This window comes from Muntiacus reevesi, chromosome 1, assembly GCF_963930625.1.
Source record: "Muntiacus reevesi chromosome 1, mMunRee1.1, whole genome shotgun sequence".
NCBI classification, from domain to species: Eukaryota; Metazoa; Chordata; class Mammalia; order Artiodactyla; family Cervidae; genus Muntiacus; species Muntiacus reevesi.
Window position 1 is genome coordinate 915,108 of NC_089249.1, and position 144,179 is coordinate 1,059,286.

A 144,179-nucleotide genomic window follows, 5' to 3' on the forward strand; every position below is an offset into this window, starting at 1 on the left:
GGGGCCAACCACCTGACAGACTAGGGAAAGTTGACTGATTTCCTGGGTTAAGAGCCAATTTTTACAGTTTCAAGGCAAAGAAAATTCCTACTGGAAGGTTGATATTAGGTGATTGGGTGGGGTACCATAGGGTGTTTACTGGAGTGGGCATCCTTGCCTGGTAGGGAGTCAGGAAGCTCATTAGCGATGATCAGGTGCTTTTGGCAACAGTTGCAAAGGGGGCCCAGTCCGATTCACAGGTGACCTTGGTTCTGGGGCCCACTTCTATGGCCTTGGTGTGAGGACTCCCAGTTGTGGCCTTGGGGAAGGAGTCACCTCAACAAGACTGACCCTGCTTCAGAGTAAAAGTTCCATCAAGTTTTCTCTGCAAGAGAGATCTAGTGATCCTAGATCTGTTTGGAAAAGTCTTGGACACTGCAGGGACACATACTGAGTGTGAAACTGGATATTGAACCTTGTTGGCAAAACTCACCTTTTCTCTCTGTTGGCATTAAAAGGGTGTGGGCTGACAGCTACCTGAGAATCCATCCAATTGACAATTTCCTATTTACAACATAAATGAGTTTGGTCAAATTATTTCTATTTCTATGCAAACAGGCAGCTTGCAACACCTTGTGGCAGGATCATTTCCAATAGATTGTCGACTAATCAAGGTAACAACATTATGACACTCAACACATTTAGATATAATTTCCTAAGCCTTTTTCTTGAGGGACAGACCCAATATGAGCTAGGAATGTGTTCAAAAGGCTCAGAAAGTGCAGGAAAATACACTGGCTATGACTGGAAATTAGGGTCTCTGTGCAAACCTGGAGTTCTGACATCTTACAATCTAGACAGTTCCTGATAGACAGATGCATGAAAAACACTCTACTTTTATGTTTTTCTTTCATCAAAGGAACATGGATTTCCTAGCATTCTGTGTGCTGAGAGTAACTCACTGCTCTAAAATGCTTGCTTGGACTTCATTTTTCAGTAAGAACTTCCCCTGACTGTGTTACAGTCAGGACGGTCCCACACTCACAGGGAAAAAGCAAACTAGCATCCAAACGTTTGTTCCATCAGGTTTTCTCTGTAGGAGAGATCCAGTGATCCTAGGTCTGTCTGGAAAATGCTTGGGTAGTGCATGGACACATACTGAGTGTGAAGCTGGATCCTGGACCTTGTTGGCTAAATCAGCATTTTCTTTCAGGTGGTCCTAAAATGGTGCAGAGTAGCAACTGCCTGAAGATCCATCCAATTGCTGTTTTCTTACTTGTGACAGCAATATCTTTGGTCAGACCTCTTGGATTTCTGCAGCAAACATGGGACTTTCAATTCCTTGCCACTGGATCATTTCCAATGGCAGGTAAACTCATTAGGTAACCAGACTCGATGGCATTCAGCACTCTCAGACACACTCCTATAGCCTGTTTCTTCATAGACAGTCCCAGGATGACCTAGGAATGGGTTCGCTAGTATCAGAAATGTGAGCAAACATACTGGCTGTGACTCTGAAAATTAGGTGCTCTGTGCAAATCTGGAGTTTTAACATTTTAGAATCTAGACAGTTTCTGATAGATGTCTGAAATACACTCCTTTTTATTTTTTGCCTTTCATTCCTCAAAGAAACACAGATTTCACAGCATTATGTTCGCTGAGAGTGACAGACTGCTTGGAAATTCTTGCCTGGAAGTCATTTTGAAGTAACAATTTCCCCTCCTCTGTGTTACCATGGGAAATGCCCCCACACTGACAGAGAAAAGTAAACAAATGTCAAAACATCTGTTCCGTGAAGTCCCCTGTAGGAGGGATCCAGTGATCCTAAGTCTGTCTGGAAAATTCTTGGACAGTGCTTGGACACATGCTCAGTGTGAACCTGGATTCTGGACCTTGTTGGCAAATTAGAATTTTCTCTGTGTTGGCCACAGTAGGCTGGGGTTTAGCAACTCCTTGAAAATCAGTACACTTGCTCTTTTCCCACTAACGACAGCAATAGCTTTGGTCAAAACACTGGAATTGCTGAAGCAAGCAGGCAGCGTGCAACTCCTTGTGGCAAGATCATTTCCATTGGAATGCCAATTAAACTACTTAGAAACAGTATGGCACTCAGCTGTGTCAGACACACTCCTCCAGACTCTCTCCTCATGGTGTGTCCCAGTAAGATAGAGTACTGTGCTCATGAACCATGGAAAGTTCAGGGAAACTTACTGGCTGTGTCTCTGGAATTTAGGGCCTCTGTGGATGCGTGGTCTTCTCACATCTTAGAATCCAGACAGCAGTCATGGATAGAGAGATGCCTGAAAAGCACCCTATTCATTGCCGCTCATTCCACGAGTGAACACAGGTGTCCCAGCATTCTGTTTGCTGAGAGTAACCCGCTAAGTGGAAACCCTTGCCTGGAAGTCATTTTTAAGTAAAAATTTCCCCTCACGTGTGTTACACTAGGGAAGGCTCCCACACTCACAGGGAAAAGCAAGCAAACATCAAAATGTCTCTTCCATCAATTTTTCTCTGTCAGAAGGATCCAATGGCCCCAGGTCTCTCTGGAAATTTCTTGGATACTGCAAGGGAAACATACTGACTGTGAACCTGAATATTTGACCTTCTTGGCAAAATTAGCATTGTCTCTCTTTTGGCACTAACAGGATGTGCGCTGGCAGCTGCCTGAAAATCCATCCAATTGATATTTTCCTACTTCTGACATCAATAGGTTTGGTCAAATCTTTCAGGTTTCTGACACAAGCAGGTGGCTTGCAACCCCATCGAGCTGGATCATTTCCATTAAAATGTCAAATAATCTAGGTAACAACAGTATGGCTCTCAGCAATCTTAGATAATTTCACAGCCAGTTTCCTCTGAATCAGACCCAATAGGAGCCAGGAATGTGTTCATAAGGCTCTGAAAGTGCAATGAAATATACTGGCTATGACTTTGGAAATTAGGCCCTGTGTGCAAACCTGGAGTTCTCACATCTTAGACTTTAGATAGTTCCTGACAGATAGATGCCTGAAAAACACCCACTTTTATGTCTTTCATGCATTTAAGTAACATAGTTATCCCAGATTTCTGTGTGATGAGAGTAACACACTGGTTGAAAATCCTTGCTTGAAGGTGATTTTTCAGTAAGAATTTCCCATGACTGTGTTACTGTAGGGAAGACCCCCAAACTCACAGGAAAAAGAAAACAACCAACCAAATGTCTATTCTATAAAGTTTTCTCTTTAGGAGAGATCCAATGATCCTCTGCCTGTCTGGAAAATTCTTGGATACTACAGGGACACATACTGAGTGTGAATCTGCATCCTTGAATCTGTTGGCAAAATTAGCAAATTTTGTCGGTTGGATCTAAAAGAGTGCGGCCTTAGCAACTGCCTGAAGATTCATCCAATTGGTCTCTTCCTAATAATGACAGTGATAACATTGGTCAAACCTTTGAGGTTTCTAAAGCAAGCAGGCGGCTCACTACTCCTATCTGCTGGCCCATTTCCAGTGTAATGTCACCTCATCTAGTTAAGCACTGTATGGCACCCAGCCCTCTCAGACATACTCCTGCATCCTGTTTCCTCATGGGCAGGCCCAGTTTGAATAAGGAATGTGTTTAAAGCCTTGGAAGGTGCAGGGAAACACAGTACCCTAACTCTGGAAGTTAGGACCCTGGGAAAGCCTTGAAGTCTCATGCCTTGAGTTCTAGACAGTTGCTGATAGATAGAGGCCTAAAAATACACTCCGTATGGATGCCTTTCCGTCCTCGAAGAAACATAGCTTTCCCAACATTCTGTGTGCTGAGAGTCACACGGTGCTTGAAAACACTTGCTTGTAGGCCATTGGTCAGTAGAAAATTCCCCTGAAGGTGCAATGGTAGGGAAGTCTCCCACACTCACTGGGAAAGGCAAACCAACATCTAAACGTGTACTCCATAACAATTTGTCTTTAGGTGCGATCAAGTGAGCCTAGGTCTGTCTGGAGAATTCGTGGGTATTGTGGGGACACATCATGAGTGTGAACTTGTATATATGAACTTGGTGGCAAAATTCTCATTTTCATCTCCCACACTCATTTTGGGACCACATTGGTTCTAAAATGGTGCAGTGTAGCAAATCCTTGAAAATCCATCCAATTGCTGTTTTCTTACTTTTGACAGTGATAGATTTGTCCACCCTTTGGAATTTCTGAAGCAAGCAGGTTGCTCACCACTCCAGCCACTAACTGATTTCCATTGTACTGGCACCTCATGCAGGTAAGCACAATATGCTGCCCAACACACTCGGATACACTCATGCAGCCTGTTTCTTCAGGAGCAGTCCCAGTATATACTTGGAAAATGTTTACAAGGCTTGAAAAGTTCATGGAAACACACTGCCCTGACTCTGGGTGTTAGGATCCCTAGGAAAGACTGAAGGTCTCACGACTTAGAATGTAGACAGCTCCTGATAGATAGAGGGCTGAAAGCACTCTCTGTTGATGCATTTCTTTTCTTGAAGGAACATAACTTTCCAAACATTTTGTGTGCAGAGAGACACACACGGCTTGAATATGCTGACATGGAGGTCATTTTTCAGTAGCACTTTCCCCTGATGGTGTGACCATGGGGATGCCGCACTCTCCATTTTTAGAGAAAGACAAATTAGCATTCAAATGTCTGTTTCATCACATTTTCTCAGTAGGATCAATCCACTGAGACTAGTTCTGTCTGGAAACTTTGTGGATACTGCATGGAGACATCCTGAGTCTGGACATGGATACCGGATTTTTGGGGCAAAAATAATATTTTTTCTCTTGATTTGGGAAAATGCTACGGCCTTGCAACTGCTTGGAAATCCATCCAATTGCTGTTTTCTTCCTTCTGACAATGATAGCTTTGGTCCATCCTTTGGGATTTCTGAATCAAGCAGGCAACTCACCACTCCTACCCTCTGGCCCATTCCCAGAGGAATGTCATCTCATCTAGGTAAGCACAGTATTGGTACCATACAATCTCAGACACTCTCCTACAGTCTGTTTCCTCATGGGCCATCCCTATATGAGCTAGGATGTCTTTGGGAGGCTTGGAAGGTGTAGGAAAAATAGTGCCTTGACTCTGGTAGTTAGGTCCCCTGGACAAGCCTGGAGGTTAATGTTAGATTCTAGACAGTTACTAATAGATATAGGCCTAATAACACACTCTCTGTTGATGCCTTTTCTTCCTTGAAGAAACATACTTTTCCCTGCATTCTCTGTGCTGGGGATCACACACTGCTTGAGAACGCTCTTTGGAGGTCATTTTTCAGTAGAAACTTCCTCTGACAGTGTAACCTTAGGGAAGGCCCCCACACTCACTGGAAAAGGCAAACCAACATCCAAACTTCTGTTGCATCACATTTTGTCTCTAGGAGTGATCCAGAGAGCCTAGGTCTGTCTGGAAAATCGTGTATACTACAGGACCACATCCTAAGTGTGAACCTGGATACTGGAATGGTGGCACAATTCACATTTCTCTTTCGGTTTGTCCTAAAACTGTGTGGCCTGGCACCTGCTTGAAAATCCATCTAATTGCTGTTTTCTTACTTTGAAGAGCAATAACTTTGGTTCACACTTTGGGATTTCTGAAGCAAGCAAGGAGATCACCACTCCTAGTCATGGGCCTATTTCCAGTGGAATGTCACCTTATCTAAGTAAGCACATAATGGCCCCTCTGTATACTCAGACACACGCCCACAGTCTGTGTCCTCATGGACAGTCCCAGTGTGACCTAGGAATATGTTTACAAAGCATTAAAAGGGCAAGGAAGACACTGCCCTGACTCTGGAAGTTCCGTTCTCTGGGAAGGCTGGAGGGCTCTTGTTAGAATCAAGACAGTTCTTCATAGATAGAGCCCTGAAAACACACTCTCTGTTGATACCCTTCCTTCCTCGAAGAAACAGTACTTTCCCAGTATTCTGTGAACTGAGAGTCACACATTGCTTGAAACCGTTTGCTTGCAGGTCATTTTTCAGTAGCAATTTCTTGTGATGTTGTGACAGTAAGGATGTCCTCTACACTCACAGGGTAAGGCAATCCAAGATCCAAACATCTGTTCCATCACATTTTCTCTATCAGAGCAGCCAGTGAGCCTAGGTCTTTGTGAAATATGGGTAGATACAGCAGAGACACCTCCTGAGTCTGACAGTGGATACCGGAACTTGATGGTCAAATTTGCAACTGCTAGAAAATCCATACAATTGCTTTTTTTTTTTTTTTTAATTTCTAACAGTGGTCACTTTTGACCCACCTTTGGGATTTCAGAAGCAAGAAGGCAGCTCGCAAGTGCTGCTGATGGCCTATTTGCAATGGAATGTCACCTCACCTGGGTAAAAACAGCATGGCACCCTGCAGTCTGAACACATTCCTGCAGCCTGTTTCCTCATGGGCAGTTCTGGGATGATGTAGGAAGGTGGTTAAAAGCGTGGGTTAGTGCAGGGAAACACACTGCCCTGACTCTGCAAGTTAGGTCCTCAGGGTAAGACTGGAGGTCTCACATCTTAGAAATCTAGACAATTCTTGATAGATAAAGGACTGAAAATTCATTCTCTGCTGATGCCTGTCTTTCCTTGAAGGAACATTGTTTTCCCAACATTCTGCTTCCTGAGTGTCACACACTTGCTTGGAGGTCATTTATCACTAAGAATTTCCCCTGAAGATGTGACTGGAGGGAAAGCCCCACAAACACAGTAAAAGGGAACCACATTCAAATGTCTGTTCCATCACGTTTGCTCTGTAGGTGAGATATAGTGAGCCTAGTCCTATCTGGAAAATTCTTGGATACTGCAGGGACACATCATGAATGTGAATCTTGATAGCAGATCTTGGTGGCAAAATTTGCATTATCCTCTCCATTGGGCTTAAAACGTTGTGGCCTAACAACTGCTTGAAAGTTCATTTAATATCTGTTTTCTTACTTCTGACAATGATAGCTTTGTTCCAGCTTTCTGGATTTCTGAAGCAACAGGCGGTTCATAACTCCTAGACCCTGGCCCATTTCCAGTGGAATGTCAGTTCATTTGGTAAGGGCAGAATGACACACAGCACACACGGACACTCTTCCATCGCCTGTTTCATCATGGACATTCCTGAGTGATCTTGGAATGTGCTTACAAGGCTCAAAATTTGCAGGGAAACACTGCCCAGACTCTGGAAGATGGGTCCTCTGGACAAGCCTGGAGATCTCACATCTTAGAATATAGACAGATCCTGATAGATAGAGGCCTGAAAACACACTCTCTATTGATGCCTTTCCTTCCTCAAATGAACGTAGCTTTCCCAGCATTCTGTGTGCTGAGAGTCACATACTGCTTGAAAATGTTTGCCTGGAAGTTGTTTTTCAGTAGCAATTTCCCTTGATGGTTTGACCATAGGGAAGTCCACCACACTCACAGGAAAAGGCAAAACATCATCCAAACGTCTGTTCCATCATGTTTCTCTGTAGGAGAGATCCTAGGGTTAGGGTTAGGGTTAGGGTTAGCCTAGGTCTGTCTTGAAAATTCTTCAGTGCTGTGGGGACACATCCTGCGTGTGAACCTGGGTAATGGACCTTGGTGGCAAATTTCGCATTTTCCTCTAGGTTGGCCCTAAAATGTTGGGAAAGCAATGGCCCTTTGAGTAAGGAAAGGCGTCACCAGAGAGTGTGTTTCCAGGCCTCTATCTATTAGGAACTGTCTAGATTGTAAGACGTGAGACCTCCAGTCTTGCCCAGATGACCTAACATCCCGAGTCAGGGGATATGTTTCCATACAATCTCTGAGCCTTGTAAATACATTCCTAGGTCATACCAGGACTGCCAAGGAGGAAACAGGCTGTCAGAGTGTGTCTGAGAGAGCTGGGTGCCATGTGGTGCTACCTATATTATGTGACATTTCACAGGAAAGGGACCACCAGATAGAAGTGGCAAGCAGACTGCTTGCTTCAGAAATTACATGGGTGAACCATATCTGTCACTGTCAGAAATAAGAAAACAAGTACTGGATGGATATTTAAGCAGTGGCTATGCCAAACCATTTTAGTGCCAACTGAGAGAAAAAGGTGAATTTTGTCCTGTATTCAGGTTCACACTCAGGATGTGACCCCACAGGATCCAAACTTTTCCAGATAGACCTGGGTTCACTGGACCTCTCTAACAGAGAAAACGTGATGGAACAGGTATTTGGATGCTTGCTTGTCTTGTGATTGTGGGCGCTTCCCTACTGTCACAGTCTCAGGGGAAATTGCCACTGAAAAATGAACTCCAAGCAAATGTTTTCAAGCAGTGTGTGACTCTCAGCACACAGTACATTGGGAAAGTTATGTTCCTTCAATGAAGGAAAGGCATCAACAGAGAGTGTGTTTTTTATAGCAGGAACTCTTCAGCTTCTAAGATGTGAGAGCTCAGGCCTGATTAAAGGACCTAAGTTCCAGAGTCAGGACAGTGTGTCTTGCTGCACTTTCTGAGACTTCTAAATGCATTCCTAGGGCATACCAGGTCTGCTCCTAAGGCAGGATGCTGAGGGAGTGTATCAGACTGTGCTGGGTGAAATACTGTGGTCACATAGATGAGGTGTCATTCCACTGGAAATGGGCCTGCAGCTAGGAGTTGCAAGTCATTCACATGCTTCAAAAATCCCAAAGGGTGAACCAAAGCTAGCATTGTCAGAAGGAAGAAAACAACATTCAGATGGAATTTCAAGCAGTTGCTCGGCGGCACTCTTTTAGGGCCAAGTGAGAGAAAAATGCATATTTTAACACCAACGTCTGTTATCCAGATTCAAACATAGGTGTTTCCCCGCAGTGTCCACGGATTTTCTAAATAGACTTACACTGATGAATGGCCCCACCAAGAAAACGTGATTGAACAGATGTTTGGAAGTGCTTTTGAACTTACCTGTGAGTGTGGCGCCTTCCCTACAGTCACACCTCCAGGGGAAATTGCTAATGAAAAATGACCTCCAACAAGCGTTTTCAAGGAGTGTGTGACACTCAGCACACAGAATGTTGAGAAAGCTATATTCCTTTGAGGAAGGAAAGGCATCTCGAGAGAATATGTTATCAGGCCTCTACCTGTCATGAACTGTCTAGATTCAAACATGTGAGTCCTCCAAGTTTCCCAGAGGACCTAAATACCAGAGTCAGGGCAGTGTGTTTCCCACCACTTTCTGAGATTTGTAAACACATTCCTAGGTCAAACCAGATCTGACCATAAAATTCATGCTGCAAGAGTGTGTCTCAGAGTGCTGGGTGACATATTGTGCTAACCTAGATGAGATGACATCTCCCTGGAAAGGGGCCAGTGGCTTGGAGTGGAGAGCCTCCTGCTTGATTCATAAATCCCAAAGGGTGCACCAACACTATCACTGTCAGAAGTAAGAAAACAGCAAGTAGATGTATTTTCAGGCAGTAACTAGGTTTAACCGTTTTAGGGCCAACTGAGAAAACAATGGAAATTTTGCTGCCAAGGTCCAGTATCCAGGTTCAAACATAGGGTGTGTAGGAACAGTATCCATGAGCATTCTAGACAGTTAGGTTGAATGGATTGCTCCTATCAAGAAAACGTGATTGAGCAGACGTCTGGATGATCCTTTGCCTTTTCCTGTGGGTGTGGCGGTCTTCCCTAAGGTCACAACATCAGGGGAAGTTGCTACTGAAAAATTACTTCTAACAAGCCTTTTCAAGCAGTTTGTGACTCTGAGCACACAAAAAGCTGGGAAAATTATGTTCCATCCAGGAAGGTAAGGCATCAACAGAGAGTGTTTCATCAGGCCTCTGTGTATCACAAACTGTATAGACTCAAAGATGTGAGACTTCCAGGTTTGCCCTGAGGACCCAAATTCCAGAGTCAGAGCATTGTATTTCCCTACACTTTCTGAGATTGCATCCAAGTACCATATTTTGGACTCGATTGTTGACCATGATGGCTACTCCATTTCTTTTAAGCGGTTCCTGCCCACAGTAGTAGATATAATGGTCATCTGAGTTAAATTCACCCATTCCTGTCCATTATAATTTGCTGATTCCTAGAATGTCGACATTCACTCTTGCCACATCCTGTTTGACCACTTCCAATTTGCCTTGATTCAAGGACCTAACATTCCAGGTTCCTATGCGATATTGCTCTTTACAGCATTGGACCTTGCTTCTATCACCAGTCACATCCACAACTGGGTATTGTTTTTGCTTTGGCTCCATCCCTTCATTCTTTCTGGAGTTATTTCTCCACTGAACTCCAGTAGGATATTGGACACCTACTGACCTGGGGAGTTCCTCTTTCAGTATCCTATCATTTTGCCTTTTCATACTGTTCATGGGGTCCTCAAGGCAAGAATACTGAAGTGGTTTGCCATTCCCTTCTCCAGTGGACTACATTCTGTCAGACCTGTCCACCATGACCCGTCCGTCTTGGGTGGCTCCACACGTCATGGCTTAGTTTCATTGAGTTAGACAAGGTTATGGTCCATGTGATCAGATTGGCTTGTTTTCTGTGATTATGATTTCAGTGTCTGCCCTTTGATGCCCTCTCACAACACCTACCATCTTATTTGAGTTTCTCTTACCTTGGACGTTGGGTATCTCTTTACAGCTGCTCCAGCAAAGCACAGCCACTCCTCCTTACCTTGGACAATGGGTATCTCCTCAGGCCGCCCCTCCTGACCTTGAATGTGGAGTAGCTCCTCTCGGTCCTCCTACACCCGTGCAGCTGCTGCTCTGTGGACGTGGGATTGCTTCTCTTGGCCACAGCCCCTGACCTTGGGCATGGGGTAGCTCATCTCAGCCACCTCCCCTGACCTCAGGCATGAGGTAGCTCCTCTCGGCCGCTGCCCCTGGTCTCGGACATGGGGTGGCTCCCCTCAGCCACTACCTCTGACCTTGGGCGAGAGATAGCTCCTCATGGCCATGCTTCTGCATGGTCCGTCACAGCCTGCACCATTTGAATGCCGAGTTCCAAAGAATAGCAAGGAGAGATAAGAAAGCCTTACTCTGATCAATGCAAAGAAATGGAGAATAACAACAGAATGGGAAAGACTAGAGATCTCTTCAAGAAAATTAGAGATACCAAAGGAACATTCCATGCGAAGATTGGGTTCAATAAAGGACAGAAATGCTATGCATCTAACAGAAGCAGAAGCTGTTAAGAAGAGGTGGCAAGAATACACAGAACAACTGTACAAAAAAAGATCTTCATGACCCAGATAATTATGATGGCGTGATCAGTCACCTAGAGCCAGACATCCTGGAATGTGAGGTCAAGTGGGCCTTAGAAAGCATCACTACAAACAAAACTAGTGGAGGTGATGGAATTCCAGTTAAGCTATTTCAAATCCTAAAAGATGATGCTGTGAAAGTGCTGTACTCAATAGGTCAGCAAATTTGGAAAACTCAGCAGTGGCCACATGACTGGAAAAGATCAGTTTTCATTCCAATTCCAAAGAAAGGCAATAACAAAGAATGCTCAAACTACTGCACAATTGCACTCATCTCACACGCTAGTAAAGTAATGCTCAAAATTCTCCAAGCCAGGCTTCAGCAATACATGAGCCGTGAACTTCCAGATGTTCAAGCTGGTTTTAGAAAAGGCAGAGGAACCAGAGATCAAACTGCCAACATCTGCTGGATCATTGAAAAAGCAAGAGAGTCCTAGAAAACATATATTTCTGCTATATTGACTACGCCAAAGCCTTTGATTTTGTGTATCACAATAAACTGTGGAAAATTCTGAAAGAGATGGGACTACCAGACCACCTGACCTGTCTCTTGAGAAACCTATGTGCAAGTCAGGAAGCAACAGTTAGAACTGGACATGGAACAACAGATTGGTTCCAAATAGGAAAAGGAGTATGTCAAGGCTGTATATTGTCTCCCTGCTTATTTAACTTATATGCCGAGTACATCATGAGAAACACTGGGTTGGAAGAAGCACAAGCTGGAATCAAGACTGCCAGGAAAAACATCAGTAACCTCAGATATGCATATGATACCACCCTTATGGCAGAAAGTGAAGAGGAACTAAAAAACCTCCTGATGAAAGTGAAAGAGGAGAGTGAAAAAGTTGGCTTACAGCTCAATATTCAGAAAACTAAGATCATGGCATCTGGTCCCATCACTTCATGAGAAAGAGATTGGGAAACAGTAGAAACAGTGTCATACTTTATTTTTGGGGGCTCCAAAATCACTGCAGATGGTGATTGCAGCCATGAAATTAGAAGATGCTTACTTCTTGGAAGGGTTAAGACCAACCTAGATAGCATATTAAAAAGTGGAGACATTTCTTTGCCAACAAAGCTCCATCTGGTCAAGGCTATGGTTTATCCAGTGGTCATGTATGGATGTACGAGTTGGACTGTGAAGAAAGCTGAGCACTGAAGAATTGATGCTTTTGAACTGTGGTGTTGGAGAAGACTCTTGAGAGTCCCTTGGACTGCAAGGACATCCAACCAGTCCATCCTAAAGGAGATCAGTCCTGGGTGTTCATTGGAAAGACTGATGCTGAAACTGAAACTCCAGTACTTTGGCCACCTGATGTGAAGAGTTGACTCATTGGAAAAGACCCTGATGCTGGGAGGGCTTGGGGGCAGGAGGAGAAGAGGATGACAGAGGATGAGATGGCTGGATGTCATCACCAACTCGATGGTCATGAGTTTGTGTAAGCTCCGGGAGTTGGTGATGGACAGGGAGGCCTGGTGTGCTTCGATTCATGGGGTCCCAAAGAGTCGAATACAGCTGAGCGTCTGAACGGAACTGAACTCTTTCTGAGCATTGTAAACACATTCCTAGGTCATACCAGAAGTGCCCTTAAGAAAAAACAGGCTGCAGGAAGATTTCTGAGATTGCTGGGTGCCATGCTGCGCTTACCAAGATGATGTAGCATTCCACTGTAATTGGGCGAGCGGCTACGAGTTGCTAGCTGCTTACTTGCTTCAGAAATCCCAAAGGGTGTACCAAGTGATCACTGCCAGAAGTAAGAAACCAGCAGCTAAATGCATTTCCAGGTAGTTGTTATGCTCTACTGTTTTTGGCCAACTGAGAGAGAAAGGTGAATTTTGCCACCAAGGTCCACTGTCCATGTTCACACCTAGGATGTGTCCACTCAGGATCCAAGAATTTCCCAGACAGACCTAGGCACACTGAATCTCCACTACAGAGAAAACATGATGGAACTGACCTTTGGTTGTTGCTTTTCCTTTTCCTGTGAGTTTGGTGGCCTTCCCTATGGTCACACTATCAGGAGCAATTGCTAATGAAAAAGGACTTCCAACAAGTGTTTTCAAGCAGTATGTGACTCTATGGACATGGAATACTGGAAACCTACGTTCCATTGAGGAAGGAAATGTGTGTTTTCAAGAATCTGTCTATTAGGAACTGTCTAGCTTCAAAGATGTGAATTCTCCATATTTGCCCAGAGGACCTCAATTCCAAAGTCAGGGCAATGTGTTTTCCTGCACTTTTTGAGCTTTGTAAATACATTTCTTGGTCATACCAGGACTGCCCATGAGGAAACAGGCTCTCTATATGAGGAACTGTCTAGATACTAAGATATGAGACCTCTAGGTTGGTACAGAGGACCTAAATTTCAGAGCAAGGGCAGTGTGTTTTTGAGCATTTTCTGAGCTTTGTAAACACATTTCTGAGTAACGCCAGGTCTGCTCATGAGAAAACAGGCTTCAGGTGTGTGTCTGAGGGTGCTGAGTACCATACTGTGCTTACCTAGATGAGGTAACTTTCCATGGCAAATCGGCACGTGACCAGGAGTTGTGAGCCATCAACTTGCTTCAGAAATCTTGAATGGTGGACTAAAGTTTGCACTGTCAGAAGTAAGAAAAAAGTAATTGGGTGGATTTTCAAGCAATTGCTAGCCACACCTCTTTATGGCTCCAGAGAGAGAAATACAAATTGTGCACCCTAGGCCCTTTATTCAGGTTCACACACGGGATGTGTTCCCTCATGATTCAAGAAATTTCCAGACAGACCTTTGCTCCCCAGAGTTCTTCTACAGAGAAAACTGGTTGGAACAGCCATTTGGATGTTGCTTTGCCTTTCCCTGTGAGTGTGGGGCCGCTACTTATGGTCACAGCCTCAAGGAGAGATTGCCACTGAAAATAGACTCGCAAGCAAGCACTTTTCAAGCAGAGTGTGACTCTCAGGTCGCAGAATGTGAAGAAAGCTATCTTCCTTTGAGGAAGGAAAGACGTCCACAGAGAGTGTGTTTTCAAACCTCTATCTTGCAGGAAATTTTGAGCTTCTAAAACATGAGACCAGCAGGTCTGCTGAGAGGACCTATATTCCTGAGTCAGGGCCGTGTGTCTCCCTGTAATTTCCGAGTCTGACAAACACATTCCTAGATCATAACGGTACTGACCATGAGAAAGCTGGCAGCAGGAGTGTGTCTGAAAGGGCTGAGTGCCTTACTGTGGTCAACTGTGTGAGGTGACATTCCAGTGACAGGCTCAAAGCTCCAAGGTGTGAGCCACCCGCTTGCTTCAGAAACCCCAAAAGGTAGAGCAAAGCTAGCTCTGTCAGAGGTAAGAAAAGAGCAATTGGACGGATTTTCAAGCTGTTGCTAGGCCGAACCACTTTAGGGCCCCCTGAGAGAAAAATGTGAATTGTGCCCTGTAGGTCAGGAATCCAGGTTCAAACACAGGGTGTGTCCCAGCAGGATCCAAGAATTTTCCACAGAACTAGGCTCACTAGACCTCTCCTGCTGGGAAAATGGGATGGAACAGACATTGGAAGTTGGTTTGCCCCTCCCTATTGTCACAGACTCAAGGAGAAAGTGCCCCTGAAAAATGACCTCCAAGCAAGCACTTTTCAAGCAGTGTGTGACTCTCAGTTCACAGAATGCAGGGAAAGATATCTTCCCTCAAGGAAAGAAAGGCATCAAAAGAGAGTGTATTCTCAACCCTCTATCTTGCAGGAACTGTTTAGCTTCCCAGATGGGAGGCCTCCAGTAGTGCTCAGAGGAACTAAATTCCAGAGTCAAGGCCATGTTTCTCCCTGCACTTTCCAAGCCTTGCAAAGCCATTCCTAGGTTATACCAGTACTGCACATGAGGAAGCAGTCTGCGAGAGTGTGTCCAAGAGGGCTAGGTTCCTCACTATACTCACTTCAGCGAGGTGGCATTCCACTGTAAAAAGGCCCACAGCTGGGAGTTGAAATTCACCCACTTGCTTCAGAAATCAAAAAGGAAGGAGCAAATCTAGCTCTCTCAGAATCAAGAAAAGAGCAAGTGGATGGATTTTCAAGCTGTTGCTAGGCTACATTGCTTTAAGGTCCACAGAGAGAAACACAAATTGTGTCCCCTCATTCTGGTATCCTGGTTCACAAACAGGGTGTGTCCCCAAGGATCCAAGAATTTTCCAGACAGACTTACGCTCACTAGAGTTCTCCTACAGAGAAAACGGGATGGAACAGACATTTAGATATTGCCTTGTCTTTCCCAGTGAGTGTGGAACCCCTCTGTTTGACTACAGCCCCAAGTGGAAATTACCATTGAAAACTCATGTCTAAGCGAGCACTTTTCAAGCACTGTGTGACTCTCAGTTCGCAGGATACTGGCAAACCTATATTTCTTCAAGGAAGGAAAGGCATCCACAGAGAGTGTGTTTTCAAACCTGTCCCTTGCAGGAACTCTTTAGCTCCTAAGACATGAACCCTCTAGTTCTGCTCAGAGGACCTAAATTCGAGAGCCTGTGCCCTGTGTCTTGGTGCATTTTCCCACCTTTCAAACACATATCTAGGTGATACTGGTACTGCCCTTGAGGAAGCAGACTGTGGGAATATGTCTCAGAGTGCTGGGTCCCTTACTGTGGTCACCTCTGTAAGGTGACACTCCAGTGTAAATAGGCCCAAAGATAGGAGTTGCGAGCCGCCCATGTGCTTCAGAAACCCCAGGGGTGGAACAAAGTTAGCTCTGTCAAAAGTAAGAAAATGGCAATTGGACGGATTTTCAAGATGTGGATAGGTTACACCACTTTAGGGCCACCCGAGAAAAATATGCAAATTTGAACCTGGGTGTCCAGATTAACGCACAGGGTGTTTCCCCACATGATCCAAGAATTTTTCAGACAGACCTAGGTTCACTGGAGCTCTCCTGCAGAGGAAACATACATCCAGAGTCTCCAGTGTGAACCCTCCAAAATCTATACCTGGTGTCACGAATCCACAGTCTCCAGGATGACCCTACCCTCAAGATCCTGTACCTGGGGTCACAAGTCCACTATTTCCATGTCGAGTCCACCTCCAAGAACTTGAACTTGTGGTCACATGTCCAGAGTCTTCAGGGTGACCCCACCTCCCCGAAGCTACTGGTGTGAAGCATCCACAGTTTTAAGGATGGACCCAATTCCCAGAACCTGTAGCTGGGGTCACACTTCCAAATTCTAAGGGTTACCCCACCTCCCACACATTGAACCTGGTTTCCCATGTCCCTGTTAGCCAAGGTTACCCTCTCCATGACCCTGTAATGGGGATCACATGTCCACAGTCTGCTGTGTGTCGTCACTTCCCAGACCCTTCACCTAGAGTCACAATCACAGTTTCCAGGTTACTCCTTTGCAGACCCTGCACCTGGAGTCACTTATCCACAGTCTCCAGGGTGACTCATTCAAAACCCCACACTGGGGCTCACATGACCACAGTCTCCAGGGTGACCCAAGCACCCAGATCCTGCACCCAGGGTCACATATCCACAGGCTCCAGGGTGTACCTCTTGCAGACCCTGCACCTGGGGTCACATATCTACAGCCTCCAGTGTGATCCCCATCCCCAGACCTGATTTGGGTGAGAAATATCCATAGTCTCCAGACTCACACCTTGGATCACATATCCACAGTCTCCAGAGTCACACCTTGGGTCACATAGCCATAGTCAGCAGGGTGAACTCACCTCCCAGAGCCTGTACATGGTGTCAAATGTGCACATTCTCCAGGGTTACCACCCTTCCAACATGCTGTACCTGGGTCAAAAGCCCACAATCTCAAGGGTGACCCCCTCTCAGACCCTGTTCCTGGGGTCACATGTCCAGAATCTCCAGAATGATCTACCTCTAAGATGAAGCACCTGATGTCACATGTCAACAGTCTCCAAGGTGACCCTGTCCTCAGAATCTGCACCTGTGGTTACATTTCTCCAGTCTGCAGGATGACCCCCAATCTCAGTATTTGTATTATGTGTCACATGTACATAGTCACCAGGGTAACCACTGCAGGCCCTTTTTCTGACATAACATTTCCACAGACTCCTGAAGAACTCCCTTCCCAGACTCTGAACCTGGGATCCTACCTCCAGGGTCTCGAGGGTGATGCCCTTCCCTGTCCCTTCACCTGGTGTCAAACATCCACAGTCTCCATGGTAACATCCACACCAAAGTCTGATATTGGGGACACAGATCCATAGTCTTCTGGGTCGCAACCCCTCCCAGATCATGCACCTGGTCTCACATGTCCTCAGTCTCCAGGTTGACACCCCTCCCAGACACTGCAGCTGGGGTTACACATCCACAGTCTCCAAGGTGAACCCACCTCACTGACTATTGTACCTCTGGCCACATGGCCTCAGTCTCCAGGGTGACCCTATATCTCAGACACTGTACTTGAGGTTACATATCAACGGTGTCCAGGATGACACCTCTCCCCAGACCCTGTACCTGGGGTCGCATTTGCACAGTCTCCAGGGCGATGCTATATTCCCAACCCTGTACCTGGGGTCACAGGTCGCAGTCACCAGGCTTTCCCCACCCTCAAGAGCCTTTACCTGGGGTCATACGTCCACAGACTCCAGGGTGACTCCCTCCCAGACCCTTCACCTGGCATCCTATGTCCACAGTCTCCTGTGTGATATCACTTCCCAGACCCTATACCTGTGGTCACAGATCCACAGTCTCCATGGTGATCCCCTTCCCAGACCCTGTAATTTGGATCCCATGTCCTCAGTCTCCAGTGTGACACCACCTCTCATACCTTGTACTTTGGTGACTTGTCCACAGTTTCCAGGATGACCCAAACGGTGCATGTGGAGTCACATGTCCACATTCTGCAAAGTGACCCCAGTCCCTAACCCTGAACCTTAGTCACACAGCCACAGTTTCCAGAATGACCTCACTCCAGACCCTGCACATAGGGTCACACCTCCACCTTCTCCATATTGACCCCCTCCTTGAACTTCTATCAGGTTTCACACATGCACCATCTCCACAGTGACCACCACCAGATCCTGTACCTGTGGTCAGGGTCCGCAGTCTGCAGGGTGAGACCATTTTGTACCTTAAACCTTGGTTCACCTAGCCAGTCTCCAGGGTCATCCCTGCCAAACCTGCACCTGGGGTAACATGTCCATACTCTCCATGGTGACATCCCCCAGGCCCTGTACTGCTGCTGCTAAGTCATGCCAGTCGTGTCCAACTCTGCGACCCCATAGACGGCAGCCCACCAGGCTCCCCCATCCCTGAGATTCTCCAGGCAAGAACACTGGAGTGGGTTGCCATTTCCTTCTCCAAAGCATGAGAGTGAAAAGGGAAAATGAAGTCACTCAGTCATGTCTGACTCTTAGGGACCCCATAGACTGCAGCCTACCAGGCTCCTCCATCCATGGGATTTTCCAAGCAAGAGTACTGGAGTGGGTTGCCCACTCCAGTACCTAGTGTCATATATCTGCGCAGACCCTATACGTAGTGTCATATATTCACAGTTTCCCGGGTTACCCCACTTCCCATATCATGCACCTGGTATCACATGCTCAGTCTGCAAGGTGACCCCGATCCCATTCCTGTACCTTGTGTCACAAGTCCACAGCCACCAGGATGGCCCCACCCTCAAGATCCCATACCTGGGGTCACACTCCTGTCTCCAGTGTGATCTCACCTCCCAGAAACTTTACCTGGGGATAAACGTCTACTGTTTTCAGGATGGTCCCAACTCCCTGAAACGGTACCTGGAGTCACTCTTCCATAGACATTGAGGCTGTTCCATGCCCTTGGTCCACAGGGTTACACCCTCCAAGACCCTGTAATGTGGTTTACATGTCCACAGTCTCCTGTATGTCATCACTTCCCAGAACCTTCACCTGCAGGCACACAAACAGAGGTTCCAGGATGACTCCCTCATAGACCCTGCACTTGGAGCCACATATCCACAGTCTCACAGGTGACTCATCCAAATCACTGTACCAGGGCTCACATAACCACAGTCTTCCAGATGCTGGACTATTGACCCCAGCACCCAGTGTCACATGTCCACAGATTCTAGCATGGCCTCACACTCCAGACACTGTACCTTGGGACACATACCCACAGTCTCTAGGGTGAACACCCTCCTAGACACTGTACATGGTGTCACATGGGCAAATTCACCAACTCCCAAACCCTGTACCTAGGGTCACACGTAGATAGTCTCAGGGTGACCCCACTTGCCAGAACTTGCACCTGGGTTCATATGTCCGCAGCGCCCAGGGTAACACCACCTGTCAAACAATTGTACTCGGTTCAAACACCCACTGGTTCTAGGGTGACACCAATTCCAAGCCCGTGAACCTAGCTAGGGTCACACATCCATGGTCTCCTGGGTGGCAACCCCTCCCAGATCATGCACCAGGTCTCACACCTCCGCAGTCTCCAGGGTGACTACACCTCACAGAATATTGTAATTCTGGTCACATTGCCCCAGTCTCCAGGGTGACCCCGTATCTCTAACCCTCTACCTGGGGTTACATGTACATGTTGGCCAGGAATACACGCCTCCCCAGACTCTGTACACGTGATTACATTGGCACAGTCGCCAGGGTGACTCCAACTTCCCCACCCTACACCTGGGGTCACATGTCCAGAATCTCCTGGATTTACCCACATTCAAGGGCTAGTAACTGGGATCACATGTCCACAGTCTCGAGGCTTTCCCCACCCACAAGTGCCTGTACCCAGGGTCACATGTCAACTGACTCCAGGGTGACTCCCTCCCAGACCGTTCACCTGGCATCCCATGTCCCTAGACTTTTGTGTGATGTCATTTCCCAGACTCTGCACATGTACTAACAGATTCACAGGCTCCGTGGTGACCCCCTTCCTGGTCTCTGTAACTTGGGTCACATGTTCTCAGTATCCGGTGTGACCCGACCTCTCATGCCCTATACCTTTGGTGACTTGGCCACAGATTCCAGGGTAACCCTCCCCTGCCAGACCCTGTGCTTATTTACACACATCCACAATCTCCAGGATGTTCGCCCTCCCATACCCTGCACCTGGAGTCACATGTCAACAGTTTCCAGCGTGAACCCCACTTTGCCCACTGCACCTGGGCTCACATATCCACATCATGCAGGGTGACACCCCTTCCAGACCATTTCCCTGCCATTAAATGCCTGCAGTCCCCAGAGTGACCCCGTACCTCCCAGACACTGTACCTGAGGTCACATATACAGAGTTTCCTGGATCACCCCCATCCTAGACCCTGTACCTGGGTTCAGATATCCTAGTGTCTTGGGGGACCCAGGTCAGACCTTGCATCTAGGGTCGAATGCCCACTATCCAGGATGACTTGCCTCCCCAATCAGTGCATCTGGGGTCATATGTCCACAATCTTCAAAGTGACCCCATCCCCTAACCCTGCACCTTACTCACACATCCACAGTCTCCAGAGTGATGTCCACTGTCTCATGGGTGACCTCTTCCCTGAACTTGTTCCAGATTTCACACGATCACCATTGCCACAGTGACCACCAGCAGATCCTGAACTTGTGGTCACAGTTCAACAGTCTGCCTGATGAGACCCATTTTGTACCCTGAACCTTGTGAACCTGCACCTGGGATCACAAGTCCATATTCTCCATGGTGTCATCCCCCAGACCCTGTACCTAGTGTCATATATACAGTCTCCTGGACTTCCCCACTTCCAATACCATGCACCTGTGATCACACATCCACAGTATCCAGGGTGATCCCCCTCCTAAACCTGTACCTGGTGTCACAAGTCGACAGACTCCAGGATGACTCTACCGTTAAGACCCTGTACCTAGGGTCACAAGTCCACTGTTTCCAGGGTGAGACCCCTCCCAGACTCTGCACTTGGGGTCACTTGTCGAGAGTCTCCAGGGTGACCCCACCTCCCAGAAACTGTACCTAGGGTGAAACATCCACAGTCACTCAGGTTGGCCCCAATTCCCAGAACCTGTACCTGGGGTCCCACTTCCATAGTCTCGGTTACCACACGCCAAGACATTTAACATAGTGTCCCATGATCTTGGATGCCAGGGTTACCCCCTCCAAGACCCTGTAATGGGGTCACATGTTCACAGTCTCCAGAGTGTCGTCACTTCCCAGACCCTCCACCTGGAGTCACACAAACACAGGTTCCAAGGTGACTCCCTTGCAGGCCCTGCACCTGGAGTCACATATTCACAATCTCACCTTGGGGAATCCCATTCAGACCCTGGATCTACGGTCACGTATCCAGTCTCCAAGATGATTTGCCTCCCAAATGGTGCATTTGAGGTCACATGACCACAATCTTCAAAGTAAACGCGTCCCCTAACCCTGCATCTAAGTCACACGGCAAATAGTTTCCAGAGTGACCTCAACCCAGACCCTGAAACGAGGGTCACATGTACACAGTCTTGGAGGGTGACCCCCTCCGTGAACTTGTACTAGGTTTCATACGTCCATCATCGCCACAGTGACTACCACCAGATCCTGTACCTGTGGTCATAGATCCACAGTCTACAGGGTGAAACCCTTTTCCTACCCTGAACTTTGGGTCACACGACCACAGTCTCCAGGGTGACCCCACCCAAACCTGCACCTGGGGTCACATGTCCACACTTTCCATGGGGACATACCTGAGACCCTGTACCTACTGTCATATATCCACAATCTCCTAGGTTACCAAACTTCCCATACCATACACCTGTGATCACATGTCCACAGTCTCAAAGGTGGCCCCCTGTATAACCTGTACTTGGTGTCACAAGTCCACAGCCTCCAGGTGACCCCACCCTCAAGATCCTGTATCTGGGGTCACAAGTCCACTTTTTCCATGGTGAGTCTACCTCCCAGACCCTGCATTTGGGGTCACATGTCCAGAGTCTTCAGGGTGACCCCACCTCCCAGAAACCATACCTCGGGTGAAATGTCCACCATTTTCAGGATGGCACCAACTCCCAGAACCTGTACCTGGGGTCACACTTCCGTACTCTCAGGGTATCCCCACCTCCCAGACATATAACCTTGCATCCCATGACCCTGGCCACAAAGGTTCCCCCCTCCAAGACCCTGTAATAGGGGTCACATGTCCACAGTCTCCTGTTTGTCAAAACTTTGTAGACCTCACCTGGAGTCACACAAACACAGGTTCCATGGTGACTCCCTTGCAGACTCTGCACCTGGAATCACATATTCACAGGCTCCAGGGTGACCCCCTCGGAAATCCTGTACCTGAGATCACATATCTACAGTCTCCAGGGTGAATCCCATCCCCACACACTGTCTGAGCGGAATCATCCAGTCTCCCATGAGACCCCAATGTCAAGAACTCATCCCTTGTGCTAGAAGTCTACATTCTCCAGGGTGACATTATTTCCCACACCCTGCACCTTGGGTAGCATATTCACAGTCTCCAAGGTGACCTTACCTCCCAGACCCTTTACCTGGGGTCACATGTGCAAATTATCCAGGATTCCCGCCACTCCAACACCCTGCACCTGGGTCAAAAGCCCACAGTCTCAAGGGTGACCTCCTATCTGACCATGTTCCTGAGGTACATGGCCAGAATCTCCAGGATGATCTTGAAAGGTATTGCTGAACCACGCAAAGACACTGGAATTCTTGGCCTCCAGAGGAGATGAATTCAATTCAGGTCCAGAGACGAGGCTTGATTGCTTAGAGCTTTTGTGTAATAAAGTTGTATTAAAGTATAAAGGAGATAGAGAAATCTTCTGACATAGGCATCAGAAGAGGGCAGAAAGAGTAACCCCTTGCACGTGTTAGCAATCGAATTATATGGCTCAAATGGTAAAGCATCTGTCTGCAATGCTGGAGACCCAGGTTAGATCCCTGGGTCAGGAAGATCTCCTGGAGAAGGAAATGGCCACCCACTCCAGTACATTTGCCTGGAAAACCCCATGGACAGAGGAGCCTGGTAGGCTACAGTCCATGGGGCCACAAAGAGTTGGACATGACTGAGCAACTTTACTTTACTTTTAATTAGTTATTCATATCAGTTCAGTTCCGTTCAGTCGCTCAGTCATGTCTGACTCTTTGGGACCCCATGAATCACAGCACGCCAAGCCTCCCTGTCAGTCACCAACTCCCGGAGATTTCTCGAACTCATGTACATCGAGTCGGTGATGCCATGCAGCCATCTCATCCTCTGTCATCCCCTTTTCCTCCTGTCCCCAATCCCTTACAGCATCAGGGTATTTTCCAATGAGTCAGCTCTTCGCACCAGGTGGCCAAATTATGGGAGTTTCAGCTTCAGAATCAGTCGTTCCAATGAACACCCTGGACTGATCTCCTTTAGGATGTACTAGTTGGATGCCCTTGCAGTTCAAGGAACTCTCAAGAGTCCTCTCCAACACCACAGTTCAAAAGCATAAACTCTTTGGTGCTCAACTTTCTTCACAGTCCAATTCTCACATCTGTACATGACCACTGGAAAAACCATAGCCTTGAACAGAGGGACCTTTGTTGGCAAAGTAGTGTCTCTGCTTTTTATTATGCTATCTAGGTTGGTCATAACTTTCCTTCCAAGGAGTAATTTTCTTTTAATTTCATGGCTGCAATCACCCTCTGCAGTGATTTTGGAGCCCAAAAAGATAAAATCTTACACTGCTTCCACTGTTTCCCCATCGATTTCCCATGGAGTGATGGGACCTGTTGCCATGATCTTAGTTTTCTGAATGTTGAGCTGTAAGCCAACTTTTTCACTCTCCTCTTTCACTTTCATCAAGAGGCTTTTTAGTTCTTCTTCACTTTCTGCCATAAGGGTGGTGTCATCTGCATGTCTGAGATTATTGATATTTCTCTTGGCAATCTTAATTCCAGCTTGTGCTTCTTCCAGCCCAGCATTTCTCATGATGTACTCGGCATATAAGTTAAATAAGCAGGGTGACAACGTACAGTCTTGACGTACTCCTTTTCCTATTTGGAACCAGTCTGTTGTTCCATGTCCAGTTCTAACTGTTGCTTCCTGACCTGCATACAGGTTTCTCAAGAGGCAGGTCAGGTGGTCTGGTAGTCCCATCTCTTTCAGAATTTTCCACAGTTAATTGTGATCCACACAGTCAAAGGCTTTGGTGTAGTCAATAAATCAGAAATAGATTTTTTTTTCTGGGACTCTCTTGCTTTTTCAATGATCCAGCAGATGTTGGCAGTTTGATCTCTGGTTCCTCTGCCTTTTCTAAAGCCAGCTTGAACATCTGGAAGTTCACAGTTCACGTATTGCTGAAGCCTGGTTTGGAGAATTTTGAGCATTACTTTACTAGCGTGTGAGATGAGCATAATTGTGTGGTATTTTGAGCATTCTTTGGGATTACCTTTCTTTCTATTTGGAATGAAAACTGACCTTTTCCAGTCCTGTGGCCACTGCTGAGATTTCCAAATTTGCAGGCATTATGAGGGCAGCACTTTCACAGCATCATCTTTCAGTATTTGAAATACTTCAACTGGAATTCCATCAACTCCACTAGCTTTGTTCTTACGATGCTTTCTAATTGCCACTTGACTTCACACTCCAGGATGTCTCGCTCTAGGTGAGTGATCACACCGTTGTGATTATCTGGGTCATGAAGATATTTTCTACAGTACTTCTGTGTATTCTTGCCACATCTTCTTAATAGCTTATGCTTCTGCTAGGTCCATAGCATTTCTATCTTTTATCAAACCCAGTTTTGCATGAAGTGTTCCCTTGGTATCTCTAATTTTCTTGAAGAGATCTCTAGTCTATCCCATTCAGTTCTTTTCCTGATTCACACGTGATGCACACAAGGTGCACATGAGGTGCACACGTGATGCCCACGTGATGAACACGTGATGCACACGTGATGCACATGTGATGAACATGTGGTGCACAAGTGAGGCACACGTGATTAACACGTGATTCACACGTGATGCACATGTAATGAACAGGTGATGCACACGTGATTCACACGTGATACACATGTGATGAACACGTGATGCACACATAACACACACGTGATGAATACGTGATGAACAAGTGATTCACAGGTGACGCACACGTGGTGCACACGTGACAAACACGTGTTGCACAAGTGATGCACATGTGATGGACACATGATTCACACGTGAAGAACACGTGACTCACATATGATGAACACGTGCCTCACACATGATGAACACGTGATGCACACGTGATGAAAACATGATGCACACGTCACATAGACGTTGTGAACAAGTGAACAACACGTGAGGCACATGTGATGAACACGTCATGAACATGTGATGCACACGTGATTCACGCGTGATACACATGTGACTCACACGTGATGAACACGTGATGCACACATAACCCATATGTGATGAATACGTGATGCACACATGACACACACGTGACGCACACGTGACGAACACGTGATGCACACGAGATGGACACGTGACGCACATGTGATGCACACATGATGGACACGTGATCAACACGTGACACACACGTGATGAACACATGATTCACACGACGCAAACTTGATGCACACGTGATGCGCACGTGACGAACACGTGTCGCACATGTGATGCACATGTGATGCACACGTAACACATATGTGATGAATACGTGATGCAGACGTGACACACACTTGATGAACACGTGACGCACACATGACGAACATGTGATGCACACGAGACGCACATGTAACTCACACGTGATGTACACATGATGGACACGTGATGAACACGTGACACACACGTGACGAACACGTGATTCACACGTGACGCAAACTTGATGCACACGTGATGAACACGTGACGAACACATGTCGCACACATGATGAACTCGTGACGCACACGTAACGCACACTGATGGACACGTGATGCACCAGTGACGCACACGTGATGGACACGTGATGCACACATGACGCACCCGTGACGCACACGTGATTCCCACGTGCACACACGTGATGCACACGTGACACACAAGTGACACACATGTGATGAACACGTAATTCACCCGTCATGGACACGTGACACACACCTGATGAACATGTGACTCACACGTGATGGACATGTCACACACACGTGATGCACACGTGACGCACACGTGACACACACGTGACACACACATGATGGACACGTGATTCACACTTGATGCACACGTGATTCACACGTGATTCACTCATTTCAACTCGAGATGAGGCCCGATTCCCCTTCATTGGCTCCAGAGCCATCCCACTTTCCCCATCAAACACGACAAGGCGCTTGACTTCCTTTAGGCAACTCCAGGGAATCCCCGAGAACACTGTCATAAGTCTAGAGGAACACCAAGCGTAACACAGCAACTCGAGGAAAGCGCCATGTACCCCAAATCGTCTCGAGATTAGAGTTGATTTCCTGGCTTCAACTCAAGAGGTATGCCAACTTTCCACAAGCACCTCTAGAGGAGGCTTCTCTCAGCAATAGGTATGTAAGTTGGACCCTGAGTTTGCTGCCTGAAGTGGAATGGGCCCCGAGATGCCCTGACTCAAAAGAAGGCCCGATTTCTCTGCAGTGGCTTTAATGCAGGCTCGTCTTTCATCTCACCAGATGAAAGGATGTCTGAATCCCCTGTGGAGACCCTAGAGAAAGCCCTAGTTCCCCATCTCATCTCGACAGGAGGCCTCACATGACTTTGATACCTAGAGAGGCACCAAGAGTTCATTGCTTCAAGAGGTGACGATGCCTGACTCCTCTTGAAAAGTGATAGGAATCCCAATATCCATGTCACAAGTGGAAAGGGATTTTGGGTCTCCCGCCTCATCTCCAAAAGCGTCCCTATTGCCTGCCAAGCCTCGAAGAGATTCCCGAGGTGTCCCTCTTAACTAGACAGGAGTCCTGACATAGCTGAACAAATCCGAGTTTTGAAGGTCCATCCCCACCGTAACTCGAGAATATACCCCAGGATCCCACCGCAACTCGAGAAAAACCATGATACTTCTCCCTGGCCACGAGATGAGCCCCGGTTCCTCTGCATTGCATGCAGAGCAATTCTGTGTTCCCCATCAAACATGTAAGGAGCCTTGACTTGCTTGATGGGACACCAGAGAGTACCCAAGAACACTGTAACAAGTCTAGAGTGACCGTGAGGTTAGTGCAGAAATGGGAAATAGATCTGTCTACCCCAAATCAATTCGAGATGCTGCCCCATTCCCCTGCATTGACTCCAGAGTCATTCTGAGTTCCCCATCAAACACAAGTGGCATGACTTCATTAAGCAACTCCAGAGATTCCCCGAGAACACTGTCCCAAGTGTAGAGGAACACCAGGTGCAACACAGCAACTCGAGGAAAGCCCCATGTACCCCAAATCGTCTTGAGATTTAGAGCTGATTTCCCTGCTTCAACTCAAGAGGTATGCCAACTTTCTGCAAGCACCTTAAGAGGAGGCTTCTCTCAGCAATATGTATGTGAGTTGGACCCTGAGTTTGCTTCCTGAAGTGGAATGAACACCAAGATGACCTGACTCAAAAGAAGGCCAGATTTCCCTGCAGTGGCTTTAATGTAGGCTCGTCTGTCATCTCACAAGATGAAGGGATGTCTGAATCCCCTGTGGAGGACCTAGAGGAAACCCTATGTCCCCGCCTCATCTCGACAGGAGGCCTCACATCCCTTTGACATCTCGAGAGGCACGCGGAGTTCAATGCTTAGAAGGTGACGATGCCTGACTCCTCTTGAAATGTGATAGGGATCCCAATATCACTGTGGCAACTGGAATTGGACCCAGGGTCTCCCGCCTCACTTCAAGAAGCGTCCCTATTGCCCTGCCAAGCCTCAAAGAGATTCCTGAGGTGTCTCTCATAACTAGACAAGAGTCCTGATGTCGCTTAACAAACAGGAGTTTTGAAAGTCTATCCCCAACTTAACTCGAGAATATGCCCCATGTTCCCACCGCAACTTGAGATAAACCATGAGACTTCCCCCCGGCCGCAAGATGAGGCCTGATTGCTCTGCATTGCAGAGCAATTCCGTGTTCCCCATCAAACACGTAAGGAATCTTGACTTGCTTGATGGCATTCCAGAGAGTCCCCAAGAACACTGTCACAAGTCTAGAGGGACCCTTGTGTCACCACAGCAATGCGAAATAGCTCCATACTGCAAATCAACTCGAGCCGAGGCCCAATTCCCCTGCATTTGCTCCAGAGCCATCCCGTGTTCCCCATCAAACAGGAGTAGTGGCTTTACTTCCTTTAGGCAACTCCAGAGATTCCCCGAGAACACCGTCCCAAGTCTGGAGGAACACCAGTTGCAACACAGCACCTCGAAGAAAGCCCCATGTACCCCAAATCGTCTCGAGATTAGAGCTGATTCCCTGGCTTTGACTCAAGTGGTATGCCAACTTTCCACAAGCACCTCTAGAGGAGGTTTCTCTCAGCAATAGGTATGTGAGTTGGACCCTGAGTTTGCTGCGTCAAATGGAATGGACACCGAGATGCCCTGACTCAAAAGAAGGCCTGATTTCCCTGCAGTGGCTTGAATGGAGGCTTGTCTTTCATCTCACCAGACAATGGGATGTCTGAATCCCTTGTGGAGACCCTAGAGAAAGCCCTAGTTCCCCTCCTCCTCTCGACAGGAGGCCTCACATGCCTTTGACACCTAGAGAGGCACCAAGAGTTCATTGCTTCAAGAGGTGACGATGCCTGACTCCTCTTGAAAAGTGATAGGAATCCCAGTATCCCTGTGGCAACTGGAAAGGGACCCTGGGTCTCCCGCCTCACCTCTAGCAGCGTCCCTATTGATGTGTCAACCCTCGAAGAGATTCCTGAGGTGTCCCTCATAACTAGACAGGAGTCCTGACGTCGCTGAACAAACACGACTTTTGAAGGTCCATCCCCGCTGTAACTCGAGAATATACTCCAGGTTCCCAGCGCAACTCGCGAAAAAGCATGAGACATCCCCTCGCCACTATATGAGGCCAGATTCCTCTGCATTGCGTGCAAAGCAATTCCGTTTTCCCCATGAAATGTGTAGGAGCCTTGACTTGCTTGATGGAACTCCAGAGAGTCCCCAAGAACACACTCACAAGCCTAGAGGGACCCTGAGGTCACTGCAGCAATGCGAAATAATTCCGTGTACACCAAATCAACTGGAGATGAGGCCCGATTCTGCCACATTAGCTCCAGAGAAATTCCGCTTTCCCCATCAAGCAAGACAAGTTGCTTCACTTTCTTTAGGAAACTCCAGAGACTCCCCGAAAACACCGTCCCATGTCTAGAGGAACACCAGGTTCAGCACAGCAACTTGAGGAAAGCTCTATGTACCCCAAATCATCTCGAGATGAGAGCAGATTCCCAGGATTCAACTTAAGAGGTATGCCAACTTTCCACAAGCACCCCAAGAGGAGGCTTCTCTCATCAATAGATATGGGGGAGGGACCCTGAGTTTGCTGCCTCAAGTGGAATGGAGTCTGAATGCCCTGACAAGAAAGAAGGCCGGATTTCCCTGCAGTGGCTTGAATGCAGGTTCGTCTTTCATTGCACAAGATGAAGGGATGTCTGAATCCAATACGGAGACCCTAGAGAAAGCCTTAAGTCCTGGCCTCATCACGCCAGGAGGTCTCACATCCCTTTGACATGGAGGTAGGAGGAATTCAATGTTTCAAAAGGTGATGACGCCTGACTCCTCTTGAAAATTGATAGGAATCCCAGTCTCACTGTGGCAACTGGAAAGGAACCCTGGGTCTCCCGCCTCACATTGAGAAGCGTCCCTATTGCCCTGCCAAGCCTCGAAGAGATTCCTGAGGTGTCCCTCATAACTAGACAGGAGTCCTGACGTCGCTGAACAAACATGAGTTTTGAAGGGCCATCCCCGCCGTACCTGGAGAATATACCCCAGGTTCGCGCCGCAACTCGAGAGAAACCATGAGACTGCCTTCTCGCCGCGAGATGAGGCTTGATTCCCCTGCATTGCATGCAGAGCAATTCCGTGTTCCCCATCAAATACGTAAGGAGCCATTACTTGCTTGATGGAATTCCAGAGAGTCCCCAAGAACACTGTCTCAAGTCCAGAGGGACCCTGATGTCACTGCAGCAATGGGAAATAGCTTCGTGTATCCCAAATCAACTCGAGATGAGTCCCTATTCCACTGCATTGGCTTCAGAGCCATCCCGTGTTCCGCATCAAACACGACAAGTGGGTTGGCTTCCTTTAGACAACTGCAGAGTTTCCCCGAGAACACTGTCCCAAGTCTAGAAGAACACCAAGTTCAGCACAGCAACTCGAGGAAAGCTCCATGTACCCCAAATCATCTTGAAATGAGAGCTGATTCCCTGGCTTCCACTCAAGAGGTATGCCACCATTCCACAAGCACAACCAGAGGAGGTGTCTCTCAGCAGTAAGTATGTGGGAGGGACCCTGAGTTTGCTGCCTCAAGTGGAATTGATCCTGAGACGCCCTGACTCGAAAGAAGGTCCGATTTCCCTACAGTGGCTTGAATGCAGGCTCATCTTTCATCTCACAGGATGAAGGGATGTGTGAATCCCCTATGGAGAGCATAGAGAAAGTCCTAGGTCCCCGCCTCTTATCGACAGGAGGCCTCACATCCCGTTGACACCTCGAGAGGCATGCAGAATTCAATGATTCAAAAGGTGATGATGCCTGACTCCTCTTGAAAATTGGTAGGAATCCCAATATCCCTATGGCAACTGGAAAGGGACCCTGGGTCTCCCTCCTCACCTCGAGAAGTGTGCTGATTGCCCTGCCAAGCCTCAAGGAGATTCCTGTGTCCCTCATAACTAGACAGGAGTCCTCAAATTGTCCAAGAACACTAGAGCAAACAAGCCCATTCATAACTGGTAAAGATTGAAATAGACACCTGGCCACGGAGGGTATACTGATAGTAAACTCTCCTACAGAAACATACTCAAGATACTGGTGGGATGCATGCACAGCCCCCTTTGGAAGACAGTCTGACAGTTGTTTCAGTAACCACATGGGACAAGCACTGAATTCCATACATGACAAGTGGTGGAAGCCAGGTATCTTACCATTGGAATGGTAAGTTATGGATAAACAAAAGGAAAGGTTACAAGATTCATGGAGACATCATCACAAATTACCTTCAACTGAATATATAAGCTGGAATACATGTATATATTTCCAAATATTGTCAGCTGAGCATATTTAGCTCCTACATGTATGTTTTAAATATCACTCTATAATGAAAAAGAACAGGAAATGTCCCTGGTGGCCCAGTGGTAAAGGATCTGCCTACCAATGCAGGGAACACTGGTTCAACCCCTGGTCCTAGAGGATTCCACATGCCCAGGGGCAACTAAGCCCCCGTACAACTATTGAAGTACTTGCATGCTCCAGAGCCCAAGTTCTGCAACCAGAGAAAGCGCTGCAATGAGAAGCCATGGCAAGTCAACTAGAGGGTAGCCTCTGCTCACTACAACTAGGCATCTAGCTACAAAGACCCAGCATTGTCAAAAATAATTCAGTGTTTAAAAAAAAGGACAGAAATTCTTTGAATAAACGATTGAGACTAGGGGCGAGACAGTAAATATATAAGCTAGGATAATCTTAAAGTATGAGGAAGTAAAGAAAGTAAAGACAACTATCAAGCTGTCCAAGCTGATAAAAATGAATGATTACACAGTTTTATCTGTATACACTAGCAAATAATAATCTGAAAAGGAATTTAAAAAAACAATTTCCTTTTGATAGTGTCAACATTAATAAAATATTTTGCCATGGATGTAATGAGGATGACAAGACTGGCACATTGGAAATTATACACGATTGCTGAAAAATATCCTGAATGCATGCACAGATATTCCATAGCGATGGAAAGACTTAAGATGGCAATACCATGGAATGCATCTTCAATCTGAAATGAAGATTCAATATGAATTACAAAAGACTGAAAGGTCATTGCTGAACCACAAAAGGCGCCAGGATTTTTGGCCTCCAGAGGAGAAGAATTCAATCCAGGGCCAGTTGACAAAGCTTGATCGCTCAGAGCTTTTGTGTCATAAAGTTTTATTAAAGTATAAAAGAGATAGAGAAAGCTGCTGACATAGACATCAGACGGGGGCAGTAAGAGTACCCCCTGCTAGTCTTTAGGCAGATGTTATACAGCCACTAGCAGTCTGCTAATGAAAGAAAGGCAATGTCTCAGAGAATGACACCAGGCCCCTCACCCACAACATGCATTGAGATAATATTGGCAGCAGGTGAGTCATCCCGGGCCATAGAATGATTGACATGAATTTTGAAGAAAGGCAGATTTCCAAGCAAATATATCATTTCATTAACATAGATTAGGAGAACAGGTATGAGTAAAACATATTGGTTTGTCAAGTCGGTTCTGAGCCTTTAGGGGGAACCGACCTGAAGACAGAGTCTAGCAGAAATACGTAGTATATTAACATAGCTTAAGACAAACCTTTCCTTAAGACAAAATGCATTGCTTAGCTGAAGGTTTGAGAAAAGTTAAGTTCAGGTGGAGCCAGGAGTCGTCATAGCAACACAAAATTTTAAGAGAAACCTCTTAAATTTGTATTGAGAAGGGGAAAAAATGTAGCACTCGTTTCGTTCCTCCAGCTGCTTAAGAGATGAAAAAACGTCTGACACTTGCAGCCTATTCCCTCTGTCTGGAGACCCCTGGCCTTCCTGTCTATTACCCTCTCCAGGCCTTTAGGAAGCAATATACAAGCTGACCCTAACATACACGTGGAATAACAAGGGACTCCAAAGAATCCAAACAATCACATGAGTCTGCAGTTCAAAGGTCCTATGGTATGCTGTGCTAAGTCGCTTCAATCACGTCTGACTGTCAGAGCCCACCAGGCTCCTCTGTCCATGGGAATTTTCCAGGCAAGAATACTGGAGTGGGCTGGGTGCCCTCCTCCAGGGGATCTTCCCAACCCAGGGATAGGATTCCTGCATTGGCAGGTAGGTTCTTTACCACTAGCACCACCTGGGGAAAAAGTGCCTAAAGGAGATCATGGAAACCCATTTAGGAAAAGGGACTCAGAGGAAAGACAGTGAGGGAAGGAAACTCTTAATCACACTCAGAGAAGCCCAGCAGGTAGTTCTGCAGGTGGAAGAGGAGGAGGAAGCATGCTGGAGCTGTGTAGAAGATGAAAGAGGGAACTAAAGCAGGGGCCCCCAACCTCTAGGATCTAATGCCTGATGATCTGAGGTGGAGCTGGTGAAATAATAATAGAAATAAGAGTTTGATCACTCAGCCATGTCCAGCCCTTGGTAGCCCACCAGGCTCCTCAGTCCATTGAATTCTTCAGGCAAGAATACTGGAGTGGGCTGTCATTTCCTTCTCCAGGGGATTTCCCTGACCCAGGGATTAAACCCGGGTCTCCCTCATTGCAGGCAGACTCTTTACCAACTGAGCCCCCAGGGAACAGAAACAGAAATAGAGTGCACAATAAATGGACTGCACTTGAAACATCCCAAAACCTTGCCCCACCCCTGTCTGTCAAAAAATTGTCTTCCAAAAAAACACCCAAGGTCAAGGAAGGAACTTCAAGTGTACTCAGCTGTCCTAGATTGCTGGTTTAGGGAGATGCTGAAGTGGGGATGTCCCAAGAGGTAGAACCTCTCTTGTGTGGAGTCTGCAATAGACCTCTGATAGCCTTGGTGATGATCAGAGAGATTTGTTTCATTTTTTAAAAATATCCTTGTGGGTACCAACTGGGACCATCACTGTTCTAATATACCTCATAGTGTTGCTGACACTACAGATACAATTGTGTGACATTGAACTTATTCAATAAAAATGATGAAGCATCTGCCCTGTGCCCAGCACTTTCCAAGGGCTGGGAAGTACAATGAAAATACTCCATAGGATGCACAGCTGGTAGGCACATTCTTTCAAAAAGCCTTTTTCATTTCCACCAATAGTTTATTCTCAATGTCAACCCTTGCCACTTAATGACCATGCTGGGTAGGAAGCTCATTAAAAACCCAGGAGCCAGTGTTCCTGGAAGGATATCCCATTCTCCCTTGGACAGTCCTCCACCCTCTCCGACTCTCAGTTTCCTCATCTGCGAAATCATGGACAACTGACTATAATTCATCAACGGAACCCAAGCCTATTGAGGGGGAGGGGAAATATTACTCCAAGGCCTGGATGATAGACCAGATTGAAAGAAAAATATGCCATTTCTGGTTTTCAGTCAAAAAGACAAATACAATGAAGAAAGGAGTCCCTGGCCCTGTGGGATTTGCCTAGGGGTCTAGTCTGGGAAATTCTTACACATCAGGAGATGGCTCTGAGCTGGATTTCCACAAACAAGAACATCCATGCAAAGGACAAGCCTGCAGAGCTCTGTGCCCATTGGTCACAAGAGACTGCCTCCCGATGGCCAGCAGCATTTACAAGTGACCTCCTAAGACCTTCACCAAACTCCTGGGGCACCTCTGGCTTTTCTGTTTCCCTCACTTTTCTGACCCTTTTCTTTAAAAAACACACATTTCTTCATAGAATGCCACAGTGGAAGGAAAATAGGCCTTCAAGTTTGAGGCCTCAATTTGCAGAAAACTTGGAGCTGCTTGTTTTTTTTTGTTTTTTTTTTTTTTTGTTTTTTTTTTTTTAATTAAAGCACCACATAAATTAAAAATTTTACACGTTCTAATTATTCAGTTCCAAAACACCAAACTTATTGCACAGGGTCCCCATGGAAAGGCCCCCTCTCAGCAGGACAGCCACAGATTCCCCCATGAAAGGGCAGCAAGGTGCCCTCCTCCCTTCTCTCCTGCCTGGGTGGCCACCAAGTTTTTAAATACATGCACCCTACTAAGTTTCTAGGATGCAATTCGTGGACCCTTCCCTTTCCTGTCCCAGCAGGTGGTCAAGGGCCTGCTGGCCTGCAAAGTGCTGGAAGCAGGGCTGGGTCAGCCGGCCAGACTAAGGGTTGTGGAGTCCCAGCTGGTGAAATTACCAGGCAGGATAAATCCCTTGGACTTCCAGCAGGCACTACGCTGCATGGGAAAATAGATAGATATAACCGGCCTGGAGCCTCAGGGTTGGACTCAAAGTTCGATTTTGTTTTCTCCAATGTTAAATGATACATGCAAGGGCCTTTGAGGCTGTTGTTTTCTTTTCTAAGCCCAAAGACTCCTTCAGTTACTAATGTAGGTATCCTAGAAACTATGTGACATCCATGAAAATCTGATATGTCCTGGTAAAATGCTGTCAGTTATAATTCTAGTTATCATATTAAAGTGTTTCAAGTCACAGCAGTGACTATTTTGTCACTTTTTTTGTCAATTTTTATTTTGTCAATTTTGTCAATTTTTATTTTGTCAATTTTTATCTAATCAGGTTTTAAACATGCCTTCCATGGTTTCACACTGATGCCTTTGCAAAAATACTGCTACCTCAAGATACATGGAAAAGACTTTCCTGAGCTTACCCATAAACAACGCTTTTTGTTTGTTATCTGGTAAGCTGGTACCAGACTGGAATTTAGTCTACTCTCTAGGTTAAGAGAACACAGCTTTCTTAGAATGCAGCTTTCAATCACAGATGATGAATTTATTTACCTTTCAGTGATTTATATTTGTTTTTATCATCTGTTTTTTTTTTTTTTTTTTACTTCCGTAAAATAAATAAGCATTATTTAAGTACGGTACATGTAGGATGGACCAAGATTTCCCCACTCCTGCAAATTCCCTTAAGCCCTCAGATTCTTCTCTTGGGACCAAGGTCTCACTTTCCTCCAGAGGGACAATCCAAGCTTTTTATCAGCTAGCTGATCTGCCCCTGATATCAGAGTCAATTTGAGCATGAGTTGGTCTATAATTTAGGCATGAAACTGTGATTACATAAAAGAAAGATGACTTTTTGATGGAGGATGTCCATGATATTCCTTGAACTTCAGAGAAAATTGGTTAAAATGAAACTTTTTTCCCTTGGAAACTGCAAAGGCAGTTCTTTTAGCATATGCGATTGAAAACATCTAGGTTGTTAGCTCAGTTTTCATTCCAGTCTCAAAGAAAGGCAATGACAAAGAATGTTCAAACTGTCACACAACTGGACTCATCTCACATGCTAGTAAAGTAACACTCAAAATTCTCCAAGCCAGGCTTCAGCAATATGTCAACCGTGAAATTCCAAATGTTCAAGATGGATTTAGAAAAGGCAGAGGAACCAGAGATCAAATTGCCAAAATCCACTGGATAATTGAAAAAGCAAGAGAGTTCCAGAAAAACACTTATTTCTGCTTTGTTGACTATGCCAAAGCCTTTGACTGTGTGTATCACAATAAACTGGGGAAAATTCTGAAAGAGATAGGAATACCAGATCACCTGACCTGCCTCTTGAAAGACCTATATGCAGGTCAGGAAGAAACAGAACTGGACCTGGACCAACAGACTGGTTCTAAATAGGAAAAGGAATATGTCAAGGCTGTATATTGGCACCCTGCTTATTTAACTTATATCTGCTTATATATAGGGCATCGTGAGAAATGCTGCACTGGATGAAGCACAAACTGGAATCAAGATTGCTGGGAGAAATATCAATAACCTCAGATATGCAGATGACACCACCCTGATGGCAGAAAGTGAAGAACTAAAGAGCCTCTTGATGAAAGAGAAAGAGGAGAGTGAAATAGTTAGCTTAATGCTCAGCGTTCAGACAACTAAGATCATTGCATCCAGTCTCTTCACTTCTTGGCAAATAGATGGGAAAACAGTGGAAACAGTGGCAGATTTTATTTTTCGGGGCTCGGAAATCATTGCAGATGGTGACTGCAGCCATGAAATTAAAAGATGCTTACGACTTGGAAGGAAAGTGATAACCAAACTAGACAGCATATTAAAAAGCTGAGACATTGCTTTGCCAACAAAGATCCGTCTAGTCAAGGCTAAGGTTTTTCCATGTCATGTATGGATGTGAAAGATGGACTATAAAGAAAGTTGACAGCCAAAGATTTGATGCTTTTGCACTGTGGTGCTGAAGAAGATGCTTGAAGTTTGCTTAGACTATAAGAGGACCCAACCACTCCATCCTAAAGGAAATCAGGTCTGAATATACATTGGAAAGACTAATATTGAACCTGAAACTCCAATACTTTGGCCACTAGATGTGAAGAGCTGACTCATTTGGAAGTTGCTTTGATTTGCCTGTGAGTGTGGGCGCCCTACCTGGGCACAGGGCCTCAGGGGCCATTGCCACTGAATCATGACCTCCACGCAAGCACATTCCAGCTGTGTGACACTCAGCATGCAGGAGACTGGGAAAGCTATCTTCCTTGGAGGAAGGAAAGTCATACACAGAGTGTGTTTTCAGGCCTCTATTTGCAGCAAGTGTTTTGCTTCTCAGATGTCAGACCTGCAGGCCTGCCCCAAGGACCTCAATTCCAGAGTCAGGGCCATGTGTCTCCCTGCACATTCCGAGCCTTGCAAACACATTCCTGGGTCAGAGAGGTGCTTCCCATGAGGAAGAAGGCTGCGGGAGTGTGTCTGAGGGGGCCAGGTGGCATGCTGGGGTCACCTGGTTGAGGGCACCTTGCACATCCATTGGGCCCCAGGAGAGCAGTTATGGACTCGCCCCTTGCTTGAGATATCCCAAAGCAAGGAGCAATGCTAGCTGTATCAGAAGGAGGAAAACAGCAATGGGATGGATTTTCAAGCAGTTGCTAGGTCACACTGTGTTAGGGTTCCCCAGGAGACATGTGAGAATTTTGGCCCCTAGGCCCGGTATCTAGGGGTGTGCACAGGGTGTTTTCCCCACAGGATCCAAAATGTTCCAGACAGACCTAGGCTCAATAGCTGTTGCTAGGCTGCACCGCTTTAGGCACACCGAGAGAAGCAGGCACACTGTGGCCCCGAGGTCCGGTATGCAGGTTCACATATGGGGTGTGTCCCCGTAGGAGCCAAGAATTTTCCTGACAGTCCTAGGCTCCCTAGAGCACTCAGGTCTGCTCAGAGGACCGAAGTTCCAGAGGCAGGGTCGTGTATCTCCCCTTCCCTTTGTGATCCTTGCAAAGACATTCCAAGCTGATAGTGGTACTACCCATGAAGAAGCAAGCAGTGGGAGTATATTTGACATGACTGGGTGCCTTGATGGGCTCAGCTCCTCAAGGGGGCCTTTCCTCTCAAAGTAGGCCCCATGTCCGCTTGAGGACGGGGTTGGGCCCTCTTCCCTCCACACTGCCAAAGGGTGGAACAAAGCTAGGTGTCAGAGGTAAGAAAGGAGCAATTGGATGGATTTTCAAGCTCTCACTAGGCTGTACTGCTTCAAGGCCCACTCGAGCAAAACAGGCGCCCTGTGGCCCCTAGGTCGGGTATGCAGGTTCACACACAGGGTGTGTTCCCGTCAAAGCCAAGAATTTTCTGACAGACCTAGGCTCACTAGAATTGTCCTACAGAGCAAAGGGGATGGAAGAGATGTGTGGAGGTGGGTCTGCCTTCCCCTGTGAGTGTGGGGCTACTCCCTATGGCCCCAAGTTGAGGGATAACTGCAACTAAGAAAGGAACTCCAAGAAGGAACTCCAAGAAGCGCTTTTCCAGGAGGCTGGGACAGGGAGTCCGCAGGATGCAGGGAAAGGGAGCCTTCTTCAGGGAGGAAGAGGCAGCCACTCGGGGTGTGTTTGCAAGCCTCTTTGGAAGGCACAGTTTCGCTGATACAATTGAATTCCAGTTCTGCTCAGAGGACTGAAATTTCAGAGGCAGGGCCATGTATCTCCCCTTCCCTTTTCAATCCTTGCAAAGACATTCCTAGCTGATAGTGATACTGCCCATGAGGAAGTAAGCAGCTGGAGTGTGTTTGACATGACTGGGTGCCTTCCTGGGCTCAGCTCCTCAAGGGGACTTTCTACTCAAAGTAGGCCCATTGCCTACTTGGGGAGAGGGTATGGAAGGTTTGCTTCCAAATGGCGAAAAGGTGGAGCAAATCTAGCTTTGTCAGAGGTACGTGAAGTGCAATTTAATGGATTTTCAAGCTGTTGCCAGGCAACACCGCTTCAGGGTCCCCTCTCCCAGAAGAAAACAGGCGCCCTGTGGCCCCTAGGTCTGGTATGCAGATTCACACACAGGATGTGTCCCCACAGGAGCCAAGAGTTTTCCTACCAGGCCTAGGCTTACTAGAGCTCTACTATAGAGCAAAGGGGATGGAACAGAAGTGTGGATGTGACTTTGCCTTTACCTTTGACTGTGAGGCCCCTCCATAAGGTCCCAGGCGAAATTGCCCTCGCCCTTGCCCTAACCCTAACCCCAACACGACACCCTAACCCTAACCAACACCGTAACCCTATCCCAGAACCTAACACCAACCCGACCCCCTAACCCTAACCTGACACACTAACCCTAACGCATCATCCCAACCCTAACCTGACACCTTCACCCCTCAGCCCTCACCCTCACCCACACCCCTAACTTCTAACCCCTAAGCCACAATGTAACCCACACCCTAATCCACACCCTTAACCTAACCCACACCCTCCCCCCCACCCTACTCACACCCTCAACCCTAGACTTAACCTGCATCATCTTCAATTTCAGCACTTCTCATGCATCACAAAAGACAAGGGAGTCATATTTCAAACGTGAATCCAAGACCCATTAACCACATAACAGGAATATAAACACTGTGAACACATCATTTAAATCACTTGCACCACCAAATACCTCTCCACCACATATCATATCAATAACAGTGGAACTCATGTATGCCATACATATTGTAACATAGCAATCTAATACCCAACAGTAATCTGGGTAATTATATACACAAGATATATTTAAACCAAAAATATTTAAACAAATTCCAGTTTTTATGATGGTTTTAATCCTCGCAAAAGTAGGATTAACAGCATGTTTTTCCACTAGGATCCAAAGCATTGAGCAAAATTGCCAAGGTCCAGCCCCAGCAGGACCAGGAATACCCAAGGGATGAGTGGCGTCAGCGAGGAAGAAGACAGAAGACACACAGATGTTGCATAGAAGAGGTAGCTTTTTTTTTAATTTTTAGGATAGCTCAGTTTTTTTTTTTTTTAATTTTATTTTATTAGTTGGAGGCCAATTACTTCACAACATTTCAGTGGGTTTTGTCATACATTGACACGAATCAGCCATAGAGTTACACGTATTCCCCATCCCGATCCCCCCTCCCACCTCCCTCTCCACCCGACTCCTCTGGGTCCTCCCAGTGCACCAGGCCCGAGCACTCGTCTCATGCATCTCACCTGGGCTAGTGATCTCTTTCACCATAGATAAAATATATGCTGTTCTTTTGAAACATCCCACCCTCACCTTCTCCCACAGAGTCCAAAAGTCTGTTCTGTACTTCTGTGTCTCTTTTTCTGTTTTGCATATAGGATTTTCATTACCATCTTTCTAAATTCCATATATATGTGTTAGTATGCTGTAATGTTCTTTATTTTTCTGGCTTACTTCACTCTGAATAATGGGCTCCAGTTTCATCCATCTCATTAGAACTGATTCAAATGAATTCTTTTTAATGGCTGAGTAATATTCCACGGTGTATATGTACCACAGCTTCCTTATCCATTCATCTGCTGATGGGCATCTAGGCTGCTTCCATGTCCTGACTATTATAAACAGTGCTGCAATGAACAATGGGGTGCACGTGTCTCTTTCAGATCTGGTTTCCGTGGTGTGTATGCCCAGAAGTGGTATTACTGGGTCAAATGGCAGTTCTTTTTCCAGTTTTTTAAGAAATCTCCACACTGTTTTCCATAGTGGCTGTACTAGTTTGCATTCCCACCAACAGTGTAAGAGGGTTCCCTTTTCTCCACACCCACTCCAGCATTTACTGCTTGTAGACTTTTGGATAGCAGCCATCCTGACTGGCGTGTAATGGTACCTCATTGTGGTTTTGATTTGCATTTCTCTAATAATGAGTGATGTTGAGCATCTTTTCATGTGTTTGTTAGCCATCTGTATGTCTTCTTTGGAGAAATGTCTGTTTAGTTCTTTGGCCCATTTTTTGATTGGGTCATTCATTTTTCTGGAATTGAGCTTCAGGAGTTTCTTGTATATTTTTGAGATTAATCCTTTGTCTGTTTCTTCATTTGCTATTATTTTCCCCCATTCTGAGGGCTGTCTTTTCACCTTACTTATAGTTTCCTTTGTAGTGCAGAAGCTTTTAAGTTTCATTAGGTCCCATTTGTTTATTTTTGCTTTTATTTCCAATATTCTGGGAGGTGGGTCATAGAGGACCCTGCTGTGATTCATGTCGGAGAGTGTTTTGCCTAAGTTCTCCTCTAGGAGTTTTATAGTTTCTGGTCTTACATTTAGATCTTTAATCCATTTTGAGTTTATTTTTGTGTGTGGTGTTAGAAAGTGTTCTAGTTTCATTCTTTTACAGGTGGTTGACCAGTTTTCCCAGCACCACTTGTTAAAGCGGTTGTCTTTTTTCCATTGTATATCCTTGCCTCCTTTGTCAAAGATAAGGTGTTCATAGGTTCGTGGATTTATCTCTAGGCTTTCTATTCTGTTCCATTGATCTATATTTCTGTCTTTGTGCCAGTACCATACTGTCTTGATGACTGTGGCTTTGTAGTAGAGACTGAAGTCAGACAGGTTGATTCCTCCAGTTCCATTCTTCTTTCTCAAGATTACTTTGGCTATTCGTGGTTTTCTGTATTTCCATACAAATTGTGAAATTATTTGTTCTAGTTCTGTGAAAAATACCGTTGGTAGTTTGATAGGGATTGCATTGAATCTATAGATTGCTTTGGGTAGAATAGCCATTTTGACAATATTGATTCTTCCAATCCATGAACACGGTATGTTCCTCCATCTGTTTGTGTCCTCTTTGATTTCTTTCATCAGTGTTTTATAGTTTTCTATGTACAGGTCTTTTGTTTCTTTAGGTAGATATACTCCTAAGTATTTTATTCTTTTTGTTGCAATGGAAAATGGTATTGTTTCCTTAATTTCTCTTTCTGTTTTTTCATTGTTAGTATACAGGAATGCAAGGGATTTCTGTGTGTTAATTTTATATCCTGTAACTTTACTATATTCATTGGTTAGCTCTAGTAATTTTCTGGAAGAGTATTTAGGGTTTTCTATGTAGAGGATCATGTCAACTGCAAACAACGAGAGTTTCACTTCTTCTTTTCCTATCTGGATTCCTTTTACTTCTTTTTCTGCTCTGATTGCTGTGGCCAAAACTTCCAAGACTATGTTGAATAATAGTGGTGAGAGTGGGCACCCTTGTCTTGTTCCTGATTTCAGGGGAAATGCTTTCAATTTTTCACCATTGAGGGTGATGCTTGCTGTGGGTTTGTCATATATAGCTTTTATTATGTTGAGGTATGTTCCCTCTATTCCTGCTTTCTGGAGAGTTTTAATCATAAATGAGTGTTGAATTTTGTCAAAGGCTTTCTCTGCATCTATTGAGATAATCATATGGTTTTTATCTTTCAATTTGTTAATGTGGTGTATTACATTGATTGATTTGCAGATATTGAAGAATCCTTGCATTCCTGGGATAAAGCCCACTTGGTCATGGTGTATGATTTTTTTAAGATGTTGTTGGATTCTATTTGCTAGAATTTTGCTAAGGATTTTTGCATCTATGTTCATCAGTGATATTGGCCTGTAGTTATCTTTTTTTGTGGCATCTTTGTGTGGTTTTGGAATTAGGGTGATGGTGGCCTCATAGAATGAGTTTGGAAGTTTACCTTCTTCTGCAATTTTCTGGAAGAGTTTGAGTAAGATAGGTGTTAGCTCTTCTCTAAATTTTTAGTAGAATTCAGCTGTGAAGCCATCTGGTACTGGGCTTTTGTTTCCTGGAAGATTTTTGATTACAGTTTCGATTTCCTTGCTTGTGATGGGTCTGTTAAGATCTTCTATTTCTTCCTGGTTCAGTTTTGGAAAGTTATACTTTTCTAAAATTTGTCCATTTCATCCAAGTTGTCAATTTTATTGGCATAGAGCTGCTGGTAGTAGTCTCTTATGATCCTTTGTATTTCAGTGTTGTCTGTTGTGATCTCACCCTTTTCATTTCTTATTTTGTTAATTTGGTTCTTCTCTCTTTGTTTCTTAGTGAGTCTTGCTAATGGTTTGTCAGTTTTGTTTATTTTTTCAAAAAACCAGCTTTTAGCTTTGTTGATTTTTGCTATGGTCTCTTTAGTTTCTTTTGCATTTATTTCTGCCATAATTTTTAAGATTTCTTTTCTTCTGCTAACCCTGGGGTTTTCATTTCTTCCTTCTCTAATTGCTTTAGGTGTAGAGTTAGGCTATTTATTTGGCTTTTTTCTTGTTTCTTGATGTAAGCCTGTAATGCTATGAACCTTCCCCTTAGCACTGCTTTTACAGTGTCCCATAGGTTTTGGGTTGTTGTGTTTTCATTTTCATTCATTTCTATACATATTTTGATTTCTTTTTTGATTTCTTCTATGATTTTTTGGTTATTCAGAAGCGTGTTATTTAGCCTCCATATGTTTGAATTTTTAACAATTTTTTTCCTGTAATTGAGATCTAATCTTACTGCACTGTGGTCAGAAAAGATGACTGGGATGATTTCAATTTTTCTGAATTTTCCAAGACCAGATTTATGGCCCAGGATGTGATCTATTCTGGAGAATGTTCCGTGTGGACTTGAGAAAAAGGTGAAATTGATTGTTTGGGGGTGAAATGTCCTATAGATATCAATTAGGTCTAGCTGGTCCATTGTATCATTTAAGGTTTGTGTTTCCTTTTTGATTTTCTGTTTAGTTGATCTATCCATAGTTGTGAGTGGGGTATTAAAGTCTCCCACTATTATTCTGTTACTATTCATTTCCTCTTTCATACTCATTAGCGTGTGCCGTACATATTGCGGTGCTCCTATGTTGGGTGCATATATATTTATAATTGTTATATCTTCTTCTTGGATTGATCCTTTGATCATTATGTAGTGTCCTTCTTTGTCTCTTTTCACATCCTTTATTTGAAAGTCTATTTTATCTGATATGAGTATTGTGACTCCTGCTTTCTTTTGGTATCCATTTGCGTGAAATATTTTTTTCCAGCCCTTCACTTTTAGTCTGTATGTGTCTCTGGTTTTGAGGTGGGTCTCTTGTAGACAGCATATATAAGGGTCTTGTTTTTGTATCCATTCAGCCAATCTTTGTCTTTTGGTTGGGGCATTCAACCCATTTACATTTAAGGTAATTATTGATAGGTGTGGTCCCGTTGCCATTTACTTTGTTGTTTTGGGTTCATGTTTATACAACATTTCTGCATTTCCTGTCTAGAGAAGGTCCTTTAACATTTGTTGAAGAGCTGGTTTGGTGGTGCTGAATTCTCTCAGCTTTTGCTTGTCTGTAAAGCTTTTGATTTCTCCTTCATATCTGAATGAGATCCTTGCTGGGTACAGTAATCTAGGTTGTAGATTATTTTCTTTCATTACTTTCATTATGTCCTGCCATTCCCTTCTGGCCTGGAAGGTTTCTATTGATAGATCAGCTGTTATCCTTATGGGAATTCCTTTGTGTGTTATTTGTTGTTTCTCCATTGCTGCTTTTAGTATTTGTTCTTTGTGTTTGATCTTTGTTAATTTGATTAATATGTGTCTTGGAGTGTTTCGCCTTGGGTTTATCCTGTTTGGCACTCTCTGGGTTTCTTGGACTTGGGTGGCTATTTCCTTCCCCATTTTAGGGAAGTTTTCAGCTATTATCTCCTCGAGTATTTTCTCATGGCCTTTCTTTTTGTCTTCTTCTTCTGGGACTACTATGATTCGAAAGTTGGGGCGTTTCACATTGTCCCAGAGGTCCCTGAGGTTGTCCTCATTTCTTTTGATCATTTTTTCTTTTTTCCTCTCTGCTTCATTTATTTCCACCATTCTATTGTCTACCTCACTTATCCTATCTTCTGTCTCCGTTATTCTACTCTTGGTTCCATCCAAAGTGATTTTGATCTCATTCATTGCATTATTCATTTTTAATTGACTCTCTTTTATTTCTTCTAGGTCTTTGTTAAGCATTTCTTGCATCTTTTCAATCTTTGTCTCCAGGCTATTTATCTGTAACTACATTTTGTTTTCAAGATTTGGATCATTTTTATTATCATTATTCTAAATTCTTTTTCAGATAGATTCCCTATCTCCTCCTCTTTTGTTTGACTTGGTGGGCACTTGTCATATTCCTTTACCTGTTGGGTATTGAACTGTTCTTGCGCTAGTGCACATGGCAAGTATTAGGTTCGGTTTCGACGTGAGAAACTAATGGCTACATTCACAGCTGGCCACTGAGGTACTTAATGGGAGAGGCGAACCCAGCTCTGCCAAGCAGTAGCCAACATGAAATCAGCTATTGTCATTGTAGCCAAGTTCCTTGAATTTGTAGTGTTATTTGCTGTGTTCTTCAAGAAGATGCCTTCGCCCTGCCAGTAAGACATATTTCCATAACACATAGCCAGGCACTCAATCGATGTGCATCCTCCAGTAAAGCCCAGCCCCGATGCCTTAGAGGAGCCTCTCTGGTGATTGTCATAAGCCAGTCTAATTTTGTCTGAGACCATGAAAACTCAATGTCTTTATTACGCTTGTGCTTCAGACGGGAGGTCTGAGAAGGCACTTCTGAAGGTTTATTCCTACCAGTCATTGTCATTTTTATCGAGTCTTTAGTTTTTTTTTTTTGTTGTTGTTTTATTTATTAGTTCTACCAGTTTCTTGCTACCAACCCGTCTCCCTCCACCCTCGTGCACACACGATCAGTCATGGAATCCCGTGGACTTCAGCCCGCCAGACTCCTCTGTCCATGGATTTTTCCAGGCAAGAATATTGGAGTGGGTTGCCATTTCCTTCTCCATGTATGGAGTCTTTAAAGATTCCGTCACTGAGGTTTTGCTTCTCCACTTGTACATGCCCTTTCTCCCTAAGTGCAGTAGAAGTCATCCCCACTTCCCAACATGTCTGTCTTCCGACCTCTGCAGAATGTTTTGCTTGAGCTCACCACAGCGTCAGGATATTCTAGAAAGCCGTCTGATTGCAGTCTCTTCAGGAGGTTACAAGTGCTTCAAACCTCAGGATTTTAGAAAGCACTTTTTACAACCTCAGCTTAAGGGGAAGTCAACACTCAGTGAAAGTCACAGGCTTCCATGGCCTGGACTTGATTATGGGTTGTGCTTTCATAATCATCGTGTTTCATATACCAACTAAGATGTCACTGAGAAGTTTTTTTTTTTCTCATCGTTCTCTCTTTCATGTTTATTTAGATATATTATGGGTTTTCCTATATACCTTCCGTTAGGGATGAGGGTCTTAAGTCAGTAGAACTTACTGCAACTGACTTCCAGTTAGCTGTGTTAGGACAGGAAAAAGAATGACCAGCTGCTGGATTCTTAAGATTATGTACGAAAACATTATTCATTTTCCTGTGTGCAGTCATCCAATATTAACTTTGTGAAGTAGGCATTCAGAAAAATCACAAAATCGCCTAACTACTAGGCGGTCTCCCATGCAAGTACTGACCAGGCCCGGCCCTACTCAATTTCCCAGATCAGAGGAGATAGGGCACGTTCAGGGTGCTATGGCCTTAGATGGAGGCGGCTGTCAGGCGCCCCAAGAGCTCCGCGTTTCGCCTCCCTTGCGTTCTGACCTGCCCTTCGGGCCTGGGGACACAGCTCTCGAGCTGGCGCGCGCTGCACTTGAGCAACACGAGCCCCGACTGGACTCCGAACAACCAGGGCCAGCAGCTCGGGGGCCAGCGGAGGGCGCCACAGCCCCGCACACCGCCAGCCCCGGCCAGCACCCGTCTGGCCCGGCCGGGGCCTGACGTGCCTGCGGGACCTGGTGTGGGGGGAGGGGGGTGGGTAGAGCAGCGAGGACGTCTCAGTGCCCCCTCACTCCCTGCCCCCCACCATCACGTTCACAGCTCAGGGTGACGTGCCTCCGGACGAGCGGGGCTTCGGCCCGAGGCCGCGGTCCCCGGACCCTCCTGCGGGCTTAGAGGCAGCCCAGCGGGGGCCCCAGGCGCACATCCTGCCCGCTGCGCAAACCCCCTGGAGCGCCTCAGTACCGCCTTTTCGCCCTACCGAGAACCGACCTGCACCCACTCTGCCGGAGCAACACAAGTCTTTCCTGAGAGAGCAGACGAGTGAAAGCCAGGCACACGGACAGGCACTCGCACGCACCCAAGCCAGGTGAGACAGAGGCAGAAAGAGACGAGTGTTCAGAGAGAGACTCGAAGACAGCGTGTGGGCAGGGGGGTACTCGGGCATGATGCCAGGCAGCTGCAGAGGCCACCCGGCCCTGAGCAGCGAATGCGATGGGGGCAGGGGGAAGCCGCTGAGTAGGGGCGGGCCTGGAGAGGCCCAGGGTGCGAGGGCACCTGAGATCTCCTTGTTCCGCACCCCACCGCCGTCCTCCCAACCCCCTGCACGCACGCCACGCCAGGGCGCTCTGACACTAGCTTCTCCGGAGTTTGGTCACCTGAATTTCTATCCTTGTGCTCAACTGAGTGATGACAGTGTATTGAACAGCTAGGTCATTTCCAAATAAATTAAGCTTAGTGTTTCACAGGACAGCCGGAAATGAATGCAGAGACCAGCACGGATGCATGGACACCAGCCTTGTTAACTGGACAACCAATGGGAAATTACTGTCTGACTCAGGAAAGAGAAAGAAACCCGAACAGATGGAATGAAATGAACAGAAACACAAACTTTGCAACTCACACCCTAATTCAATTACAAAAACAAAAAAAAACAAAAAAAAAACCAACAACACTATAACCATTTTAGAAAAACAATAGACCTCTCCATGACCTTTGGTCGGGTGAGGAGTTCTAGCACACGACAAAAAAAGCCACCTTTTCCAAATCGTGAATATGTTAGTTCACACATTGACTTTTACATTGAAATGTGGAAGAAATAATCTTAAAATCATTGACTCACTACATAAGCATGGAAGTATTTTAAACATAAAATATGTTCTATAGTATTCAGGAAGCATTTGGCACATGTCTCACTGTATGAGACCTAAACTGGAACTTAGTTGAAGAGTCAGGATATTCTAAAAATGAATCACTAACTAAAAGGAATACACAGGATTATTGTAGATAAAAAAGTTTAAAGAAGAGAAAATAGAAATCAGTCAATAAATGTTTTAGTGGTTAGCTTAGACTGACTAGCCTCTGCGTGACTTTTTATATTTTTCATGTTTGCATCTTCCAAATTTTCCATGCTGAGAATAATACTTTCATATCAGTTTCGAAATCAGTCTCACACTAAAGACAGAAAGACTGGAATAAGAAATAAGAAATGCTTAGGGAAATAAAATGCTTGAACTAAAGGTGGTACTGATGAAATTATTTGCAGGGCAGCCAAGGAGTCACAGATGTAGAGAACAGACTTATGGACATGGGCAAGGGGGAGGAAGGAGAGGGTGAGATGAATGCAGAGTAACATGAAAATATATTAACATACGTAAAAACAGATGCCAATGAAATTTGCTGTATGACTCAGGGGACTCAAAGAGGGGCTCTGCAACAAGCTAGGGGTGGAATGGGGAGGGAAATGGGAGAGAGGTTCAGGAGGGAGGAGACATATGTATACCTGTGGCTCATTCATGCTGATGTTTGGCAACAAAATTCTGTAAAGCAACTATCCTTCAATTGAAAGAAAAAGTCATGTTTGGTCTTACCAAACAAGGTCTTGTGTACTTCTAGCATGGCCTTCTGTTTCGTGCTGCCACCCTTAACTCATTCTTCCATATCATTAAACAGACTAGTCAAGTTTTTGCCAAAAATATCTTGAGCTCCTGCATTATGCTGATCCACTGCATTCTCACGATCCTGTTTAGAATGGAGACCAAAGAAACCTTTTGTCGTGTCTTCAAGTATTTGCGGCCACACTATGCGACTTTTAAAAATAAATGTGGATAAGTCGGATATGACCAAAGCAATCTAATGAGAATATCTGTGCTTCATTAAAGACTTCTGCAGAGAACTAGTAAATTTTATATATAGTATCAGAAGAATTTTTTAAATGCATGCCAACGTTTATTTCTCCTCCGCTAGCCATCTGGACAAAGAGAACTGAGTTTACCAATCAATGTCCATCGTTATGCTCCCTCACCGATTTTTACCCAATATGTGTTACTCAGGCAGGAGACACTGGTTCAGTTCCTGGGTCAGGAAGATCCGCTGGAGAAGGGATAGGCTACCCACTCCAGTATTAGTGGGCTTTCCTTGTGGCTCTGTTGGTAAAGAATCATTCCTCTTTCACAAGACTAGCTCAACTCCTCTCAAAGCAAATACAGGATGGTAATAACTATGCAGGACAAAGCTCATTCTGTATATTTATAGTACTCACTCATGAGCTTGACAGAGGTACTAGATCTGTTACCACATTTCTTTTTCTAAGTAATAGATGCATGTGCAGGTGAAAGTGGCTCAGTTCATGCCTGACTCTTTGCGGCCCCATGAACTATAGAGTCCGTGGAATTCTCAAGGCCAGAATACTGGAGTGGGTAGCCTATCCCTTCTCCAGGGGATCTTCCCGACCCAGGACTGAAAGCGGGGTCTCCTGTGTTGCAGGCAGATTCTTTACCAACTGAGATAGTAGGGCTTCCCTGGTGGCTCAGTTGCTAAAGAATATCTGCATAACTGTCTATCGATTTGGCATTAGCAATCTGTCTGTGAGCAGGGCCGGTCATAAGCAGCTTCTGTGAGAAAACAGAAGCATGTCTGTCTGACTTGCTTCTCCGCGGACCTTTCACTGTTCTTGTGCTAGTGCACATGGCAAGTATTAGGTTCGGTTTCTAAGTGAGAAACTAATGGCTACATTCACAGCTGGCCACTGAGGTACTTAATGGGAGAGGCGAACCCAGCTCTGCCAAGCAGTAGCCAACATGAAATCAGCTATTGTCATTGTAGCCAAGTTCCTTGAATTTGTAGTGTTATTTGCTGTGTTCTTCAAGAAGATGCCTTCGCCCTGCCAGTAAGACATATTTCCATAACACATAGCCATGCACTCAATCGATGTGCATCCTCCAGTAAAGCCCAGCCCCGATGTCTTAGAGGAGCCTCTCTGCCCATTGTCATAAGCCAGTCTAATTTTGTGTGAGACCGTGAAAACTCAGTGTCTTTATTACGCTTGTGCTTCTGACGGGAGGTCTGAGAAGGCACTTCTGAAAGTTTATTCCTACCAGTCGTTGTCATATTTATCGAGTCTTTATTTTATATTTTTTCTTATTTTTTACTTCTACCAGTTTCTTGCTACCAACCCGTCTCCCTCCACCCTCGTAAACACACGATCAGTCATGGAATCCCGTAGACTTCAGCCCGCCGGACTCCTCTGTCCATGGATTTTTCCAGGCAAGAATAATGGAGTGGGTTGCCATTTCCTTCTCCATGTATGGAGTCTTTAAAGATTCCGTCACTGAGGTGTTGCTTTTCCACTTGTACATGCCCTTTCTCCCTACGTGCAGTAGAAGTCATCCCCACTTCCCAACATGTCTGTCTTCCGACCTCTGCAGAATGTATTGCTTGAGCTCACCACAGCGTCAGGATATTCTAGAAAGCCCTCTGATTGCAGTCTCTTCAGGAGGTTACAAGTGCTTCAAACCTCAGGTATTTTACAAAGCACTTTTTACAACCTCAGCTGAAAGGGAAGTCAACACTCAGTGAAAGTCACAGGCTTCCATGGCATGGACTTGATTATGGGTTGTGCTTTCATAATCATCGTGTTTCATATACAAACTAAGATTTCACTGAGAATTTTTTTTTTTTTCTCATCGTTCTCTCTTTCATGTTTATTTAGATATACTATGGGTTTTCCTATATACATTCCGTTAGTGATGAGGGTATTAAGTCAGTAGAATTTACTGCAACTGACTTCCAGTTAGCTGTGTTAGGACAGGAAAAAAAATGACCAGCTGCTGGATTCTTAAGATTATGTACGAAAACATTATTCATTTTCCTGTGTGCAGTCATCCGATTCTAACTTTGTGAAGTAGGCATTCAGAAAAATCACAAAACCGCCTAACTACTAGGCGGTCTCCCATGCAAGTACTGACCAGGCCCGGTCCTACTCAATTTCCCAGATCAGAGGAAATAGGGCACGTTCAGGGTGGTATGGCCTTAGACCGAGGTGGCTGTCAGGCGCCCGAAGAGCTCCGCGTTGCGCCTCCCTTGCGTTCTGAACTGCCCTTCGGGCCTGGGGCCACAGCTCTCGAGCTGGCGCGCGCTGCACTTGAGCCGCACGACCCGCGACTGGACTCCGATTAACCAGGGCCTGCAGCTCGGGGGCCAGCGGAGGGCGCCACGGCCACGCACACCACCAGCCCCGGCCAGCACCCGTCTGGCCCGGCCGGGGCCTGGCGTGCCTGCGGGACCTGGTGTGGGGGGTGGGGGGGTGGGTAGAGCAACGAGGACATCTCGGTTCCCCCTCACCCCCTGACCCCACCATCCCGTTACCTGCTCAGTGTGACGTGGCTCCGGACGGGCGGGGCTTCGGCCCGGCTCCGCGGTCCGCGGAGCCTCCTGCAGGCTTAGAGGCAGCCCAGCCGGGTCCCCAGGCGCACATCCTGCCCGCTGCGCAAGCCCCCTGGAGCACATCAGCCCCGCCTTTTCGCGCTACCGAGACCCGCCCTGCCCCCACTCTGCCGGCCCAGCAAAAGTCTTTCCTGAGAGAGCAGAGGAGCAAAAGCCAGGCACACGGACAGGCACTCGCACGCACCCACGCCAAGTGAGACAGAGGCAGAAAGAGACGAGGGTTCAGAGAGAGACTCGAAGACAGCTTGTGGGCAGGGGGGGACTCGGGCAGGATGCCAGGCAGCTGCAGAGGCCACCCTGCCCTGAGCAGCGAATGCGATCGGGGCAGGGGGAAGCCGCTGAGTAGGGGCGGGCCTTTGAGAGGCCCAGGGTGCGAGGGCACCTGAGATCTCCTCGCTCCGCGCCCCGCCCCCGTCCTCCCAACCCCCTGCACGCAAACCACGCTGGGGCGCCCTGACACTAGCTTCTCCGGAGTTTGGTCACCTGAATTTCTATCCTTGTTCTCAACTGAGTGATGACAGGGTATTGAACAGCTAGGTCATTTCCAAATAAATTAAGTTTAGTGTTTCACAGGACACCCGGACATGAATGCAGAGACCAGCACGGATGCATGGACACCAACCTTGGTAACTGGACAACCAATGGGAAATAACTGTCTGACTCAGGAGAGAGAAAGAAACCCGAACAGATGGAATGAAATGAACAGAAACACAAACTTTGCAACTCACACCCTAATACAATTAAAAAAAAAAAAAAAAACCAACAACACTATAACCATTTTAGAAAAACAATAGACCTCTCCATGACCTTTGGTCAGGTGAGGAGTTCTACCACACGACAAAAAAAGCCACCTTTTCCAAATCGTGAGTATGTTAGTTCACACATTGACTTTTACATTGAAATGTGTAACAAATAAACTTAAAATAATTGACTCACTACATAAGCATGGAAGTATTTTAAACATAAAATATGTTCTATAGTATTCAGGAAGCATTAGGCACATGTCTCACTGTATGAGACCCAAAACTGGAACTTAGTTGAAGAGTCAGGACAGTCTAAAAATGAATCCCTAACTAAAAGGAATACACAGGATTATTGTAGATAAAAAAGGTTAAAGAAGAGAAACTAGAAATAAGTCAAAAAATGTTTTAGGAGTTAGCTTAGACTGACTAGCCTCTGCGTGACTTTTTAAATTTTTCATGTTTGCATCTTCCAAATTTTCCATGCTGAGAATAATACTTTCAATATCAGTTTCGAAATCAGTCTCACACTAAAGACAGTAAGACTGTAATAAGAAATAAGAAATGCTTGGGGGGAAAAAAAATGCTTGAACTAAACGTGGTACTGATGAAATTATTTGCAGGGCAGCCAAGGAGTCACAGATGTAGAGAACAGACTTATGGACATGGGCAAGGGGGAGGAAGGAGAGGGTGACATGAATGCAGAGTAACATGAAAATATATTACCATATGTAAAAACAGATGCCAATGAAATTTGCTGTATGACTCAGGGGACTCAATCAGGGGCTCTGCAACAAGCTAGTGGTGGAATGGGGAGGGAAATGGGAGAGAGGTTCAGGAGGGAGGAGACATATGTATACCTGTGGCTCATTCATGCTGATGTTTGGCAACAAAATTCTGTAAAGCAACTATTCTTCAATTGAAAGAAAAAGTCATGTTTGGACTTACCAAACAAGGTCTTGTGTACTTCTAGCATGGCCTTCTGTTTCGTGCTGCCACCCTTAACTCATTCTTCCATATCATTAAACAGACTAGTCAAGTTTTTGCCAAAAATATCTTGAGCTCCTGCATTATGCTGATCCACTGCCTTCTCACGATCGAGTTTAGAATGGAGACCAAAGAAACCTTTTGTCGTGCCTTCAAGTATTTGAGGCAACACTATGTGACTTCTAAAAATAAATGTGGATAAGATGGATATGACCAAATCAATCTAATGAGAATATCTGTGCTTCATTAAAGACTTCTGCAGAGAACTAATAAATTTTATATATAGTATCAGAAGAATTTTTTAAATGCATGCCAACGTTTATTTCTCCTCCGCTAGCCATCTGGACAAGGAAAACTGAGTTTACCAATCAATTTCCATCGTTATGCTCCCTCACCGATTTTTACCCAATATGTGTTACTCAGGCAGGAGACCCTGGTTCAGTTCCTGGGTCAGGAAGATCCGCTGGAGAAGGGATAGGCTACCCACTCCAGTAGTAGTGGGCTTTCCTTGTGGCTCAGTTGGTAAAGAATCATTCCTCTTTCACAAGACTAGCTCAACTCCTCTCAAAGCAAATACAGGATGGTAATAACTATGCAGGACAAAGCTGATTCTGTATATTTATAGTACTCACTCACGAGCTTGACAGAGGTAATACACCTGTTACCACATTTCTTTTTCTAAATTATATACGCATGTGCAGGTGAAAGTGGCTCAGTTCGTGCCTGACTCTTTGCGGCCCCATGGACTATAGAGTACGTGGAATTCTCTAGGCCAGAATACTGGAGTGGGTATCCTTTCCCTTCTCCAGGGGATCTTCCCGACCCAGGACTGAAAGCGGGGTCTCCTGCGTTGCAGGCAGATTCTTTACCAACTGTGCTAGTAGGGCTTCCCTTGTCGCTCAGTTGCTAAAGAATATCTGCATAACTGTCTATCGATTTGGCATTAGCAATCTGTCTGTGAGCAGGGCCGGTCATAAGCAGTTTCTGTGAGAAAACAGAAGCATGTCTGTCTGACTTGCTTCTCCACGGAGCTTTCACTTTTCTTGCGCTAGTGCACATGGCAAGTATTAGGTTCGGTTTCTAAGTGAGAAACTAATGGCTACATTCACAGCTGGCCACTGAGGTACTTAATGGGAGAGGCGAACCCAGCTCTGCCAAGCAGTAGCCAACATGAAATCAGCTATTGTCATTGTAGCCAAGTTCCTTGAATTTGTAGTGTTATTTGCTGTGTTCTTCAAGAAGATGCCTTCGCCCTCCCAGTAAGACATATTTCCCTAACACATAGCCATGCACTCAATCGATGTGCATCCTCCAGTAAAGCCCAGCCCCGATGTCTTAGAGAAGCCTCTCTGCCCATTGTCATAAGCCAGTCTAATTTTGTGTGAGACCGTGAAAACTCAGTGTCTTTATTACGCTTGTGCTTCAGACGGGAGGTCTGAGAAGGCACTTCTGAAGGTTTATTCCTACTAGTCGTTGTCATATTTATCAAGTCTTTATTTTATATTTTTTCTTATTTTTTACTTCTACCAGTTTCTTGCTACCAACCCGTCTCCCTCCACCCTCGTAAACACACGATCAGTCATGGAATCCCGTGGACTTCAGCCCGCCAGACTCCTCTGTCCATGAATTTTTCCAGGCAAGAATACTGGAGTGGGTTGCCATTTCATTCTCCATGTATGGAGTCTTTAAAGATTCCGTCACTGAGGTGTTGCTTCTCCACTTGTACAAGCCCTTTCTCCCGAAGTGCAGTAGAAGTCATCCCCACTTACCAACATGTCTGTCTTCCGACCTCTGGAGAATTGCTTGAGCTAACCACAGCATCAGGATATTCTAGAAAGCCTTCTGAATGCAGTTTTTCAGGAGATTACAAGTGCTTCAAACCTCAGGATTTTACAAAGCAATGGGACGATCTTTCCGATTCGTCCAGGATCTAAGAGCTATTAATGTAGCTGTGGTTCCCATCCACCCCATAGTCCCAAACCCATATACCCTCCTATGCCAAGTCCCAGGAAATGCCAAGTACTTCTCAGTCTTGGACCTTCAAGGTGCTTTCTTTTGCATTCCTCTCCATCCTGAATCCCAAAAACTCTTTGCTTTTGAGTGGCGGGACTTGGAAACAAGAGAGACCATACAACTCTCGACCAGACTCGACTACCTCAAGGGTTTAGGGATAGCCCTCATAAATTCGGGACTTCCTCGGGGAGAGAACTAAGGGAATTAACTTTAACAAACAGTAGTCTAATACAGTATGTGGATGACTTGCTCATAGCTAGGCCAGATTTTACCAGCTCTCAAATGGACACTGTTTAAAATGCTAACTTTCCTGTATGAAAAGGGTTATCGAGTATCCCCCAAGTAGGCTCACATTAGCTTAACCCAAGTAAAATACCTTGGATTTATAATTACGGAGAGAAAAAGAATGCCTGACCCCGAGGGGAGATCCCTCATCTTAAATACCCCGTAGCCCCAAACAAAACAGCTTAGGGGAATTTTAGAAAGGACCGGGTTTTGCAGGATCTGGATTCCTAATTATGGCAATCTGGCCAGAACCCTATATGAAAATTTAAGGGGGAAAGAGGAAGAGCCACTCGACTGGCATGAGACCTGCAAGGTGGCCTTTAATGCCCTAAAAGAGTCCATCACTACAGCCCCAGCTTTAGGCCTCCCCAACCTGGAGAAGCCTTTTAGACTCTATGTTTCTGGAAGGACAGGAACTGCTCTTGGGGTGTTAGAGCAGATGATGGGGCCCGTATTACATCCTGTGGCTTATCTCTCAAAATAACTAGATGAGGTGGCCAGAGGGTGGCCCACTTGCCTCCGGGCAGTAGCAGCCACCACTCTTATGGTTAAGGAGGCATCTAAGCTGACCCTGGGTCAGCCCACCACAGTGTATACACCTCACCGGGTGCAAGCAGTCTTGGAAACGAAAGGGGAAAGGTGGATGACAAGGGGAAGGATCACGCAATACCAAGCCCTCCTCCTTGAAATTCCAGAAATAAAGTTGAGGGTCTGCCAGACTTTAAATCCAGCAACCTTACTGCCAGATCCCCCTACCTCCCCTCTGGATCACCAATGCATACAAATCACAGACGAGTTATACTCTTCTCGCCGGGACCTATCAGAGACACCTTTATCTGACCCAGAGGAAAACTGGCACACAGATGGCAGCAGTTTTGTCGAAAAGGGAGAGAGGAAAGCAGGATATGCTGTAGCGAGCCTGGAAGAAACTAAGGAAAGTGGGTCTCTTCCCCCAGACACCTCAGCCCAGAAAGCTGAACTTTTTGCCCTGACAAGAGCTTTGGAGTTAGGAGAAGGAAAGAGGATAAATGTGTGTATGGACTCTAAGTATGCTTTCCTCATTCTGCATGCCCGTGCAGCAATTTGGAAAGAAAGAGGGATGCTCAGTGCCCGAAGCTCTGCTATTAAACACAAAGAGCTCATTCTCAGGCTCCTGGAGGCAGTCAAACTTCCTGCAAAATTAGCTGTCATCCACTGCAAGAGTCACCAAAAGGGGCAAGAAAAAGAGGCTCAGGGAAATAGGAAAGCTGATCAAGAGGCAGGACGAGCTGCCGGGGAAGCTACCTCTGCCACTGCTATCTGCCCCCTTTTCCCCAAGGAAACCTGACTCCAGATTTTACCCCAGGGGGACATTCCCGATATGCTGAGCGGGGCTGGGAGATTGGGTCACATGGGTGGTTTCAGCCTGATCAGGCCCAAATAATACTCCCTGATTCTCAGGTTTAAAACATTACTAACTCCTTACATAAGAGCGCCCATTTTGGAAAAGATAATCTAGAAATCTTGCTTAAGCCTATTCTCTCCCATCCCCAGGTAGTTAAGGTTGTTAAACTGGTCACACAAAATTGTGACACCTGTCTAAGAAATAACCCAAAAACCAGACCTCCTCTAATTACACCTGTCCAACATCGGGGATCATACCCAGGAGCGGACTGGCAAGTAGAATTTACAGCCATGCCCAAGAACCAAGTGTTTTCTTACTTGCTAGTCTTTATTGACACATTCACAGGAAGGATCGAAGCGTTCCCTACTGAGACTGAGAGAGCTACAGAAGTCTGTAAAGCTCTGCTGAAGGAGATAGTGCCTAGGTTTGGGCTGCCTCGGTCACTTCAGAGTGACAACGGGCCCTCACTTACAGCCACGATACTCCAGAACCTAGCCGCATGCTTAGGCATAAAATACCGGCTCCGCTCATCCTGGAGGCCTCAAGCTTCAGGAAAGGTAGAGAGAGACAACCAGACTCTTAAAAGGGCTCTGGCTAAGCTATGTCAGAAACACATAATAAGTGGACACATATGCTGCCCATAGCCCTCATGAGGATACGGACATCCCCCAAACGGCCACTATTGTTAAGTCCTTATGAAATGATGTATGGACGACCATTCTTAACTTCTGATTTGTTTCTTGACGAGGTTGCCAATAGACTCTTAAAACATATAATTGACCTGGGAATGTTTCAGCAAGAACTCCAACGGTATGGAGAACAAACCACAGGAAGACTTGAAAAATCCCCAGGTAAAGCCAGGGGATCAAGTGTCAGTAAAGACCTGGCAAGAAAAAGGGAGTCCAAACCAGCTGTCCGAGAAATGGACAGGGCCTTATCAGGTTGTTCTAGTGACTTCAACTGCTGTAAAAGTGAAGGGTCTATCTGCCTGGGTCCACAATTCTAGAATAAAACCCTATGGCCTACAGGAGGGGGAGACAGAAACTGAGACTCCAAAGCCAGAGGACAGCTATTCCTGTGAACCTGTTGAAGATCTCAGGCTCTTGTTCAAGCAGAACCCCATCAATCCTGCCTCAGATAAGTAAAATGCATCATATGATGTTCTTCCTCTTTCTCATCATATCTCCCTGTATGGCTATTGATCTCTCCCTAAACGAGGCATGTTCACTTGCAAACCACACTGCTTCTCAACACAACCTAAGCAGCCCGGGCTGCATCTGCATTAATGACAAAGGTTGGGGGTATGTCCAACCCATCCCAGGGTATCACTATCAAAGGCCCACCCTTCCAGCCGAGCTATGGGCTGTTACTCAGCGCCCCCATGTGGTCGTAATATGGCCTTTTGGGAAAAGGGGGAAAAAAAACTTCATGTCTTGGTACCAGCAACAACTGTCTCTATTTACCCCCTGGATGACATCTGCAATCCCACCTGAGCCCTTATTTTCTCTCATGACTAACATCCCCCAAGTGACCTTCCCTAACTTACTAAAAAGCCACTCCCTAACAGGGGTGTCAGTGAGAAATCTAGACAACTCACAATGTGGGGTGACCGTCACTGTTGAAACTGATGGGAAAAACCGGGACAGGCCCTGCAGCTGGGAGACCAGCCGACGCCACCCCGGGCCAGCACGCGCCTGGCCCGGCTAGGGGCGCTTCCCGGACCCCGAGCGGCCTGGCGAGGCTGCGGGATCTCTGGCGGGGGTTGGGGAGGGGGGTGGCTTGAGCGGGGAGGATGTCTCGGTACCCCCCCACCCCCCGCCCCCCACCATCCCGTTCGCTGCTCAGGGTCACGTGGCTCCGGATGAGCGGGGCGTCGGCCCGGGGCCGCGGTCCCCGGAGCCTCCTGCGGGCTTAGGGGCAGCCCAGCCGGGGCCCCAGGCGCACATCCTGCCGGCTGTGCAAACCCCTGGAGTGCCTCAGCCCCGCCCTGTCCCCAAACCGAGGCCGGCCCTGCCCCCACGCCACAGGCCCAGCACAGGACCTTCCTGAGAGAGCGGACGAGCGACAGCCAGGCACACGGACAGGCACTCGCACGCACCCACGTCAGGTGAGACAGAGGCAGAAAGAGATGAGGGTTCAGAGAGAAATCGGAAGACAGCGTGTGGGCAGGGGGGGCTTCGGGCAGGATGCCGGGCAGCTTCAGAGACCACCCGGCCCTGAGCAGCAAATGCGATGGGGGCGGGGGGAGGCTGCCGAGCAGAGGCAGGCCTGCAGAGGCCCAGGTTCGGAGGGCACCTGAGATATCCGCGGTCCGCGCCCCTCCCACCCCAACCCCCTGAACGCACGCCCCTCTCCGACGAAAGCTTCTCCGGAGTTTGATCACCTGAATTTCTATCCTTGTGCTCAACTGAGTGATGACAGTATATTGCACAGCTAGGTCATTTCAAAATAAATTAAGCTTAGTGTTTCACAGGACACCCGGACATGAATGCAGAGACCAGCACGAATGCATGGACACCAACCTTGGTAACTGGACAACCAATGGGAAATTACTGTCTGACTCAGGAGAGAGAAAGAAACCCGAACAGATGGAAAAATTGAACAGAAACACAAACTTTGCAACTCACACCCCAAATCAATTACCGAAAAAAACAACAACACTATAACCATTTTAGAAAAACAATAGACCTCTCCATGACCTTTGGTCCGGTGAGGAATTCTTACACACAACAAAAAAAGCCACCTTTTCCAAATCGAGAATATGTTAGTTCACACATTGATTTTACATTGAAATGTGTAACAAATAAACTTAAAATCATTGACTCACTACATACGCATGGAAGTATTTTAAACATAAAATATGTTCTATAGTATTCAGGAAGCACTTGGCACATCTGTAAGTGTATCAGACCCCAAACTGTAACTTAATGGAAGAGTCAGGATAGTCTAAAAATGAATCCCTAACTAAAAGGAATACACAGGATTACGTAGATCAAAAAGGTTAAAGAAGAGAAACTAGAAATCAGTCAATAAATGTTTTAGGGTTTAGCCTAGAGTGACTAGCCTCTGCGTTACTTTTTAAGTTTTTCATGTTTGCATCTTCCCAATTTTCCATGCTGAGAATAATACTTACATATCAGTTTCTAGATCAGTCTCACACTAAAGACAGTAAGAGTGGAATAAGAAATAAGAAATGCTTGGGGGGGGGGGGAATGCTTGAACTAAAGGTGGTACTGATGAAATTATTTGCAGGGCAGCCAAGGAGTCACAGATGTAGAGAACAGACTTATGGACACGGGCAGGGGGAGGAAGGAGAGGGTGAGATGAATGCAGAGGAACATGGAAACATAGTACCATACGTTAAAAGAGATGCCAATGCAATTTGCTGTATGACTCAGGGGACTCAAACGGAGGCTCTGCAACAAGCTAGAGGGGTGGAATGGGGAGGAGGAGACGGGAGAGAGGTTCAGGAGGGAGGAGACGTATGTAAACCTGTGGCTCATTCACGTTGATGTTTGGCAACAAAATTCTGTAAAGCAACTATCCTTCAATTGAAAGAAAAAGTCATGTTTGGACTTACCAAACAAGGTCTTGTGTACTTCTAGCATGGCCTTCTGTTTCGGGCTGCCATCCTTAATTCATTCTTCCATATCATTAAACAGACTAGTCAAGTTTTTCCCAAAAACATCTTGAGCTCCTGCATCATGCTGATCAACTGCCTTCTCTCGATCCAGTATAGAATGGAGACCAAAGAAACCTTTTGTCGTTTCTTCAAGTGATTGAAGCCACTCTATGTGATTTTAAAAAATAAATGTGGATAAGACGGATATGACCAAAGCAATCTAATGACAATATCTGTGCTTCATTAAAGACTTCTGCAGAGAACTAGTAAATTTTTTGTATAGTATCAGAAGAATTTTTTAAATCCACACCAACATTTCTTTCGCCTCCGCTAGCCATCTAGACAAGGAAAACTGATTTTACCAATCAATGTCCCTAGTTCTGCCCCCTCACCGATTTTTACGCAATATGTGTTACTCAGGCAGGAGACCCTGTTTCAATTCCTGGGTCAGGAAGATCCGCTGGAGAAGGGATAGTCTACCCACTCCAGGATTAGTGGGCTTTCCTTGTGGCTCAGTTGGTAAAGAATCATTCCTCTGTACCAAGAGTAGCTCAACTCTTCTCAAAGCAAATACAGGACGGTAGTCACTATGCAGGACAAAGATGAGTCTGTACATTTATACTATTCACTCATGAGCTTGACAGAGGTTCTAGATCTGTTACCACATTTTTTTTTTTTAAGTGATATCCGCATGTGCAGGTGAAAGTGGCTCAGTTCGTGCCTGACTCTTTGCGGCCCCAAGGACTACACAGTCCATGGAATTCTCTAGGCCAGAATACTGGAGTGGGTAGCCTATCCCTTCTCCAGGGGATCTTCCCGACCCAGGACTCAAAGCGGGGTCTCCTGCGTTGCAGGCAGATTCTTTAGCAACAGAGCTAGTAGGGCTTCCCTGGTGGCTCAGTTGCTAAAGAATATCTGCATAACTTTCTATCGATTTGGAATTAGCAATCTGTCTGTGAGCAGGGCCGGTCATAAGCAGCTTCTGTGAGAAAACAGAAGCATGTCTGCCTGACTTGCTTCTCTGGGGAGCTTTCACTGTTCTTGCGCTAGTGCACATGGCAAGTATCTAAGTGAGAAAGTAATGGCTACTATCACAGCTGGCCACTGAGGTACTTAATGGCAGAGGCAATCCCAGCTCTGCCAAGCAGTAGACATCACGAAATCAGCTATTGTCATTGTAGCCAAGTTCCGTGAATTTGTGGTGTTATTTGCTGTGTTCTTCAAGAAGATGCCTTCGCCCTGCCAGTAAGACATATTTCCATAACACACAGCCATGCACTCAATCGATGTGCATCCTCCAGTAAAGCCCAGCCACGATGTCTTAGAGGAGCCTCTCTGCCCATTGTCATAAACCAGTCTAATTTTGTGTGAGACCGTGAAAACTCAGTGTCTTTATTACACTTGTGCTTCTGACGGGAGGTCTGAGAAGGCACTTCTGAAGGTTTATTCCTACCAGTCGTTGTCATATTTATCGAGTCTTTATTTTATATTTTTTTCTTATTTTTTACTTCTACCAGTTTCTTGCTACCAGCCCGTCTCCCTCCACCCTCGTGCACACACGGTCAGTCATGGAATCCCGTGGACTTCAGCCCGCCAGACTCCTCTTCCCATGGAGTTTTCCAGGCAAGAATACTGGAGTGGGTTGCCATTTCCTTCTCCATGTATGGAGTCTTTAAAGATTCCATCACTGAGGTGTTGCTTCTCCACTTGTACATGCCCTTCCTCCCTAAGTGCATTAGAAGTCATCCCCACTTCCCAACATGTCTGTCTTCCGTCCTCTGGAGTATGTATTGCTTGAGCTCACCACAGCGTCAGGATATTCTAGAAACCCTTCTGATTGCAGTCTCTTCGGGAGGTTACAAGTGCTTCAAACCTCAGAATTTTACAAAGCACTTTTTACGACCTCAGCTGAAAGGGAAGTCAACACTCAGTGACACTCACAGGCTTCCATGGCCTGGACTTGATTATGGGCTGTGCTTTCATAATCATCGTGTTTCTGATACCAACTTAGATGTCACTGAGAAATTTTTTTCTTTCTCATCATTGTATCTTTCATGTTTATTTAGATATATTATGGGTTTTCCTATATATCTTCCCTTAGGGATGAGGGTCTGAAGTCAGTAGAACTTACTACAACTGATTTCCAGTTAGCTGTGTTAGGACAGGAAAAAGAATGACCAGCTGCTAGATTCTTAAGATTATGTATGAAAATATGATTCGTTTTATTGTGTGAAGTCATCCGATTCTAACTTTCTGAAGTAGGCATTCAGAAAAATAAAAAAAAATCGCCTAAATACTAGGCGGTCTCCCATCCAAGTACTGACCAGGCCCGACCCTGCTCAGTTTCCCAGATCAGAGGAGAGAGGGCACGTTCAGGGTGGTATGGCCTTAGACGGAGGCGGCTGCTAGGCGCTGCAGGAGCCCCGCGTTGCGCCTCCCTTGCGGTCTGACCTGCCGGTCGGGCCTGGGGCTGCAGATCTCGAGCGGGCTCGCGCTGCACTTGAGCCGCACGACACGCGATTGGACTCCGGCCGGCCAGAGCCTGCAGCTCGGCGGCCAGCGGAGGGCGCCCCCGCTCCGCACACCGCGATCCCAGGCCAGCACCAGTCTGGCCCGGCCGGCCGGGGCCTGGCGTGCCTGCGGAACCTGGGGTGCGGGGAGGGGGGGTGGGTAGAGCAGCGAGGACATCTCGGTGCCCCCTCACCCCCTGTCACCCACAACCCCCTTCGCTGTTCAGGGTCAGGTGGCTCCGGACGAGCGGGGCTTCGGCCCGGGTCTGCAGTCCCCGGAGCCTCCTGGAGCTTAAGGGCAGCCCAGCCGGTGCCCCAGGCTCCCATCCTGCCGGCTGTGCAAACACCCTGGAGTGCCTCAGCCCCGCCCTGTCCCCAAACCGAGGCCCGCCCTGTCCCCACGCCACGGGCCCAGCACAGGACCTTCCTGAGAGAGCGGACGAGCGACAGCCAGGTACACGGACAGGCACTCGCACGTACCCACGCCAGGTGAGACAGAGGCAGAAAGAGTCGAGGGTTCAGAGAGAGACTGGAAGATAGCGTGTGGGCAGGGGGGGCCTCGGGCAGGATGCCGGGCAGCTGCAGAGACCACCCGGCCCTGAGCAGCCAAAGCGATGGGGGCGGGGGGAGGCCACTCAGCAGCGGCGGGCCTGGAGAGGCCCAGGGTGGGAGGACACCTGAGATCTCCGCACTCTGCTCCCCGCCCCCCTCCCCCCAACCCCCTGCACGCATGCCACGCCGGGGCGCTCTGACACTAGCTTCTCTGGAGTTTTGTCACTTGAACTTCTCTCCCTCTGCTCAACTGAATGATGACAGTGTATTGAACAGCTAGGTCATTTCCAAATAAATTAAGCTTAGTGTTTCACAGGACACCCGGGCATGTATGGAGAGACCAGCACGGATGCATGGACACCAACCTTGGTAACTGGACAACCAATGGGAAATTACTGTCTGACTCAGGAGAGAGAAAGAAACCCGAACAGATGGAATGAAATGAACAGAAACACAAGCTTTGCAACTCACACCCTAATTCAATTACCAGAAAATAAACAACACTATAACCATTGTAGAAAAACAATATACCTCTCCATGACCTTTGGTCGGGTGAGGAGTTCAAACACACACCAAAAAAAAGCCAACTTTTCCAAGTCGTGAATATGTTAGTTCACACATTGACTTTTACATTGAAATGTGTAACAAATAAAATTAAAATCATTGACTCACTACATAAGCATGGAAGTATTTTAAACATAAAATATGTTCTATAGTATTCAGGAAGCACTTGGCACATCTGTAAGTGTATCAGACCCAAAACTGGAACGTAGTGGAAGAGTCAGGATAGTCTAAAAATGAATTCCTAACTAAAAGGAACACACAGGATTACTGTAGATAAAAAAGGTTAAAGAAGAGAAGCTAGAAATCAGTCAATAAATGTCTTAGGGGTTAGCTTAGAGTGACTAGCCTCTGCGTGACTCTTTAAATTTTTCATGTTTGCAGCTTCCAAATTTTCCATGGTGAGAATAATACTTTCGCCTCCAAACCAGAGTGACTTGGGGACACAAAGGTAGAAGTCGATAATTTTCTTTGCCTATGCCTGAATATTTACAGTCAGAGGTAGAAAAGGAGGAGTCTGTCCCTTGTCTAGATGAGGTCAATCCCCAGGTGTGGGATGTCTCCAGCCCTGGTTTAGCCATAAATGTTCCACCAGTAAAGATTTCTCTGAGACCAAATGCTCCCTAGCCCTGGAAAAGACAATATCCCTTATAACCAGTAGCTCTTGAGGGTCTTAGACCATTAGTTAACAAATACCGAGATACTGGAACTCGAATCAGCTGTGAGTCCCCCTGCAACACCCCAATATTGCCCGTTCAAAAACCAGATGGATCTTACCGATTCGTCCAGGATCTAAGACTGTTAACGAAGCTGTGGTTCCCATCCACCCCATAGTCCAAACCCATATACCCTCCTATCTCAAGTCCCAGGAAATGCCAAGTATTTTTCAGTCTTGGACCTTCAAGGTGCTTTCTTTTGCATTCCTCTCCATCCTGAATCCCAAAATCTCTTTGCTTTTGAGTGGCGGGACTTGGAATCAAGAGAGACCATACAGCTCTCAACTGGACTCGACTACCCCAAGGGTTTAGGGACAGCCCTCATATCTTCGGGAATTCCTCGGGGAGAGAACTAAGGGAATTAACTTTAACAAACAGTAGTCTAATACAGTATGTGGATGACTTGCTCATTGCTAGGCCAGATTTTACCAGCTCTCAAATGGACACTATTTAAAACGCTAACTTTCCTGTATGAAAAGGGTTATCGAGTATCCCCCAAGTAGGCTCAGATTAGCTTAACCCAAGTAAAATACCTTGGATTTATAATTACGGAGAGAAAAATAACGCCTTACCCCAAGGGGGTAAGGGGGGGGATCTCCAAGGGGAGAAAAAGAATGCCTTACCCCAAGGGGGTAAGGTAAGGGGATCTCCAAGGGGAGATCCCTCATCTTAAATACCCCGTACCCCCAAACAAAACAACAGCTTAGGGGATTTTTAGGAAGGCCCGGGTTTTGCAGGATCTGGATTCCTAATGATGGCAATCTGGCCAGACCCCTATATGAAAATTTAAGGGGGAAAGAAGAAGAGCCACTCGACTGGCATGAGACCTGCAAGGTGGCCTTTAATGCCCTAAAAGAGTCCATCACTACAGCCCCAGCTTTAGGCCTCCCCAACCTGGAGAAGCCTTTTAGACTCTATGTTTGTGGAAGGACAGGAACTGCTCTTGGGATGTTAGAGCAGATGATGGGGCCTGTATTACAACCTGTGGCTTATCTCTCAAAATAACTAGATGAGGTGGCCAGAGGGTGGCCCACTTGCCTCCGGACAGTAGCAGCCACTGCTCTTATGGTTAAGGAGGCATCTCAGCTCACCCTGGGTCAGCCCACCACAGTGTATACGCCTCACCGGGTGCAAGCACTCTTGGAAACGAAAGGGGACAGGTGGATGACAGGGGGAAGGATCACCCAATACCAAGCCCTCCTCCTTGACACTCCAGAAATAAAGTTGAAGGTCTGCCAGACTTTAAAACCAGCAACCTTACTGCCAGATCCCCCTACCTCCCCTCTGGATCACCAATGCATACAAATCACAGACGAGTTATACTCTTCTCGCCGGGAACTATCAGAGACACCTTTATCTGACCCAGAGGAAAACTGGCACACAGATGGCAGCAGTTTTGTAGAAAAGGGAGAGAGGAAAGCAGGATATGGTGTAGCGAGCCTGGAAGAAACAAAGAAAGTGGGGCTCTTCCCCCAGACACCTCAGCCCAGAAAGCTGAACTTTTTGCCCTGACAAGAGCTTTGGAGTTAGGAGAAGGAAAGAGGATTAATGTGTGTATGGACTCTAAGTATGCTTTCCTCATTCTGCATGCCTGTGCAGCAATTTGGAAAGAAAGAGGGATGCTCAGTGCCCGAAGCTCTGCTATTAAACACAAAGAGCTCATTCTCAGGCTCCTGGAGGCAGTCAAACTTCCTGCAAATTTAACTGTCATCCACTGCAAGAGTCACCACAAGGGGCAAGAAAAAGAGGCTCAGGGAAATAGGAAAGCTGATCAAGAGGCAGGACGAGCTGCCGGGGAAGCTACCTCTGCCACTGCTATCTGCCCCCTTTTCCCCAAGGAAATCCTGACTCCAGATTTTACCCCAGGGGGACATTCCCGATATGCTGAGCGGGGCTGGGAGATTGGGTCACATGGGTGGTTTCAGCCTGATCAGGCCCAAATAATACTCCCTGATTCTCAGGTTTAAAACATTACTAACTCCTTACATAAGAGCGCCCATTTTGGAAAAGATAATCTAGAAATCTTGTTTAAGCCTATTCTCTCCCAACCACAGTTAGCTAAGGTTGTTAAACAAGTCACACAAAATTGTGACACCTGTCTAAAAAGTAACCCAAAAACCAGACCTCCTCTAATTACACCTGTCCAACATCGGGGATCATACCCAGGAGCGGAATGGAAAGTAGAATTTACAGCCATGCCCAAGACCCAAGGGTTTTCTTACTTGCTAGTCTTTATTGACACATTCACAGGATGGATCGAAGCGTTCCCTACTGAACAGAGAGAGCTACAGAAGTCTGTAAAGCTCTGCTGAAGGAGATAGTGCCTAGGTTTGGGCTGCCTCGGTCACTTCAGAGTGACAACGGGCCCTCACTTACAGCCACGATACCCCAGAACCTAGCCGCATGCTTAGGCATAAAATATCAGCTCCGCTCATCCTGGAGGCCTCTAGCTTCAGGAAAGGTACAGAGAGCCAACCAGACTCTTAAAAGGGCTCTGGCTAAGCTATGTCAGAAACACATAATAAGTGGACACATATGCTTCCCATAGCCCTCATGAGGCTACGGAAATCCCCCAAACGGCCACTCTTGTTAAGTCCTTATGAAATGAAGTATGGACGACCATCCTTAACGTCTGATTTGTTTCTTGACGAGGATGCCAATACACTCTTAAAACATATAATTGACCAGGGACGGTTTCCGCAAGAACTCCAACGGTATGGAGAACAAACCACAGGAAGACTTGAAAAATCCCCAGGTAAAGCCAGGGGATCAAGTATCTGTAAAGACCTGGAAAGAAAAAGGGAGTCCAAGCCACCTGTCCGAGAAATGGACAGGGCCATATCAGGTTGTTCTAGTGACTTCAACTGCTGTAAAAGTGAAGGGTCTATCTGCCTGGGTCCACAATTCTAGAATAAAATCCTATGGCCTACAGGACGGGGAGACAGAAACTGAGACTCCAAAGCCAGAGGACAGCTATTCCTGTGAACCTGTTGAAGATCTCAGGCACTTGTTCAAGCAGAACCCCATCAATCCTGCCTCAGATAAGTAAAATGCATCATATGATGTTCTTCCTCTTTCTAATCATATCTCCCTGTATGGCTATTGATCTCTCCCTAAACGAGGCATGTTCACTTGCAAACCACACTGCTTCTCAACTCAACCTAACCAGCCCGGGCTGCATCTGCATTAATGACAAAGGTTGGGGGAATGTCCAACCCATCCCAGGGTATCACTATCAAAGGCCCACCCTTCCAGCCGAGCTATGGGCTGTTACTCAGCGCCCCCATGTGGTCGTAATATGGCCTTTTGGGGAAAGGGGGAAAAAAAACTTCATGTCTTGGTACCAGCAACAACTGTCTCTATTTACCCCCTGGATGACATCTGCAATCCCACCTGAGCCCTTATTTTCTCTCATGACCAACATCCCCCAAGTGACCTTCCCTATCTCTCTAAAAAGCCACTCCCTAACAGGGGTGTCAGTGAGAAATCTAGACGACTCACAATGTGGGGTGACCGTCACTGTTGAAACTGATGGGAAAAACCGGGACAGGCCCTGCAGCTGGGAGACCAGCCGACGCCACCCCCGGCCAGCACGCGCCTGGCCCGGCCCGGGGCGTTTCCCGGACCCCGAGCGGCCTGGCGAGGCTGCGGGAGCTCTGCCGGGGGTTTGGGAAGGGGGTGGCTTGAGCGGGGAGGACGTCTCGGTGCCCCCCCACCCCCCGCCCCCCACCATCCCGTTCGCTGCTCAGGGTCACGTGTCTCCGGACGAGCGGGGTTTCGGCCCGGGACCGCGGTCCCCAGAGCCTCCTGCGGGCTTAGGGGCAGCCCAGCCGGGGCCCCAGGCGCCCATCCTGCCGGCTGTGCAAACCCCGTGGAGTGCCTCAGCCCCACCCTGTCCCCAAACCGAGGCCCGTCCTGCCCCCACGCCAAGGGCCCAGCACAGGACCTTCCTGAGAGAGCGGACGAGAGACAGCCAGGAACACGGTCAGGCACTCGCACTCACCCACGCCAGGTGAGACAGAGGCAGAAAAAATCGAGGGTTCAGAGAGAGACTGGAAGACAGCGTGTGGGCAGGGGGGGCCTCGGGCAGGATGCCGGGCAGCTGCAGAGACCACCCGGCCCTGAGCAGCCAAAGCGATGGGGGCGGGGGGAGGCCACTGAGCAGCGGCGGGCCTGGAGAGGCCCAGGGTGGGAGGACACCTGAGATCTCCTCGCTCCGCGCCCCGCCCCCCTCCCCCCAACCCCCTGCACGCATGCCAGGCCGGGGCGCTCTGACACTAGCTTCTCTGGAATTTTGTCACTTGAATTTCTCTCCCTCTGCTAAACTGAGTGATGACAGTGTATTGAATAGCTAGGTCATTTCCAAATAAATTAAGCTTAGTGTTTCACAGGACACCCGGACATGTATGGAGAGACCAGCACGGATGCATGGACACCAACCTTGGTAACTGGACAACCAATGGGAAATTACTGTCTGACTCAGGAGAGAGAAAGAAACCCGAACAGATGGAATGAAATGAACAGAAACACAGGCTTTGCAACTCACACCCTAATTCAATTACCAGAAAATAAACAACACTATAACCATTTTAGAAAAACAATAGACCTCTCCATGACCTTTGGTCGGATGAGGAGTTCAAACACAGCTGTCCCTTGCAGCTAGACAGGAGTCCTAATGTCACTGAATCAACACGAGTTTGAAGGGCCATCCCAACCATAACTTGAGAACATAACTCAGGTTCCCGCCACAGCTCAAGAAAACCGTGAGAATTCCCCCTTGCCATGAGATGAGGCCCGATTCCCCTGCATTGCATGCAGAGCAAGTCCATGTTCCCCATCAAAAACGTAAGGAGCCTTGACTTCCTAGATGAAACTCCACATAGTCCCCAAGAACTGTGTCAGAAGTCTAGAGGGACCCTGAGGTCAGTGCAACAATAGGAAAGAGCACCGTGTACCACAAATCAACTCGAGATGAGGCCCGATTCCCCTGCACTGGCTCCAGAGCAATCCTGCATTCCTCATCAAAGAGCACAAGTGGCTTGTCTTCTTTTGGGCAACTCCAAGATTCCCCGAGAACACGATCCCAAGTCTAGAGCAACACCAAGTTCAGCACAGCAACTCGAGAAAAGCTCCGTGTAGCCCAAATCATTTCGAGATGAGAGCAGATTCCCTGGCTTTGAAACAAGAGCAATGCCAACTTTCCACAAGCAGCTCAAGTGGAGGCTTTTCTCAGCTCTTGGTATGTGAGAGGCACCCTGAGTTTGCTGCTTCAAGTGGAATGGACACCGAGATGCCCTGACTCGAAATAAGGCCGGAATTCCCTGCAGTGACTTGAATGCCGGCTCATCCTTCATCTCAAAAGATGAAGGGATATCTGAATCCCCTATGAAGACCCTAGAGAAAGCCCTAGTTCCCCGCCTCATCTCGACAGGAGGCCTCACATCCCTTTGACAACACGAGTAGAACACGGAGTTCAGTGCTTCAAAAGTAGACAATGATTGAGTCCTCTTGAAAATTGACAGAAGTCCCAGTATCCGTGTGGCAACTTGAAAGGACACTGGGTCTCCCGCCTCACCTCGAGAGGCATCGCTATTGCCCTGCCAAGACTCGAGGACAATCCCGAGTTGTCCATCGCAACTAGACAGGAGTCCTGACGTAGCTGAAAAAACACGAGTTTTGACGGGCCATCCCCATCGTCACTTGAGAATATAACCCAGGTTCCCTCCACAACTCGAGAAAATCCATGAGACTTCCCGCTCGATGAGAGATGAGATCAGATTCCCCTGCACTGAGTGAAGAGCAATTCCGTGTTCCCCATCAAACATGAAAGGAGCCTTGACTTCCTTGATGGAACTCCAGAGAGTCCCCAAGAACACTGATAAATGTCTAGAGGAACCCTGAGGTCACCGCAGCAACATGAAATAGTTCGGTGTACCCCAAATCAACTCGAGATGAGTCCAGATTCCCCTTCATTGGCTCCAGAGCCATCCGGCGTTCCCCATCAAACATGACAAGTGACTTGACTTCCTTTAAGCAACTCCAGAGATTCCCCGAGAACAACGTCCTGAGCATAGAGGAACACCACGTTCAGCACAGCAACTAGAAAACAGCTCCGTGTACCTCAAATCATCTCGAGATGAGACTTGATTCCCTGGCTTTGACTCAAGAGGAATGCCAGCTTTAAACAACACCTAAAGAGGAGGCTTCTCTCAGCTATAGGTACGTGAGTGGGACCCTGAGTTTGCTGCCTCAAGTGGAATGGACACCGAGATGCCCTGACTTGAAATAAGGCCGGATGTCCCTGCAGTGATTTGAATGCAGGATTGTCTTTCATCTCACAGATGAAGGGATGTTTGAATCCCCTGTGGAGACCCTAGAGAATACGCTAGTTCCCAGCCTCATCTCGACAGGAGGCCTCACATCCCTTTGACAACATGAGAGGCAAGCGGAGTTCAATGCTTCAAAAGGAGACGAAGCCTGACTCCTCTTGAAAACTGACAGGAGTCACAGTATGGCTCTGGCAACTGCAAAGGGAAACCTGGTGTCCCGCCTCACTTCGAGAGGCATCCCAATTGTCCTGCCAAGCCTCGAGAAGAATCCCAAGGTGTCCCTCGGAACTAGACAGGAGTCCTGACGTCGCTGAACAAACACGAGTTTTGAAGGGCCAACTCTGCCGTAACTCGAGAATATAACCCAGGTTCCACACCACAGCTCCAGAAAAACAATGAGACTTTCCCCTCACCGTGAGATGAGGCCCGATTCCCCTGCATTGCATGCAGAGCAAGTCCGTGTTCCCCATCAAACACGAAAGGAGCCTTGACTTCCTAGATGAAACTCTCCATAGTCCCCAAGAACTCTGTCAGAAGTCTAGAGGGACCCTGAGATCAATGCAGCAACACGACAGAGCCCCGTGTACCACAAATCAACTCGAGATGAAGCCTGATTTCCCTGCATTGGCTCCAGAACAATCCTGCATTCCTCATCAAAGAGCACAAGTCGCTTGACTTCTTTTAGGCAACTCCAGAGACTCTATGAGAATACCGCCACCAGTCTAGAGGAACACCAAGTTCAGCACAGCAACTCGAGAAAAGCTCCGTGTACCCCAAAACATTTCGAGATGAGAGCTGATTCCCTGGCTTCGACTCAAGAGGAATGCCAACTTTCCACAAGCAGCTCACGCGGATGCTTTTCTCAACTATAGGCATGTGAGAGGGACCCTGAATTTGCTGCCACAAGTGGAATGGACACCGAGATTCCCTGACTCGACATAAGGCTGGATTTCCCTGCAGTGACTTGAATGCAGCCTTGTCTTTCATCTCAAAAGATGAAGTGATGTCTGAATCCCTTGTGGAGACCCTAGACAAAGCCCTATTTCCCCACCTCATCTCGACAGGTGACCTTTCATCCCTTTGAAAACACGAGTCAAATGCGGAATTCAATGCTTCATAAGGAGACGATGACTGAGTCCTCTTGAAAATTGACAGGAATCCCAGTATGTCTGTTGCAACTTGAAAGGACACTGGGTCTCCCCCGTCACCTCGAGAGGCGTCACTTTTGTCCTGCCAAGCCTTGAGGAGAATCTCAAGGTGTCCCTCGCAACTAGACAGGAGTTCACACATCGCTGAACAAACATGAGTTTTGAAGGGCCATCCCCGCCGTAACTCTAGAACATAACCAGGTTCCCTCCATAACTCCAGAAAAACAATGAGACTTTCTCCTCACCGCGAGATGAGGCCCAGTTCCCATGCAATGTATGCAGGTTAAGTCCGTGTTCCCAATCAAAAGGAAAGGAGACTTGACTTCTTTGAAGGACCTCCAGAGAGACCCCAAGAACACTGTCAGAAGTCTACAGGGACCCTGAGGTCCCCGCAGCAACATGAAAGGGCTCCGTGTACTCCAAATCAACTCAAGATGAGGCCCGATTCCCCTGGACTGCATTCAGAGCAAGTCCGTGTTCCCCATCAAACACGAAAGGAGCCTTGACTTCCTTGATGGAACTCCAGAGAGTCCCCAGGAACACTGTCACAAGTCTAGAGAGACCCTGAGGTCCCCTGCAGCAACATGAAAGTGCACCGTGTACTTCAAATCAACTCGAGATGAGACCCGATTCCCCTGCATTGTCTCCAGAGACATCACTCGTTCCCCATCAGACACACAAAGTGGCTTGATTTCCGTTAGGCTACTCCAGAGATTACCCGAGACTACCATCTCAAGACTAGAGGAACACCAAGTTCAGCACAGAAACTCGAGAAAAGCTCTGTGTACCCCAAATCATCTCGAGATGAGAGCTGATTCCCTGGCTTTGACTCAAGAGGGATGTCAACTTTACACAAGCACCTGACGAGGAGGCTTCTGTCAGGTATATGTATGTGAGAGGGACCCTGAGTTTGCTGCCTCAAGTGGAATGAACACCGAGATGCCCTGACTCATAATAAGGCCGGAATTCCCTGGAGTGACTTGAATGCAGGCTCGTCTTTCATCAAACAAGATGAAGGGATGTCTGAATCCCCTGTGGAGACCCTAGAGACAGCCCTAGTTCCCCGGCTCATCTCAACAGGAGGCCTCACATCCTTTTGAAACTCGAGAGGCACGTGGATTTAAATGCTTCAAAAGGGGAGTATCGCTCCCTCCTCTTGAAAATTGATAGGAATCCCAAAATTCCTGTGGCAACTGGAAAGGACCTTGGGTTGCCCCTCTCACATTGAGAGGCGTCCCTATTGCCCTGCCAAGCTTCGAGGAGAATCTCGATGTGTCCCTCACAACTAGACAGGAGTCCTGATATCACTGAACCAACACAAGTTTTGAAGGGCCATCCCAGCTGTAACTCGAGAATATAACCCAGTTTCCCGCCACAACTCGAGAAAACCATGAGAATTCCCCCTCGCCGTGAGACGAGGCCTGATTCCCCTGCATTGCATGCAAAGCAAGTCGGTGTTCCCCATCAAACACGAAAGGAGCCTTGACTTCCTAGATGAAACTCCACATAGTCCCCAATAACTCTGTCACATGTCTAGTGGGACCCTGAGGTCAACGCAGCAACACGAAATATCCCCGTTTACCTCAAATCAACTTGAGGTGAGGCCTGATTTCCCTGCATTGGCTCTAGAGCAATCCAGCATTCCTCATCAAGCAGGACAAGTGGCTTGACTTCTTTTAGGCAACTCCAGAGATTCCCCGAGAACACCGTCCCAAGTATAGAAGAACACCAAGTTCAGTACAGCAACTCGAGAAAAGCTCCGTGTACCCCAAATCATTTCGAGATGAGAGCTGATTTCCTGGCTTCGAATCAAGAGGAATGCCCACTTTCCACAGCAGCTCAAGCGGAGGCTTTTCTCAGCTCTAGGTATGTGAGAGGGACCCTCAGTTTGCTGCCTCAAGTGAAATGGACACCGAGATGCCCTGACTCGAAATAAGGCCGGAATTCCCTGCAGTGACTTGAGTGCAGGCTCGTCTTTCATCTCATCAGATGAAGGGATTCCTGAATCCCCTTGAAGACCCTATAGAAAGCCCTATTTCCCCACCTCATCTTGACATGTGGCCTCACATCCCTTTGACAACACGAATGGAAAGTGGAATTCAATGCTTCAAAAGTAGACGATGACTGAGTCCTCTTGAAAATTGACAGGAATCCCAGTATCCCTGTGGCAACTTGAAAGGACACTGGGTCTCACGCCTCACCTCGAGAGGTGTCCTCCTTATTGACTTGCCAAGTCTCGAAGTGAATCTCGAGTTGTCCCTCGCAACGAGACTGGAGGCCTGATGTCGCTGAACAAACACGCATTATGAGGGGCCATCCCCTTCGTCACTCGAGAATATAACCCAGGTTCCCTCCGCAACGCGAGAAAGTCCATGAGACTTTCCACTCGAAGAGAGATGAGATCAAATTCCCCTGCATTGCGTGCAGAGCAATTCCATGTGCACCATCAAACATGAAAGGAGCCTTGACTTCCTTGATGGAACTCCAGAGAGTCCCCAAGAACACTGATACAAGTCTAGAGTGACCCTGAGGTCACCGCAGCAACACGAAAGTGCTCAGTGTACTGCAAATCAACGTGAGATGAGGCCAGATTACACTACATTGGCTCCAGAGCCATCCGGCGTTCCCCATCAAACACGACAAGTGGCTTGACTTCCTTTAGGCAACTCCAGAGATTCCCTGAAAACACTGTCCTAAGTATAGAGGAACACCACGTTCAGCACAGCAATTAGAAAACAGCTCCGTGTACCTCAAATCATCTCGAGATGAGAGTTGATTCCCTGGCTTCGAATCAAGAGGAATGCCAACTTTCCAGAACCCCCTCACGGGGAAGCTTCTCTCAGCTATAGGTACGTGAGAGGGACCCTGAGTTTGCTGCCTCAAGTGGAATGGACACCGAGATGCCGTGACTCGACATAAGGCCGGATTTCCCTGCAGTGACATGAATGCAGGCTTGTCTTTCATCTCAAAAGATGAAGGGATGTCTGAATCCCCTGTGGAGACCCTAGAGAAAGCCCTAGTTCCCCACCTCATTTCCACAGGAGGTCTCACATCCCTTTGACAACTCGAGAGGAACACGGAGTTCAATGCTTCAAAAGTAGACGATGACTGACTCCTCTTGAAAATTGACAGGAATCCCAGTATTCCTGTAACAACTTGAAAGTGACAGTGGGTTTCCCTACTCATCTCGAGAGGCATCCCTATTGTCCAACCAAGTTTCGAGGAGAATCCCGAGGTGACCCTCACAACTAGACAGGCGTCCTGACATCATTGAACAAACAGGAGTTTTAAGAGTCCATCCCTGTCGTCACTCGAGAATATACCCCAGGTTCCCTCCGCAACTCGAGAAAAACCATGAGACTTCCCACTCGATGAGAGATGAGAGCAGATTCCCCTGCATTGAGTGCAGAGCAAGTCCGTGTTCCCCATCAAACATGAAAGGAGCCTTGACGTCCTTGATGGAACTCTAGAGAGTCCCCAAGAACACTGATACAAGTCTAGAGGGACCCTGAGGTCCCCGCAGCAACATGAAAGCACTCCGTGTACTCCAAATCAACTCAAGATGAGGCCAGATTCCCCTTCATTGGCTCCAGAGCCATCTGGCGTTCCCCATCAAACACGACATGTGGCTTGACTTCCTTTAGGCAACTCCAGAGATTCCCCGAAAACACTGTCCTAAGTATAGAGGAACACCCTGTTCAGCACAGCAACTAGAAAACAGCTCCGTGTACCTCAAATCATCTCGAGATGAGACCTGATTTCCTGGCTTTGACTCAAGAGGAATGCCAGGTTTAAACAACACCTAAAGAGGAGGCTTCTCTCAGCTATAGATATGTGAGAGGGACCCTGAGTTTTCTGCCTCACGTGGAATGGACACCGAGATGCCCTGGTTTGAAATAAGGCCGGATTTCCCTGCAGTGACTTGAATGCAGGTTCGTCTTTCATCTCATAAGAGGAAGGGACGTCTGAATCCCCTGTGGAGACCCTAGAGAATGCCCTAGTTCCCCGCCTCATTTTGACAGGAGGCCTCACATCCCTTTGACAACACGAGAGGCACGTGGAGTTCAATGCTTCAAAAGGAGATGAAACCTCTCTCCTCTTGAAAACTGACAGGAGTCACAGTATTGCTCTGGCAACTGCAAAGGCAAACTTGGTCTCCCCCCTCACCTTGAGAGGCGTCCGTATTGCATTGCAACATCTCGAGGAGAATCCTGATGTGTCTCTCCCAACAAGACAAGAGTCCTGACGTCACTGAACCTCACCCCAGACCCTGCACCTGGGGTCACTCCTCCAGTTTCCAAGGTGACTCCACCTGAAATATCCTGTGTCTGTAATCACATGTGCACATCTCCAGGATGACGCCACTTCCCAGACCCAGTACCTGTGGTCACGCTTCCACAATCTCCAGGGTGATCACAACACACTGGACCTTGCACCTGGGGTCACATGTCCACAGTCTGCAGGGTGACATTCTCCCAAACCCTATATCTAGGATCACATATCTACAGTCCCCTGGGTGATCCCTCCCAGACACTGTATCTGGAGTCACACATCCACAGTCTCCACGGTGACCCCTTCCCAAGCCTTGCAACTGGGCTCACAATTCCACAGTCTCCAGGGTGAATTCCTTCTGACCATTCCCCTGGGGTCACATATCCACATTCTTCAGGGTGACCAACCCAGTCCCTGTCCATGGGGTCACATATCAACAGTCTCCAGGGTGACACTCCTCCCCTGAATGCACATTTCAAGGGGAGCACAAAAAGCACACCCAAAATATGCACATTTGACAAAAGGGTTATTTTGGACTGATTAATTAAAAAAAAACAAAACAAAACAAAAGAAAAAAACAAACAGCCGCCCCAGGAGGATCTTTGAAAACCAAGTCGAAATTCCATTTTATGAAGTAGATTTATATTTGTTAAGGATATCTCCATCTTTAAGGACGTGTCCCTGTCTGGACCAGGAAATAGAGGATGGCTAAATATCAAGAATGGACTAAGTATCAAGACTGACTTGATATCACTAAATGACTTGACTAAATATCAAGAAGGTCTATGGAATGGACCTGGAAGTTAATCTGCATACCACCATGTCTTTGTTTACTGTGCTTCACCTAATAATCTCCCTTAAATAGCTTCTTCCATTCCTTGACCTCCTTCTTTCATTCTTAGCTGATGATAGCATTTAAGGTAAAGTCTTGGACCATTTCAGAAAGTGACAGTTTTCCCAGGTATCTTTCAACTATATAGGAGGTATGCATGTCATATATTAAACTTCTGATTGTTTTTCTCCAATCCATCTTCCTTTCATTATGAACATCTCAGTGAAGAACATTGAGGCTAGGGGGAAAATTATCTTTCCTCTCATCTAATGCAATAAAATAGCATTCAGAGATATAGAGGAATGAACCACAGACCAATTTAAAATAAAAATAAAGGAAAGCATGAATCTAACACTTACATTACTGAGTGAGGGAATCCAGCCTCAAGTGCTACACACTGTATGATCGTATAAGACATTCTAGCAAAGGTAAAACAGACATGATAAAGAGTTTATGGAATATATGGTTGAAATATTTCACATGGTACTTTAGTGAGGAATACCTGCCACTATGCATTTGTCTAAGCACATAGATTTCTGTTTTCAGAATACAAGTAATTTATTACCTATTCACATTTATTTATTTATGGTATGGAGTGCTAAAGACTGGAATGCAGAATTTAACAAAGAATATAACAGATTGAGAAATAAATGAAAAGCTTCAGACTTCCCTAGGGGCCCAGTGGTTAAGACTCCACGTTGCCAGTGCAGGAAATATGGGTTCAATTCCTGGTCAGGGACCTAAAACCCCACATGACGCGGCACAGCCAAAAGATTTAAAAGGAAGAAGAAAAATTTTAAAAGGCCACTCTCACTCTTAGGACAAAATTATCTGACCTAAGTTCACTGTGTAAATGAATGGAATCTGCAGGCCAAAGGCAAATGTACCATACATAAACAATGGGCTCTGTAAGTTCTTTCCACGGGGGTTTGTAGCTAACAGGACTGAAACTACCATATCAGTTATTGAAGGAGCAAGCCCTGAATTTGGTAAGTGATGAGTAGTGGAAGCCAGGTTTCTTACCATTGGAGTGGGAAGTTACAGGCAGACAAAAGGAGAAGGTTATAATACCTGTGTCATAAGAGATCAGGTTGGAGACATCATTATAAACTATCTTTAGCCTAATGCAGAAACATATAACTCCATGTGAAAATCTTCATAACCGTCTGTATGCATAGTCTGGATACATGCATGTGTATTTCCATGCATTGTCTGCTGAGATTATTAAGTTCCCACATACAAGTTTTTATTAATATGCTCTAACAAAAAGGGACAAGGACTCTTTAAATATGTGTCTGATACTAGGACTGAGACAATAAATATGTAAAGCAGCATAATCTTAAAATGTGAGAAAGAAGGACCAAAAAGCCCCATAAAAGCTGAATTATGTAAAATAAAAGCAGGAGAGTATGGAAAAAGCTCTCAATAGCCAAAGCTAGAATGAACTAAGCAGTCTAATTGGCTGGATTATAGCCAAAAGAAAGTGAAAGTGAAGTTGCTCAGTCGTGTCTGACTCTTTGCAACCCCATGGACTGTAAGCTATGAGGCGCCTCCATTCATGAAATTTTCCAGGCAAGAGTACTGGAGTGGGTTGCCATTTCCTTCTCCAGGGGATCTTCCCCACCCAGGGATTGAACCCAGGTATCCTGCATTGCATGCATATGCTTTTACAGGCTGAGCCACCAGGGAAGCTCCCAAAAGTTTAAAATAATTTTCAGGTGTCCAAACTGGTAAAAAGTAAAAATTAGGTTTTATGAGTAATGTTGAATAAAAATCTCACACAGAAAGATTCTAAATAATTGATACAGACTCAGCTGTCCATCAAGTATATGAAGCTAACTCTCCTCTCCTCAAATGTGGGTCCTGCATTATGACTTCCTCCTTAATAAGGCACTCAGGATGGACGTGAGGAAAATCAACAATAAAGACAAATAACAAATGTTGGCGAAAATGTACGAAATTGAAACTCAAAACTTTACTTGTGGAGAGGTAAAATGGTGCAATCAATGTGTCCAAAACAAGCATTTTCTCGAAAACATAAAAATGTAATTATATCACTCAGTAGTGGCCACAGGACTGGAAAAGGTCAGTTTTCATTCCAATCCCAAAGAAAGGCAAAGCCAAAGAATGTTCCAACTGCCACACAGTTGCACTCATCTCACATGTTAACAAAGTAATGATCAAATTTCTCCAAGCCAGGCTTCAACAGTAAGTGAACCATGAATTTCTAGATGTTCAAGCTGGATTTAGAAAAGACAGAGGGACCAGAGATCAAATTGCCAACACCCGTTGCATCACTGAAAGAGCAAGAGAGAAAAACATCCAGAAAAATATTTACTTCTGCTTTGTTAACAATGCCAAAGCCTTTGACTCTGCAGATCACCACAAACTGTGGAAAATTCTGAAAGGTATGGGAATACCAGACTGCCTTACCTGCCTCCTGAGAAATCTGTATGCAGGTGAAGAAGCAACAATTAGAACTAGACATGGAACAATGGACTGGTTCCAAATCAGGAAAGGAGTACAGCACCCTGCTTATTTAACTTATATGCAGAGTATATCATGTGAAATCCCGGGTCTGGACGAGGCACAAGCTGGAATCAAAATTGCCAGGAGAAATATCAATAATTTCAGATACACAGAGGACACCACTCTTATGGCAGAAAGCAAAGAAGAACTAAAGAGTCTCTTGATGAAAGTGAAAGAGGAGAGTGAAAAAGTTGGCTTAAAAATCAGTATTCAGAAAACTAAGATCATGGCATCTGGCCCCATCACTTCATGGCAAATAGATAGGAAAACAATGGAAATGGTGACAGAATTTATTGTGGGGGGGGGGCTCAAAAATCACTGAAGATGGTGACTGCAGCCATGAAATTAAAAGACACCTGCTCCTTGGAATAAAAGTTATGACCAACCTAGACAGCATATTAAAAAGCAGAGACATTACCAACAAAGGTCCATGTACTCAAAGCTATGGTTGTTCCAATAGTCATGTATAGACGTTACAGCTGGACTACAAAGAAAACTGAGCACCGAAGAAGTGATGCTTTGGAACTGTGGTGTTGGAGAAGCCTCTTGAGCATCACTTGGACTGCAAGGAGATCCAACAAGTCAATCCTAAGGGAAATCAACCCTGACTATTCATTGGAAGGACTGATGCTGAAGCTGAAACTGCAATACTTTGGCCACCTAATGTGAAGAACTGACTCATTGGAAAAGACCCCGATGCTGGGAAAGATTGAAGGCAGGAGCAGAAGGGGATAACAGAGGATGAGATGGTTGATGGCATCACCAACTCGATAGACATGAGTTTGAGCAAGCTCTGGGAGTTGGTGATGGATAGGGGAGCCTGGTGTGCTGCAGTCCACGGGGTCACAAAGAGTCGGACATGAGTGAGTGACTGAACTGAAATATCATATGTTTTGGTAACTCCACTCCTAGATATACATCCAAAGAATTTAAAAGAGGTGCTCAAATATATACTTGTACACCAATATTTACAGCAGCAGTGTTCTTGATAATCCAAGTTAAAAACAATGAAAATGTCCACCAACAAGTGAATGGAAGAGCAAATAGGGCAGTTCCATCCATGAGATGCATTACTCTGCCATATAAAGGAATATAGTAAAATAATGCCACAGCTTCAGAAAATAGTAGGGGGCTTTACAAAAACTTAAACACAGAGTTAACATAGAATCCATAAATTCCGGTCCAGGTTATACACTCAAGATATTTAAAACCAAATACTGAAACAGATATTCAAACCCCATATTCATAGCAGCATTATTCATAGTAACCAAAAGGTGGCAGCAGCACAAGTGTTCAACAGATGACTGGATAAGCACGATGTAGTATATACACAGTGGGATCTGATTCAACCTTTAAAAACAAGATAACTCATACATGCTATAATGTAGATGAAACTTCAAGTCATTAGGTGAAGTGAAACAAGCCTGACACAAAAGGAAAAATGTTCTATGATTCCACTAGTATGAGATATCCATATAAGACAAATTCCAAGTAGAGTAAGATGGCCAGGGATTGGGGGTTATGAGTATTTAATGGTTACAGTGTCACTTCAGGAAAAGGGAAAGATTCTGGAGATGAATGGTGGGGAAATTTTTACAATGAGAGTGCAGTTAATGCTATAGAAGTTCATACTTAAAATGACTCAAATAATAAATGTTGTTATATGTTTGTAAGCACAGTGAAAAAAATGACACATGGCACAACATGGAAAAGCACTAAAAACATTCTCAGTGAAAGAAACCACACTGAAAAGCCACCCAGATCATAGTCATCTTGTCACTTTAAATCCATGAAGTTTTTTAACATGAGGGAAAGCCCCAGTGATGGCTCCAGAAAAAGAAAACTGCATTAGAATGAAGAAAGACAGTTGCACAAAGCTTGGGCAGCTGATGAAAGTTGAACTGGTCCTATGGATAGGATTGTAATGTGGAAACCATAATTATCCCCCATTTTGGGGTTGTGGGCTGGTTCCCTGGGAAAGTGACCATGTTTTGGGTAAAACACATTGCGGTATTTGGTGTGAATGTAGAAAACTTTGTACCACTATTTAAAGTAGACACGTTTGAAATTTTACTAGAAAGTAAGTTACTTTTCAATACAGCCATGTAAGTCACATGCCAGAAAATCAGAGATGACATCGAACATTGCAATAGAGGCCAAGAGTTAACCTAACTAAATTCAGCTAAAGTAGTTTGATGCTAATTGCCTTGTACTAGTCCACATGGTATTAAAAGGCACCATAGGAAGAGTATATTAGTAGACACCATGCCCTGGGTGCTGTGGATGACCAGATGGAACTGAAACTATTAGATGTCTTAATTCTAGTTTTCCACATAACACTACACCAAAGCAACTGTCAGAACTAAAAAGCGAATTCACAGACTTGCCTGGCAGTCCAGTAGTTAAGACTGCACTTCCACTGCAGGGGGTACAGGTTTGATCCTTGGTCAGAGAACTAAGATCCAACATGTCGAGCTGTGGGGCCAAAAAAAAAGAAAAAAAGAAAGTCAGCAGAACTGCAAGATCATTTGTGATTCTCTACACTAATAATGAACTATCAGAAAGAGAAATTAAGAAAATAATTCCTTTTACAATTGCATCCCCTCCCCCACATAACTAGAAATCTAACCAAGGACTTGAAAGACCTGAAAGCTAAAAACTACAAGACAATGATCAAAGAAACTAAATGGATACAAGTAAAAAGATATCCCATGCTTATGGGTGAAAATACCATTAAAATATCCATTCTAAACAAAGCAACGTACACATTCATGCAATCACTGCCAACATTTCAATGACATTTTTCACAGAAACAAAAGCAATCTTTACATCTGTGTGGAGCCACAAAGGAACCAGAAGAGCCAAAGGGATCCTGAGAAAGCAGAACAGGCTGGTGGCATGTCTATCCCTGACTTCAATCTAGAGTATGTACCTAAAGTCACCAGAAGACGTGTGGAATTGGCACAGAAATAGTCAAGAGAGCTCAGAAGTAAACCTACAGGTGCATGGTAATTAATTTACAAGAAAGGAACTAAAAATATATACGCGGGAAAGGACAGTCCCCCCCCACCCCCCTCAATAAACCGTGCTGGGAAAAATGGAAACCACACACCAAGGAACAATATAGGACACCATCTTATACTACAGACAAAAACTGACTAAAATCCCACAACTTTCCACATCAAGCCCTAACAGTCTTGGGTCCTCTTAAGACAGACTTTCAGCAACAGCCACACACAGAAGCTTCTTCCCAATTTTCCTCACTTTTTCTTTCAGCAGCACATGGTTGCAGGAATCTTGAGGAAACCAGACTCCCGTCAGACTCAACTGAACTCCACAATGTCCCAAAGCTGAAGCACCAATGGGTTCTGAGGAGATCATGGGTCCTGAGGAGATCATGGGTCCTGAGGAAACTAGATTCCATCAGCCAAAACTAAACCCCATAATGCCCCAAAGCCAAAATACAATGGATCCTGTGGTGACCCATCTCCTGTCAGCCTGAACTGAACCCCACAATGTCACAAAGCTGAACCCCCATAAGGTCCTGAGGAGATCAAATTCTATCAGCCTGAATTGAACCCCACAATGCCCCAAAGCTGAAACCACATGTGTCTTGTGGTGACCCATCTCCTGTCAGCCTGAACTGAACCCCACAATGTCCCAAAGCTGAACACCCAGCAGGTCCTGAGGAGACCAGATTCCATCAACCTGAACTAAACCCCACAATGCCCCCAAACTGAAGACCCAGTGGGTTCTGAGAAGACCAGATTCCATCTGCCTGACCTGAACCTCAGAGTATCCTGAAGCTGGGTCCTGAGGAGACCAGAGTGCTGTCAGTGGCCACCAACAGCCAGGTGCTCCAGCAGAGTGGGGAGTTCCCCCTGGGGTGAGGAGAGTGTCAGGGGGGCGGGCTCTTCATTATCATGAATAGGCATGATCAAGAAGGTTTGCAGGGGCCAGGGCAAGGACAAGGGAGATAAGCTCCAGCTCCGAGTATTCTAAGTCCCCACTTTCTGAGATTGCGTGACCTACATGATCCAGACTTTGCAAGGAGCAAGCTGAGTTACAGAGGCAGAAGGAGCAGGAGGTGATGTAAAATTTTAACGTTTCCTCTTCAGGTTCAGAAAGATGAAGCCCTCCCAGGTTCCCAGGTCCTTGTGCCCCAGTGACTGTGAGCTCTTCCTTCTGGGTGTATGACCAACCCCCACACTAAGTCCCCTCTATACCCATGGCCCTGGCCCAAGCCTAACCTCCCCCTCAGGCCCTGATGAAGCTCCCCGCCCCCATTGTGCATCTCACATCCCACCCCAACGTGGTCTTTTTGAAGCCTAAACAAGACCATCCTCCTCTCCTCCCTGTGATTCCCCTCACCTGATGAAGCCAGGTCTTCATCCCTTCCAGGTGACTCCAAGGGCCTCATTCTCTCCATGTGTGTGGCCGCTCTCTGTGCCCGTCTTTATGGGCATGTGGTGATCTCCTAAAATGAGGGTTATTTGACAGAGAGAGAGAATGGGGTAAATGGTGGCCACCAAAGATGTGTCCCCCCAGAACAGGGCCGTATCTGGGAAAAGAGTCTTTGTAGATGTAGTTAAGGATAGCAAGGTAAGGTCATCTAGGGTTAGGGTGACCTTCAATCCAACTGACAGACTCCTTCAAAGAGACGAAAGAGGACACAAAGGGGAAGCCTCTTAAAGGCAGAGGCAGAGATGGGAGGGAGGGGGCCACAAGCCCAGGGACCCCTGGAGCCCCTGAAGTTGGAAAAGGCAGGAATGATCCTGTCCTGGAGCCTCTGGAGGGACCTCAGCCCTGTGCCACCTTGATTTCCGGTGTCTGGTCTCCAGGACTGAGAGAGGATGAACTCCTGTTGTTTTAAACCACCCAGCATGTGATCATGTTAGAGAAGCCACAGAGCAGCCACACAGACCCTGCTCTGTAGGATCCTAGAAATGTGGGTCTCATTAAAGCAGATGAAGGGTGGATTACAGAACCCTTAAAATCAGCTCTGGACCCTCAGAAATGCTAAAGCAGTGGCTGGGCTCCAGAATGTTGAGGGGTCAAGTCTGAAGCCTGTGCCTAGGGGTACTGGGTGCACACGCCTCCCCGGGTTCTTACACCAGTACATGTGGTGTAACATCTCAGTCTTGATGGAGGACATTTAATATCAATGGCCACATTGCTAATTAAGAAGCCACCAGTTGCACAGGTGAAAGCCCAATTAGGGCACTTGCTTCAGGGATGAGCAATTCTGAAGATGGTCAGGGATGGGGACTTACTCATGTGTAGCCAGCCAGCAGCCCTTGCACATACCCCACCCCCTCCCCTCCCAAGGAGGGACCTCAGTGGGAAGCTGGGAGACTACACGGAGTCATCTCTAAGTAAATGCTGGCTGACCCCCAGGCTAGCCATTCCTGAACCTCATCCACCCTTCATAGATAAAACACTTGAATATGTGCAAAGACCTCACAGGCTGGAGAAAAGTGGAGCCACTCCAGCGACAGCATGCTTACTGACGTGGCTCCTGTAGGTCAGGCAGAATGGTCCTGGCCTGGGTGATCTGGAAGCTTTGCACTTTCCTACCTGAGTTACTCCTCCTGTGCTGCTCCCATTGCCTGTTTTCTTGCTTCCTCACTTCTGCCTGAGAAGATTTCCAACAGCAGGAACAGGTGACACAGCCCATCCTTAGGAAGTGACAGCTTAGCACCTCCTGCAGAAGGTCCAGCAGAGCCCAACACAGACCCAATCCCCCGAAACACTATGGGCCCTCACTCTCTCTTATCAAGCCAACCCTGCAAGATCTAAGCAGAAAGACAGCATCAGGTACAGCTGCAGGCACTTGAGGGGGTTTATATAGACCTCAACCCAGGCACACATCCAAAGGGCAGGCCAGTCAGGTCAGCCAATCTGCCCACCTGGGCTTGTGGTTTCAGAAAATGGGCCTCGTTGTCCTAGCCAGGGGTCCAGGAACAGGTGTGGGTCCTTTGGGTCAGGATGGATATGGGGCTGCTGCTCTGACTTGTTTTCTCATCTTCTTCTCTGACCTATAAGTGGGAGAGGATTTCAGGAAGGCCTTCTTCTAATGAGAGGGACCCAGGGGTCAGGGAGAGGATGGGTGGTGGGTGGAGACAGACTCAGTGCCCAGGTGCTATGGGACCCTCTGGAAAACCTGCTGGAAGGAGGCTGCAACCAGTGAAGCCCAAGGTCACAAAACTATCCTGAAGCTGCTGTATGTTACCTCAGGTCCTCCTCTGAGGGTCTCAAGGTCAGATCTGTGCAACAGAGGAGCTGGGGGCTCTTTGCAGTGAGGGCTCTGTGAACAGCTCCTGGGTGCTGAGCCCTGCAGGATACCTGCCCAGGTGAGCCCCATATCCTGGGAGGCACCTGCCCATAAGAACCATGTATCCTGGGAGGGGCGAGTGAACAAGTATTCTCTCTGTGCAGTTATCACAGATTAGCTTAGTGACTCTCACGTGGGCAGTGCTGGAATTAGATGAGAACAAGGACATGTTGGGGGACGTTCCCTGAAACACCCCCAGGCCCATCCAGAGTGAAGAGTTCAGTAGGTGGGTACTGGTTGCTGTGCTGGGGTTGGAGGTTTCATGGGTGTCTCTTGTTTCTTCACCTGACACCACAGAGGCCTCTGCAGGACACAGAAGACAGCCTGCCCAGGGACGGTGTGAGCCCCTGGTGACCAGGCACGGGAAGTGAGAGGGAAGGACCAGGCTGAGGGGGCCTTTCTGCTCTGAGTTGGGAGTGGACAAGCAAGTGGTGAGTGTGATCTAGGAAAGTGGCTCTGGTGATGGGAGGCTTGTTGAGGCCGTCTGAGTACGAGTTGGAAAAGAATGTTCAGACATAGAGCATTTCAGAAGGGAGTGAGTTTGTATTAAGAACAAAGAGCAGAGATAAAGTGGGCACTGTGGGCTCAGGGGGCCAACCACCTGACAGACTAGGGAAAGTTGACTGATTTCCTGGGTTAAGAGCCAATTTTTACAGTTTCAAGGCAAAGAAAATTCCTACTGGAAGGTTGATATTAGGTGATTGGGTGGGGTACCATAGGGTGTTTACTGGAGTGGGCATCCTTGCCTGGTAGGGAGTCAGGAAGCTCATTAGCGATGATCAGGTGCTTTTGGCAACAGTTGCAAAGGGGGCCCAGTCCGATTCACAGGTGACCTTGGTTCTGGGGCCCACTTCTATGGCCTTGGTGTGAGGACTCCCAGTTGTGGCCTTGGGGAAGGAGTCACCTCAACAAGTCTGACCCTGCTTCAGAGTAAAAGTTCCATCAAGTTTTCTCTGCAGGAGAGATCTAGTGATCCTAGATCTGTTTGGAAAAGTCTTGGACACTGCAGGGACACATACTGAGTGTGAAACTGGATATTGAACCTTGTTGGCAAAACTCACCTTTTCTCTCTGTTGGCATTAAAAGGGTGTGGGCTGACAGCTACCTGAGAATCCATCCAATTGACAATTTCCTATTTACAACATAAATGAGTTTGGTCAAATTATTTCTATTTCTATGCAAACAGGCAGCTTGCAACACCTTGTGGCAGGATCATTTCCAATAGATTGTCAACTAATCAAGGTAACAACATTATGACACTCAACACATTTAGATATAATTTCCTAAGCCTTTTTCTTGAGGGACAGACCCAATATGAGCTAGGAATGTGTTCAAAAGGCTCAGAAAGTGCAGGAAAATACACTGGCTATGACTGGAAATTAGGGTCTCTGTGCAAACCTGGAGTTCTGACATCTTACAATCTAGACAGTTCCTGATAGACAGATGCATGAAAAACACTCTACTTTTATGTTTTTCTTTCATCAAAGGAACATGGAGTTCCTAGCATTCTGTGTGCTGAGAGTAACTCACTGCTCTAAAATGCTTGCTTGGACTTCATTTTTCAGTAAGAACTTCCCCTGACTGTGTTACAGTCAGGACGGTCCCACACTCACAGGGAAAAAGCAAACTAGCATCCAAACGTTTGTTCCATCAGGTTTTCTCTGTAGGAGAGATCCAGTGATCCTAGGTCTGTCTGGAAAATGCTTGGGTAGTGCATGGACACATACTGAGTGTGAAGCTGGATCCTGGACCTTGTTGGCTAAATCAGCATTTTCTTTCAGGTGGTCCTAAAATGGTGCAGAGTAGCAACTGCCTGAAGATCCATCCAATTGCTGTTTTCTTACTTGTGACAGCAATATCTTTGGTCAGACCTCTTGGATTTCTGCAGCAAACATGGGACTTTCAATTCCTTGCCACTGGATCATTTCCAATGGCAGGTAAACTCATTAGGTAACCAGACTCCATGGCATTCAGCACTCTCAGACACACTCCTACAGCCTGTTTCTTCATAGACAGTCCCAGGATGACCTAGGAATGGGTTCGCTAGTATCAGAAATGTGAGCAAACATACTGGCTGTGACTCTGAAAATTAGGTGCTCTGTGCAAATCTGGAGTTTTAACATTTTAGAATCTAGACAGTTTCTGATAGATGTCTGAAATACACTCCTTTTTATTTTTTGCCTTTCATTCCTCAAAGAAACACAGATTTCACAGCATTATTTTTGCTGAGAGTGACAGACTGCTTGGAAATTCTTGCCTGGAAGTCATTTTGAAGTAACAATTTCCCCTCCCCTGTGTTACCATGGGAAATGCCCCCATACTGACAGAGAAAAGTAAACAAATGTCAAAACATCTGTTCCATGAAGTCCCCTGTAGGAGGGATCCAGTGATCCTAAGTCTGTCTGGAAAATTCTTGGATAGTGCTTGGACACATGCTCAGTGTGAACCTGGATTCTGGACCTTGTTGGCAAATTAGAATTTTCTCTGTGTTGGCCACAGTAGGCTGGGGTTTAGCAACTCCTTGAAAATCAGTACACTTGCTCTTTTCCCACTAACGACAGCAATAGCTTTGGTCAAAACACTGGAATTGCTGAAGCAAGCAGGCAGCGTGCAACTCCTTGTGGCAAGATCATTTCCATTGGAATGCCAATTAAACTACTTAGAAACAGTATGGCACTCAGCTGTGTCAGACACACTCCTCCAGACTCTCTCCTCATGGTGTGTCCCAGTAAGATAGAGTACTGTGCTCATGAACCATGGAAAGTTCAGGGAAACTTACTGGCTGTGTCTCTGGAATTTAGGGCGTGGTCTTCTCACATCTTAGAATCCAGACAGCAGTCATGGATAGAGAGATGCCTGAAAAGCACCCTATTCATTGCCGCTCATTCCACGAGTGAACACAGGTGTCCCAGCATTCTGTTTGCTGAGAGTAACCCGCTAAGTGGAAACCCTTGCCTGGAAGTCATTTTTAAGTAAAAATTTCCCCTCACGTGTGTTACACTAGGGAAGGCTCCCACACTCACAGGGAAAAGCAAGCAAACATCAAAATGTCTCTTCCATCAATTTTTCTCTGTCAGAAGGATCCAATGGCCCCAGGTCTCTCTGGAAATTTCTTGGATACTGCAAGGGAAACATACTGACTGTGAACCTGAATATTTGACCTTCTTGGCAAAATTAGCATTGTCTCTCTTTTGGCACTAACAGGATGTGCGCTGGCAGCTGCCTGAAAATCCATCCAATTGATATTTTCCTACTTCTGACATCAATAGGTTTGGTCAAATCTTTCAGGTTTCTGACACAAGCAGGTGGCTTGCAACCCCATCGAGCTGGATCATTTCCATTAAAATGTCAAATAATCTAGGTAACAACAGTATGGCTCTCAGCAATCTTAGATAATTTCAGAGCCAGTTTCCTCTGAATCAGACCCAATAGGAGCCAGGAATGTCTTCATGAGGCTCTGAAAGTGCAATGAAATATACTGGCTATGACTTTGGAAATTAGGCCCTGTGTGCAAACCTGGAGTTCTCACATCTTAGACTTTAGATAGTTCCTGACAGATAGATGCCTGAAAAACACCCACTTTTATGTCTTTCATGCATTTAAGTAACATAGTTATCCCAGATTTCTGTGTGATGAGAGTAACACACTGGTTGAAAATCCTTGCTTGAAGGTGATTTTTCAGTAACAATTTCCCATGACTGTGTTACTGTAGGGAAGACCCCCAAACTCACAGGAAAAAGAAAACAACCAACCAAATGTCTATTCTATAAAGTTTTCTCTTTAGGAGAGATCCAATGATCCTCTGCCTGTCTGGAAAATTCTTGGATACTACAGGGACACATACTGAGTGTGAATCTGCATCCTTGAATCTGTTGGCAAAATTAGCAAATTTTGTCGGTTGGATCTAAAAGAGTGCAGCCTTAGCAACTGCCTGAAGATTCATCCAATTGGTCTCTTCCTAATAATGACAGTGATAACATTGGTCAAACCTTTGAGGTTTCTAAAGCAAGCAGGCGGCTCACTACTCCAATCTGCTGGCCCATTTCCAGTGTAATGTCACCTCATCTAGTTAAGCACTGTATGGCACCCAGCCCTCTCAGACATACTCCTGCATCCTGTTTCCTCATGGGCAGGCCCAGTTTGAATAAGGAATGTGTTTAAAGCCTTGGAAGGTGCAGGGAAACACAGTACCCTAACTCTGGAAGTTAGGACCCTGGGAAAGCCTTGAAGTCTCATGCCTTGAGTTCTAGACAGTTCCTGATAGATAGAGGCCTAAAAATACACTCCGTATGGATGCCTTTCCGTCCTCGAAGGAACATAGCTTTCCCAACATTCTGTGTGCTGAGAGTCACACGGTGCTTGAAAACACTTGCTTGTAGGCCATTGGTCAGTAGAAAATTCCCCTGAAGGTGCAATGGTAGGGAAGGCTCCCACACTCACTGGGAAAGGCAAACCAACATCCAAACGTGTACTCCATAACATTTTGTCTTTAGGTGCGATCAAGTGAGCCTAGGTCTGTCTGGAGAATTCGTGGGTATTGTGGGGACACATCATGAGTGTGAACTTGTATATATGAACTTGGTGGCAAAATTCTCATTTTCATCTCCCACACTCATTTTGGGACCACATTGGTTCTAAAATGGTGCAGTGTAGCAAATCCTTGAAAATCCATCCAATTGCTGTTTTCTTACTTTTGACAGTGATAGATTTGTCCACCCTTTGGAATTTCTGAAGCAAGCAGGTTGCTCACCACTCCAGCCACTAACTGATTTCCATTGTACTGGCACCTCATGCAGGTAAGCACAGTATGCTGCCCAACACACTCGGATACACTCGTGCAGCCTGTTTCTTCAGGAGCAGTCCCAGTATATACTTGGAAAGTGTTTACAAGGCTTGAAAAGTTCATGGAAACACACTGCCCTGACTCTAGGTGTTAGGATCCCTAGGAAAGACTGAAGGTCTCACGACTTAGAATGTAGACAGCTCCTGATAGATAGAGGGCTGAAAGCACTCTCTGTTGATGCATTTCTTTTCTTGAAGGAACATAACTTTCCAAACATTTTGTGTGCAGAGAGACACACACGGCTTGAATATGCTGGCATGGAGGTCATTTTTCAGTAGCACTTTCCCCTGATGGTGTGACCATGGGGATGCCACACTCTCCATTTTTAGAGAAAGACAAATTAGCATTCAAACGTCTGTTCCATCACATTTTCTCAGTAGGATCGATCCACTGAGACTAGTTCTGTCTGGAAACTTTGTGGATACTGCATGGAGACATCCTGAGTCTGGACATGGATACCGGATTTTTGGGGCAAATATAATATTTTTTCTCTTGATTTGGGAAAATGCTACGGCCTTGCAACTGCTTGGAAATCCATCCAATTGCTGTTTTCTTCCTTCTGACAATGATAGCTTTGGTCAATCCTTTGGGATTTCTGAATCAAGCAGGCGACTCACCACTCCTACCCTCTGGCCCATTCCCAGAGGAATGTCATCTCATCTAGGTAAGCACAGTATTGGTACCATACAATCTCAGACACTCTCCTACAGTCTGTTTCCTCATGGGCCATCCCTATATGAGCTAGGATGTCTTTGGGAGGCTTGGAAGGTGTAGGAAAAATAGTGCCTTGACTCTGGTAGTTAGGTCCCCTGGACAAGTCTGGAGGTCAATGTTAGATTCTAGACAGTTACTAATAGATATAGGCCTAATAACACACTCTCTGTTGATGCCTTTTCTTCCTTGAAGAAACATACTTTTCCCTGCATTCTCTGTGCTGGGGATCACACACTGCTTGAGAACGCTCTTTGGAGGTCATTTTTCAGTAGAAACTTCCTCTGACAGTGTAAACTTAGGGAAGGCCCCCACACTCAATGGAAAAGGCAAACCAACATCCAAACTTCTGTTGCATCACATTTTGCCTCTAGGAGTGATCCAGAGAGCCTAGGTCTGTCTGGAAAATCGTGTATACTGCAGGACCACATCCTAAGTGTGAACCTGGATACTGGAACTGGTGGCACAATTCACATTTCTCTTTCGGTTTGTCCTAAAACTGTGTGGCCTGGCACCTGCTTGAAAATCCATCTAATTGCTGTTTTCTTACTTGGAAGAGCAATAACTTTGGTTCACCCTTTGGGATTTCTGAAGCAAGCAAGGAGATCACCACTCCTAGTCATGGGCCTATTTCCAGTGGAATGTCACTTTATCTAAGTAAGCACATAATGGCCCCTCTGTATACTCAGACACACGCCCACAGTCTGTGTCCTCATGGACAGTCCCAGTGTGACCTAGGAATATGTTTACAAAGCATTAAAAGGGCAAGGAAGACACTGCCCTGACTCTGGAAGTTCCGTTCTCTGGGAAGGCTGGAGGGCTCTTGTTAGAATCAAGACAGTTCTTCATAGATAGAGGCCTGAAAACACACTCTCTGTTGATACCCTTCCTTCCTCGAAGAAACAGTACTTTCCCAGTATTCTGTGAACTGAGAGTCACACATTGCTTGAAACCGTTTGCTTGCAGGTCATTTTTCAGTAGCAATTTCTTGTGATGTTGTGACAGTAAGGATGTCCTCTACACTCACAGGGTAAGGCAATCCAAGATCCAAACATCTGTTCCATCACATTTTCTCTATCAGAGCAGCCAGTGAGCCTAGGTCTTTGTGAAATATGGGTAGATACAGCAGAGACACCTCCTGAGTCTGACAGTGGATACCGGAACTTGATGGTCAAATTTGCAACTGCTAGAAAATCCATACAATTGCTTTTTTTTTTTTTAATTTCTAACAGTGCTCACTTTTGACCCACCTTTGGGATTTCAGAAGCAAGAAGGCAGCTCGCAAGTGCTGCTGATGGCCTATTTACAATGGAATGTCACCTCACCTGGGTAACAACAGCATGGCACCCTGCAGTCTGAACACATTCCTGCAGCCTGTTTCCTCATGGGCAGTTCTGGGATGATGTAGGAAGGTGGTTAAAAGCGTGGGTTAGTGCAGGGAAACACACTGCCCTGACTCTGCAAGTTAGGTCCTCAGGGTAAGACTGGAGGTCTCACATCTTAGAAATCTAGACAATTCTTGATAGATAAAGGACTGAAAATTCATTCTCTGCTGATGCCTGTCTTTCCTTGAAGGAACATTGTTTTCCCAACATTCTGCTTCCTGAGTGTCACACACTTGCTTGGAGGTCATTTATCACTAAGAATTTCCCCTGAAGATGTGACTGGAGGGAAAGCCCCACAAACACAGTAAAAGGGAACCACATTCAAATGTCTGTTCCATCACGTTTGCTCTGTAGGTGAGATATAGTGAGCCTAGTCCTATCTGGAAAATTCTTGGATACTGCAGGGACACATCATGAATGTGAATCTTGATAGCAGATCTTGGTGGCAAATTTGCATTATCCTCTCCATTGGGCTTAAAACGTTGTGGCCTAACAACTGCTTGAAAGTTCATTTAATATCTGTTTTCTTACTTCTGACAATGATAGCTTTGTTCCAGCTTTCTGGATTTCTGAAGCAACAGGCGGTTCATAACTCCTAGTCCCTGGCCCATTTCCAGTGGAATGTCAGTTCATTTGGTAAGGGCAGAATGACACACAGCACACACGGACACTCTTCCATCGCCTGTTTCATCATGGACATTCCTGAGTGATCTTGGAATGTGCTTATAAGGCTCAAAATTTGCAGGGAAACACTGCCCAGACTCTGGAAGATGGGTCCTCTGGACAAGCCTGGAGATCTCACATCTTAGAATATAGACAGATCCTGATAGATAGAGGCCTGAAAACACACTCTCTATTGATGCCTTTCCTTCCTCAAATGAACGTAGCTTTCCCAGCATTCTGTGTGCTGAGAGTCACATACTGCTTGAAAATGCTTGCCTGGAAGTTGTTTTTCAGTAGCAATTTCCCTTGATGGTTTGACCATAGGGAAGTCCACCACACTCACAGGAAAAGGCAAAACATCATCCAAACGTCTGTTCCATCATGTTTCTCTGTAGGAGAGATCCTAGGGTTAGGGTTAGGGTTAGGGTTAGCCTAGGTCTGTCTTGAAAATTCTTCAGTGCTGTGGGGACACATCCTGCGTGTGAACCTGGGTAATGGACCTTGGTGGCAAATTTCGCATTTTCCTCTAGGTTGGCCCTAAAATGTTGGGAAAGCAATGGCCCTTTGAGTAAGGAAAGGCGTCACCAGAGAGTGTGTTTCCAGGCCTCTATCTATTAGGAACTGTCTAGATTGTAAGACGTGAGACCTCCAGTCTTGCCCAGATGACCTAACATCCCGAGTCAGGGGATATGTTTCCATACAATCTCTGAGCCTTGTAAATACATTCCTAGGTCATACCAGGACTGCCAAGGAGGAAACAGGCTGTCAGAGTGTGTCTGAGAGAGCTGGGTGCCATGTGGTGCTACCTATATTATGTGACATTTCACAGGAAAGGGACCACCAGATAGAAGTGGCAAGCAGACTGCTTGCTTCAGAAATTACATGGGTGAACCATATCTGTCACTGTCAGAAATAAGAAAACAAGTACTGGATGGATATTTAAGCAGTGGCTATGCCAAACCATTTTAGTGCCAACTGAGAGAAAAAGGTGAATTTTGTCCTGTATTCAGGTTCACACTCAGGATGTGACCCCACAGGATCCAAACTTTTCCAGATAGACCTGGGTTCACTGGACCTCTCTAACAGAGAAAACGTGATGGAACAGGTATTTGGATGCTTGCTTGTCTTGTGATTGTGGGCGCTTCCCTACTGTCACAGTCTCAGGGGAAATTGCCACTGAAAAATGAACTCCAAGCAAATGTTTTCAAGCAGTGTGTGACTCTCAGCACACAGTACATTGGGAAAGTTATGTTCCTTCAATGAAGGAAAGGCATCAACAGAGAGTGTGTTTTTTATAGCAGCTTCTAAGATGTGAGAGCTCAGGCCTGATTAAAGGACCTAAGTTCCAGAGTCAGGACAGTGTGTCTTGCTGCACTTTCTGAGACTTCTAAATGCATTCCTAGGGCATACCAGGTCTGCTCCTAAGGAAGGATGCTGAGGGAGTGTATCAGACTGTGCTGGGTGAAATACTGTGGTCACATAGATGAGGTGTCATTCCACTGGAAATGGGCCTGCAGCTAGGAGTTGCAAGTCATTCACATGCTTCAAAAATCCCAAAGGGTGAACCAAAGCTAGCATTGTCAGAAGGAAGAAAACAACATTCAGATGGAATTTCAAGCAGTTGCTGGGCGGCACTCTTTTAGGGCCAAGTGAGAGAAAAATGCATATTTTAACACCAACGTCTGGTATCCAGATTCAAACATAGGTGTTTCCCCGCAGTGTCCACGGATTTTCTAAATAGACTTACATTGATGAATGGCCCCACCAAGAAAACGTGATTGAACAGATGTTTGGAAGTGCTTTTGAACTTACCTGTGAGTGTGGCGCCTTCCCTACAGTCACACCTCCAGGGGAAATTGCTAATGAAAAATGACCTCCAACAAGCGTTTTCAAGGAGTGTGTGACACTCAGCACACAGAATGTTGAGAAAGCTATATTCCTTTGAGGAAGGAAAGGCATCTCGAGAGAATATGTTATCAGGCCTCTACCTGTCATGAACTGTCTAGATTCAAACATGTGAGTCCTCCAAGTTTCCCAGAGGACCTAAATACCAGAGTCAGGGCAGTGTGTTTCCCACCACTTTCTGAGATTTGTAAACACATTCCTAGGTCAAACCAGATCTGACCATAAAATTCATGCTGCAAGAGTGTGTCTCAGAGTGCTGGGTGACATATTGTGCTAACCTAGATGAGATGACATCTCCCTGGAAAGGGGCCAGTGGCTTGGAGTGGAGAGCCTCCTGCTTGATTCATAAATCCCAAAGGGTGCACCAACACTATCACTGTCAGAAGTAAGAAAACAGCAATTAGATGCATTTTCAGGCAGTAACTAGGTTTAACCGTTTTAGGGCCAACTGAGAAAACAATGGAAATTTTGCTGCCAAGGTCCAGTATCCAGGTTCAAACATAGGGTGTGTAGGAACAGTATCCATGAGCATTCTAGACAGTTAGGTTGAATGGATTGCTCCTATCAAGAAAACGTGATTGAGCAGACGTCTGGATGATCCTTTGCCTTTTCCTGTGGGTGTGGCGGTCTTCCCTAAGGTCACAACATCAGGGGAAGTTGCTACTGAAAAATTACTTCTAACAAGCCTTTTCAAGCAGTTTGTGACTCTGAGCACACAAAAAGCTGGGAAAATTATGTTCCATCCAGGAAGGTAAGGCATCAACAGAGAGTGTTTTATCAGGCCTCTGTGTATCACAAACTGTATAGACTCAAAGATGTGAGACTTCCAGGTTTGCCCTGAGGACCCAAATTCCAGAGTCAGAGCATTGTATTTCCCTACACTTTCTGAGATTGCATCCAAGTACCATATTTTGGACTCGATTGTTGACCATGATGGCTACTCCATTTCTTTTAAGCGGTTCCTGCCCACAGTAGTAGATATAATGGTCATCTGAGTTAAATTCACCCATTCCTGTCCATTATAATTTGCTGATTCCTAGAATGTCGACATTCAGTCTTGCCACATCCTGTTTGACCACTTCCAATTTGCCTTGATTCAAGGACCTAACATTCCAGGTTCCTATGCGATATTGCTCTTTACAGCATTGGACCTTGCTTCTATCACCAGTCACATCCACAACTGGGTATTGTTTTTGCTTTGGCTCCATCCCTTCATTTTTCTGGAGTTATTTCTCCACTGAACTCCAGTAGGATATTGGACACCTACCGACCTGGGGAGTTCCTCTTTCAGTATCCTATCATTTTGCCTTTTCATACTGTTCATGGGGTCCTCAAGGCAAGAATACTGAAGTGGTTTGCCATTCCCTTCTCCAGTGGACTACATTCTGTTCGACCTGTCCACCATGACCCGTCCGTCTTGGGTGGCTCCACACATCATGGCTTAGTTTCATTGAGTTAGACAAGGTTATGGTCCATGTGATCAGATTGGCTAGTTTTCTGTGATTATGATTTCAGTGTCTGCCCTTTGATGCCCTCTCACAACACCTACCATCTTATTTGAGTTTCTCTTACCTTGGACGTGGGGTATCTCTTTACAGCTGCTCCAGCAAAGCACAGTCACTCCTCCTTACCTTGGACAATGGGTATCTCCTCAGGCCGCCCCTCCTGACCTTGAATGTGGAGTAGCTCCTCTCGGTCCTCCTGCACCCGTGCAGCTGCTGCTCTGTGGACGTGGGATTGCTCCTCTTGGCCACAGCCCCTGACCTTGGGCATGGGGTAGCTCATCTCAGCCACCTCCCCTGACCTCAGGCATGAGGTAGCTCCTCTCGGCCGCTGCCCCTGGTCTCGGACATGGGGTGGCTCCCCTCAGCCACTACCTCTGACCTTGGGCGAGAGATAGCTCCTCATGGCCATGCTTCTGCATGGTCCGTCACAGCCTGCACCATTTGAATGCCGAGTTCCAAAGAATAGCAAGGAGAGATAAGAAAGCCTTACTCTGATCAATGCAAAGAAATGGAGAATAACAACAGAATGGGAAAGACTAGAGATCTCTTCAAGAAAATTAGAGATACCAAAGGAACATTCCATGCAAAGATTGGGTTCAATAAAGGACAGAAATGCTATGCATCTAACAGAAGCAGAAGCTGTTAAGAAGAGGTGGCAAGAATACACAGAACAACTGTACAAAAAAAGATCTTCATGACCCAGATAATTATGATGGCGTGATCAGTCACCTAGAGCCAGACATCCTGGAATGTGAGGTCAAGTGGGCCTTAGAAAGCATCACTACAAACAAAACTAGTGGAGGTGATGGAATTCCAGTTAAGCTATTTCAAATCCTAAAAGATGATGGTGTGAAAGTGCTGTACTCAATAGGTCAGCAAATTTGGAAAACTCAGCAGTGGCCACATGACTGGAAAAGATCAGTTTTCATTCCAATTCCAAAGAAAGGCAATAACAAAGAATGCTCAAACTACTGCACAATTGCACTCATCTCACACGCTAGTAAAGTAATGCTCAAAATTCTCCAAGCCAGGCTTCAGCAATACATGAGCCGTGAACTTCCAGATGTTCAAGCTGGTTTTAGAAAAGGCAGAGGAACCAGAGATCAAACTGCCAACATCTGCTGGATCATTGAAAAAGCAAGAGAGTCCCAGAAAACATATATTTCTGCTATATTGACTACGCCAAAGCCTTTGATTGTGTGTATCACAATAAACTGTGGAAAATTCTGAAAGAGATGGGACTACCAGACCACCTGACCTGTCTCTTGAGAAACCTATGTGCAAGTCAGGAAGCAACAGTTAGAACTGGACATGGAACAACAGATTGGTTCCAAATAGGAAAAGGAGTATGTCAAGGCTGTATATTGTCTCCCTGCTTATTTAACTTATATGCCGAGTACATCATGAGAAACACTGGGTTGGAAGAAGCACAAGCTGGAATCAAGACTGCCAGGAAAAACATCAGTAACCTCAGATATGCATATGATACCACCCTTATGGCAGAAAGTGAAGAGGAACTAAAAAACCTCTTGATGAAAGTGAAAGAGGAGAGTGAAAAAGTTGGCTTACAGCTCAATATTCAGAAAACTAAGATCATGGCATCTGGTCCCATCACTTCATGAGAAAGAGATTGGGAAACAGTAGAAACAGTGTCATACTTTATTTTTGGGGGCTCCAAAATCACTGCAGATGGTGATTGCAGCCATGAAATTAGAAGATGCTTACTTCTTGGAAGGGTTAAGACCAACCTAGATAGCATATTAAAAAGTGGAGACATTTCTTTGCCAACAAAGCTCCATCTGGTCAAGGCTATGGTTTATCCAGTGGTCATGTATGGATGTACGAGTTGGACTGTGAAGAAAGCTGAGCACTGAAGAATTGATGCTTTTGAACTGTGGTGTTGGAGAAGACTCTTGAGAGTCCCTTGGACTGCAAGGACATCCAACCAGTCCATCCTAAAGGAGATCAGTCCTGGGTGTTCATTGGAAAGACTGATGCTGAAACTGAAACTCCAGTACTTTGACCACCTGATGTGAAGAGTTGACTCATTGGAAAAGACCCTGATGCTGGGAGGGCTTGGGGGCAGGAGGAGAAGAGGATGACAGAGGATGAGATGGCTGGATGTCATCACCAACTCGATGGTCATGAGTTTGTGTAAGCTCCGGGAGTTGGTGATGGACAGGGAGGCCTGGTGTGCTTCGATTCATGGGGTCCCAAAGAGTCGAATACAGCTGAGCGTCTGAACGGAACTGAACTCTTTCTGAGCATTGTAAACACATTCCTAGGTCATACCAGAAGTGCCCTTAAGAAAAAACAGGCTGCAGGAAGATTTCTGAGATTGCTGGGTGCCATGCTGCACTTACCAAGATGATGTAGCATTCCACTGTAATTGGGCGAGCGGCTACGAGTTGCTAGCTGCTTACTTGCTTCAGAAATCCCAAAGGGTGTACCAAGTGATCACTGCCAGAAGTAAGAAACCAGCAGCTAAATGCATTTCCAGGTAGTTGTTATGCTCTACTGTTTTTGGCCAACTGAGAGAGAAAGGTGAATTTTGCCACCAAGGTCCACTGTCCATGTTCACACCTAGGATGTGTCCACTCAGGATCCAAGAATTTCCCAGACAGACCTAGGCACACTGAATCTCCACTACAGAGAAAACATGATGGAACTGACCTTTGGTTGTTGCTTTTCCTTTTCCTGTGAGTTTGGTGGCCTTCCCTATGGTCACACTATCAGGAGCAATTGCTAATGAAAAAGGACTTCCAACAAGTGTTTTCAAGCAGTATGTGACTCTATGGACATGGAATACTGGAAACCTACGTTCCATTGAGGAAGGAAATGTGTGTTTTCAAGAATCTGTCTATTAGGAACTGTCTAGCTTCAAAGATGTGAATTCTCCATATTTGCCCAGAGGACCTCAATTCCAAAGTCAGGGCAATGTGTTTTCCTGCACTTTTTGAGCTTTGTAAATACATTTCTTGGTCATACCAGGACTGCCCATGAGGAAACAGGCTCTCTATATGAGGAACTCTCTAGATACTAAGATATGAGACCTCTAGGTTGGTACAGAGGACCTAAATTTCAGAGCAAGGGCAGTGTGTTTTTGAGCATTTTCTGAGCTTTGTAAACACATTTCTGAGTAACGCCAGGTCTGCTCATGAGAAAACAGGCTTCAGGTGTGTGTCTGAGGGTGCTGAGTACCATACTGTGCTTACCTAGATGAGGTAACTTTCCATGGCAAATCGGCACGTGACCAGGAGTTGTGAGCCATCAACTTGCTTCAGAAATCTTGAATGGTGGACTAAAGTTTGCACTGTCAGAAGTAAGAAAAAAGTAATTGGGTGGATTTTCAAGCAATTGCTAGCCACACCTCTTTATGGCTCCAGAGAGATAAATACAAATTGTGCACCCTAGGCCCTTTATTCAGGTTCACACACGGGATGTGTTCCCTCGTGATTCAAGAAATTTCCAGACAGACCTTTGCTCCCCAGAGTTCTTCTACAGAGAAAACTGGTTGGAACAGCCATTTGGATGTTGCTTTGCCTTTCCCTGTGAGTGTGGGGCCGCTACTTATGGTCACAGCCTCAAGGAGATATTGCCACTGAAAATAGACTCGCAAGCAAGCACTTTTCAAGCAGAGTGTGACTCTCAGGTCGCAGAATGTGAAGAAAGCTATCTTCCTTTGAGGAAGGAAAGACGTCCACAGAGAGTGTGTTTTCAAACCTCTATCTTGCAGGAAATTTTGAGCTTCTAAAACATGAGACCAGCAGGTCTGCTGAGAGGACCTATATTCCTGAGTCAGGGCCGTGTGTCTCCCTGTAATTTCCGAGTCTGACAAACACATTCCTAGATCATAACGGTACTGACCATGAGAAAGCTGGCAGCAGGAGTGTGTCTGAAAGGGCTGAGTGCCTTACTGTGGTCAACTGTGTGAGGTGACATTCCAGTGACAGGCTCAAAGCTCCAAGGTGTGAGCCACCCGCTTGCTTCAGAAACCCCAAAAGGTAGAGCAAAGCTAGCTCTGTCAGAGGTAAGAAAAGAGCAATTGGACGGATTTTCAAGCTGTTGCTAGGCCGAACCACTTTAGGGCCCCCTGAGAGAAAAATGTGAATTGTGCCCTGTAGGTCAGGTATCCAGGTTCAAACACAGGGTGTGTCCCAGCAGGATCCAAGAATTTTCCACAGAACTAGGCTCACTAGACGTCTCCTGCTGGGAAAATGGGATGGAACAGACATTGGAAGTTGGTTTGCCCCTCCCTATTGTCACAGACTCAAGGAGAAAGTGCCCCTGAAAGATGACCTCCAAGCAAGCACTTTTCAAGCAGTGTGTGACTCTCAGTTCACAGAATGCAGGGAAAGATATCTTCCCTCAAGGAAAGAAAGGCATCAAAAGAGAGTGTATTCTCAACCCTCTATCTTGCAGGAACTGTTTAGCTTCCCAGATGGGAGGCCTCCAGTAGTGCTCAGAGGAACTAAATTCCAGAGTCAAGGCCGTGTTTCTCCCTGCACTTTCCAAGCCTTGCAAAGCCATTCCTAGGTTATACCAGTACTGCACATGAGGAAGCAGTCTGCGAGAGTGTGTCCAAGAGGGCTAGGTTCCTCACTATACTCACTTCAGCGAGGTGGCATTCCACTGTAAAAAGGCCCACAGCTGGGAGTTGAAATTCACCCACTTGCTTCAGAAATCAAAAAGGAAGGAGCAAATCTAGCTCTCTCAGAATCAAGAAAAGAGCAAGTGGATGGATTTTCAAGCTGTTGCTAGGCTACATTGCTTTAAGGTCCACAGAGAGAAACACAAATTGTGTCCCCTCATTCTGGTATCCTGGTTCACAAACAGGGTGTGTCCCCAAAGGATCCAAGAATTTTCCAGACAGACTTACGCTCACTAGAGTTCTCCTACAGAGAAAACGGGATGGAACAGACATTTAGATATTGCCTTGTCTTTCCCAGTGAGTGTGGAACCCCTCTGTTTGACTACAGCCCCAAGTGGAAATTACCATTGAAAACTCATGTCTAAGCGAGCACTTTTCAAGCACTGTGTGACTCTCAGTTCGCAGGATACTGGCAAACCTATATTTCTTCAAGGAAGGAAAGGCATCCACAGAGAGTGTGTTTTCAAACCTGTCCCTTGCAGGAACTCTTTAGCTCCTAAGATATGAACCCTCTAGTTCTGCTCAGAGGACCTAAATTCGAGAGCCTGTGCCCTGTGTCTTGGTGCATTTTCCCACCTTTCAAACACATATCTAGGTGATACTGGTACTGCCCTTGAGGAAACAGACTGTGGGAATATGTCTCAGAGTGCTGGGTCCCTTACTGTGGTCACCTCTGTAAGGTGACACTCCAGTGTAAATAGGCCCAAAGATAGGAGTTGCGAGCCGCCCATGTGCTTCAGAAACCCCAGGGGTGGAACAAAGTTAGCTCTGTCAAAAGTAAGAAAATGGCAATTGGACGGATTTTCAAGATGTGGATAGGTTACACCACTTTAGGGCCACCCGAGAAAAATATGCAAATTTGAACCTGGGTGTCCAGATTAACACACAGGGTGTTTCCCCACATGATCCAAGAATTTTTCAGACAGACCTAGGTTCACTGGAGCTCTCCTGCAGAGAAACATACATCCAGAGTCTCCAGTGTGAACCCTCCAAAATCTATACCTGGTGTCACGAATCCACAGTCTCCAGGATGACCCTACCCTCAAGATCCTGTACCTGGGGTCACAAGTCCACTATTTCCATGTCGAGTCCACCTCCAAGAACTTGAACTTGTGGTCACATGTCCAGAGTCTTCAGGGTGACCCCACCTCCCCGAAGCTACTGGTGTGAAGCATCCACAGTTTTAAGGATGGACCCAATTCCCAGAACCTGTAGCTGGGGTCACACTTCCAAATTCTAAGGGTTACCCCACCTCCCACACATTGAACCTGGTTTCCCATGTCCCTGTTAGCCAAGGTTACCCTCTCCATGACCCTGTAATGGGGATCACATGTCCACAGTCTGCTGTGTGTCGTCACTTCCCAGACCCTTCACCTAGAGTCACAATCACAGTTTCCAGGTTACTCCTTTGCAGACCCTGCACCTGGAGTCACTTATCCACAGTCTCCAGGGTGACTCATTCAAAACCCCACACTGGGGCTCACATGACCACAGTCTCCAGGGTGACCCAAGCACCCAGATCCTGCACCCAGGGTCACATATCCACAGGCTCCAGGGTGTACCTCTTGCAGACCCTGCACCTGGGGTCACATATCTACAGCCTCCAGTGTGATCCCCATCCCCAGACCTGATTTGGGTGAGAAATATCCATAGTCTCCAGACTCACACCTTGGATCACATATCCACAGTCTCCAGAGTCACACCTTGGGTCACATAGCCATAGTCAGCAGGGTGAACTCACCTCCCAGAGCCTGTACATGGTGTCAAATGTGCACATTCTCCAGGGTTACCACCCTTCCAACATGCTGTACCTGGGTCAAAAGCCCACAATCTCAAGGGTGACCCCCTCTCAGACCCTGTTCCTGGGGTCACATGTCCAGAATCTCCAGAATGATCTACCTCCAAGATGAAGCACCTGATGTCACATGTCAACAGTCTCCAAGGTGACCCCGTCCTCAGAATCTGCACCTGTGGTTACATTTCTCCAGTCTGCAGGATGACCCCCAATCTCAGTATTTGTATTATGTGTCACATGTACATAGTCACCAGGGTAACCACTGCAGGCCCTTTTTCTGACATAACATTTCCACAGACTCCTGAAGAACTCCCTTCCCAGACTCTGAACCTGGGCTCCTACCTCCAGGGTCTCGAGGGTGATGCCCTTCCCTGTCCCTTCACCTGGTGTCAAACATCCACAGTCTCCATGGTAACATCCACACCAAAGTCTGATATTGGGGACACAGATCCATAGTCTTCTGGGTCGCAACCCCTCCCAGATCATGCACCTGGTCTCACATGTCCTCAGTCTCCAGGTTGACACCCCTCCCAGACACTGCAGCTGGGGTTACACATCCACAGTCTCCAAGGTGAACCCACCTCACTGACTATTGTACCTCTGGCCACATGGCCTCAGTCTCCAGGGTGACCCTATATCTCAGACACTGTACTTGAGGTTACATATCAACGGTGTCCAGGATGACACCTCTCCCCAGACCCTGTACCTGGGGTCGCATTTGCACAGTCTCCAGGGCGATGCTATATTCCCAACCCTGTACCTGGGGTCACAGGTCGCAGTCACCAGGCTTTCCCCACCCTCAAGAGCCTTTACCTGGGGTCATACGTCCACAGACTCCAGGGTGACTCCCTCCCAGACCCTTCACCTGGCATCCTATGTCCACAGTCTCCTGTGTGATATCACTTCCCAGACCCTATACCTGTGGTCACAGATCCACAGTCTCCATGGTGATCCCCTTCCCAGACCCTGTAATTTGGATCCCATGTCCTCAGTCTCCAGTGTGACACCACCTCTCATACCTTGTACTTTGGTGACTTGTCCACAGTTTCCAGGATGACCCAAACGGTGCATGTGGAGTCACATGTCCACATTCTGCAAAGTGACCCCAGTCCCTAACCCTGAACCTTAGTCACACAGCCACAGTTTCCAGAATGACCTCACTCCAGACCCTGCACATAGGGTCACACCTCCACCTTCTCCATATTGACCCCCTCCTTGAACTTCTATCAGGTTTCACACATGCACCATCTCCACAGTGACCACCACCAGATCCTGTACCTGTGGTCAGGGTCCGCAGTCTGCAGGGTGAGACCATTTTGTACCTTAAACCTTGGTTCACCTAGCCAGTCTCCAGGGTCATCCCTGCCAAACCTGCACCTGGGGTCACATGTCCATACTCTCCATGGTGACATCCCCCAGGCCCTGTACTGCTGCTGCTGTTGCTGCTGCTGCTAAGTCATGCCAATTGTGTCCAACTCTGCGACCCCATAGATGGCAGCCCACCAGGCTCCCCCATCCCTGAGATTCTCCAGGCAAGAACACTGGAGTGGGTTGCCATTTCCTTCTCCAAAGCATGAGAGTGAAAAGGGAAAATGAAGTCACTCAGTCATGTCTGACTCTTAGGGACCCCATAGACTGCAGCCTACCAGGCTCCTCCATCCATGGGATTTTCCAAGCAAGAGTACTGGAGTGGGTTGCCCACTCCAGTACCTAGTGTCATATATCTGCGCAGACCCTATACGTAGTGTCATATATCCACAGTTTCCCGGGTTACCCCACTTCCCATATCATGCACCTGGGATCACATGCTCAGTCTGCAAGGTGACCCCGATCCCATTCCTGTACCTTGTGTCACAAGTCCACAGCCACCAGGATGGCCCCACCCTCAAGAGCCCATACCTGGGGTCACACTCCTGTCTCCAGTGTGATCTCACCTCCCAGAAACTTTACCTGGGGATAAACGTCTACTGTTTTCAGGATGGTCCCAACTCCCTGAAACGGTACCTGGAGTCACTCTTCCATAGACATTGAGGCTGTTCCATGCCCCTGGTCCACAGGGTTACACCCTCCAAGACCCTGTAATGTGGTTTACATGTCCACAGTCTCCTGTATGTCATCACTTCCCAGAACCTTCACCTGCAGGCACACAAACAGAGGTTCCAGGATGACTCCCTCATAGACCCTGCACTTGGAGCCACATATCCACAGTCTCACAGGTGACTCATCCAAATCACTGTACCAGGGCTCACATAACCACAGTCTTCCAGATGCTGGACTATTGACCCCAGCACCCAGTGTCACATGTCCACAGATTCTAGCATGGCCTCACACTCCAGACACTGTACCTTGGGACACATACCCACAGTCTCTAGGGTGAACACCCTCCTAGACACTGTACATGGTGTCACATGGGCACATTCACCAACTCCCAAACCCTGTACCTAGGGTCACACGTAGATAGTCTCAGGGTGACCCCACTTGCCAGAACTTGCACCTGGGTTCATATGTCCGCAGCGCCCAGGGTAACACCACCTGTCAAACAATTGTACTCGGTTCAAACACCCACTGGTTCTAGGGTGACACCAATTCCAAGCCCGTGAACCTAGCTAGGGTCACACATCCATGGTCTCCTGGGTGGCAACCCCTCCCAGATCATGCACCAGGTCTCACACCTCCGCAGTCTCCAGGGTGACTACACCTCACAGAATATTGTAATTCTGGTCACATTGCCCCAGTCTCCAGGGTGACCCCGTATCTCTAACCCTCTACCTGGGGTTACATGTACATGTTGGCCAGGAATACACGCCTCCCCAGACTCTGTACACCTGATTACATTGGCACAGTCGCCAGGGTGACTCCAACTTCCCCACCCTATACCTGGGGTCACATGTCCAGAGTCTCCTGGATTTACCCACATTCAAGGGCTAGTAACTGGGATCACATGTCCACAGTCTCGAGGCTTTCCCCACCCACAAGTGCCTGTACCCAGGGTCACACGTCAACTGACTCCAGGGTGACTCCCTCCCAGACCGTTCACCTGGCATCCCATGTCCCTAGACTTTTGTGTGATGTCATTTCCCAGACTCTGCACATGTACTAACAGATTCACAGGCTCCGTGGTGACCCCCTTCCTGGTCTCTGTAACTTGGGTCACATGTTCTCAGTATCCGGTGTGACCCGACCTCTCATGCCCTATACCTTTGGTGACTTGGCCACAGATTCCAGGGTAACCCTCCCCTGCCAGACCCTGTGCTTATTTACACACATCCACAATCTCCAGGATGTTCGCCCTCCCATACCCTGCACCTGGAGTCACATGTCAACAGTTTCCAGCGTGAACCCCACTTTGCCCACTGCACCTGGGCTCACATATCCACATCATGTAGGGTGACACCCCTTCCAGACCATTTCCCTGCCATTAAATGCCTGCAGTCCCCAGAGTGACCCCGTACCTCCCAGACACTGTACCTGAGGTCACATATACAGAGTTTCCTGGATCACCCCCATCCTAGACCCTGTACCTGGGTTCAGATATCCTAGTGTCTTGGGGGACCCAGGTCAGACCTTGCATCTAGGGTCGAATGCCCACTATCCAGGATGACTTGCCTCCCCAATCAGTGCATCTGGGGTCATATGTCCACAATCTTCAAAGTGACCCCATCCCCTAACCCTGCACCTTACTCACACATCCACAGTCTCCAGAGTGATGTCCACTGTCTCACGGGTGACCTCTTCCCTGAACTTGTTCCAGATTTCACACGATCACCATTGCCACAGTGACCACCAGCAGATCCTGAACTTGTGGTCACAGTTCAACAGTCTGCCTGATGAGACCCATTTTGTACCCTGAACCTTGTGAACCTGCACCTGGGATCACAAGTCCATATTCTCCATGGTGTCATCCCCCAGACCCTGTACCTAGTGTCATATATACAGTCTCCTGGACTTCCCCACTTCCAATACCATGCACCTGTGATCACACATCCACAGTATCCAGGGTGATCCCCCTCCTAAACCTGTACCTGGTGTCACAAGTCGACAGACTCCAGGATGACTCTACCGTTAAGACCCTGTACCTAGGGTCACAAGTCCACTGTTTCCAGGGTGAGACCCCTCCCAGACTCTGCACTTGGGGTCACTTGTCGAGAGTCTCCAGGGTGACCCCACCTCCCAGAAACTGTACCTAGGGTGAAACATCCACAGTCACTCAGGTTGGCCCCAATTCCCAGAACCTGTACCTGGGGTCCCACTTCCATAGTCTCGGTTACCACACGCCAAGACATTTAACATGGTGTCCCATGATCTTGGATGCCAGGGTTACCCCCTCCAAGACCCTGTAATGGGGTCACATGTTCACAGTCTCCAGAGTGTCGTCACTTCCCAGACCCTCCACCTGGAGTCACACAAACACAGGTTCCAAGGTGACTCCCTCGCAGGCCCTGCACCTGGAGTCACATATTCACAATCTCACCTTGGGGAATCCCATTCAGACCCTGGATCTACGGTCACGTATCCAGTCTCCAAGATGATTTGCCTCCCAAATGGTGCATTTGAGGTCACATGACCACAATCTTCAAAGTAAACGTGTCCCCTAACCCTGCATCTAAGTCACACGGCAAATAGTTTCCAGAGTGACCTCAACCCAGACCCTGAAACGAGGGTCACATGTACACAGTCTTGGAGGGTGACCCCCTCCGTGAACTTGTACTAGGTTTCATACGTCCATCATCGCCACAGTGACTACCACCAGATCCTGTACCTGTGGTCATAGATCCACAGTCTACAGGGTGAAACCCTTTTCCTACCCTGAACTTTGGGTCACACGACCACAGTCTCCAGGGTGACCCCACCCAAACCTGCACCTGGGGTCACATGTCCACACTTTCCATGGGGACATACCTGAGACCCTGTACCTACTGTCATATATCCACAATCTCCTAGGTTACCAAACTTCCCATACCATACACCTGTGATCACATGTCCACAGTCTCGAAGGTGGCCCCCTGTATAACCTGTACTTGGTGTCACAAGTCCACAGCCTCCAGGTGACCCCACCCTCAAGATCCTGTATCTGGGGTCACAAGTCCACTTTTTCCATGGTGAGTCTACCTCCCAGACCCTGCATTTGGGGTCACATGTCCAGAGTCTTCAGGGTGACCCCACCTCCCAGAAACCATACCTCGGGTGAAATGTCCACCATTTTCAGGATGGCACCAACTCCCAGAACCTGTACCTGGGGTCACACTTCCATACTCTCAGGGTATCCCCACCTCCCAGACATATAACCTTGCATCCCATGACCCTGGCCACAAAGGTTCCCCCCTCCAAGACCCTGTAATAGGGGTCACATGTCCACAGTCTCCTGTTTGTCAAAACTTTGTAGACCTCACCTGGAGTCACACAAACACAGGTTCCATGGTGACTCCCTTGCAGACTCTGCACCTGGAATCACATATTCACAGGCTCCAGGGTGACCCCCTCGGAAATCCTGTACCTGAGATCACATATCTACAGTCTCCAGGGTGAATCCCATCCCCACACACTGTCTGAGCGGAATCATCCAGTCTCCCATGAGACCCCAATGTCAAGAACTCATCCCTTGTGCTAGAAGTCTACATTCTCCAGGGTGACATTATTTCCCACACCCTGCACCTTGGGTAGCATATTCATAGTCTCCAAGGTGACCTTACCTCCCAGACCCTTTACCTGGGGTCACATGTGCAAATTATCCAGGATTCCCGCCACTCCAACACCCTGCACCTGGGTCAAAAGCCCACAGTCTCAAGGGTGACCTCCTATCTGACCATGTTCCTGAGGTACATGGCCAGAATCTCCAGGATGATCTTGAAAGGTATTGCTGAACCACACAAAGACACTGGAATTCTTGGCCTCCAGAGGAGATGAATTCAATTCAGGTCCAGAGACGAGGCTTGATTGCTTAGAGCTTTTGTGTGATAAAGTTGTATTAAAGTATAAAGGAGATAGAGAAATCTTCTGACATAGGCATCAGAAGAGGGCAGAAAGAGTAGCCCCTTGCACGTGTTAGCAATGGAATTATATGGCTCAAATGGTAAAGCATCTGTCTGCAATGCTGGAGACCCAGGTTAGATCCCTGGGTCAGGAAGATCTCCTGGAGAAGGAAATGGCCACCCACTCCAGTACATTTGCCTGGAAAACCCCATGGACAGAGGAGCCTGGTAGGCTACAGTCCATGGGGCCACAAAGAGTTGGACATGACTGAGCAACTTTACTTTACTTTTAATTAGTTATTCATATCAGTTCAGTTCCGTTCAGTCGCTCAGTCATATCTGACTCTTTGGGACCCCATGAATCACAGCACGCCAAGCCTCCCTGTCAGTCACCAACTCCCGGAGATTTCTCGAACTCATGTACATCGAGTCGGTGATGCCATGCAGCCATCTCATCCTCTGTCATCCCCTTTTCCTCCTGTCCCCAATCCCTTACAGCATCAGGGTATTTTCCAATGAGTCAGCTCTTCGCACCAGGTGGCCAAATTATGGGAGTTTCAGCTTCAGAATCAGTCGTTCCAATGAACACCCTGGACTGATCTCCTTTAGGATGTACTAGTTGGATGCCCTTGCAGTTCAAGGAACTCTCAAGAGTCCTCTCCAACACCACAGTTCAAAAGCATAAACTCTTCGGTGCTCAACTTTCTTCACAGTCCAATTCTCACATCTGTACATGACCACTGGAAAAACCATAGCCTTGAACAGAGGGACCTTTGTTGGCAAAGTAGTGTCTCTGCTTTTTATTATGCTATCTAGGTTGGTCATAACTTTCCTTCCAAGGAGTAATTTTCTTTTAATTTCATGGCTGCAATCACCATCTGCAGTGATTTTGGAGCCCAAAAAGATAAAATCTTACACTGCTTCCACTGTTTCCCCATCGATTTCCCATGGAGTGATGGGACCTGTTGCCATGATCTTAGTTTTCTGAATGTTGAGCTGTAAGCCAACTTTTTCACTCTCCTCTTTCACTTTCATCAAGAGGCTTTTTAGTTCTTCTTCACTTTCTGCCATAAGGGTGGTGTCATCTGCATGTCTGAGATTATTGATATTTCTCTTGGCAATCTTAATTCCAGCTTGTGCTTCTTCCAGCCCAGCATTTCTCATGATGTACTCGGCATATAAGTTAAATAAGCAGGGTGACAACGTACAGTCTTGACGTACTCCTTTTCCTATTTGGAACCAGTCTGTTGATCCATGTCCAGTTCTAACTGTTGCTTCCTGACCTGTATACAGGTTTCTCAAGAGGCAGGTCAGGTGGTCTGGTAGTCCCATCTCTTTCAGAATTTTCCACAGTTAATTGTGATCCACACAGTCAAAGGCTTTGGTGTAGTCAATAAATCAGAAATAGATTTTTTTTTCTGGGACTCTCTTGCTTTTTCAATGATCCAGCAGATGTTGGCAGTTTGATCTCTGGTTCCTCTGCCTTTTCTAAAGCCAGCTTGAACATCTGGAATTTCACAGTTCACGTATTGCTGAAGCCTGGCTTGGAGAATTTTGAGCATTACTTTACTCGCGTGTGAGATGAGCATAATTGTGTGGTATTTTGAGCATTCTTTGGGATTACCTTTCTTTCTATTTGGAATGAAAACTGACCTTTTCCAGTCCTGTGGCCACTGCTGAGATTTCCAAATTTGCAGGCATTATGAGTGCAGCACTTTCACAGCATCATCTTTCAGTATTTGAAATACTTCAACTGGAATTCCATCAACTCCACTAGCTTTGTTCTTACGATGCTTTCTAATTGCCACTTGACTTCACACTCCAGGATGTCTCGATCTAGGTGAGTGATCACACCGTTGTGATTATCTGGGTCATGAAGATATTTTCTACAGTACTTCTGTGTATTCTTGCCACATCTTCTTAATAGCTTATGCTTCTGCTAGGTCCATAGCATTTCTATCTTTTATCAAACCCAGTTTTGCATGAAGTGTTCCCTTGGTATCTCTAATTTTCTTGAAGAGATCTCTAGTCTATCCCATTCAGTTCTTTTCCTGATTCACACGTGATGCACACAAGGTGCACATGAGGTGCACACGTGATGCCCACGTGATGAACACGTGATGCACACGTGATGCACACGTGATGAACATGTGGTGCACAAGTGAGGCACACGTGATGAACACGTGATTCACACGTGATGCACATGTAATGAACAGGTCATGCACACGTGATTCACACGTGATACACATGTGATGAACACGTGATGCACACATAACACACACGTGATGAATACGTGATGTACAAGTGATTCACAGGTGACGCACACGTGGCGCACACGTGACGAACACGTGTTGCACAAGTGATGCACATGTGATGGACATATGATTCACACGTGAAGAACACGTGACTCACATGTGATGAACACGTGCCTCACACATGATGAACACGTGATGCACACGTGATGAAAACATGATGCACACGTCACACAGACGTTGTGAACAAGTGAACAACACGTGAGGCACATGTGATGAACACGTCATGAACACGTGATGCACACGTGATGCACACGTGATTCACGCGTGATACACATGTGACTCACACGTGATGAACACGTGATGCACACATAACCCATATGTGATGAATACGTGATGCACATATGACACACACGTGACACACACGTGACGCACACGTGATGCACACGTGACGCACATGTGATGCACACATGATGGACACGTGATCAACACGTGACACACGTGATGAACACATGATTCACACATGACGCAAACTTGATGCACATGTGATGCACATGTGATGCACACGTAACACATATGTGATGAATACGTGATGCAGACGTGACACACACGTGACGAACACGTGATTCACACGTGATGCAAACTTGATGCACACGTGATGCACACGTGATGAACACGTGACGAACACATGTCGCGCACATGATGAACTCGTGACGCACACATAACGCACACGTGATGGACACGTGATGCGCCAGTGACGCACACGTGATGGACACGTGATGCACACATGACGCACCCTTGACGCACACGTGATTCCCACGTGCACACACGTGATGCACACGTGACACACAAGTGACACACATGTGATGAACACGTGATTCACCCGTCAAGGACACGTGACACACACCTGATGAACACGTGACTCACACGTGACACACACATGATGGACACGTGATTCACACTTGATGCACACGTGATTCACACGTGATTCACTCATTTCAACTCGAGATGAGGCCCGATTCCCCTTCATTGGCTCCAGAGCCATCCCACTTTCCCCATCAAACACGACAAGGCGCTTGACTTCCTTTAGGCAACTCCAGGGAATCCCCGAGAACACTGTCATAAGTCTAGAGGAACACCAAGCGTAACACAGCAACTCGAGGAAAGCGCCATGTACCCCAAATCGTCTCGAGATTAGAGTTGATTTCCTGGCTTCAACTCAAGAGGTATGCCAACTTTCCACAAGCACCTCTAGAGGAGGCTTCTCTCAGCAATAGGTATGTAAGTTGGACCCTGAGTTTGCTGCCTGAAGTGGAATGGGCCCCGAGATGCCCTGACTCAAAAGAAGGCCCGATTTCTCTGCAGTGGCTTTAATGCAGGCTCGTCTTTCATCTCACCAGATGAAAGGATGTCTGAATCCCCTGTGGAGACCCTAGAGAAAGCCCTAGTTCCCCATCTCATCTCGACAGGAGGCCTCACATGACTTTGATACCTAGAGAGGCATCAAGAGTTCATTGCTTCAAGAGGTGACGATGCCTGACTCCTCTTGAAAAGTGATAGGAATCCCAATATCCATGTCACAAGTGGAAAGGGATTTTGGGTCTCCCGCCTCATCTCCAAAAGCGTCCCTATTGCCTGCCAAGCCTCGAAGAGATTCCCGAGGTGTCCCTCTTAACTAGACAGGAGTCCTGACATAGCTGAACAAATCCGAGTTTTGAAGGGCCATCCCCACCGTAACTCGAGAATATACCCCAGGATCCCACCGCAACTCGAGAAAAACCATGATACTTCTCCCTGGCCACGAGATGAGCCCCAGTTCCTCTGCATTGCGTGCAGAGCAATTCTGTGTTCCCCATCAAACATGTAAGGAGCCTTGACTTGCTTGATGGGACACCAGAGAGTACCCAAGAACACTGTAACAAGTCTAGAGTGACCGTGAGGTTAGTGCAGAAACGGGAAATAGATCCGTCTACCCCAAATCAACTCGAGATGCTGCCCCATTCCCCTGCATTGGCTCCAGAGTCATTCTGCGTTCCCCATCAAACACAAGTGGCATGACTTCATTAAGCAACTCCAGAGATTCCCCGAGAACACTGTCCCAAGTGTAGAGGAACACCAGGTGCAACACAGCAACTCGAGGAAAGCCCCATGTACCCCAAATCGTCTTGAGATTTAGAGCTGATTTCCCTGCTTCGACTCAAGAGGTATGCCAACTTTCTGCAAGCACCTCAAGAGGAGGCTTCTCTCAGCAATATGTATGTGAGTTGGACCCTGAGTTTGCTTCCTGAAGTGGAATGAACACCAAGATGACCTGACTCAAAAGAAGGCCAGATTTCCCTGCAGTGGCTTTAATGTAGGCTCGTCTTTCATCTCACAAGATGAAGGGATGTCTGAATCCCCTGTGGAGGACCTAGAGGAAACCCTATGTCCCCGCCTCATCTCGACAGGAGGCCTCACATCCCTTTGACACCTCGAGAGGCACGCGGAGTTCAATGCTTAGAAGGTGACGATGCCTGACTCCTCTTGAAATGTGATAGGGATCCCAATATCACTGTGGCAACTGGAATTGGACCCAGGGTCTCCCGCCTCACTTCAAGAAGCGTCCCTATTGCCCTGCCAAGCCTCAAAGAGATTCCGGAGGTGTCTCTCATAACTAGACAAGAGTCCTGATGTCGCTTAACAAACAGGAGTTTTGAAAGTCTATCCCCACCTTAACTCGAGAATATGCCCCACGTTCCCACTGCAACTTGAGATAAACCATGAGACTTCCCCCTGGCCGCAAGATGAGGCCTGATTGCTCTGCATTGCAGAGCAATTCCGTGTTCCCCATCAAACACGTAAGGAATCTTGACTTGCTTGATGGCATTCCAGAGAGTCCCCAAGAACACTGTCACAAGTCTAGAGGGACCCTTGTGTCACCGCAGCAATGCGAAATAGCTCCATACTGCAAATCAACTCGAGCCGAGGCCCAATTCCCCTGCATTTGCTCCAGAGCCATCCCGTGTTCCCCATCAAACAGGAGTAGTGGCTTTACTTCATTTAGGCAACTCCAGAGATTCCCCGAGAACACCGTCCCAAGTCTGGAGGAACACCAGTTGCAACACAGCACCTCGAAGAAAGCCCCATGTACCCCAAATCATCTCGAGATTAGAGCTGATTCCCTGGCTTTGACTCAAGTGGTATGCCAACTTTCCACAAGCACCTCTAGAGGAGGCTTCTCTCAGCAATAGGTATGTGAGTTGGACCCTGAGTTTGCTGCGTCAAATGGAATGGACACCGAGATGCCCTGACTCAAAAGAAGGCCTGATTTCCCTGCAGTGGCTTGAATGGAGGCTTGTCTTTCATCTCACCAGACAATGGGATGTCTGAATCCCTTGTGGAGACCCTAGAGAAAGCCCTAGTTCCCCTCCTCCTCTCGACAGGAGGCCTCACATGCCTTTGACACCTAGAGAGGCACCAAGAGTTCATTGCTTCAAGAGGTGACGATGCCTGACTCCTCTTGAAAAGTGATAGGAATCCCAGTATCCCTGTTGCAACTGGAAAGGGACCCTGGGTCTCCCGCCTCACCTCTAGCAGCGTCCCTATTGATGTGTCAACCCTCGAAGAGATTCCTGAGGTGTCCCTCATAACTAGACAGGAGTCCTGACGTCGCTGAACAAACACGACTTTTGAAGGGCCATCCCCGCTGTAACTCGAGAATATACTCCAGGTTCCCAGCGCAACTCGCGAAAAAGCATGAGACATCCCCTCGCCACAATATGAGGCCAGATTCCTCTGCATTGTGTGCAAAGCAATTCCGTTTTCCCCATGAAATGCGTAGGAGCCTTGACTTGCTTGATGGAACTCCAGAGAGTCCCCAAGAACACACTCACAAGCCTAGAGGGACCCTGAGGTCACCGCAGCAACGCGAAATAATTCCGTGTACACCAAATCAACTGGAGATGAGGCCCGATTCTGCCACATTAGCTCCAGAGAAATTCCACTTTCCCCATCAAGCAAGACAAGTTGCTTCACTTTCTTTAGGCAACTCCAGAGACTCCCCGAAAACACCGTCCCATGTCTCGAGGAACACCAGGGTCAGCACAGCAACTTGAGGAAAGCTCTATGTACCCCAAATCATCTCGAGATGAGAGCAGATTCCCAGGATTCAACTTAAGAGGTATGCCAACTTTCCACAAGCACCCCAAGAGGAGGCTTCTCTCATCAATAGATATGGGGGAGGGACCCTGAGTTTGCTGCCTCAAGTGGAATGGAGTCCGAATGCCCTGACAAGAAAGAAGGCCGGATTTCCCTGCAGTGGCTTGAATGCAGGTTCGTCTTTCATTGCACAAGATGAAGGGATGTCTGAATCCAATACGGAGACCCTAGAGAAAGCCTTAAGTCCTGGCCTCATCACGCCAGGAGGTCTCACATCCCTTTGACATGGAGGTAGGCGGAATTCAATGTTTCAAAAGGTGATGACGCCTGACTCCTCTTGAAAATTGATAGGAATCCCAGTCTCACTGTGGCAACTGGAAAGGAACCCTGGATCTCCTGCCTCACTTTGAGAAGCGTCCCTATTGCCCTGTCAAGCCTCGAAGAGATTCCTGAGGTGTCCCTCGTAACTAGACAGGAGTCCTGACGTCGCTGAACAAACATGAGTTTTGAAGGGCCATCCCCGCCGTACCTGGAGAATATACCCCAGGTTCGCGCTGCAACTCGAGAGAAACCATGAGACTGCCTTCTCGCCGCGAGATGAGGCTTGATTCCCCTGCATTGCATGCAGAGCAATTCCGTGTTCCCCATCAAATACGTAAGGAGCCATTACTTGCTTGATGGAATTCCAGAGAGTCCCCAAGAACACTGTCTCAAGTCCAGAGGGACCCTGATGTCACTGCAGCAATGGGAAATAGCTTTGTGTATCCCAAATCAACTCGAGATGAGTCCCTATTCCACTGCATTGGCTTCAGAGCCATCCCGTGTTCCGCATCAAACACGACAAGTGGGTTGGCTTCCTTTAGGCAACTGCAGAGATTCCCCGAGAACACTGTCCCAAGTCTAGAAGAACACCAAGTTCAGCACAGCAACTCGAGGAAAGCTCCATGTACCCCAAATCATCTTGAAATGAGAGCTGATTCCCTGGCTTCCACTCAAGAGGTATGCCACCATTCCACAAGCACAACCAGAGGAGGTGTCTCTCAGCAGTAAGTATGTGGGAGGGACCCTGAGTTTGCTGCCTCAAGTGGAATTGACCCTGAGACGCCCTGACTCGAAAGAAGGTCCGATTTCCCTACAGTGGCTTGAATGCAGGCTCATCTTTCATCTCACAGGATGAAGGGATGTGTGAATCCCCTATGGAGAGCATAGAGAAAGTCCTAGGTCCCCGCCTCTTATCGACAGGAGGCCTCACATCCCGTTGACACCTCGAGAGGCATGCAGAATTCAATGATTCAAAAGGTGATGATGCCTGACTCCTCTTGAAAATTGGTAGGAATCCCAATATCCCTATGGCAACTGGAAAGGGACCGTGGGTCTCCCTCCTCACCTCGAGAAGTGTGCTGATTGCCCTGCCAAGCCTCAAGGAGATTCCTGTGTCCCTCATAACTAGACAGGAGTCCTCAAATTGTCCAAGAACACTAGAGCAAACAAGCCCATTCATAACTGGTAAAGATTGAAATAGACACCTGGCCACGGAGGGTATACTGATAGTAAACTCTCCTACAGAAACATACTCAAGATACTGGTGGGATGCATGCACAGCCCCCTTTGGAAGACAGTCTGACAGTTGTTTCAGTAACCACATGGGACAAGCACTGAATTCCATACATGACAAGTGGGGGAAGCCAGGTATCTTACCATTGGAATGGTAAGTTATGGATAAACAAAAGGAAAGGTTACAAGATTCATGGAGACATCATCACAAATTACCTTCAACTGAATATATAAGCTGGAATACATGTATATATTTCCAAATATTGTCAGCTGAGCATATTTAGCTCCTACATGTATGTTTTAAATATCACTCTATAATGAAAAAGAACAGGAAATGTCTCTGGTGGCCCAGTGGTAAAGGATCTGCCTACCAATGCAGGGAACACTGGTTCAACCCCTGGTCCTAGAGGATTCCACATGCCCAGGGGCAACTAAACCCCCGTACAACTATTGAAGTACTTGCATGCTCCAGAGCCCAAGTTCTGCAACCAGAGAAAGCGCTGCAATGAGAAGCCATGGCAAGTCAACTAGAGGGTAGCCTCTGCTCACTACAACTAGGCATCTAGCTACAAAGACCCAGCATTGTCAAAAATAATTCAGTGTTTAAAAAAAAGGACAGAAATTCTTTGAATAAACGATTGAGACTAGGGGCGAGACAGTAAATATATAAGCTAGGATAATCTTAAAGTATGAGGAAGTAAAGAAAGTAAAGACAACTATCAAGCTGTCCAAGCTGATAAAAATGAATGATTACACAGTTTTATCTGTATACACTAGCAAATAATAATCTGAAAAGGAATTAAAAAAAACAATTTCCTTTTGATAGTGTCAACATTAATAAAATATTTTGCCATGGGTGTAATGAGGATGACAAGACTGGCACATTGGAAATGATACACGATTGCTGAAAAATATCCTGAATACATGCACAGATATTCCATAGCGATGGAAAGACTTAAGATGGCAATACCATGGAATGCATCTTCAATCTGAAATGAAGATTCAATATGAATTACAAAAGACTGAAAGGTCATTGCTGAACCACAAAAGGCGCCAGGATTTTTGGCCTCCAGAGGAGAAGAATTCAATCCAGGGCCAGTTGACAAAGCTTGATCGCTCAGAGCTTTTGTGTCATAAAGTTTTATTAAAGTATAAAAGAGATAGAGAAAGCTGCTGACATAGACATCAGACGGGGGCAGTAAGAGTACCCCCTGCTAGTCTTTAGGCAGATGTTATACAGCCACTAGCAGTCTGCTAATGAAAGAAAGGCAATGTCTCAGAGAATGACACCAGGCCCCTCACCCACAACATGCATTGAGATAATATTGGCAGCAGGTGAGTCATCCCGGGCCATAGAATGATTGACATGAATTTTGAAGAAAGGCAGATTTCCAAGCAAATATATCATTTCATTAACATAGATTAGGAGAACAGGTATGAGTAAAACATATTGGTTTGTCAAGTCGGTTCTGAGCCTTTAGGGGGAACCGACCTGAAGACAGAGTCTAGCAGAAATACGTAGTATATTAACATAGCTTAAGACAAACCTTTCCTTAAGACAAAATGCATTGCTTAGCTGAAGGTTTGAGAAAAGTTAAGTTCAGGTGGAGCCAGGAGTCGTCATAGCAACACAAAATTTTAAGAGAAACCTCTTAAATTTGTATTGAGAAGGGGAAAAAATGTAGCACTCGTTTCGTTCCTCCAGCTGCTTGAGAGATGAAAAAACGTCTGACACTTGCAGCCTATTCCCTCTGTCTGGAGACCCCTGGCCTTCCTGCCTATTACCCTCTCCAGGCCTTTAGGAAGCAATATACAAGCTGACCCTAACATACACGTGGAATAACAAGGGACTCCAAAGAATCCAAACAATCACATGAGTCTGCAGTTCAAAGGTCCTATGGTATGCTGTGCTAAGTCGCTTCAATCACGTCTGACTGTCAGAGCCCACCAGGCTCCTCTGTCCATGGGAATTTTCCAGGCAAGAATACTGGAGTGGGCTGGGTGCCCTCCTCCAGGGGATCTTCCCAACCCAGGGATAGGATTCCTGCATTGGCAGGTAGGTTCTTTACCACTAGCACCACCTGGGGAAAAAGTGCCTAAAGGAGATCATGGAAACCCATTTAGGAAAAGGGACTCAGAGGAAAGACAGTGAGGGAAGGAAACTCTTAATCACACTCAGAGAAGCCCAGCAGGTAGTTCTGCAGGTGGAAGAGGAGGAGGAAGCATGCTGGAGCTGTGTAGAAGATGAAAGAGGGAACTAAAGCAGGGGCCCCCAACCTCTAGGATCTAATGCCTGATGATCTGAGGTGGAGCTGGTGAAATAACAATAGAAATAAGAGTTTGATCACTCAGCCATGTCCAGCCCTTGGTAGCCCACCAGGCTCCTCAGTCCATTGAATTCTTCAGGCAAGAATACTGGAGTGGGCTGTCATTTCCTTCTCCAGGGGATTTCCCTGACCCAGGGATTAAACCCGGGTCTCCCTCATTGCAGGCAGACTCTTTACCAACTGAGCCTCCAGGGAACAGAAACAGAAATAGAGTGCACAATAAATGGACTGCACTTGAAACATCCCAAAACCTTGCCCCACCCCTGTCTGTCAAAAAATTGTCTTCCAAAAAAACTCCCAAGGTCAAGGAAGGAACTTCAAGTGTACTCAGCTGTCCTAGATTGCTGGTTTAGGGAGATGCTGAAGTGGGGATGTCCCAAGAGGTAGACCCTCCCTTGTGTGGAGTCTGCAGTAGACCTCTGATAGCCTTGGTGATGATCAGAGAGATTTGTTTCATTTTTTAAAAATATCCTTGTGGGTACCAACTGGGACCATCACTGTTCTAATATACCTCATAGTGTTGCTGACACTACAGATACAATTGTGTGACATTGAACTTATTCAATAAAAATGATGAAGCATCTGCCCTGTGCCCAGCACTTTCCAAGGGCTGGGAAGTACAATGAAAATACTCCATAAGATGCACAGCTGGTAGGCACATTCTTTCAAAAAGCCTTTTTCATTTCCACCAATAGTTTATTCTCAATGTCAACCCTTGCCACTTAATGACCATGCTGGGTAGGAAGCTCATTAAAAACCCAGGAGCCAGTGTTCCTGGAAGGATATCCCATTCTCCCTTGGACAGTCCTCCGCCCTCTCCGACTCTCAGTTTCCTCATCTGCGAAATCATGGACAACTGACTATAATTCATCACCGGAACCCAAGTCTATTGAGGGGGAGGGGAAATATTACTCCAAGGCCTGGATGATAGACCAGATTGAAAGAAAAATATGCCATTTCTGGTTTTCAGTCAAACAGACAAATACAATGAAGAAAGGAGTCCCTGGCCCTGTGGGATTTGCCTAGGGGTCTAGTCTGGGAAATTCTTACACATCAGGAGATGGCTCTGAGCTGGATTTCCACAAACAAGAACATCCATGCAAAGGACAAGCCTGCAGAGCTCTGTGCCCATTGGTCACAAGAGACTGCCTCCCGATGGCCAGCAGCATTTACAAGTGACCTCCTAAGACCTTCACCAAACTCCTGGGGCACCTCTGGCTTTTCTGTTTCCCTCACTTTTCTGACCCTTTTCTTTGAAAAACGCACATTTCTTCATAGAATGCCACAGTGGAAGGAAAATAGGCCTTCAAGTTTGAGGCCTCAATTTGCAGAAAAGTTGGAGCTGCTTGTTTTTTTTGTTTTTTTTTTAATTAAAGCACCACATAAATTAAAAATTTTACACGTTCTAATTATTCAGTTCCAAAACACCAAACTTATTGCACAGGGTCCCCATGGAAAGGCCCCCTCTCAGCAGGACAGCCACAGATTCCCCCATGAAAGGGCAGCAAGGTGCCCTCCTCCCTTCTCTCCTGCCTGGGTGGCCACCAGGTTTTTAAATACATGCACCCTACTAAGTTTCTAGGATGCAATTCGTGGACCCTTCCCTTTCCTGTCCCAGCAGGTGGTCAAGGGCCTGCTGGCCTGCAAAGTGCTGGAAGCAGGGCTGGGTCAGCCGGCCAGACTAAGGGTTTTGGAGTCCCAGCTGGTGAAATTACCAGGCAGGATAAATCCCTTGGACTTCCAGCAGGCACTACGCTGCATGGGAAAATAGATAGATATAACTGGCCTGGAGCCTCAGGGTGGGACCTAAAGTTCGATTTTGTTTTCTCCAATGTTAAATGATACAAGCAAGGGCCTTTGAGACTGTTGTTTTCTTTTCTAAGCCCAAAGACTCCTTCAGTTACTAATGTAGGTATCCTAGAAACTATGTGACATCCATGAAAATCTGATATGTCCTGGTAAAATGCTGTCAGTTATAATTCTAGTTATCATATTAAAGTGTTTCAAGTCACAGCAGTGACTATTTTGTCACTTTTTTTGTCAATTTTTATTTTTTCAATTTTGTCAATTTTTATTTTGTCAATTTTTATCTAATCAGGTTTTAAACATGCCTTCCATGGTTTCACACTGATGCCTTTGCAAAAATACTGCTACCTCAAGATACATGGAAAAGACTTTCCTGAGCTTACCCATAAACAATGCTTTTTGTTTGTTATCTGGTAAGCTGGTACCAGACTGGAATATAGTCTACTCTCTAGGTTAAGAGAACACAGCTTTCTTAGAATGCAGCTTTCAATCACAGATGATGAATTTATTTACCTTTCAGTGATTTATATTTGTTTTTATCATCTGTGTTTTTTTTTTTTTTTTACTTCCGTAAAATAAATAAGCATTATTTAAGTACGGTACATGTAGGATGGACCAAGATTTCCCCACTCCTGCAAATTCCCTTAAGCCCTCAGATTCTTCTCTTGGGACCAATGTCTCACTTTCCTCCAGAGGGACAATCCAAGCTTTTTATCAGCTAGCTGATCTGCCCCTGATATCAGAGTCAATTTGAGCATGAGTTGGTCTATAATTTAGGCATGAAACTGTGATTACATAAAAGAAAGATGACTTTTTGATGGAGGATGTCCATGATATTCCTTGAACTTCAGAGAAAATTGGTTAAAATGAAACTTTTTTCCCTTGGAAACTGCAAAGGCAGTTCTTTTAGCATATGCGATTGAAAACATCTAGGTTGTTAGCTCAGTTTTCATTCCAGTCTCAAAGAAAGGCAATGACAAAGAATGTTCAAACTGTCACACAACTGGACTCATCTCACATACTAGTAAAGTAACACTCAAAATTCTCCAAGCCAGGCTTCAGCAATATGTCAACTGTGAAATTCCAAATGTTCAAGATGGATTTAGAAAAGGCAGAGGAACCAGAGATCAAATTGCCAAAATCCACTGGATAATTGAAAAAGCAAGAGAGTTCCAGAAAAACACTTATTTCTGCTTTGTTGACTATGCCAAAGCCTTTGACTGTGTGTATCACAATAAACTGGGGAAAATTCTGAAAGAGATAAGAATACCAGATCACCTGACCTGCCTCTTGAAAGACCTATATGCAGGTCAGGAAGAAACAGAACTGGACCTGGACCAACAGACTGGTTCTAAATAGGAAAAGGAATATGTCAAGGCTGTATATTGGCACCCTGCTTATTTAACTTATATCTGCTTATATATAGGGCATCGTGAGAAATGCTGCACTGGATGAAGCACAAACTGGAATCAAGATTGCTGGGAGAAATATCAATAACCTCAGATATGCAGATGACACCACCCTGATGGCAGAAAGTGAAGAACTAAAGAGCCTCTTGATGAAAGAGAAAGAGGAGAGTGAAATAGTTAGCTTAATGCTCAGCGTTCAGACAACTAAGATCATTGCATCCAGTCTCATCACTTCTTGGCAAATAGATGGGAAAACAGTGGAAACAGTGGCAGATTTTATTTTTCGGGGCTCGGAAATCATTGCAGATGGTGACTGCAGCCATGAAATTAAAAGATGCTTACGACTTGGAAGGAAAGTGATAACCAAACTAGACAGCATATTAAAAAGCTGAGACATTGCTTTGCCAACAAAGATCCGTCTAGTCAAGGCTAAGGTTTTTCCATGTCATGTATGGATGTGAAAGATGGACTATAAAGAAAGTTGACAGCCAAAGATTTGATGCTTTTGCACTGTGGTGCTGAAGAAGATGCTTGAAGTTTGCTTAGACTATAAGAGGACCCAACCACTCCATCCTAAAGGAAATCAGGTCTGAATATACATTGGAAAGACTAATATTGAACCTGAAACTCCAATACTTTGGCCACTAGATGTGAAGAGCTGACTCATTTGGAAGTTGCTTTGATTTGCCTGTGAGTGTGGGCGCCCTACCTGGGCACAGGGCCTCAGGGGCCATTGCCACTGAATCATGACCTCCACGCAAGCACATTCCAGCTGTGTGACACTCAGCATGCAGGAGACTGGGAAAGCTATCTTCCTTGGAGGAAGGAAAGTCATACACAGAGTGTGTTTTCAGGCCTCTATTTGCAGCAAGTGTTTTGCTTCTCAGATGTCAGACCTGCAGGCCTGCCCCAAGGACCTCAATTCCAGAGTCAGGGCCATGTGTCTCCCTGCACATTCCGAGCCTTGCAAACACATTCCTGGGTCAGAGAGGTGCTTCCCATGAGGAAGAAGGCTGCGGGAGTGTGTCTGAGGGGGCCAGGTGGCATGCTGGGGTCACCTGGTTGAGGGCACCTTGCACATCCATTGGGCCCCAGGAGAGCAGTTATGGACTCGCCCCTTGCTTGAGATATCCCAAAGCAAGGAGCAATGCTAGCTGTATCAGAAGGAGGAAAACAGCAATGGGATGGATTTTCAAGCAGTTGCTAGGTCACACTGTGTTAGGGTTCCCCAGGAGACATGTGAGAATTTTGGCCTCTAGGTCCGGTATCTAGGGGTGTGCACAGGGTGTTTTCCCCACAGGATCCAAAATGTTCCAGACAGACCTAGGCTCAATAGCTGTTGCTAGGCTGCACCGCTTTAGGCACACCGAGAGAAGCAGGCACACTGTGGCCCCGAGGTCCGGTATGCAGGTTCACATATGGGGTGAGTCCCCGTAGGAGCCAAGAATTTTCCTGACAGTCCTAGGCTCCCTAGAGCACTCAGGTCTGCTCAGAGGACCGAAGTTCCAGAGGCAGGGTCGTGTATCTCCCCTTCCCTTTGTGATCCTTGCAAAGACATTCCAAGCTGATAGTGGTACTACCCATGAAGAAGCAAGCAGTGGGAGTATATTTGACATGACTGGGTGCCTTGATGGGCTCAGCTCCTCAAGGGGGCCTTTCCTCTCAAAGTAGGCCCCATGTCCGCTTGAGGACGGGGTTGGGCCCTCTTCCCTCCACACTGCCAAAGGGTGGAACAAAGCTAGGTGTCAGAGGTAAGAAAGGAGCAATTGGATGGATTTTCAAGCTCTCACTAGGCTGTACTGCTTCAAGGCCCACTCGAGCAAAACAGGCGCCCTGTGGCCCCTAGGTCGGGTATGCAGGTTCACACACAGGGTGTGTTCCCGTCAAAGCCAAGAATTTTCTGACAGACCTAGGCTCACTAGAATTGTCCTACAGAGCAAAGGGGATGGAAGAGATGTGTGGAGGTGGGTCTGCCTTCCCCTGTGAGTGTGGGGCTACTCCCTATGGCCCCAAGTTGAGGGATAACTGCAACTAAGAAAGGAACTCCAAGAAGGAACTCCAAGAAGCGCTTTTCCAGGAGGCTGGGACAGGGAGTCCGCAGGATGCAGGGAAAGGGAGCCTTCTTCAGGGAAGAAGAGGCAGCCACTCGGGCTGTGTTTGCAAGCCTCTTTGGAAGGCACAGTTTCGCTGATACAATTGAATTCCAGTTCTGCTCAGAGGACTGAAATTTCAGAGGCAGGGCCATGTATCTCCCCTTCCCTTTTCAATCCTTGCAAAGACATTCCTAGCTGATAGTGATACTGCCCATGAGGAAGTAAGCAGCTGGAGTGTGTTTGACGTGACTGGGTGCCTTCCTGGGCTCAGCTCCTCAAGGGGACTTTCTACTCAAAGTAGGCCCATTGCCTACTTGGGGAGAGGGTATGGAAGGTTTGCTTCCAAATGGCGAAAAGGTGGAGCAAATCTAGCTTTGTCAGAGGTACGTAAAGTGCAATTTAATGGATTTTCAAGCTGTTGCCAGGCAACACCACTTCAGGGTCCCCTCTCCAGAAGAAAACAGGCGCCCTGTGGCCCCTAGGTCTGGTATGCAGATTCACACACAGGATGTGTCCCCACAGGAGCCAAGAGTTTTCCTACCAGGCCTAGGCTTACTAGAGCTCTACTATAGAGCAAAGGGGATGGAACAGAAGTGTGGATGTGACTTTGCCTTTACCTTTGACTGTGAGGCCCCTCCATAAGGTCCCAGGCGAAATTGCCCTCGCCCTTGCCCTAACCCTAACCCCAACACGACACCCTAACCCTAACCAACACCGTAACCCTATCCCAGAACCTAACACCAACCCGACCCCCTAACCCTAACCTGACACACTAACCCTAACGCATCATCCCAACCCTAACCTGACACCTTCACCCCTCAGCCCTCACCCTCACCCACACCCCTAACTTCTAACCCCTAAGCCACAATGTAACCCACACCCTAATCCACACCCTTAACCTAACCCACACCCTCCCCCCCACCCTACTCACACCCTCAACCCTAGACTTAACCTGCATCATCTTCAATTTCAGCACTTCTCATGCATCACAAAAGACAAGGGAGTCATATTTCAAACGTGAATCCAAGACCCATTAACCACATAACAGGAATATAAACACTGTGAACACATCATTTAAATCACTTGCACCACCAAATACCTCTCCACCACATATCATATCAATAACAGAGGAACTCATGTATGCCATACATATTGTAACATAGCAATCTAATACCCAACAGTAATCTGGGTAATTATATACACAAGATATATTTAAACCAAAAATATTTAAACAAATTCCAGTTTTTACGATGGTTTTAATCCTCGCAAAAGTAGGATTAACAGCATGTTTTTCCACTAGGATCCAAAGCATTGAGCAAAATTGCCGAGGTCCAGCCCCAGCAGGACCAGGAATACCCAAGGGATGAGTGGCGTCAGCGAGGAAGAAGACAGACAGAAGACACACAGATGTTGCATAGAAGAGGTAGCTTTTTTTTTAATTTTTAGGATAGCTCAGTTTTTTTTTTTTTAATTTTATTTTGTTAGTTGGAGGCCAATTACTTCACAACATTTCAGTGGGTTTTGTCATACATTGACACGAATCAGCCATAGAGTTACACGTATTCCCCATCCCGATCCCCCCTCCCACCTCCCTCTCCACCCGACTCCTCTGGGTCCTCCCAGTGCACCAGGCCCGAGCACTCGTCTCATGCATCTCACCTGGGCTAGTGATCTCTTTCACCATAGATAAAATACATGCTGTTCTTTTGAAACATCCCACCCTCACCTTCTCCCACAGAGTCCAAAAGTCTGTTCTGTACTTCTGTGTCTCTTTTTCTGTTTTGCATATAGGGTTATCATTACCATCTTTCTAAATTCCAAATATATGTGTTAGTATGCTGTAGTGTTCTTTATTTTTCTGGCTTACTTCACTCTGAATAATGGGCTCCAGTTTCATCCATCTCATTAGAACTGATTCAAATGAATTCTTTTTAATGGCTGAGTAATATTCCATGGTGTATATGTACCACAGCTTCCTTATCCATTCATCTGCTGATGGGCATCTAGGCTGCTTCCATGTCCTGGCTATTATAAACAGTGCTGCGATGAACAATGGGGTGCACGTGTCTCTTTCAGATCTGGTTTCCGTGGTGTGTATGCCCAGAAGTGGTATTGCTGGGTCAAATGGCAGTTCTATTTCCAGTTTTTTAAGAAATCTCCACACTGTTTTCCATAGTGGCTGTACTAGTTTGCATTCCCACCAACAGTGTAAGAGGGTTCCCTTTTCTCCACACCCACTCCAGCATTTATTGCTTGTAGACTTTTGGATAGCAGCCATCCTGACTGGCGTGTAATGGTACCTCATTGTGGTTTTGATTTGCATTTCTCTAATAATGAGTGATGTTGAGCATCTTTTCATGTGTTTGTTAGCCATCTGTATGTCTTCTTTGGAGAAATGTCTGTTTAGTTCTTTGGCCCATTTTTTGATTGGGTCATTTATTTTTCTGGAATTGAGCTTCAGGAGTTTCTTGTATATTTTTGAGATTAATCCTTTGTCTGTTTCTTCAGTTGCTATTATTTTCTCCCAATCTGAGGGCTGTCTTTTCACCTTACTTATAGTTTCCTTTGTAGTGCAGAAGCTTTTAAGTTTCATTAGGTCCCATTTGTTTATTTTTGCTTTTATTTCCAATATTCTGGGAGGTGGGTCATAGAGGACCCTGCTGTGATTCATGTCGGAGAGTGTTTTGCCTAAGTTCTCCTCTAGGAGTTTTATAGTTTCTGGTCTTACATTTAGATCTTTAATCCATTTTGAGTTTATTTTTGTGTGTGGTGTTAGAAAGTGTTCTAGTTTCATTTTTTTTACAGGTGGTTGACCAGTTTTCCCAGCACCACTTGTTAAAGCAGTTGTCTTTTTTCCATTGTATATCCTTGCCTCCTTTGTCAAAGATAAGGTGTTCATAGGTTCGTGGATTTATCTCTAGGCTTTCTATTCTGTTCCATTGATCTATATTTCTGTCTTTGTGCCAGTACCATACTGTCTTGATGACTGTGGCTTTGTAGTAGAGACTGAAGTCAGACAGGTTGATTCCTCCAGTTCCATTCTTCTTTCTCAAGATTACTTTGGCTATTCGTGGTTTTCTGTATTTCCATACAAATTGTGAAATTATTTGTTCTAGTTCTGTGAAAAATACCGTTGGTAGTTTGATAGGGATTGCATTGAATCTATAGATTGCTTTGGGTAGAATAGGCATTTTGACAATATTGATTCTTCCAATCCATGAACACGGTATGTTTCTCCATCTGTTTGTGTCCTCTTTGATTTCTTTCATCAGTGTTTTATAGTTTTCTATGTACAGGTCTTTTGTTTCTTTAGGTAGATATACTCCTAAGTATTTTATTCTTTTTGTTGCAATGGAGAATGGTATTGTTTCCTTAATTTCTCTTTCTGTTTTTTCATTGTTAGTATATAGGAATGCAAGGGATTTCTGTGTGTTAATTTTATATCCTGCAACTTTACTATATTCATTGGTTAGCTCTAGTAATTTTCTGGAAGAGTATTTAGGGTTTTCTATGTAGAGGATCATGTCAACTGCAAACAACGAGAGTTTCACTTCTTCTTTTCCTATCTGGATTCCTTTTACTTCTTTTTCTGCTCTGATTGCTGTGGCCAAAACTTCCAAGACTATGTTGAATAATAGTGGTGAGAGTGGGCACCCTTGTCTTGTTCCTGATTTCAGGGGAAATGCTTTCAATTTTTCACCATTGAGGGTGATGCTTGCTGTGGGTTTGTCATATATAGCTTTTATTATGTTGAGGTATGTTCCCTCTATTCCTGCTTTCTGGAGAGTTTTAATCATAAATGAGTGTTGAATTTTGTCAAAGGCTTTCTCTGCATCTATTGAGATAATCATATGGTTTTTATCTTTCAATTTGTTAATGTGGTGTATTACATTGATTGATTTGCAGATATTGAAGAATCCTTGCATTCCTGGGATAAAGCCCACTTGGTCATGGTGTATGATTTTTTTAATTTGTTGGATTCTATTTGCTAGAATTTTGCTAAGGATTTTTGCATCTATGTTCATCAGTGATATTGGCCTGTAGTTTTCTTTTTTTGTGGCATCTTTGTGTGGTTTTGGAATTAGGGTGATGGTGGCCTCATAGAATGAGTTTGGAAGTTTACCTTCTTCTGCAATTTTCTGGAAGAGTTTGAGTAAGATAGGTGTTAGCTCTTCTCTAAATTTTTGGTAGAATTCAGCTGTGAAGCCATCTGGTACTGGGCTTTTGTTTCCTGGAAGATTTTTGATTACAGTTTCGATTTCCTTGCTTGTGATGGGTCTGTTAAGATCTTCTATTTCTTCCTGGTTCAGTTTTGGAAAGTTATACTTTTGTAAAATTTGTCCATTTCATCCAAGTTGTCAATTTTATTGGCATAGAGCTGCTGGTAGTAGTCTCTTATGATCCTTTGTATTTCAGTGTTGTCTGTTGTGATCTCACCCTTTTCATTTCTTATTTTGTTAATTTGGTTCTTCTCTCTTTGTTTCTTAATGAGTCTTGCTAATGGTTTGTCAATTTTGTTTATTTTTTCAAAAAACCAGCTTTTAGCTTTGTTGATTTTTGCTATGGTCTCTTTAGTTTCTTTTGCATTTATTTCTGCCCTAATTTTTAAGATTTCTTTTCTTCTGCTAACCCTGGGGTTTTTCATTTCTTCCTTCTCTAATTGCTTTAGGTGTAGAGTTAGGTTATTTATTTGGCTTTTTTCTTGTTTCTTGATGTAAGCCTGTAATGCTATGAACCTTCCCCTTAGCACTGCTTTTACAGTGTCCCATAGGTTTTGGGTTGTTGTGTTTTCATTTTCATTCATTTCTATACATATTTTGATTTCTTTTTTGATTTCTTCTATGATTTTTTGGTTATTCAGAAGCGTGTTATTTAGCCTCCATATGTTTGAATTTTTAACAATTTTTTTCCTGTAATTGAGATCTAATCTTACTGCACTGTGGTCAGAAAAGATGACTGGGATGATTTCAATTTTTCTGAATTTTCCAAGACCAGATTTATGGCCCAGGATGTGATCTATTCTGGAGAATGTTCCGTGTGGACTTGAGAAAAAGGTGAAATTGATTGTTTGGGGGTGAAATGTCCTATAGATATCAATTAGGTCTAGCTGGTCCATTGTATCATTTAAGGTTTGTGTTTCCTTTTTGATTTTCTGTTTAGTTGATCTATCCATAGTTGTGAGTGGGGTATTAAAGTCTCCCACTATTATTGTGTTACTATTCATTTCCTCTTTCATACTCATTAGCGTTTGCCGTACATACTGTGGTGCTCCTATGTTGGGTGCATATATATTTATAATTGTTATATCTTCTTCTTGGATTGATCCTTTGATCATTATGTAGTGTCCTTCTTTGTCTCTTTTCACATCCTTTATTTGAAAGTCTATTTTATCTGATATGAGTATTGTGACTCCTGCTTTCTTTTGGTCTCCATTTGCGTGAAATATTTTTTTCCAGCCCTTCACTTTTAGTCTGTATGTGTCTCTGGTTTTGAGGTGGGTCTCTTGTAGAGAGCATATATAAGGGTCTTGTTTTTGTATCCATTCAGCCAATCTTTGTCTTTTGGTTGGGGCATTCACCCATTTACATTTAAGGTAATTATTGATAGGTGTGGTCCCATTGCCATTTACTTTGTTGTTTTGGGTTCATGTTTATACAACATTTCTGCATTTCCTGTCTAGGGAAGGTCCTTTAGCATTTGTTGAAGAGCTGGTTTGGTGGTGCTGAATTCTCTCAGCTTTTGCTTGTCTGTAAAGCTTTTGATTTCTCCTTCATATCTGAATGAGATCCTTGCTGGGTACAGTAATCTAGGTTGTAGATTATTTTCTTTCATTACTTTCATTATGTCCTGCCATTCCCTTCTGGCCTGGAGGTTTCTATTGGTAGATCAGCTGTTATCCTTCTGGGAATTCCTTTGTGTGTTATTTGTTGTTTCTCCCTTGCTGCTTTTAGTATTTGTTCTTTGTGTTTGATCTTTGTTAATTTGATTAATATGTGTCTTGGAGTGTTTCGCCTTGGGTTTATCCTGTTTGGCACTCTCTGGGTTTCTTGGACTTGGGTGGCTATTTCCTTCCCCATTTTAGGGAAGTTTTCAGCTATTATCTCCTCGAGTATTTTCTCATGGCCTTTCTTTTTGTCTTCTTCTTCTGGGACTCCTATGATTCGAATGTTGGGGCGTTTCACATTGTCCCAGAGGTCCCTGAGGTTGTCCTCATTTCTTTTGCTCATTTTTTCTTTTTTCCTCTCTGCTTCATTTATTTCCACTATTCTATTGTCTACCTCACTTATCCTATCTTCTGTCTCCGTTATTCTACTCTTGGTTCGCTCCAAAGTGTTTTTGATCTCATTCATTGCATTATTCATTTTTAATTGACTCTCTTTTATTTCTTCTAGGTCTTTGTTAAGCATTTCCTGCATCTTTTCAATCTTTGTCTCCAGGCTATTTATCTGTAACTCCATTTTGTTTTCAAGATTTGGATCATTTTTATTATCATTATTCTAAATTGTTTTTCAGATAGATTCCCTATCTCCTCCTCTTTTGTTTGACTTGGTGGGCACTTGTCATATTCCTTTACCTGTTGGGTATTGCACTGTTCTTGCACTAGTGCACATGGCAAGTATTAGGTTCAGTTTCTAAGTGAGAAACTAATGGTTACATTCACAGCTGGCCAATGAGGTACTTAATGGGAGAGGCGAACCCAGCTCTGCCAAGCAGTAGCCAACATGAAATCAGCTATTGTCATTGTAGCCAAGTTCCTTGAATTTGTAGTGTTATTTGCTGTGTTCTTCAAGAAAATGCCTTCGCCCTGCCAGTAAGACATATTTCCATAACACATAGCCATGCACTCAATCGATGTGCATCCTCCAGTAAAGCCCAGCCCCGATGTCTTAGAGGAGCCTCTCTGCCCATTGTCATAAGCCAGTCTAATTTTGTCTGAGACAATGAAAACTCAATGTCTTTATTACGCTTGTGCTTCAGACGGGAGGTCTGAGAAGGCACTTCTGAAGGTTTATTCCTACCAGTCATTGTCATTTTTATCGAGTCTTTAGTTTTTTTTTTTTTTTTTTTGCTGTTGTTGTTTTATTTATTAGTTCTACCAGTTTCTTGCTACCAACCCGTCTCCCTCCACCCTCGTGCACACACGATCAGTCATGGAATCCCGTGGACTTCAGCCCGCCAGACTCCTCTGTCCATGGATTTTTCCAGGCAAGAATACTGGAGTGGGTTGCCATTTACTTCTCCATGTATGGAGTCTTTAAAGATTCCGTCACTGAGGTTTTGCTTCTCCACTTGTACATGCCCTTTCTCCCTAAGTGCAGTAGAAGTCATCCCCACATCCAAACATGTCTGTCTTCCGACCTCTGCAGAATGTTTTGCTTGAGCTCACCACAGCGTCAGGATATTCTAGAAAGCCTTCTGATTGCAGTCTCCTCAGGAGGTTAAAAGTGTTTCAAACCTCAGGTTTTTACAAAGCACTTTTTACAACCTCAGCTGTAAGGGAAGTCAACACTCAGTGAAAGTCACAGGCTTCCATGGCCTGGACTTGATTATGGGTTGTGCTTTCATAATCATCGTGTTTCATATACCAACTAAGATGTCACTGAGAATTTTTTTTTTCTCATCTTTCTATCTTTCATGCTTATTTAGATATATTATGGGTTTTCCTATATACCTTCCGTTAGGGATGAGGGTCTTAAGTCAGTACAACTTACAGCAAGTGACTTCCAGTTAGCTGTGTTAGGACAGGAAAAAGAATGACCAGCTGCTGGATTCTTAAGATTATGTACGAAAACATTATTCGTTTTCCTGTGTGCAGTCATCCAATTCTAACTTTCTGAAGTAGGCATTCAGAAAAATCACAAAACCGCCTAACTACTAAGCGGTATCCCATGCAAGTACTGACCAGGCCCGGCCCTACTCAATTTCTCAGATCAGAGGAGATAGAGCACGTTCAGTGTGCTATGGCCTTAGACCGAGATGGCTGTCAGGTGCCCCAAGAGCTCCGCGTTGCGCCTCCCTTGCGTTCTGACCTGCCCTTCGGGCCTGGGGCCACAGCTCTCGAGCTGGCGCGCTCTGCACTTGAGCCGCACGACACGCGACTGGACTCCAACCAACCAGGGCCGGCAGCTCGGGGGCCAGCGGAGGGCGCCACGGCCCCGCACACCGCCAGCCCCGGCCAGCACCCGTCTGGCCCGGCCGGGGCCTGGCGTGCCTGCGGGACCTGGTGTGGGGGGAGGTGGGGTGGGTAGAGCAGCGAGGACGTCTCGGTGCCCCCTCACCCCCTGCCCCCCACCATCCCATTCGCTGCTCAGGGTGACATGGCTCCGGACGAGCGGGTCTTCGGCCCGGGGCCACGGGCCCTGGAGCCTCCTGCGGGCTTAGAGGCAGCCCAGCCGGGGCCCCAGGCGCACATCCTGCCCGCTGCCCCAACCCCCTGGAGCGCCTCAGCCCCGCCTTTTCGCCCGACCAAGACCCGCCCTGCCCCCACTCTGCCGGCCCAGTACAAGTCTTTCCTGAGAGAGCAGAGGAGCGAAAGCCAGGCACACGGACAGGCACTCGCACGCACCCACGCCAGGTGAGACAGAGCCAGAAGGAGACGAGGGTTCAGAGAGAGACTGGAAGACAGCGTGTGGGCAGGGGGGGCCTCGGGCAGGATGCCGGGCAGCTGCAGAGACCACCCGGCCCTGAGCAGCCAAACCGATGGGGGCGGGGGGAGGCCACTGAGCAGCGGCGTGCCTGGAGAGGCCCAGGGTAGGAGGACACATGAGATCTCCGTGCTCCGCGCCCCGCCCCCCTCCACCCAACCCCCTGCACGCATGCCACGCCGGGGCGCTCTGACACTAGCTTATCTGGAGTTTTGTCACTTGAATTTCTCTCCCTCTGCTCAACTGAGTGATGACAGTGTATTGAACAGCTAGGTCATTTCCAAATATATTAAGCTTAGTGTTTCACAGGACACCCGGACATGTATGGAGAGACCAGCACGGATGCATGGACACCAACCTTGGTAACTGGACAACCAATGGGAAATTACTGTCTGACTCAGGAAAGAGAAAGAAACCCGAACAGATGGCATGAAATGAAGAGAAACACAAGCTTTGCAACTCACACCCTAATTCAGTTACCAGAAAATAAACAACACTATAACCATTTTAGAAAAACAATAGACCTCTCCATGACCTTTGGTCGGGTGAAGAGTTCAAACACACAGCAAAAAAAAAGCCAACTTCTCCAAGTCGAGAATATGTTAGTTCACACATTGACTTTTACATTGAAATGTGTAACAAATAAACTTAAAATCATTGACTCACTACATAAGCTTGGAAGTATTTTAAACATAAAATATGTTCTATAGTATTCAGGAAGCACTTGGCACATCTGTAAGTGTATCAGACCCAAAACTGGAACGTAGTGGAAGAGTCAGGATAGTCTAAAAATGAATCCCTAACTAAAAGGAACACACAGGATTACTGTAGATAAAAAAGGTTAAAGAAGAGAAGCTAGAAATCAGTCAATAAATGTCTTAGGGGTTAGCTTAGAGTGACTAGCCTCTGCGTGACTCTTTAAATTTTTCATGTTTGCAGCTTCCAAATTTTCCATGGTGAGAATAATACTTTCGCCTCCAAGCCAGAGTGACTTGGGGACACAAAGGTAAAAGTCGATAATATTCTTTGCCTATGTATGAATATTTACAGTCAGAGGTAGAAAAGGAGGAGTCTGTCCCATGTCTAGATGATGTCAATCCCCAGGTGTGGGATGTCTCCAGCCCTGGTTTAGCCATAAATGTTCCACCAGTAAAGATTTCTCTGAGACCAAATGCTCCCTAGCCCTGGAAAAGACAATATCCCTTAAAACCAGAAGCTCTTGTGGGTCTTAGACCATTAGTTAACAAATACCGAGATAATGAAACTCGAATCAGCTGTGAGTCCCCCTGCAACACCCCAATCTTGCCCGTTCAAAAACCAGATGGATCTTACCGATTCGTCCAGGATCTAAGAGCTGTTAATGAAGCTGTGGTTCCCATCCACTCCATAGTCCCAATCCCATATACCCTCCTATCCCAAGTCCCAGGAAATGCCAAGTACTTCTCAGTCTTGGACCTTCAAGGTGCTTTCTTTTGCATTCCTATCCATCCTGAATCCCAAAAACTCTTTGCTTTTGAGTGGCGGGACTTGGAAACAAGAGAGACCATACAACTCTCGACTGGACTCGACTACCCCAAGTGTTTAGGGACAGCCCTCATATCTTCGGGACTTCCTCGGGGAGAGAACTAAGGGAATTAACTTTAACAAACAGTAGTCTAATACAGTATGTGAATGACTTGCTGATAGCTAGGCCAGATTTTACCAGCTCTCAAATGGACACTATTTAAAACGCTAACTTTCCTGTATGAACAGGGTTATCGAGTATCCCCCAAGTAGGCTCAGATTAGCTTAACCCAAGTAAAATATCTTGGATTTATAATTACGGCGAGAAAAAGAATGCCTGACCCCGAGGGGAGATCCCTCTTCTTAAATAACCCGTACCCCCAAACAAAACAACAGCTTAGGGGAATTTTAGGAAGGACCGGGTTTTGCAGGATCTGGTTTCCTAATTATGGCAATCTGGCCAGACCCCTATATGAAAATTTAAGGGGGAAAGAGGAAGAGCCACTCGACTGGCATGAGACCTGCAAGGTGGCATTTAATGCCCTAAAAGAGTCCATCATTACAGCCCCAGCTTTAGGCCTCCCCAACCTGGAGAAGCCTTTTAGACTCTATGTTTCTGGAAGGACAGGAACTGCTCTTGGGGTGTTAGAGCAGATGATGGGGCCCGTATTACAACCTGTGGCTTATCTCTCAAAATAACTAGATGAGGTGGCCAGAGGGTGGCCCACTTGCCTCCGGGCAGTAGCAGCCACCGCTCTTATGGTTAAGGAGGCATCTCAGCTGACCCTGGGTCAGCCCACCACAGTGTATACGCCACACCGGGTGCAAGCAGTCTTGGAAACGAAAGGGGACAGGTGGATGACAGGGGGAAGGATCACCCAATACCAAGCCCTCCTCCTTGACACTCCAGAAATAAAGTTGAGGGTCTGCCAGACTTTAAATCCAGCAACCTTACTGCCAGATCCCCCTACATCCCTTCTGGATCACCAATGCCTACAAATCACAGACGAGATATACTCTTTTTGCCGGGACGTATCAGAGACACCTTTATCTGACCCAGAGGAAAACTGGCACACAGATGGCAGCAGTTTTGTAGAAAAGGGAGAGAGGAAAGCAGGATATGCTGTAGCGAGCCTGGAAGAAACTAAGGAAAGTGGGTCTCTTCCCCCAGACACCTCAACCCAGAAAGCTGAACTTTTTGCCCTGACAAGAGCTTTGGAGTTAGGAGCAGGAAAGAGGATTAATGTGTGTATGGACTCTAAGTATGCTTTCCTCATTCTGCATGCCCGTGCAGCAATTTGGAAAGAAAGAGGGATGCTCAGTGCCCGAAGCTCTGCTATTAAACACAAAGAGCTCATTCTCAGGCTCCTGGAGGCAGTCAAACTTCCTGCAAAATTAGCTGTCATCCACTGCAAGTGTCACCAAAAGGGGCAAGAAAAAGAGGCTCAGGGAAATAGGAAAGCTGATCAAGAGGCAGGACGAGCTGCCGGGGAAGCTACCTCTGCCACTGCTATCTGCCCCCTTTTCCCCAAGGAAACCCTGACTCCAGAGTTTACCCCAGGGGGACATTCCCGATATGCTGAGCGGGGCTGGGAGATTGGGTCACATGGGTGGTTTCAGCCTGATCAGGCCCAAATAATACTCCCTGATTCTCAGGTTTAAAACATTACTAACTCCTTACATAAGAGCGCCCATTTTGGAAAAGATAATCTAGAAATCTTGCTTAAGCCTATTCTCTCCCATTCCCAGTTAGCTAAGGTTGTTAAACAAGACACACAAAATAGTGACACCTGTCTAAAAAATAACCCAAAAACCAGACCTCCTCTAATTACACCTGTCCAACATCGGGGATCATACCCAGGAGTGGACTGGCAGGTAGAATTTACAGCCATGCCCAAGACCCACGGGTATTCTTACTTGCTAGTCTTTATTGACACATTTACAGCATGGATCGAAGCGTTCCCTACTGAGACTGAGAGAGCTACAGAAGTCTGTAAAGCTCTGCTGAAGGAGATAGTGCCTAGGTTTGGGCTGCCTCGGTCACTTCAGAGTGACAACGGGCCCTCACTTACAGCCACGATACCCCAGATCCTAGCCGCATGCTTAGGCATAAAATACCGGCTCCGCTCATCCTGGAGGCCTCAAGCTTCAGGAAAGGTAGAGAGAGCCAACCAGACTCTTAAAAGGGCTCTGGCTAAGCTATGTCAGAAACACATAATAAGTGGACACATATGCTGCCCATAGCCCTCATGAGGCTACGGACATCCCCCAAACGGCCACTATTGTTAAGTCCTTATGAAATGATGTATGGACGACCATTCTTAACTTCTGATTTGTTTCTTGACGAAGGTGCCAATACACTCTTAAAACATATAATTGACCTGGGAAGGTTTCAGCAAGAACTCCAACGGTATGGAGAACAAACCACAGGAAGACTTGAGAAATCCCCAGGTAAAGCCAGGGGATCAAGTATCAGTAAAGACCTGGCAAGAAAAAGGGAGTCCAAACCAGCTGTCCGAGAAATGGACAGGGCCATATCAGGTTGTTCTAGTGACTTCAACTGCTGTAAAAGTGAAGGGTCTATCTGCCTGGGTCCACAATTCTAGAATAAAACCCTATGGCCTACAGGAGGGGGAGACAGAACCTGAGACTCCAAAGCCAGAGGACAGCTATTCCTGTGAACCTGCTGAAGATCTCAGGCTCTTGTTCAAGCAGAAACCCATCAATCCTGCCTCAGATAAGTAAAATGCATCATATGATGTTCTTCCTCTTTCTAATCATATCTCCCTGTATGGCTATTGACCTCTCCCTAAACGAGGCCTGTTCACTTGCAAACCACACTGCTTCTCAACTCAACTTAAGCAGCCCGGGCTGCATCTGCATTAATGACAAAAGTGGGGGTATATCCAACCCATCCCAGGGTATCACTATCAAAGGCCCACCCTTCCAGCCGAGCTATGGGCTGTTACTCAGTGCCCCCATGTGGTCGTAATATGGCCTTTTGGGGAAAGGGGGAAAAAAAACTTCATGTCTTTGTACCAGCAACAACTGTCTCTATTTACCCCCTGGATGACATCTGCAATCCCACCTGAGCCCTTATTTTCTCTCATGACTAACATCCCCCAAGTGACCTTCCCTATCTCTCTAAAAAGCCACTCCCTAACAGGGGTGTCAGTGAGAAATCTAGACGACTCACAATGTGGGGTGACCGTCACTGTTGAAACTGATGGGAAAAACCGGGACAGGCCCTGCAGCTGGGAGACCAGCCGACGCCACTCCCGGCCAGCACGCCCATGGCCCGGCCTGGGGCGCTTCCCGTACCCCGAGCGGCCTGACGAGGCTGCGGGAACTCTGGCGGGGGTTGGGGAGGGGGGTAGCTTGAGCGGGGAGGACGTCTCGGTGCCCCCCCACTCCCCACCCCCCACCATCCCTTTCGCTGCTCAGGGTCACGTGGCTCCGGAGGAGCGGGGCGTCGGCCCGGGGCCGCGGTCCCCGGAGCCTCCTGCGGGCTTAGGGGCAGCCCAGCCGGGGCCCCAGGCGCCCATCCTGCCGGCTGTGCAAACCCCCTGGAGTGCCTCAGCCCCGCCCTGTCCCCAAACCGAGGCCCGCCCTGCCCCCACGCCACGGGCCCAGCACAGGACCTTACTGAGAGAGCGGACGAGCGACAGCCAGGCACACGGACAGGCACTCGCACGCACCCACGCCAGGTGAGACAGAGGAAGAAAGAGTCCAGGGTTCAGAGAGAGACTGGAAGACAGCGTGTGGGCAGGCGGGGCCTCGGGCAGGATGCCGGGCAGCTGCAGAGACCATCCGGCCCTGAGCAGCCAAAGCGATGGGGCCGGGGGGAGGCCACTGAGCAGCGGCGGGCCTGGAGAAACCCAGGGTGGGAGGACACCTGAGATCTCCGCGCTCCGCGCCCCGCCCCCCTCCCCCCAACCCCCTGCACGCATGCCACGCCGGGGCGCTCTGACACTAGCTTCTCTGGAGTTTTGTCACTTGAATTTCTCTCCCTCTGCTCAACTGAGTGATGACAGTGTATTGAACAGCTAGGTCATTTACAAATAAATTAAGCTTAGTGTTTCACAGGACACCCGGACATGTATGGAGAGACCAGCACGGATGCATGGACACCAACCTTGGTAACTGGACAACCAATGGGAAATTACTGTCTGACTCAGGAGGGAGAAAGAAACCCGAACAGATGGAATGAAATGAACAGAAACACAGGCTTTGCAACTCACACCCTAATTCAATTACCAGAAAATAAACAACACTATAACCATTTTAGAAAAACAATAGACCTCTCCATGACCTTTGGTCGGGTGAGGAGTTCAAACACACAGCAAAAAAAAGCCAATTTTCCAAGTCGTGAATATGTTAGTTCACACATTGACTTTTACATTGAAATGTGTAACAAATAAAGTTAAAATCATTGACTCACTACATAAGTATCGAAGTATTTAAAATATAAAATATATTCTATAGTATTCAGGAAGCACTTGGCACATCTCTAAGTGTATCAGACCTAAAACTGGAACGTAGTGGAAGAGTCAGGATAGTCTAAAAATGAATCCCTTACTAAAAGGAACACACAGGATTACTGTAGATAGAAAAGTTAAAGAAGAGAAGCTAGAAATCAGTCAATAAATGACTTAGCGGTTGGCTTAGAGTGACTAGCCTCTGCGTGACTCTTTAAATTTTTCATGTTTGCAGCTTCCAAATTTTCCATTTTGAGAATAATACTTTCGCCTCCAAACCAGAGTGACTTGGGGACACAAAGGTAGAAGTCGATAATTTTCTTTGCCTATGTCTGAATATTTACAGTCAGAGGTAAAAAAGGAGGAGTCTGTCCCTTGTCTAGATGATGTCAATCCCCAGGTGTGGGATGTCTCCAGCCCTGGTTTAGCTATAAATGTTCCACCAGTAAAGATTTCTCTGAGACCAAATGCTCCCTAGCCCTGGAAAAGACAATATCCCTTAAAACCAGTAGCTCTTGAGGGTCTTAGACCATTAGTTAACAAATACCGAGATACTGGAACTCGAATCAGCTGTGAGTCCCCCTGCAACACCCCAATCTTGCCCGTTCAAAAACCAGATGGATCTTACCGATTCTTCCAGGATCTAAGAGCTGTTAATGAACCTGTGGTTCCCATCCACCCCATAGTCCCAAACCCATATACCCTCCTATCCCAAGTCCCAGGAAATGCCAAGTACTTCTCAGTCTTGGACCTTCAAGGTGCTTTCTTTTGCATTCCTCTCCATCCTGAATCCCAAAATCTCTTTGCTTTTGAGTGGCGGGACTTGGAAACAAGAGAGACCATACAACTCTCGACTGGACTCGACTACCCCAAGGGTTTAGGTGCAGCCCTCATACCTTCGGGACTTCCTCGGGGAGAGAACTAAGGGAATTAATTTTAACAAACAGTAGTCTAATACAGTATGTGGATGACTTGCTCATAGCTAGGCCAGATTTTACCAGCTCTCAAATGGACACTATTTAAAACGCTAACTTTCCTGTATGAAAAGGGTTATCGAGTATCCCCCAAGTAGGCTCAGATTAGCTTAACCCAAGTAAAATACCTTGGATTTATAATTACGGAGAGAAAAAGAATGCCTGACCCCGAGGGGAGATCCCTCATCTTAAATACCCCGTACCCCCAAACAAAACAACAGCTTAGGGGATTTTTAGGAAAGACCGGGTTTTGCAGGATCTGGATTCCTAATTATGGCAATCTGGCCAGACCCCTATATGAAAATTTAACGGGGAAAGAGGAAGAGCCACTCGACTGGCATGAGACCTGCAAGGTGGCCTTTAATGCCCTAAAAGAGTCCATCACTACAGCCCCAGCTTTAGGCCTCCCAAACTGGAGAAGCCTTTTAGACTCTATGTTTCTGGAAAGACAGGAACTGCTCTTGGGGTGTTAGAGCAGATGATGGGGCCCGTATTACAACCTGTGGCTTATCTCTCAAAATAACTAGATGAGGTGGCCAGAGGGTGGCCCACTTGCCTCCGGGCAGTAGCAGCCACCGCTCTTATGGTTAAGGAGGCATCTAAGCTGACCCTGGGTCAGCCCACCACAGTGTATACGCCTCACCGGGTGCAAGCAGTCTTGGAAACGAACGGGGACAGGTGGATGACAGGGGGAAGGAACACCCAATACCAAGCCCTCCTCCTTGACACTCCAGAAATAAAGTTGAGGGTCTGCCAGACTTTAAATCCAGCAACCTTACTGCCAGATCCCCCTACCTCCCCTCTGGATCACCAATGCATACAAATCACAGACGAGTTATACTCTTCTCGCCGGGACCTATCAGAGACACCTTTATCTGACCCAGAGGAAAACTGGCACACAGATGGCAGCAGTTTTGTCGAAAAGGGAGAGAGGAAAGCAGGATATGCTGTAGCGAGCCTGGAAGAAACTAAGGAAAGTGGGTCTCTTCCCCCAGACACCTCAGCCCAGAAAGCTGAACTTTTTGCCCTGACAAGAGCTTTGGAGTTAGGAGAAGGAAAGAGGATTAATGTGTGTATGGGCTCTAAGTATGCTTTCCTCATTCTGCATGCCCGTGCAGCAATTTGGAAAGAAAGAGGGATGCTCAGTGCCCGAAGCTCTGCTATTAAACACAAAGAGCTCATTCTCAGGCTCCTGGAGGCAGTCAAACTTCCTGCAAAATTAGCTGTCATCCACTGCAAGAGTCACCAAAAGGGGCAAGAAAAAGAGGCTCAGGGAAATAGGAAAGCTGATCAAGAGGCAGGACGAGCTGCCGGGGAAGCTACCTCTGCCACTGCTATCTGCCCCCTTTTCCCCAAGGAAACCCTGACTCCAGATTTTACCCCAGGGGGACATTCCCGATATGCTGAGCGGGGCTGGGAGATTGGGTCACATGGGTGGTTTCAGCCTGATCAGGCCCAAATAATACTCCCTGATTCTCAGGTTTAAAACATTACTAACTCCTTACATAAGAGCGCCCATTTTGGAAATGATAATCTAGAAATCTTGCTTAAGCCTATTGTCTCCCATCCCCAGTTAGCTAAGGTTGTTAAACAGGTCACACAAAATTGTGACACCTGTCTAAAAAATAACCCAAAAACCAGACCTCCTCTAATTACACCTGTCCAACATCGGGGATCATACCCAGGAGCGGACTGGCAAGTAGAATTTACAGCCATGCCCAAGACCCAAGGGTTTTCTTACTTGCGAGTCTTTATTGACACATTCACAGGATGGATCGAAGCGTTCCCTACTGAGACTGAGAGAGCTACAGAAGTCTGTAAAGCTCTGCTGAAGGAGATAGTGCCTAGGTTTGGGCTGCCTCGGTCACTTCAGAGTGACAACGGGCCCTCACTTACAGCCACGATACCCCAGAACCTAGCCGCATGCTTAGGCATAAAATAACAGCTCCACTCATCCTGGAGGCCTCAAGCTTCAGGAAAGGTAGAGAGAGCCAACCAGACTCTTAAAAGGGCTCTGGGTAAGCTATGTCAGAAACACATAATAAGTGGACACATATGCTGCCCATAGCCCTCATGAGGATACGGACATCCCCTAAACGGACACTATTGTTAAGTCCTTATGAAATGATGTGTGGACGACCATTCTGAACTTCTGATTTGTTTCTTGGCGAGGATGCCAATTCACTCTTAAAACATATAATTGACCTGGGAAGGTTTCAGCAAGAACTCCAACGGTATGGAGAACAAACCACAGGAAGACTTGAAAAATCCCCAGGTAAAGCCAGGGGATCAAGTATCAGTAAAGACCTGGCAAGAAAAAGGGAGTCCAAACCAGCTGTCCGAGAAATGGACAGGGCCATATCAGGTTGTTCTAGTGACTTCAACTGCTGTAAAAGTGAAGGGTCTATCTGCCTGGGTCCACAATTCTAGAATAAAACCCTATGGCCTACAGGAGGGGGAGACAGAACCTGAGACTCCAAAGCCAGAGGACAGCTATTCCTGTGAACCTGTTGAAGATCTCAGGCTCTTGTTCAAGCAGAAACCCATCAATCCTGCCTCAGATAAGTAAAATGCATCATATGATGTTCTTCCTCTTTCTAATCATATCTCCCTGTATGGCTATTGATCTCTCCCTAAACGAGGCATGTTCACTTGCAAACCACACTGCTTCTCAACTGAACCCAAGCAGCCCGGGCTGCATCTGCATTAATGACAAAGGTTGGGGGTATGTCCAACCTATCACAGGGTATCACTATCAAAGGCCCACCCTTCCAGCCGAGCTATGGACTGTTACTCAGCGCCCCCATGTGGTCGTAATATGGCCTTTTGGGGAAAGGGGGAAAAAAAACTTCATGTCTTTGTACCAGCAACTACTGTCTCTATTTACCCCCTGGATGACATCTGCAATCCCACCTGAGCCCTTATTTTCTCTCATGACTAACATCCCCCAAGTGACCTTCCCTATCTCTCTAAAAAGCCACTCCCTAACAGGGGTGTCAGTGAGAAATCTAGACGACTCACAATGTGGGGTGACCGTCACTGTTGAAACTGATGGGAAAAACCGGGACAGGCCCTGCAGCTGGGAGACCAGCTGACGCCACCCCCTGCCAGCACGCGCCTGGCCCGGCCCGGGGCGCTTCCCGGACCCCGAGCGGCCTGGCGAGGCTGCGGGATCTCTGGCGGGGGTTGGGGAGGGGGGTGTCT